Source organism: Nansenia antarctica (genome assembly GCF_963989245.1).
Source record: "Nansenia antarctica genome assembly, chromosome: 6".
Lineage (NCBI taxonomy): Eukaryota > Metazoa > Chordata > Actinopteri > Argentiniformes > Microstomatidae > Nansenia > Nansenia antarctica.
The window spans coordinates 28,071,087-28,215,265 of NC_137676.1; the positions used below are offsets into that span (position 1 = coordinate 28,071,087).

At 45.4% G+C, this 144,179-nt stretch overlaps 4 protein-coding genes across 5 annotated transcripts in view; 2 read left to right on the forward strand and 2 right to left on the reverse strand.

The window, feature by feature from the left end:
• Positions 1–8,556: 8,556 nt before the first annotated feature.
• rnf207b (ring finger protein 207b) lies at positions 8,557–47,034 on the reverse strand (the record flags this gene model as incomplete). The annotated part of the gene is made up of 17 exons (XM_080534327.1): positions 8,557–8,698; positions 8,788–8,883; positions 11,216–11,333; positions 11,421–11,472; positions 11,706–11,891; positions 15,888–16,068; positions 17,057–17,181; positions 22,595–22,663; positions 25,962–26,030; positions 26,507–26,579; positions 27,162–27,208; positions 32,059–32,184; positions 32,550–32,625; positions 33,012–33,093; positions 33,221–33,365; positions 33,703–33,835; positions 46,844–47,034. 17 exons carry the CDS (start codon positions 47,032–47,034, stop codon positions 8,557–8,559), a joined length of 1,911 nt encoding a protein of 636 aa, XP_080390453.1.
• A 1,550-nt stretch (positions 47,035–48,584) lies between these two features.
• Positions 48,585–59,946, forward strand: LOC308161374 (large ribosomal subunit protein eL22). Its single transcript, XM_080535389.1, has 4 exons — positions 48,585–48,627; positions 49,438–49,560; positions 50,561–50,685; positions 59,757–59,946. Exons 1-4 carry the CDS (start codon positions 48,616–48,618, stop codon positions 59,899–59,901), a joined length of 405 nt encoding a protein of 134 aa, XP_080391515.1. The 5' UTR covers positions 48,585–48,615; the 3' UTR covers positions 59,902–59,946.
• A 5,206-nt stretch (positions 59,947–65,152) lies between these two features.
• Positions 65,153–92,756, reverse strand: rcc2 (regulator of chromosome condensation 2). Of its 2 annotated transcripts, XM_080533320.1 has the most exons (14): positions 92,565–92,756; positions 91,152–91,363; positions 90,884–90,977; positions 89,660–89,803; positions 89,104–89,235; positions 87,837–87,925; positions 82,053–82,167; positions 81,528–81,694; positions 73,699–73,879; positions 68,488–68,593; positions 68,253–68,325; positions 67,972–68,049; positions 66,391–66,500; positions 65,153–65,583 (listed from the first exon to the last, which is right to left on the reverse strand). In XM_080533320.1, exons 2-13 carry the CDS (start codon positions 91,353–91,355, stop codon positions 66,396–66,398), a joined length of 1,488 nt encoding a protein of 495 aa, XP_080389446.1. In that variant the 5' UTR covers positions 91,356–91,363; positions 92,565–92,756; the 3' UTR covers positions 65,153–65,583; positions 66,391–66,395. The 2 variants fall into 2 exon arrangements, with proteins under 2 accessions (XP_080389446.1, XP_080389445.1); XM_080533319.1 differs by having other exon boundaries at positions 65,153–66,500.
• A 39,170-nt stretch (positions 92,757–131,926) lies between these two features.
• The window catches only part of arhgef10lb (Rho guanine nucleotide exchange factor (GEF) 10-like b), a gene marked incomplete at both ends in the record, with an annotated part of 122,953 nt that continues 110,700 nt past the window's right edge, over positions 131,927–144,179 (forward strand). Inside the window, 2 exons of the mRNA XM_080534328.1 lie at positions 131,927–132,326; positions 143,166–143,381. Of these exons, the coding sequence (XP_080390454.1) occupies positions 131,927–132,326; positions 143,166–143,381 (616 nt within the window). The remainder of the gene's footprint in view (positions 132,327–143,165; positions 143,382–144,179) is intronic.

Consider the following 144,179-nt stretch of genomic DNA (forward strand, 5'->3'; position numbering starts at 1 on the left):
TCTCAAGTTATGGGCTTTTTTGTCACCTTCCCCATATTCGGCCTGGTCTAATTTGGCTCTTTTTCAGGGATTGGGGTAGCTCTAAAGAACAACCCAAAAAACATATTTTCCCCAAAAATAAAATTTGACAACAATCAATTTCATTAATGGGAGACCCTAAAGATAAGAAAAATAATTGTTGTCATTTGCTCTACCTCGGGTAGGGGTATCTCGAAAACTAAAGCCTTTTTTGAGGACTTGCTGCTAGACTACATGACGTGAGCACACTGTTCAGACGTGATAGCTCGTAGCAGCAGCTAGCTGAGAGAAAGAGCTCCGGAGAATCTCATTGTTTACATTCTTGCCCTGGAAAAGGCTTTGCTTGTAAGTTGCCTTTTCTTTTCTTGTTTAACTACAATGTATAATGTATATGTTTATAAATACATAGCTTATATTATTTAGGTATAAATATTTGTATTGCTATATTGATATTATATGTTGGCTACATACTGTTGATGTTGAAAGTGTAACAGTATAGTTTTGAGCATTACAGTAATTGTACTCTTATGTTTATTTACAGTTTTACAAAAATAACCAAACGACCACTCATGTTTCTGAGGATTTAGTAAAGAACTAAACTTTACTCCATGTGTCAGTGTGTGTTCGCTATCTGTTGAAGTTGCGCCCTGGTTACACGCAGTGGGAACAGAATAGTAAAAAAGCAACCACTCAGCGGGCGGATCGACTCAAGGAGAGAGATCTTCAGCGCAAGCACTGCTCCCCATCATCCTTGCTCACGCCAAGCACACAGCAATATTCATGATGGAAGAGTTGAGCAATGCTGAGACAAGGTCAGTGGCCTCTAGCACATCTAGGTCTTTTAAATCAACAGCCAGTAGGGCAGCTGTCAATGCACGTGTCAAAGTGGAAGTAGCACGCACACGTGCTGGCTATGCAAAAATGGAATCAGAGATTATGATCGAAAAAGCCCAAATGGAAGCAAAATTAAAGAACTTGCTGCATGAGAAAGAAGTGGCAGAAGCCATCGCTGAAGCTAATGTTCTTGAAGCAGCAGCGGAGGAAGAAAACAACGGTATCGAAGCTGTCATTCATGCCACTGTTGACCGCACACGCCAGTACGTAGAACAACAGTCACAGCTACCACTATCTGCCGAAGATGTTAAGGACTCTATAGCCAATCTGGAACCGATAGTCCATAGGCTGAGATCCTCCTCACCACCCAGACAGCGTCTGACTGTTTCATACGAGAGACAGCACTCCTCCACCGTGAAGCATGAGCACAGCTCTCCATCACTGCGACCTAGTAGGCCAAAGACATCAGAGCAGCTCACACCCAGCAGGCCCAAGGGTTCACCATACAAACCAACAGGAAGCGGTGACACAACCGACATCAGTGATGTGGCTCGGTACCTAGCACGCAGAGACCTCGTAACCTCCGGTCTCACCAAGTTCGATGATCACCCAGAAAATTACTGGGCATGGAAGTCGTCCTTCAAGAACGCCATTGACGGACTACTACTCAGTGCTAATGAAGAGATGGACCTCATGATTAAGTGGTTAGGGAGTGAATCTGCAAAGCACGTGAAACGAATAAGAGCAGTACATGTAGGTCATTAATCTCAAGGTCTATGCAAAGCTTGGGAACGCTTAGAAGAGTGCTTCGGGTCTCCAGAGGTAATTGAAAAGTCCCTCTACGACAGGCTGGAGAACTTCCCAAAGATCAGCAATAAAGATCCTGTGAAGCTGAGAGAGCTAAGTGACCTTCTCCAAGAGTTGGAAGCAGCCATGTTCGAAGGTTACCTGCCTGGTTTGAGCTATCTGGACACTTCACGCGGCATTTTGCCCATCGTAGACAAGTTGCCCTACAACATCCAAGAGAAATGGATATCACAGGGTTCCAGATACAAAGCTGAGCGACAGGTAGTTTTTCCCCCATTCACATTCTTCTGCGAGTTCATCACCAAAGAGGCACGAGCTCGCAATGACCCAAGCTTCAGGCTATCGATGAGTAACACAGCCCAGATGAAGTCAGAGCAGCCATTCAAGAGACAAAGTAAGAGCATGGTCTCTGCACACAAGACAGATGTCTCTCACGAGAAAGACACACGAGACGGTTCAGGCCGAACAGCAGTGGACATAAAAAAACTATGCCCTCTCCATAAGAAGCCACACCCCCTAACACGCTGCAGAGGTTTCAGAAGCAAGCCCCTCGAGGAGCGCAAGGCCTTCCTCAAAGACAACGGTGTCTGCTTCAGATGTTGTTCCACAACTACTCATCTAGCCAAGAACTGCACCACAGCCATCAAGTGCATGGAGTGTGAGAGTAACAGCCACACCACGGCTCTTCATCCAGGACCTCCGCCTTCAGCCCCATCTGAGGATGGCGGGGAGGGAGAAGGAGGATCAGACCAATCTGCAGTCACCTCAAATTGCACAGAAGTCTGTGGAGAGGGTCAAAGAGGCAGATCTTGCTCGAAGATTTGCCTGGTGAATATATTCCCAGAAGCACACCCAGAGAGAGCAACCAGAGCATACGTTGTGCTGGATGACCAAAGCAACAGGTCGCTTGCACGGTCTGAATGTTCCACATCAAGGGGTCAGATTCAGCATTCACACTTCGTACATGTGCAGGTACAACTCAGATGACAGGAAGGAGAGCCACAGGCTTTGTGGTGGAATCTGTGGATGGAGCTACAACAGTGACACTACCTACACTAATAGAGTGTAACAACATTCCCACCGAAAGAGCTGAGATACCTATGCCAGAAGCAGCGTTGCATCATTCCCACCTCAAGCCCATAGCATATGGTATACCACCTTTGGATTCTAAAGCACAGATCCTTCTCTTGCTAGGCCGAGACATCCTTAGAGTTCATAAAGTGCGGGAGCAACGTAACGGTCCACATGACGCCCCCTACGCACAACGACTCGACCTGGGATGGGTCATCATAGGAGAAGTCTGCCTAGAGGCAGCCCACAAGCCTTCAGACATCCAAAGCTACCGCACCAATGTGCTTGAGAACCAACGCCCTTCATTCTTCAGCCCATGTCCGAACAGGATCCAGGTGAAGGAGCAATATGTTCCGAAGCCAGCACATCAGATTGCCCCAGCGCAAGGCACCCACAGTATCCGTGAATGCAACTTAGGGAGCACCATCTTCAACACGTCCGGGGATGACAACAAGATTGGACTCTCTATTGAAGACAGACTGTTCTTAAAGGTCATGGACAAAGAAATGTATATGGATGACTGCAACAGCTGGGTGGCACCATTGCCATTCAGAACACCACGTCAGCAACTCCCTCACAGCCGAGGCCAGGCCCTCACACGACTTACCTCTCTTCAAAATACACTGGAGAAAAGGCCCGAGATGAAGAGGCACTTCATCGCGTTCATGCAGAACATCTTCGACCGTGATCATGCTGAGCTGGCTCCTACATTGGAGAACGGACAAGAATGTTGGTACTTACCTATCTTCGGGGTTTATCACCCTCAGAAGCCAGGCCAGATTCGAGTCGTCTTCGATTCCAGTGCAAAATGGAAAGGTGTGTCACTGAACGATGTTCTCCTTTCTGGTCCGGACTTAAATAACAGCCTCTTAGGAGTACTGGTGCGATTCAGAGGAGAACCGATCGCTGTCACTGTGGACATAGAACAAATGTTTCACAGCTTCGTTGTGAAAGAAGACCACAGGAACTTTCTCCGCTTTCTGTGGTACGAGGACAACGATCCTAGGAACGACATATGTGAGTACCGCATGAAGGTTCGCGTATTCGGGAACAGTCCCTCTCCTGCGGTGGCAATCTATGGTCTCAGACGTGCTGCAGCTCATGGTGAAGAAGAATTTGGGTCTGACGCCAAACAGTTCATCGAAAGAGAGTTCTACGTTGACGACGGACTCCTGTCAAGGCCCACAGCACGTGAAGCCATCGACCTACTGAAACGGACACAGGAGATGCTTGCTGTGTCGAACCTGCGACTTCACAAAGTTGCTTCCAACAGCCAGGAGGTTATGGAAGCATTCTCTGCTGAGGACCGAGCAAAGGGACTCAAAGACCTAAACTTGGATGTCGATCCCACTCCTATTCAACGGAACCTTGGAGTGAGTTGGGATCTGAAGAAAGATGTCTTCACGTTTCAAGTAGCAGAATCCACAAAGCCCTTCACACGTAGGGGTGTTCTAGCTACTGTCAACGGCCTCTTCGATCCACTTGGATTCGTTGCACCAGTTACCATACAGGGAAAGATCCTGTTACGAGAGCTCACAAACGAAGCCTCCGACTGGGACTCTCCTCTTCCTCCAGAAAGGGAAGATGAGTGGAACGCTTGGAGAAACTCTCTTCAAGACCTCAGGCAGTTGGAGATCCCAAGAACCTATTCTGCTTCTACAATCTCAACAGCCATAAGAAAGGAGCTACACGTGTTCTCAGACGCTTCAGTGAAGGCTATTGCAGCAGTCGCCTATCTCCAAGTAATTGATGTTGAGCAAAAATGTCAAGTAGGATTTGTCCTTGGAAAAGCTAAGTTAACTCCACAGTCGGCTCACACTATCCCAAGATTGGAGTTGGGAGCTGCCGTGTTGGGTGTGGAAGTCGCTGAGCTAGTCACAAGCGAGCTAGATATAGCTCTGGATGCTGTAAAGTTCTATACAGATAGCCGAGTTGTCCTCGGATACATCAGCAACCAGACAAGAAGGTTCTATGTATATGTGAGCAACAGAGTGCAGCGTATACGGCGGTCTTCTGAACCAACCCAGTGGCACTACATCTCCACAAGCCATAACCCAGCTGACCTTGGGTCACGTTCTGTGCCTGCAGCTATGCTAGGTGAGACAACCTGGCTTAGAGGACCAACGTTTCTGCTACAAGTAGAGGAACCATCATCACCTGAAGTCTTTGACCTCATCAACCCGGACTCAGACATAGAGGTGCGGGCACACATCACCAACCTGCCCAACGACAGAACACACCTTGGATCTCACAGATTCGAGCGTTTTTCCTCATGGAAGCGACTTGTGAGAGCAACAAGTTCACTCATCCACATCGTGGAATCCTGTAAGGCTACCAGCAAAGATCAGGATCAAACTTGCAGTTCATGGCATCACTGCAAGCAGCCTCGCACAGCTGAAGAACTGACAAAAGCTGAACTCATCATCATCAAATGCGTGCAAGGAGAGGCTTACAAGGACGAACTTGCGTGCATAGCAAGTGGAAAGGACATCTCAAGAAGTAGTCCTCTGAAGAAACTCAATCCCTATTGCGACGAAGAAGGCCTCCTGAGAATAGGGGGACGGCTCAGACATTCAGATCTCGCCTACAAGGAAAAACACCCTCTTGTTATTCCGGGACGGAAACACATCGCAAAGCTACTTGTGGAACACCATCACCAAAGGGTGATGCACCAAGGCCGAGTCTTTACCGAAGGCGCTGTCCGCACTGCAGGGTACTGGATCATGGGAGCAAGACGACTGATCAAAGGCATCCTTCACGACTGTGTAACCTGCAAGAAGCTCAGAGGCAGAGTGACGGAACAGATGATGGCCGACCTACCTGTTGATCGCCTGAGTACTGAACCCCCATTCACCTACGTGGGACTGGACGTCTTCGGCCCCTGGCATGTAAGCACAAGACGCACACGAGGAGGACAGGCAAACAGTAAAAGATGGGCTGTTCTTTTCACATGTCTAAGTACGCGCGCTGTCCACATCGAATTGATTGAGTCAATGGACACATCATGCTTTATCAATGCGCTACGCAGGTTCTTTAGTCTAAGAGGACCTGCCAAACAGATTAGATCAGATTGTGGAACAAATTTCACAGGCGCATGCCGAGAGCTGAACATTCTGCTGACCGACCCCAACATGCCTAGCATTCGAAAGTACCTGGGAGAAGAGGGCTGCTCATGGGTCTTCAACCCACCTCATTCATCCCACATGGGAGGCTCCTGGGAAAGGATGATAGGGATATCAAGGCGCATACTTGACTCCATGCTGCTCAAGGCTTGCCCTTCTCGCCTGACTCATGAAGTTCTCTCCACCCTGATGGCAGAGGTTACAGCCATAATCAACGCCAGACCTCTCACCCCCATCTCAATGGATCCAGACTCTCCTTTTCTTCTAACACCAGCTATGCTTCTTACGCAGAAGATGTGCACTCCACTTCCTCCTCCGGGAAATTTCAGTGATACAGACCTCCACAGACAGCAGTGGAAACAGGTTCAGCACCTTGCAAATACTTTCTGGAGCCGATGGAGACATGAATACCTCACGACACTACAGAGTCGCAGCAAGTGGCAAGAGGAACGTCCGAACCTCAAAGTAGGGGATTTGGTCCTTCTCAAAGATGCTCAAGCTAAGCGCAACGACTGGCCCTTAGGACTAGTCAGCCAGACATTCCCTGACAAGGACGGGAAGATCAGAAGAATCGAAGTGAAGATCACCAAACATGGGACGGCTAAAACGTTCTTGAGACCAATATCTGAGACAGTGCTTCTCATGTCGCCAAAGGACTGAGTATCCCTGAGTTGAGGGCGCATAGTGGTATTTCCTCCATACCAGACGGGGAGTGTCATGGTTTCTTAGGTTTTCATTTTAGAGACATCTAGTGGACATTTTTTGACATTACATTCGTTACTGCCTTTATTCAGTGTATATCGGTTTATGGAACATTAGTCACATGACGAACATAAGTCACATGACGTGAGCACACTGTTCAGACGTGATAGCTCGTAGCAGCAGCTAGCTGAGAGAAAGAGCTCCGGAGAATCTCATTGTTTACATTCTTGCCCTGGAAAAGGCTTTGCTTGTAAGTTGCCTTTTCTTTTCTTGTTTAACTACAATGTATAATGTATATGTTTATAAATACATAGCTTATATTATTTAGGTATAAATATTTGTATTGCTATATTGATATTATATGTTGGCTACATACTGTTGATGTTGAAAGTGTAACAGTATAGTTTTGAGCATTACAGTAATTGTACTCTTATGTTTATTTACAGTTTTACAAAAATAACCAAACGACCACTCATGTTTCTGAGGATTTAGTAAATAACTAAACTTTACTCCAGCGTCTGAGGATTCATTGATGTGTCAGTGTGTGTTCGCTATCTGTTGAAGTTGCGCCCTGGTTACACGCAGTGGGAACAGAATAGTGACTTTTGGGGACTTGTCAGCAGAGAGAAGTTTCCTCTTCTCACTGCATGTGCACTAAGAGTGAGTGCCTACTTTGGATCCACGTATCTCTGTGAAATGTCATTTTCACAGATGAAAATAATCAAATCAAAGTACAGGAGCCGCCTTACTGACAGACACCTCACAGACTGTCTCAGACTGGCAGTCAGTAGCTATGAGCCAAACTACAAAGCACTTGTAGACAGTATCCAGTCACAACCATCACACTGACTTGAGTGAGTAACATGACTGTTTCGATGTGAAAAGTAATGCTGCATAAGATGACTGCACTTAGCACTGACTGAAAAAGTACACATTACAGTTCTACTTTATAAAATGCTATAATTATAAATATGTTTGTCAATGTTAATAATATGAGAAAGTACACATTAGTTTTACTTTTGTTTTGATGTGAAAAGTGATGCTGCATAAGATGACTGCACTTAGCACTGACTGAGAAAGTACACATTACAGTTCTACTTTATAAAATGCTAATTGTAAATATGTTTGTCAATGTTAATAAGTAAGAATAATAATTAAGTCAGTCAAGTGTCAAAATGTCAAGAATGTCAATTTGTTAACGTTGGCTAATGTTACTATGAATAAAATGATTTTATCATACTTTCCTCCATTCCATGCCTTTATTTTTGTGTGTTGTAATGAAATGACATAATCAAACTTTGAATTGAATTTCAGTTATGTACAATTCTTAAAGCAAGACAGCTGCCTGATATGCTTGATACAGTCTTTTTTGTTGTTGTTGCATCAATTTTAATGTTGGACCAATGCATTGCATCTAATTAAAATACAGGCAAATAAACGTCATTAAGTTTAAAGTACTATCTTGGCTGTCTTTTTCTCTCAACGCTTCAATAGGTAGATCTTGCCTTCACCAAGGCCGAGGTCAGGGATCTTGGGCTTAAAAAGGTTGGTGACCACTGCTCTAAACCAACTTATGGAATTGGTAAATATAAACCTGCTATGTCAGATAATAAAAACTGGTTCTGATTAAATAAAGATTTCATGGTAAAAACACACAAAAAATCTAATTGCACAAGGTGTTCACATATTTTCAAGCAGCACTGTATATGCACCTTGACCCCACTTGAGGCAAAGAAACACATTGGGAGCACTATCTGGCACGAAGCGCAAAGTATCAATGGGCACGCTATTATTCACATGCAGTTCGTCTACCATTTAGAATCAGAGTCACATTTTAAATAGATAACATGCTACTTTATCAGCTTTCTCAAGCAAAGTTTGCGAATGGATACCAGGCGTTGTGGCATAGCCTGAGCGCTTGAATGCTGTCCTTGTTGCGACTAAATAAAACTTTATGGGTGCTTTCTTTGGCCTTCGTTAGACCATTGAAAGTGCTGCCAAGTTAGAGCGGCAGGTCCATCCAGTTGGCTGTCTCTGCTGTGTTCTTCTGCTTCCCTGGCCAATAGAAATCCTTGAGGGCGGCGTCCTCAGAGAGGTTGTTGAGGGCGCGGTGGTCGTCTGTGGGAACGTTCAGCTCATTCCTGCTGAGGTGATGCAGACAGACAGTGACTCCTCTCTTCCTGCAGGGTGTTGTATTTAGTCATAATTTTTTTTCAGACAGGTTCAGCGTTACCTGCTGAGCTGTGTGTCAGTGTCCATAGTGCTGTCCTCGTAGATCTTTAGCATAGCTTCTGTGCGGTCGTCTTTCAGCTCTTTAGCCTCCTTTAGTCTGTGGTCAAATTGAAAAAGGCATAATCTGTTCACCAGTACATCTTGCAAAATCATTTTATTTGATTGAAAATTTGGTTTATTTATGTTTAACCAAATTTTAGTTAGAATTTTAGTTATTCTAGCCTAGAAACAACTGCTAGTCTCTACCCCGTTGAAAGAATGGGATAGGCGTAAGTGAGATGGTAGTAGAATGGGATAGGCGTAAGTGAGATGGTAGTAGAATGGGATAGGTGTAAGTGAGATGGTAGTAGAATGGGATATGTGTAAGTCAAATGGTAGTAGAATGGGATATGTGTACCGGTAAGTCAAATGGTAGTAGAATGGGATAGGCGTTAAGTGAGATGGTAGTAGAATGGGATAGGTGTAAGTCAGATGGTAGTAGAATGGGATAGGTGTAAGTCAGATGGTAGTAGAATGGGATGTGTAATTCAGAGGGTAGTAGAATGGGATGTGTAAGTCAGATGGTAGTAGAATGGGATAGGTGTAAGTCAGATGGTAGTAGAATGGGATATGTGTAAGTCAGATGGTAGTAGAATGGGATATGTGTAAGTCAGATGGTAGTAGAATGGGATATGTGTAAGGGTGAAACCCAATTCACCCCTCCGGCTCCGTTTTCACACCTTTGGGGAGGGCTATCCACGGCTCCGTTTGGAGAAATTCGTGGGGGACGTTTTATTCGGAGCCATAACCCTTCGCCCCAGAAAGCATTGCGAATCATCTACAGAAATGATTTCGCTCTGATTTCGCTCTAGTTAATACGGAACATGTCATTTACTTTTTCTGTAATTACTTATTAATAAAGATTAGAAAAATTATGATAACCATCTTATTATCTTAGTTTAATGTAATTTCAATGCATTATAGACCTTTTCTTTAACAAGCATAACAAAAAAATCGCTTTTATGTCGAGGTGCTGTGTCTAACGTTACAGGCTGATTTGTGGACGACAGTCGCCCATATGACATATTTCCATGTCTGATGGCATATGACACCTACTAATGTCATTTCAATGCATTATAGACCTTTTCTTTACAACAAGCATAACAAAAAAATTGCTGTTATGCCGAGGTGCTGTGCCTATGCTTAACATAGAAAGTTCCACAGTCCAGCGCGCTCGGGTTTAGCAGTAGAGGACTCGTACCTGATCACTTCCATTAGACTACCAAAGCAGGACACCGGAGCACTCATATCTGCACGTTTGTCACAGGCGCCGGCGTCAGTCCAATGGAAGTGTCAAGCACAGCCTTCCCCATAGAAATACATCGGTGCGCGATTTCAGAGATGTACAATCATGTTTATTTAGAAATAAATTATTACCTGTGGTGTTTGACAGCGGATGATGGTAGACATATTTAAAGTAAAGTCTAACGTTAGGCTGATATGTGCATGACAGGCGCGAACCGGCAATCTAATCCGAGCAGTTGTTATTATGTAATATTATCGATGGATGTGCCATTTTTGATGGAGGGCAGTGAGCGGGAGACTCATCAAGTCTCATGTAGTTAATTAATGCAGTGGACAGCGGCTGTTTCTCCACCGTTCCTGTCACATCGGATTTCGGAACGTCATAAAAATAAATCTGTAACTCATGCATTTTTTCATGTTTCCCTTTGATGGTATATGACGCCGTAAATTTTACTTAAGTTCAGCCGCGAAGTTGTTGAACTGTTGTCCTATATCAGTGCAGACTGGCAGGATAGGAGCACAGGTTAGAGCTTATTCTGTCATGGTCTGATAATGAAGCATTGTTCTTTTTTATTTGATGACTTGTTTGATCGATTGATAGCGTAAAACTTAAGTTGTGAATGAATCGCGAGCGTCAATGCTTTTCTACGATACTGATGACGTATCAGTCTTGAAGGGTTGTCCCATTTCATAGGGGAACCACTACGTCTTGTGGCTCTGTTCGGAGGCCTTGGCTCCAAAGCGAGTGGCACTCCAAAACGATCCGAAGTGGTAGAAAAGATAATCGGGATTGGGCCTAAGTCAGATGGTAGTAGAATGGGATAGGTGTAAGTCAGATGGTAGTAGCTCCAACTTGCTCCCACCTTGCTTATACCTATCCAATTCTATCAGATCCACAAGGGGCTAGGGGGGTCAGCAATTTCTGCATTCAAGTACCCCTCTGAAATGCGTAAACTTGTATTTTCCGACTGGGAAACCTGTGTTACTACTAGAAATCTCAAGTTACCCAGTTGGATACAGGGGAACAGGGGAACCCTACGACAGCATTAGTTGTACATTTGCCATTCAGTCCCGTTAGACTAGACCTATGTAAGAATGCTGTTGTATTCTGGGATATGGAGTTCTAAGTTGATGCGCTCCAGTACCTTGGCTCGAGACGTTCCTTCACCTTGGCGATGGAGTGGATGTAGGGACCGATCTGGCGGGCTATGGTGGTCAGGTAGCCGTTCTCTTGTTTGAGCTGCATCAGATCGTGAAGCTGTGCTGGAGACAGAAGGGACACGTCAAGTACACCGTCTGACCCCATCTCTCTCAGGGAGCGAACAGACCAAACACAACCACCTCCATTACCTTCATATATGGCTTGTTCATTTGCGACCCTCTGGAAGGTCTCCTCCCAGATCTAGACGAGTGTTCCCACAACGGAGACGAGCCGTTAGAGAAGACAGAGTAGTTTGATATCTATTACACTGTTACTTTTGTACACGGTGTATGTGAAAAACAGTAATCCATATAACACATTCCTATTGTAAAATAACTGTATGTAAGTCTATTGTTCTAGATCAAAAGAGATTTTTTTTATTTTTTTTTAAGAGATGGATATGTAATCCATGAGAGAGTTCCTCTGGCCCCTACCTCCTCAAACATGGCCCTCAGGAGCTCCACCGTGGTGTACTCTGACAAGATCTGCCTGTCCATCTTCAGCGCGTGCTCCAGGATCTCTCCCATGGTGTCCGTCCTGATCAGGGAGTGGTGCTTGGTCAGGTCCCTGTGAGTCTCCTGCATCTGGTCCTTCAGCTGCTGAATGGCCATCTGCAGCATCTGTTCAGAGCCACGTATGAAGTCAGTTCTACCCACCTCTTCAAGGCATTATCTTCTAAATCATGGGGTATACATGGCCTGGGGCTGGTCCAATGGTCTGGTACCAGTACCGTGGCCTGGTGTAGTCCAGTGGTCTAGCACCACGGTCTACTGTGCACACATACAGTTAGGTCCATATATACTGTATTTGGACACAGACAGACTTTTTGTAATTTTAGCTGTTTACCAAAACATCTTCAAGTTACAGTTATATAATGAATATGGGCTTAAAGTTCAGACTCTCAGCTTTAAGGTAAGGGTATTCACATCCAAATTGAAGGAAGGGTTTAGGAATTACAGCTCTTTAATATGTAGCTCCCTCTTTTTCAAGGGACCAAAAGTAATTGGACAATTGACTCAAAAGCTGTTTCATGGGCCAGTGTGGGCTATTCCTTCATTATTTCTTTATCAATTAAGGTAATGGTAAATGAAAATGGTAAAGAAAAACCCCTTCACAACATCCAGCCAAGTGAAGAACAGTCTCCAGGAGGTAGGCATATCATTATCCAAGTGTACCATAAAGAGAAGACTTCACATGAACAAATACAGAGGGTTCACCACAAGGTGCAAGCCATTCATAAGCCTCAAGAATAGAAAGGCCAGATTAGACTTTGCCAAAAAATATCTAAAAAAGCCAGCCCTGTTCGGGAAGAGCATTCCTTGGACAGATGAAACTCAGATCAACCTGTACCAGAATGATGGGAATAAAAAAGTATGGATAAGGCTTGGAAGGCTCATGATCCGACGCTTACCACATCATCTGTAAAACACCTTGGAGGCAGTGTGATGGCATGGGCATGCATGGCTTCCAATGGCACTGGGTCACTATTGTTTATTGATGATGTGACAGAAGACAGAAGCAGACGGATGAATTCTGAAGTGTTTAGGGATATTCTGTCTGCTCAGATTCAGACAAATTCAGCAAAGTTGATTGAATGGCGCTTCACAATACAGATGGACAATGACCCAAAACATACTGCGTAAGCAACCCAGGAGTTTTTTAAGGCAAAGAATTGGAATATTCTGCAATGGCTGAGTCAATCACCTGATCTCAACCCGATTGAGCATGTCTTTCACTTGCTGAAGACAAAACTAAAGGCAGAAAGACCCACGAACAAACAACAACTGAAGACAGCTGCAGTAAAGGCTTGGTAAAGCATCACAAAGGAGGAAACCCAGCATTTGGTGATGTCCATGGGTTCCAGACTTCAGGCAGTCATTGCCTGCAAAGGATCCTCGACAAAGTATTACAAATTTACATTTTATTTATGATTATGTTAATTTGTCCAATTACTTTTGAGCTCCTGAAAATAGGGGACTGTGTATAAAAATGGTTGCAATTCCTAAATATTTCATACAATATTTTTGTTCAACCCCTTGAATTAAAGCTGCAAGTCTACACTTCAATTACATCTCGATTGTTTCATTTCAAGTCCATTGTGGTGGCGTACAGAGCCAAAATTATGGAAATTGTGTCACTGTCCAAATATTTACGGACCTAACTGTATGTGACACAGTCTGATCATTTGGTCCGCATGTCGACAACCAATCAAAATGTTCAGACTTTTCTTTTGAAACACGGAACTACGTTTCAACGTTGTTGAGTATCACAACACAAACTCGCTAGTCAAGCGAAAACACTACAACGAAATGGATTGGGTGAGTAACCCCCACTGCTACCTAGTTAACTATTAACTAGTTAACACTACTTTACATTGTTAGAAGGCTCACAAAACAAGCTGTGTTAGTTGACTAGTGATGTGTCATATATTAAATCAAGGGGTATATACAGTGTATTTCATTATATAAAATTGTAGGAAATATTACGGCCTGTTGTTGAAAAGCATTCAAAAGGGTGATCTGGGATCAGTACTGTCCGTCCATTTTTTACCTTTTACATCTATGATATATAAACAATGACTCTTGACGATTATAACTTATAAATGCTTCACCAGCTTAGTTCAACTATCGTACCCCATCAGAACTCACAATATATGCTTGATTTACTCTGTTGTTCGTAAACGATGTAATTGTAAACAGACACTGTATAGCAGGGGTCGGCAATTAAGTTTGGCCTCGGGCCCAAAAAAATGTTGCCACTAGATGGCGGGCCCGAGCATAATCAAAGGCTAATTTAAGTAATTGATTGTTAAAAAATGTGACACGTTCTAATGCTTTGACTTCTTCTAACCCTAACCCTTCTTCTTTCGAAAAATGTACACATCGCTAGTCAACTAACACAGCTTGTTTTGTGAGCCTGCTAACAATGTAAAGTAGTGTTATAGTTAACTAGTTAGCAGTCCAATCCATTGCGTTGCAGTATTTTGGCGTGACTAGCGAGTTTGTGTTGTGATTCTCAACAACGTTGAAACGTAGTTTCACCCTTTTCCATATTTTTTATGTGTGGACTGACGATGTAGCGCAGCCTAACTTATTCTAATAATGATTTAACATCGTTTTATTCTGATAATTAATGCCCCTCCTCCCAGACAAGATCACATTATTATTGGATTGGTTGTTTGCGTGCCGGGTGAAGTTAGCTAAACATTTAACCTGCTAGCTAGCAAGAGAAACATAATGTCACTCTCCAAAGGTCTAAAGGCGAAAGTTGACGGTGAAAACAGGGCAAACAGGAATGGACAGCGAACTATACGTTCATCCTACCTCGTTTCATCAATGCAAAGCCGTTATGAGACTCACATTTTACGTGCTCACAATGTTCCCTTTCTATACATGCGAGTCGTCCTTTTCGTCAATGAATGCGATAAAGACGCACGAGAGGAATCGATTGATGCATAAAAACCTTGAGAACTGCCTGCGGAGCAAATAGTGACCGATGGGAGAGATGCCACTTTTCACATTAAGTGAGTACCAAGCCTGTCGTTATTGTATTTAATAACCTAATTGTATTTTGTATATTTTGAATGAATGAATGGCTCATTGTAATTATTATCCCTAATACTATTAGTAATAGCGTGTTTGCTCTGTCGTTTCAGGTCTATGCACCACCATGATCAAGCGGATTCTGCGGGGGGGGGTTTGCGCCGATTTTGTTGTCAATGTTTTTCAGAAAATTAAACTGAATATGCTTTGTTACTGTTCATATGTGTGTTGCAGTCACATATACGTAAACATTACGTTAGAATGATTTACTGAGCTGGTGTTATTTTTTTCAAACCACACACAGCATGTCGGCTATTTCAGTACCACGCGTTGTCCACCTACTTATGATTCACTATGAGGGGTTCAGCGTCAGTGCGCTTCGGTGCACCCCGCTGCCTGATTGTCTGTCCCTCTGTCATTCACTCTCAACATGGATAAAAGTACAATAAGCATTATTCAGGTGGAGGTAGATTCTCTATTCTGACATTATAGGCGCTATATGTGGGACTGTCGGTCCGATATTGTAAAAGAAAAAAAAAGTGGATTCTCAAAATAATCTGCTGGGCCAAATATTATTGGTGATGGGCCAGCAATGGCCCACGGGCCGCCTATTGCCGACCCCTGCTGTATAGCATCAAAACATGGATAAAACCATCACTTAGATCTGATGGGTGGTCAGTCCTTGTATCCATAGCTCCGTCTATGTATCTGAGACCCATCCCTCACCTCAGCGCCGTTGTTAGGGTCTTAGCCCAGCCCACAATTCGTCAACGGGGGGGGGGGGGGGGGGTAGTTTTTGATTGACGGGTGGTAGCTTTGCACTAAATCGACGGCGATGCGGTACCTTTTCATTTTTTGCTTATCCCCCCACCCCCCCAGGGTCCGGAGATCCGGGGATATTCAGAAAACATTAGGGGGGCTCGAGCCCCGGATGCCCAGGGCCTAACCACGCCACTGCCTCACCTGTTTACCCCAAAGGTGCTTTTGGGAGAATACTTTATGTTCTTGTTTGAATCTCCCAGATTGCCCCTTTAAACTGAAGAACCATGGGAGGTTTCTTTGGTCTCCTCTGACCTTGTAGCTGCTCTCGTAGCTGCGGCAGTGCTGGGTGAAGGGCGTCTCCCCCCCCTCAGCCAGGAGGACCTTGGTGCTGATGTAGCGGTGGGCAGTGGGCCTGCGCACCAGAGAGGAGCCCAGCACAGACATGTCGCTGGCCGCAGGGGAGTGGCACGGGCCAGACAGAGACGCCTGCAGCCTGAGAGAGCCAGAAACACAACGGCTCAGAAGCACGGCACAGACTGAACAACAGACAGACTGAACAACAGACAGACTGAACAACAGACAGATTGAACAACAGACAGATTAAACAACAGACAGATTAAACAACAGACAGATTAAACAACAGACAGATTTAACAACAGACAGACTGAACAACAGACAGACTGAACAACAGACAGATTGAACAACAGACAGATTGAACAAGAGACAGATTAAACAACAGACAGATTTAACAACAGACAGATTAAACAACAGACAGATTTAACAACAGACAGATTTAACAACAGATAGACTGAACAACAGACAGATTGAACAACAGACAGACTGAACAACAGACAGATTAAACAACAGACACATTTAACAACAGACAGACTGAACAACAGACAGACTGAACAACAGACAGATTGAACAACAGACAGATTGAACAAGAGACAGATTAAACAACAGACAGATTTAACAACAGACAGATTAAACAACAGACAGATTTAACAACAGACAGATTTAGCAACAGATAGACTGAACAACAGACAGATTGAACAACAGACAGACTGAACAACAGACAGACTGAACAACAGACAGACTGAACAACAGACAGACTGAACAACAGACAGATTTAACAACAGACAGATTTAACAACAGACAGACTGAACAACAGACAGATTTAACAACAGATTTCTACCTAATATATTGTAGGGTATGTTGAGGACAACAGCGCAGCATGTTTTAGCGGTATAAGCATCAACTGAGATGAGAAGTTTGGTACTAGTACTTTGACACACTGGAAACACAAATGGAAGTGTTGCGTTAATAATGCATTGGATCCGGCTTATAGAGACTAATTCTAACATGAGATCTGCGTAGGTTAGACCCCTCAAAATCTGGTGCAAATCTTCGACTAACATCAATGCATGGTTTACACTGAAGTTCAAATCTCTGGTTAAATTTGGGAGTGAAATATGACTTACAGTCCACTGGTGTTGCTCAAACCCAGCCCAGACACACTGCCAGTGATGGACAGGGAGCGTCTCTGGCCCAGCAGTAACAGAGACTCAAGGCAGCGGGCAAACTCCGACCGGTACTCTGTGTTGATCTGAACCAGTGGCAAAAAAAGACCCGTCAACAAATTCACATGATGTTGAGTTTATGTCAAAGTTCAAGCTCAAAACATTATTGAACATTTTAGGTTTGGCTACTTTAGATTAGATTCAACTTTATTGTACAATCTTCATCCGGGAAGGGGAGAAACAGCGGACCAAGCCATCACCTCCAGACTCAGGCCCACTGAACGCAGCCCGGGATTGGGAAATGCGGGTAGACCTCAGCCAGAGGCTCACCTTCCCACCCGAAATTGCAGCGACCAACCTGCGCCCAGACCTAGTCCTCTGGTCCAAGTCCTGCCGGCGTGTCTTCATCGTAGAACTGACGGTCCCATGGGAGGAGGCCATCGATGAGGCATTCGAACGGAAGAGGCTGCGGTATGCCAACTTAGCAGTCGAAGCAGAGGGGCGGGGCTGGAACGTGAAGGTGTGGCCAGTGGAGGTGGGCTGCAGAGGCTTTGTAGCCAGCTCCACCACAAGGCTCCTGAGGGCAGTAGGGATCAGAGGACAGGCCCAACGGAAGGCAATTAAAGAACTGTCCACTGCAGCAGAACGGAGCAGTCACTGGCTGTGGCTGAAACGTAGGGACCCAACATGGGCTCCCAAATGACCATGTGGTGCCACCGTGCGACACACACCCAGGCCTGATCAGCCTGTGGTGGGCCAACCTCGGCAGAGGGTGTCTTGTGATAAATGGCCGAAACACCCAATGAGGTCGGGGACCACAACTGAAGATGTGTCGTACTGGTGGCACCACGTGATCATTGCCAAATTCCACTCCACCCAAGAGGACATCTCCAACTCCACTCAGTCAATTGTTGTGCTAATTATTTAGGGATTTTAATCTAGTCCTATTAAGAATCCTGATGTCTGGTGTCAAAACCAGTGACCGCTGCGAAAGGGCAGCTGACAACCTGGGAAAGACCTGGTGACGGCTTGAAGAGACAGCTGACAGGAGGGAACAGACCCCAACGGGGCTGGCATGGGTTAGCTACCCGTGTTGGCAGGAGCCTTTCACTACACAGTGACTTGGTTCCACCCAACTATGGCTACGAAAAGTTCAAAAGGAAAAACACCCCTAGAGTCTGCGAGAGCGGGGGCGGAAGATGACTCAACGGCGGATCACACGGTAACAGACCCTGGAACGGAAATGACAACGAATCAAATGATCAGCACGGTAGTTGACGGAGTAACAACACTGGCAGGACACAAGCTACAAAGCTGCATCTGTGGCTGGAAAAAGATAACATCAGAGAAGGGTCTCAAGATCCACCAGGACAGGAAAAAGTGCCTAAGAGAGCTTAGCGAGGTGCCTCGCATTGACCACTACTTCCTCAGAGGTAGGGCAAATCAGTCGAGTGAAGCCCAGTGGCAGGATATTCACCACAGTCCACAGGGTATCAGAACCCCAGACGAAGCTCAACCAAGCACAGATCCATCAACGGACATGAGTCCAGAGCCTATCCAGCCACAGACAGCAGTAGAGAGGAAGATGAATGGACGGAAGCCTCAAATCTTGTGGCCTAAAGCCTGCCAGAAAAAGGAGTGGGAAAACACTGACACAGACCTTGTCCATCTTCTAGAAGGTCTGAAAGGGGGCGTGGAAAGAAAGCTGGACAAGATTGGAGAGATCATTTACTACAGCTATGGAACAGAGAGATTTGGGGTGAAAAGTAAGAACCATGGGACACAGAAGGAACCATCAGCCCATCTCAAGTCCAGGAGACAACAAGAGATTGAAAGACTTGTGAAAGAAAGAAGGTGCCTGAGAAAACAGTGGAAGAAGGCCACAGAAGTGGAAAGGAAAGGACTTGAGGCACTACAGGCCGACATCAAGCAGCGTCTTGCAACACTGCGAAGAGCAGAATGCTTGAGAAAGCAACACAAGAAGAAAGAGCGAACGAGGACTGCCTTCTACAGAGATCCCTACAAGTTCGTCAAAGACCTCTTTGTCAAGGAGAAAACGGGTACCCTCAAAGTACCCATAAGGGAACTAGAGGAGCACCTGAGGAAGACCTACTCCGACAACCAGAGGCATGTGCCAGCCAGCATTCCGGATGACATGCCACCAATCCAACCACCTGAGCACCAGATGGAAACAAGGCCCCCTACATGGAGCGAAGTTGAGAGCACAGTAAAACGGGCAAGAACAGCCTCAGCCCCTGGGCCCAACGGCGTTCCATACAGGCTATATAAGAACAGTCCAGGCGTCTTGAAATATCTCTGGAAGCTAATGAAAGTGGCATGGGAAAAGGGAATCATACCAAAGGCATGGCGAAGGGCAGGAGGTATCCTGATTCCCAAAGAGAAGAATTCCTCAACCATCGACCAGTTCCGCCAGATCAGTCTACTGAATGTGGAAGGAAAGATTTTCTTCAGTGTTGTGGCCCAGAGGCTCTCAGTATTCTTGCAGAAGAACAACTTTGTCGACACCTCAGTGCAGAAGGCAGGGATAAGTGGATTCTCAGGATGCCTGGAACACACAAATGTTATCTGGCACCAGGTACAAACGGCCAAGAAGGAGAAAAAAGACCTGCATGTGGTTTTCTTAGATCTTGCCAATGCCTTCGGGTCAGTGCCTCATGAGATTTTGTGGACAGCGTTCAACTTCTTCCAAGTCCCAGAGGGCATCACAAGGCTGGTCAAAGCCTACTTCCAGGACCTCCAGTTTTGTGTTACAGCACAAGCCAGTACAACTGCATGGCAGCACCTCGAGATAGGCATAATGGCGGGCTGCACCATCTCTCCACTGGCGTTTACCATGGCAATGGAGCTCATTATTCGAGCATCCCGATGGGTCGTTGGAGGGGAACGGTTGAAGAGCGGGCTGCGTCTTCCTCCAATCAGGGCGTACATGGATGACATGACGACAATAACAACAACAAACGCATGCACCAAACGCCTGCTGGATAAACTCCAGGGAAACATCAAATGGGCACGAATGGAGATTAAACCCAGCAAGTCCCGCAGTATCTCCATTGTCAAAGGCAAGCTCGCCAATGAGAGGTTCCACGTCAACAACGAGCCAATACCAACAGTTCTGGAGAAGCCTATCAAAAGCCTTGGCCGCTGGTATAGCGCAGAACTCAAAGACTCGAAGCAGGTGGAACAACTCAGGCAGGATACAATCAGTGGCCTCAAGCAGATCAACAACACTGCTCTCCCTGGGAAGCTGAAGCTGTGGTGCTTTCAGTTTGGGCTGCTGCCCCGTCTCATGTGGCCAATTTCCATCTACGAGGTCACACTGTCCCATGCCAACCGGCTGGAGAGACTGGTGAATGCACAAGTGAGGAAGTGGCTTGGACTGCCGAGAGGCCTTAGCAGCATAGGCCTGTATGGCAACGGAGCCCTCTCCCTACCAATCTCAAGCCTGGTGGAGGAGTACAAATGTGCCAAATCAAGGCTGGAAATGACTCTCACAGAATCCCGGGATCCATTCGTCAGAGGTGCTGCTCCGATCCTAGCAACGGGGAGGAAATGGAAGCCATCTGCAGCAGTTGCGGTGGCAAAGACCGCCCTCAGACACCTGGATATAGTGGGGCATGTCCAACATGGCAGAGGGGGCCTTGGTTTGGAAACAACAACACCCACATGGCAAAAGGCTACTCCAACCGAACGGCGGAAGATGGTGGTTGAGGAGGTGCGCCACCAGGAGGAAGCAGCCAGGTGCGCCAAGGCAGTCTCCTAAGCCCAGCAAGGCCGCTGGATGAAGTGGGAGAGCGTGGAGAGGAGGAAAATCACATGGAACGAGCTGTGGAGCATGGAGTCTAATAGGCTAAGTTTCATCATCAGAGCCACATATGATGTCCTGCCCTCTCCTACCAACCTACATCTCTGGTATGGAGAGGACCCAGCCTGTCTCCAGTGTGCAGCCCCAGCAAGCCTCAAACACATCTTGGTGGGTTGCAAGACCAGTCTAACTCAAGGAAGATACACCTGGCGCCACAACCAAGTGCTAAAGTGCTTGGCTGCCGAACTTGAGCACAAGAGGGTAACCACCAACGCCATGCCTCTAAATGCCCAGACTACCTTTCCACGGAAAACAATCTTCATCCGGGAAGGGGAGAAACAGCGGACCAAGCCATCACCTCCAGACTCAGGCCCACTGAACGCAGCCCGGGATTGGGAAATGCGGGTAGACCTCAGCCAGAGGCTCACCTTCCCACCCGAAATTGCAGCGACCAACCTGCGCCCAGACCTAGTCCTCTGGTCCAAGTCCTGCCGGCGTGTCTTCATCGTAGAACTGTTGGTCCCATGGGAGGAGGCCATCGATGAGGCATTCGAACGGAAGAGGCTGCGGTATGCCAACTTAGCAGTCGAAGCAGAGGGGCGGGGCTGGAACGTGAAGGTGTGGCCAGTGGAGGTGGGCTGCAGAGGCTTTGTAGCCAGCTCCACCACAAGGCTCCTGAGGGCAGTAGGGATCAGAGGACAGGCCCAACGGAAGGCAATTAAAGAACTGTCCACTGCAGCAGAACGGAGCAGTCACTGGCTGTGGCTGAAACGTAGGGACCCAACATGGGCTCCCAAATGACCATGTGGTGCCACCGTGCGACACACACCCAGGCCTGATCAGCCTGTGGTGGGCCAACCTCGGCAGAGGGTGTCTTGTGATAAATGGCCGAAACACCCAATGAGGTCGGGGACCACAACTGAAGATGTGTCGTACTGGTGGCACCACGTGATCATTGCCAAATTCCACTCCACCCAAGAGGACATCTCCAACTCCACTCAGTCAATTGTTGTGCTAATTATTTAGGGATTTTAACATCTAGTCCTATTAAGAATCCATCATTGCAGAGTACAAATATAGTACTAGACAACGAAATGCAGTTTAGCATCTAACCAGAAGTGCAAATAGTGATATAAGAACATGATATAAAAAAACATGACAATGATAGTGATAGATACAGTAAGGCATTTAGCCTACGGTAGTTTAGAGGTATATCCAGTTATGAGCTATGTGCAGTTAAGGTAGCTTATACACAGTATGTAATGTGTCGATGTATAAAAAGAGGCTATATCAAAGAGGTATGTGCTATGTGAAATATACAGTATGTGCAAAGGTAGTATTGTAAACATCCGTAGTGCAAAGGTTAGAGAGTGATCACATTAACCAGGGATGTGAAACCATCATTGTATTGTTATTGTCATTGGATAGATTTTACTTATCGTTTTACTTCTACTCATGTCTGAATCAGGGTTGCCTTCTGTCTGTGTTTTAACATGTTGTATTGTCTGTTGTTGTTTTTTGGCTGCAGTGTGGTGTAAGCCCAAAACACATTTCCCAGTCATGGGACAATAAAGTGACTTGTGACTTTTGATCCCAAGGTACCTGGCTTCTACTTTTCAGACTCAGTCACAAAACGTCAGTTTCAGTGGCAAAATGAAACAAAATAAATGCTGTACCTTGCTACTCTGAGCTGGTCTCAGTCTGTGTGGCAGTTTGACAATCTTCTTCAGCCTTTCCATCAGTTGCTGAATAAAAGATACCGTAGTCAAACATGTGCTTAACCTTCATTATTGCTAATATCAAATCTAATGTTTCGATTGGATGTTGCCCTGAGAGTCTTGGAATCAGATCTGGCCTTCACCGTACTTACATAGCCCATATCACCCTTCACTGTACTTACATAACCCATATCACCCTTCACTGTACTTACATAAACCATATCACCCTTCACTGTACTTACATAACCCATATCACCCTTCACTGTACTTACATAACCCATATCACCCTTCACTGTACTTACATAACCCATATCACCCTTCACTGTACTTACATAGCCCATATCACCCTTCACTGTACTTACATAACCCATATCACCCTTCATTGTACTTACATAACCCATATCACCCTTCACTGTACTTACATAACCCATATCACCCTTCACTGTACTTACATAACCCATATCACCCTTCACTGTACTTACATAACCCATATCACCCTTCACTGTACTTACATAACCCATATCACCCTTCACTCTACTTACATAACCCATATCACCCTTCACTGTACTTATATAACCCATATCACCCTTTACATAACCCATATCACCCTTCACTCTACTTACATAACCCATATCACCCTTTACATACCCATATCACCCTTCACTCTACTTACATAACCCATATCAACCTTCACTGTACTTACATAAGCCATATCACCCTTTACTGTACTTACATAACCCATATCACCCTTCACTGTACTTACATAACCCATATCACCCTTCACTGTACTTACATAGCTCATATCACCCTTCACCGTACTTACATAGCCCATATCACCCTTCAACCCATATCACCCTTTACATAACCCATATCACCCTTCACTGTACTTACATAACCCATATCACCCTTCACTGTACTTACATAACCCATATCACCCTTCACTGTACTTACATAGCTCATATCACCCTTCACTGTACTTACATAACCCATATCACCCTTCACTGTACTTACATAACCCATATCACCCTTCACTGTACTTACATAGCTCATATCACCCTTCACTGTACTTACATAGCTCATTACACCCTTCACTGTACTTACATAACCCATATCACCCTTCACTGTACTTACATAGCTCATATCACCCTTCACCGTACTTACATAGCTCATATCACCCTTTACATAACCCATATCACCCTTCACTGTACTTACATAGCTCATATCACCCTTCACTGTACTTACATAACCCATATCACCCTTCACTGTACTTACATAACCCATATCACCCTTCACTGTACTTACATAGCTCATATCACCCTTCACTGTACTTACATAGCTCATTACACCCTTCACTGTACTTACATAACCCATATCACCCTTCACTGTACTTACATAGCTCATATCACCCTTCACCGTACTTACATAGCTCATATCACCCTTTACATAACCCATATCACCCTTCACTGTACTTACATAGCTCATATCACCCTTCACTGTACTTACATAACCCATATCACCCTTCACTGTACTTACATAACCCATATCACCCTTCACTGTACTTACATAGCTCATATCACCCTTCACTGTACTTACATAGCTCATTACACCCTTCACTGTACTTACATAACCCATATCACCCTTCACTGTACTTACATAGCTCATATCACCCTTCACCGTACTTACATAGCTCATATCACCCTTTACATAACCCATATCACCCTTCACTGTACTTACATAGCTCATATCACCCTTCACTGTACTTACATAACCCATATCACCCTTCACAGTACTTACATAGCTCATATCACCCTTCACTGTACTTACATAACCCATTTCACCCTTCACTGTACTTATATAGCTCATATCACCCTTCACTGTACTTACATAACCCATATCACCCTTCACAGTACTTACATAGCTCACCCTTCACTGTACTTACATAACCCATTTCACCCTTCACTGTACTTACATAACCCATATCACCCTTCACTGTACTTACATAACCCATATCACCGTTCACTGTACTTACATAACCCATATCACCCTTCACTGTACTTACATAGCTCATATCACCCTTCACCGTACTTACATAGCCCATATCACCCTTCAACCCATATCACCCTTTACATAACCCATATCACCCTTCACTGTACTTACATAACCCATATCACCCTTCACTGTACTTACATAACCCATATCACCCTTCACTGTACTTACATAGCTCATATCACCCTTCACTGTACTTACATAACCCATATCACCCTTCACTGTACTTACATAACCCATATCACCCTTCACTGTACTTACATAGCTCATATCACCCTTCACTGTACTTACATAGCTCATTACACCCTTCACTGTACTTACATAACCCATATCACCCTTCACTGTACTTACATAGCTCATATCACCCTTCACCGTACTTACATAGCTCATATCACCCTTTACATAACCCATATCACCCTTCACTGTACTTACATAGCTCATATCACCCTTCACTGTACTTACATAACCCATATCACCCTTCACTGTACTTACATAACCCATATCACCCTTCACTGTACTTACATAGCTCATATCACCCTTCACTGTACTTACATAGCTCATTACACCCTTCACTGTACTTACATAACCCATATCACCCTTCACTGTACTTACATAGCTCATATCACCCTTCACCGTACTTACATAGCTCATATCACCCTTTACATAACCCATATCACCCTTCACTGTACTTACATAGCTCATATCACCCTTCACTGTACTTACATAACCCATATCACCCTTCACTGTACTTACATAACCCATATCACCCTTCACTGTACTTACATAGCTCATATCACCCTTCACTGTACTTACATAGCTCATTACACCCTTCACTGTACTTACATAACCCATATCACCCTTCACTGTACTTACATAGCTCATATCACCCTTCACCGTACTTACATAGCTCATATCACCCTTTACATAACCCATATCACCCTTCACTGTACTTACATAGCTCATATCACCCTTCACTGTACTTACATAACCCATATCACCCTTCACAGTACTTACATAGCTCATATCACCCTTCACTGTACTTACATAACCCATTTCACCCTTCACTGTACTTATATAGCTCATATCACCCTTCACTGTACTTACATAACCCATATCACCCTTCACAGTACTTACATAGCTCACCCTTCACTGTACTTACATAACCCATTTCACCCTTCACTGTACTTACATAACCCATATCACCCTTCACTGTACTTACATAACCCATATCACCGTTCACTGTACTTACATAACCCATATCACCCTTCACTGTACTTACATAGCCCATGTCAAGAAACTCAAACTTGTTGGCTGAACTCAGGAAGGCAGAACAGGTGACCAGGTGAACCTAGCAAGGGAGAAAATTATCTAAAAAATCTATTACACATTGGACATTAGACACATCAGATACAGTACGTATTTTCATTTGAAAGACAGTCGGGCACTGTGAAAGAGTAGTTTAAGACTTGTATGTTGTCTCCGATGGGGGTGATCCCCCCCATATATTAGGGTATCTATGGCATTTGTTGTCATTTTCTTTTCTGTTTATTTCTGATATGTGACATGCCCGCCCCCACCCTGTTTTTTCTTTTCGTTTGTATTGTTTGTGTTTTTGTTTTTTGTTTGTTTAAAAAAAAACATGCTCTGTTATTGTTTATGGACAATGTACTGCATATAGGGAAGTGCAAAACTATTTTTCTATCACCAATAACCTTCCCCACGGACACTAGGTGTTCTGATGTCCTGTTGTGTACATGTCTCTATGTGAAATTCACAAAAAATATGAACCATAAAGAAGGGAGGCCACCCGAGGGAGGACGTTACCTGGAGAGTGGGCAGCAGGGCAGCGAGATGAGACAACTGTTCTTTAAACGCTCTCTCTCTCTCCTCGTGCTGACTGCAGAGTACAGTAAGAGGCTCTCATTGGCTTTAGTCCAACTGGACGAACAAATGTTATGCCAACAACAATGCATTCACAATCTCATTTGATTATCGGTCTGGCCTTTTGCTTGTGAAAATGTGTGTCAAGCTTTTTTGGAACATTTGCTACTGGTTTCAAAATGGTGGCCACCAAGGCCTAATGTTCTGTAGCTAGCCTCTGACACGCAATTACTAATTTGGCTTTTATCTGTGCTCCTGATCCATATCGGGCTGCTGCTAGACTAGACCATGGACGGCAAGGTTACAGTTATCTCCTGAGAGGATCTTTAAATGTGTAATTTGATACAGCCGCAGACATTAAGCTGTTCAGTATTGATACATTTCTCTGGCATGACTTCCTGCTCTGAGAGTCAATTAGGTTACCTTGATTTATCATCTCTGGAGGCAGCCACTGATGCTGACTTTGTGTGCTCTTTGTTTTCATGCTGAACATCTGAACATTGACTGGCTAATACACAGAGGTTTCACTGATCCTCTGAGCAAACACACTGTCTCTCCTCTTCTCTCTGCTTCAATCAGAGTTAGGAACAATTCTCACCTTTGAGCTGCTTTCAGGAGAATCTTTTTTCTCTCTGCCAGTTTTTCCTTAAAAAAAGGAGGTTATCTGGGTCAATATTAATTGCAATATTAATTGCACACATTAGATGCACACAATGTACATCTACATTTGGGCATTTTTGGGGGACATTTAGCAGACGCCTTTATCCAGAGTGACTTACAACAAACACATGTGTCTAAGTAAGTGAATCATACCCTCTGAGCAATAGTTAATATAATAATAAATAATAAATATAATATAATAAATAATAATTTTCAACCTCGCGTCTACGCTTGGCCATCATATAAACCAGCTATATTACGGCTATATTTTCTACTTATCTTAAATGCATGAAAACCGTTATTAAACCCCTCTAAACTGTCAGAATACGTCCCAGACGTCATGTAGTATGAGATTCATATAGTCTAGCATAGTTATCCTAGCAGAAGTGGTGGTTTAAATTGCGTCTATACATCGCTGTCCTTTAACCCAGATAAATGCGGTCTGTGTCTAAACCTGTTTTAGTCTAGCAGCACGTTGAGTTTAAATTAATACCCTAAACGCCTGTAGATTGTCAAAATATGTACCAGACCGTCATTTAGTCTGAGATTCCATGTAGTCTAGCATAGTTATTCATGCAGAAGAGGTGGTTTAAATTGCGTCTATACATCGCTGTCCTTTAACCCAGCTAAATGCGGTCTGTGTCTAAACATATTTTCTACTTATCTTAAATGCATTAAAATTCAGTAGGCTATAACAGGTCAAAACAACTAGACCAATACAAAACTAAAGAACAACCAAAAAAACATATTTCCCCCCAAAATAAAATGTGACAACAATCAATTTCATTAATGGGAGACCCTAAAGATAAGAAAAATCATTGTTGTCATTTGTTCTACCTCGGGTAGGGGTATCTCGAAATCTGAGGGCCCTTCCTGCAGACTTGACTATGATGTGGAGAGTTCCGTTCAAGTTGAAGAGGAGTTTGAACTACACAACTGCACATAAACTAACTTTTTACCTAAAGTGACTGGAATACCCCCCAGTAGTAAATCATATCCTCAAATAATATCTTAAGAAAGCCTTCTTTGTTGGTTTATTATGTTTAGTTGAGTGTCTGTTTCAAATATTTTGTCCAACAATAGCCTACTGACTTTACTGAATAAGGCTGTGCCTGTCATGACACATATTGGTCATGAAGTGTTGCCAATGTAATGAATACAATATTGTTAATTTCAATGTTTGTAATTGGTCACTTTCAATTTATAAGAGTGTCATATATATATATATATACCGGTAGATACATTGAAATCGTAAAATTAAATTAAATAAATGTCCCTCCTGTCATATGACGTCGAGTAAACATGACAAGTGCTTTGCAGCTTCACGGTTCACCCAATGAACAACCTGCATCATCTAATCAAATCAAATGCCGCTTGGAGCCATGCGTTATGCAACACGATTGGCTGTTTCATATGGAAGTCCCACCCATTTCAGATGTTCTGTCTATTTCATTGGTTGTTCGGCGAGACGTTTAAATTCAAAAATCGACCGGTCGAGTTGAGCAGAGAGACAAGGGCAGACAGTTTGAAGAAGTGAAGTGCGCAGGAGTTGGTTACCTGGTTACCGAAAGAGAAATAATTATATAGACTCGACAGTTGAATTTCAGGTAGGTAGTGAAAATGTGATTATCCAGCGCTGACTATCTACCTACGTGGTAGACTAACTGTTTATAGCAAGCGCTCGTTTGTTAGATACGTTTTTGTGCAACTGACTTGTGTTTATGTTCTCCGCACACGCTAGACAAGGCAGAACGGGCCCCAGGCAGAACGGGCGGTGCTGGCTACAGAAAGAATAACCCAACCTGTTGTCTCCCTAACTGTTAATAAATACTATTATGTTGTATGTAATGTTCCTATTTCATTGTTAATATTTAATATTTAATATTCTTATTTCCTTATTTATATTTCGTATTTACTATTTCCCTAAATAAATACATGTTCCTATTCATATTTCCTTGTCATAATTTACTTATTACTCATGAAAATTGTATTTGTCTACTTATACTAAGTGTTTAAACGTCTAGGCTATAACAAAGCTAAATTGATGTGAAATTGGAAATTGAAACGTCTGTTTAAACTGCATTTCAACAGCTATATATAGTCTGCCGTTGAAATGCCTATAGAAACAGTCGTTTCAATTTCACCTCCATTTGGCTTTGTTTTAGCCTAGACGTTTAAACACCGGTGTTTCAATGTCTAGGTTATAATTAAGCTACATTTAGGCTAAATTGGAAATTGAAACAACGTCTATGTTTAGACGTTGAAATGCCGTTGAAACATAGAAAGGGAAACAACGTCTATGTTTCAACGGCATTTCAACGTCTAAACATAGACGTTTTTTAAATTTCCAATTTGGCCTATATTTAGCCTCGATTTGGCCTAGACGTCTACGGGCCATTTAGACGTTGTTTAGACGTCTAATCAACGTAAAATTGCTCACTGGGATCTATCCATCGGTCATCGCAAGAACAGTAATCTCTGCTCAGGCCAGGGGCCATTGGCAGTCATAAAGCTAGAAGAAGGATGTTTTGTAATGTTAATTGGTTAATACTTTTTTGGGTGTTAATATACAGTAGAGAAACTGAATAGGGGGATGGGAGGTTTCAGAAGGGACAGTTCAGGTGTAGCCTGAAGAGAACAGATGGAGGTCTTCAGTCTTAGGTGGAAGACAGGGAGTGACTCTGCAGTCCTGACAGCGGTAGGGAGCTTGTTCCACTAGCGGGGGGCCAGGACGGTGAAATCCGGGCAATGCGACTGCTGCAACCCCATAGAGGCGGTGGTGTCAGTCAGCCAGCAGAGGTGGAGGAGCGGAGTGAATGGGCAGGTGTGTGGGGGATGTCCATCGATTTGCACCACCGCTGGACTGGCCATACAATCAGGTGGGCCGCGCTAGTTTTGGGCCGGTCGGGCCTCCCCCACCCCCCCCCAAAAAAAAAACTAAAAAATAACGAGTGCGGCCGACCCCAAACTAGCGCGGCCCAAAATAGCACGGCATCAACTAGCGCTGAATCAAGCGGCGGCCCCTGTTTATACTAACACATGGGCTGGCCCAATCACATGCTTAGGCCCTGCTGTCCATCGGCCCCCTCCCCCACTCTGATCCCTCCGCCGACAACCCAAGTGCAGTGTCATGTTCATAGATAAGATAGTGAAAGGGGGTGCCCAGAAAATTAGGGAGAAAAAAAGTAAGAAGCTAGCAGAGGATGCCTCAAAATGTCAGAAACTGACAGATACAGTGCTGGTCATATAATTAGAATATCATCAAAAAGTTGATTTATTTCAGTAATTCCATTCAAAAAGTGAAACTTGTATAATGTATACATTCATTCCACACAGACTGATATATTTCAAGTGTTTATTGCTTTTAATTTTGATGATTATTACTGACAACTAATGAAAACCCCAAATTCGGGGACCACAACTGAAGATGTGTCGTACTGGTGGCACCACGTGATCATTGCCAAATTCCACTCCACCCAAGAGGACATCTCCAACTCCACTCAATTGTTGTGCTGAATATTTAGGGATTTTAACAACCAGTCCTATTAAGAATCCAGTGGACCAACACCAGCAGATGACATGGCACCCCAAACCATCACTGACGGTGGAAACTTTACACCGGATTTCAAGCAATGTGGATTCTGTGCCTCTCCTCTCTTCCTCCAGACTCTGGGACCTTGATTTCCAAAGGAAATGCAAAATGTACTTTCATCAGAGAACATAACTTTGGACCACTCAGCAGCAGTCCAGTCCTTTTTGTCTTTAGCCCAGGCGAGACGCTTCTGACGCTGTCTCTTGTTCAAGAGTGGCTTGACACAAGGAATGCGACAGCTGAAACCCATGTCTTGCATACGTCTGTGTGTGGTGGTTCTTGAAGCACTGACTCCAGCTGCAGTCCACTCTTTGTGAATCTCCCCCACATTTTTGAATCGGCTTTGTTTCACAATCTTCTCCAGGGTGCGGTTATCCCTATTGCTTGTACACTGTTTTCTACCACATCTTTTCCTTCCCTTCGCCTCTCTATTAATTTGCTTGGACACAGAGCTCTGTGAACAGCCAGCCTCTTTAGCAATGACCTTTTGTGTCTTGCCCTCCTTGTGCAAGGTGTCAATGGTCGTCTTTTGGACAACTGTCAGGTCAGCAGTCTTCCCCATGATTGTGTAGCCTACAGAACTGGACTGAGGGACCATTTAAAGGCGTTTGCAGGTGTTTTGAGTTAATTAGCTGATTAGAGTGTGGCACCAGGGGTCTTCAATATTGAACATTTTCACAATATTCTAATTTTCTGAGATACTAAATTTGGGGTTTTCATTAGTTGTCAGTAATAATCATCAAAATTAAAAGCAATAAACACTTGAAATATATCAGTCTATGTGGAATGAATGTATACATTATACAAGTTTCACTTTTTGAATGGAATTACTGAAATAAATCAACTTTTTGATGATATTCTAATTATATGACCAGCTGTATGTTCTCTGGATCGACTGTGGGGGCTGGGCCTACTACAGATACAGCAGCCATGTCTCATCACCGTGGAGTACGTCAACAGTGAGTGAGTACACTGGTTCACACTTGCATTGGTATACTTGCTGTCCATGTCACTTACTCCGCTCTATAGTTTTTTTTTACAAATGGTATATTCAACAGACTGCCAGCATGTTGATCGGCGGTGTCGGACCGATTGTGTTGGGCCGGTCTGAGCCACATGGCAGGGCCTAATTTTTGTCCCAGTCCAGCCCTGATTTGCACTGAGGTAGTGTTGTTCAACGCTACGAGGAGAACGCATGTGAAGGGTGACACCTTGTGGTGCATTGAAGCCATTACAGAAAAACCTGCATGTTGTTGAAGAGGGTGCTGATGGCGCTCTCCTCCTCGTCCACATTGGCCCGCACCTCTCCGATCATGGCCTTGAGCAGGAGGATGGCCTCCCTGGCTGACGTCTGCAGCTCCTTCACCGCCTAGGGACCAGCAGGCAGCACAGCGTGAGAGAGCACCACTCACCTGACACACCATGGGCTCTGAGGTCATCATCAGGGATACTGCTGTGTGGGGATTTCGCTTCAGAGCATTCTGCAACGCCATCATGTTAATCCAACAAACATCTTGAAAAAACGTCAAACCGTAAACAGAAGTCTATGACTCTCACCCACATATTGACTTTTCAGGCATCCAAATAAATAATTTCAAAGTGTATTCATAACATCCTATCTCAGGACTTTTCACAGTGAAAATTAAACAATAAAAGACATTGAATAACCAGGTGGAAAGACAGGTAATACAGATCATTAAAGACAATTGGTTTGTACAAAAAAAGAAGTCTCACTATGACGGCCTGGTCCAGTTTTTCGCAGCCTTGCATGTACGCAGTCTCAATGTCAATGCAGTGTGCTCTGCTCTCCCTGGAGAGGACGCAAACACGCACACGCACGCATGCACGCACGCAAGCAAGCACGCACGCACACACACACACACACATGCACGCGCGCGCACACACGCACATGCACACACACACACACAAGGTCGCTTGGTAAGTAAATCTATGTGATTAAGGGGGCCTTCACTCATACTGTATTATCAATCCCATATCGCCAGGTTTTCATTTGTAGTGGATCTTAATACACACATGTGAACAATTATACACATATTATTGGTCTGCACTTTTTCACCCTGGATTTTGTAAAAAAATATGATGGTACAACACTTTATGTATGAGCATAAACGGAGGGAGAAGAATGCACCTACAGGACCTACTGTACATGTCATTGTCTGGAGCCCATCAACTCACGCTTGCATGTCTCTGAAACAGTTGATGCACAGCATGGACTTCTTCTCTGTGGAGAACATGATGTACAGCTCCTCATGAAGGGCTGTGGACAGAGAGGCAGGCAGGCGGAGGCGTCAACACACTGGACAAATACAATCTCGGAAATGGGACAGAGAAACATATTGTAACTAGTTTCTCCATCTTGTTTTCGTTTCAGAGTTTTAACCCACCGCACTTTTTGTGTGCCTCCTTGGTGCGCTTGGCCAAGGAGACGATGTCGTGTCGGGAGAACATCTTGGCCTTGTGGGTGCTCTCCCTGCAGGGCCCGCACAGCGGCTGGCTACAAGTGTTGCAATAATACATTGCATCCACATCCTGCGGATTCACAGGCAACCGAGTCAAAGATTGCATTTATTTTTGCTGGAGCTATTAAGTAACGAGTTGGAAGTGTTGGATGTCGAAATAAGTCTATGTTCTTCATCATAATGTTGTGTATACAGCATACAGCTGGACAGTATGCCTTAATCTGAACATGGGACGTAACAGACTGGAAAATATATCCCAAATTTAATTAATTTAGTAAATTTGTATTAGTGTGCTAACTTGGCCAGGTCTCCCTCGAAAAAGAGATTTTTAATCTCAAGGGACCTCCTGGTTAAATAAAGGTTAAATAAAATACTTTTTTTTTAAAAAACTGGTCACTTTATAGTACCTGCTTTTTGCACTCCAGGTCACAGTTGGCACACTGAACAGTCTCCTCACAGTCGATAGAGTTGTCCACCAGGAACTTCAGGAGACGGTCCTCGGGGGGTAAATTGCTGAAGCCTTTTACAACGGACTGGTGTCTGCACCAAACACACGCACGCGCACACGCACGATCGCACACAACAAACACAGACATTAGAATTCGATTTCAGAGGCTGTCCTTTGTTCCAGTTTGTTTCGTTGAGAATGGATGTCATCGGCTGCAGCTGTTGAGCCATTGATCTCATGTACCCACTCCTGTTACCAAGTTATTTTTCCAAGCCTTCATAGCCACAAATAGCAACACTGAATGATTTGATTGTGCAAGGCAATGTCGGTGACAACAGCAACAAACAACTCCTGACCTGTGTGGTTGCCCATATCACTATATACTCCCTTCTGGACAGCGGTACAGGGCCATCGGGTCAAAAACATCACGCCACTTGAACAGTTTCTTCCCCAAAGCCACAGCCCTCCTCAATAACTCCTGATCATTGCACCTTGCACTTAACATGTTTTTGAACTAAGTAGTTGTACAGTATATTTATTCACTCATATTGGTACTGTATATGTAACCCCTGCCATATGGGCGGGGCCTGAGTTCTATTTTAAATAAGTGGCGGTATTACCTGTAATAATAAACTATTCAAATTATGACGATCAGTGCCTCCATTAACTATGTGGAAGTATTTTAAATAGGACTTCCTTTTTAATCCTTTTAATGTATTTATGTTTTAATATATCATATGAATTGCCTATTACCTGTTTATGACACAACACAGTGGCTTTAAATGCAAATACCAAAGGGTATATATTTATTTACTAAATGCTAAATTTAAAGTGTTGGTAGTCAATTATAATGTTATACAAAGTCAATAGACAATATTCACAATACAATGTCAACAGACAATATCACAATATCACATAACAAAATATAGGCTCAAAGCCTATTCCAATTCCTTTCAAGGAAATAAATGTAATGTTTCCAATAAACTCAAAGTCAACTCAAAGGATTCAAAATTGTACAATAAATCATTCAGTAAAATAAAAAGGTGGGCCCACACTCACACACACACGCACTCTGTAACTCAGTCCATTATGAATGAATGAATGAATGAATGAATGGACTTCATTGTCATTGCTACAGTACAGGTACCAAACAACGAAATTTAGGAGGGGTGGCTCCCCTGGTGTTAGGAAAGGAAAAAAAAAAAACGTAAAAAAAAATTTCACAAGAAGGGAAGGAGCTGGTTTACATAAATAAAGGCTATGTACACAATCCACTGTACTATACTGTACAGATAGACGACTAGGGTTGTCATATTGCACAATAGTATTGTTTCACGTTATTTAAAGTGTCACAGTTTGCAGGCTTGAAATGAACATGTTTGTGCCTCAGCACTACACCTGATTTTTTTCAGTTCAGCAGCTGCCATACAATCCGTCCAGACTGTCCAGGGCCCAGAACTTAGGTCTTTGCTGTGTTCAGGGCCTGGACGGCCCTGTGGTAGAAGCTGTTCTTCAGTCTGTTTGTCTTAGCGGCCAGGGTCCTGAACCGCCTTTTCGAGGGCAGCCTGGTAAAGTGTACGTACCCAGGGTGGGTCGGGTCCCTGGAGATCTTGGAGGCCTTCCTTACCGTTGCAGCTGACGTTGCTTGTGAGCAGGGGGGCCTTGAAACTGTTATGGCCACTTCACTCGTCCACACGAGCCCAAAACAAAAGCTTGTGCGTGGTTCAGTACTCACGTAACCTCGTGGGGAACTCGTAGGTAAACGAGGGGTTTGAAAGATGGTGTAAAAAGAGGCAGAGATGAGGGGGGATGGGGTCCAGCGCTCTCCCACGAGCGCAGGAGAATGATTGAAGGACACGGGCGCGAAGATTCACTGGACGGTCTCGAGTTACTCCAGGCGATTGGAAACGGTCTCCTTGTCCACCGGAGAGCTTTCCTGTTGCTTGGTCTCTCGACTCCCAATTCTCTGGTAGCTTCAATATGCACCAACATCCAAAGGAATAACTGTTCGTTGATTCCCGAATTCTTACACACAGCATATACAAGTCTTACTTCACTCGACGATGTCCTCAAACATTCTGACACGTTACTTAGTGCAACCTAACACTATTAGTACAAAGTCCCGCCCCCTCTCTCTCAGCATACATTACAGTTGGCTAGCTCTTCCCGATGGACCAATGAAATAAAGAAATTAATGAATGACATATAACCAATGAGCGAACTCACATTAGAGCTTGTAAACAAGTACACATTATAAACTTATAACAATGTTAATAACCGTGTACATAACCATGAAATGATGCTTATTTATTAAATGGACTTATTTATTGAAATGCTCATAGCTCACTTTAGTAGCTGGGCTACATGTATATTGTCTTGAGTATTGTTGTGTTGTGGTCTTGTTGTTGTATGTACTGTAGCTGGTTCAGCATGGAGGGGCTTCTGGCTTCTGGAGGGGTGTCCAGAAATATAGCCCGGGTGAGCCCCTCAACCAGGTCTCGGGGTGGTAAAAGGGTAGCCCCTCGGCCCCGAGCCTGGTGGAGTGGAGAGGAAAAACAACTACCCATACGCCGAAGAAGAAGAAGCATGGAGAATACCAAGTCATGTTCCTAGTGCACTGCACATGGCCAATAAAGTTGAATATATATATTGAATTGAATATAACTGTTTGATTGAATGAATCTCTCTCACAAACAAAGTGTGTCAGTGTTTATTTGTCTTTGTTAAAGAAGGGGCTTGTGGATGACTGGTGTGGTATATTTTGACACACACACACATGCATGAATTGTATAGTGTGGGCCTGTATAATTTGCCTTTTGCTGTAAGTTCTCCTGGCAGGGGGATTGTAATGGAACCTGAGTGACTGTATGGGGACTGACCCCTTTTTCACACCTTCATCATCTCTAAGTAATGTGATAGGACCATTGTTTGAAACTGCATTTGCATACCAGAAGGTATAAAGGTGTGGACAACCTCCAGCCTCCCTCTCTCCACTCCAGCAAGCAGCACCAGTAGCAATTCAGAAATGTTACTTGTGATCTATTTCAAACAAGTAATATAAGACAAGAAGCAACACTGGCAGGGCAGCTCATAGCCAGGTCCATTGAACCTCTCACATCAGAAGGCTGGGCGGCTGTGGCGCAGGAGGTAGAGCCGGCGTCTTATGATCGCAAGGTCGGCAGATCAGCGGTTCGAGCCCTGGCTGGTCACATGTCGAAGTGTCCTTGGGCAAGACACTTAACCCCAAATTGCTCCCATTGGTGTGTGAATGGGTGTAGAGTTTCTCTACTGTAAATAATAATAATTTAAAAATAAGGAAAAAAAAGATCTTCCTTCCTCTAGCATTTTTGACTGCCTCTGGCCTGAGCATAGATTACTTTTTCTTGCGATGACTGTTAGATGATTCACTTATGCAAAGTTACACAAATGTATTTGTTTTAAGTCGCTTTGGGTAAGCTGTCTGCTAAATGCCAAAAATGTAAATAGAAATGTAATGTTCAGACATGGCTGAACTATCATGGTCATCAGCAAGTTAAAGATGAATACTGAGAGCATGCAAGAGAGCTGGAAATGGAACACTTGCACGCACGCACGCACGCACGCACACACACACACACACACACACACACACACACACACACACACACACACACACACACACACACACACACACACACACACACAGTGGCTGGTGGTCACAAAGACCATAACCCTTTAAATACACTGTAAGCGTCAACCTCAGCAGCGCGTGTGCGTTTCATTTCAGCGCCCATGTTAATGGGTTAGAGCAGCCATACAGCCCATGTTAACTGGTTAGAGCAGCCATACAGCCCATGTTAACAGGTTAGAGCAGCCACACAGCCCATGTTAACAGGTTAGAGCAGCCATACAGCCCATGTTAACAGGTTAGAGCAGCCATACAGCCCATGTTAACAGGTTAGAGCAGCCATACAGCCCATGTTAAAAGGTTAGAGCAGCCATACAGCCCATGTTAACAGGTTAGAGCAGCCATACAGCCCATGTTAACAGGTTTGAGCAGCCATACAGCCCATGTTAACAGGTTAGAGCAGCCATACAGCCCATGTTAATGGGTTAGAGCAGCCATACAACGCCCATGTGATGATGAAGGTGTGAAAAAGGAGAAAGGAACACTTGGCTTGAAAAGGTATTCGTAGAGGTCACCAGGGCCCAGTAGTTCAACACCTTTAATCCCTATCTGATCCTGTCACAGTTCCGCCTCCAGCTCCGCCCCCAGCTCCGCCCCCGGCTCATCAGCCATCTATCAGTGGCGCCAGGTGTGGCCGATTAAGACCGCGACTGGTTCCTACTTAAGCCCTGCTCCTGCTTCCAGTCAACGCCAGATCGTAACCACTTAATGGTTAGTTCCTATGTTCGTTCCCTGTACTCGAGACATTATCCGATACCTTAGCCTAACCCTTTTCTCCCTGTACCCCGCTAAAGGATTCCCTGCCTGCCGACCTCCTGCCTGTCTGACTACCCGCCTACCTGCCTGACCCCCTGCCTGTCTGAGTACCTGCCTACCTGCCTGACCTCCTGCCTGACCTCCTGCCTGTCTGAGTACCTGCCTACCTGCCTGACCCCCAGCCTGTCTGACTACCTGCCTACCTACCTGACCCCCTGCCTGTCTGAGTACCTGTCTACCTGCCAGAACCCCTACCTGCACTACCTACCCCCAGCCGGATTCCCCTAACCCCAAACCCTATAATAAATTACTGTTATTATCACACTACCTGTTCTCCGTTGTCTGCTTCTGGGTTCCGCCTTCTGGTCGTGACAGTACGATCTGGCCATGTCGAACCCAGCAGACATCGAGACAGTCCGGCAGATGGTGAACAATAACTACACCGTGTTGGAGAAACACGACTCCCTCCTACAGGAGATAGTGGAGAGGCTCCGTGACATGAGCACCACTCTGACCGGGTTCCAGGACACGGGAGCAGCCGCCGCTGCTAATGCTACACCGACCACCCCCCAGCTCCTACCCGCTCCGGTGATCCGAGAGCCCCGGGTTCCCATGCCGGATCGTTACGACGGCAAACAGGGTTGCTGCCGTTCCTTCCTCCTACAGTGTGAGCTGGTGATGGAACAACAGCCCACGTCCTTCTCCACCGACCGGGGTCGGGTATGCCTGGTGATCGGTCTCCTCCGTGGGGCCGCTCTGGAGTGGGCATCGGCGCTGTGGGAGAGAGGGGACCCGCTCACTGCTTCCTATACAGCGTTCTCCGGCGAGATGAGGAGAATTTTCTATCACCCGGTCCGAGGACAGGACGCTTCCAAGCGCCTCCTCGCCCTCCGTCAAGACTCCCGGAGTGTCGCTGATTATGCGATTAGTTTTCGCACCCTGGCAGCTGAGAGTGGGTGGAACGATGCAGCCCTCGTCGCGGCGTTCACCGGTGGACTCGCTGAGACCATCAAGGACGAGCTGGTTTCACATCCCGAGTCCTCCGACCTGGATGGATTAATCTCCCTGGCCATCAGAGTAGATAATCGGGTCTCAGAACGGAGACGTGAACGCGGAAGTCGTCTTCCCGTTAGCTTCGCCAGCCGGCGTGCTCCATCTATTCCCAACCCTAGCAGTTATTCTCGTCCCTTTCAGCCCAACATCACTCCTAGAGGGGAGACGTCCTCGGATCCCGAACCGATGCAGCTTGGCCGGATGCGCCTCAGCCAGGAGGAGCGCCGCCGGCGTTTTGAAAACAACAGTTGCCTGTACTGTGGGGAGCCCGGTCATTACCTCTCCACCTGTCCCACTCGGTCGTTAAACCAGCAGGCTCGTCAGGAGAGGGGAGGACCCTAACGAGCCGATCTGCTATCTCTGCCGCTCCCCGCACCCGGACCCAGCTCAACGCCACGATCTCCGTTAAAGGTCAGTCCACTGTGTTCCCTGCTCTCATTGACTCTGGTGCTGATGGCAATTTTATGGATGTGTCTCTGGTAGAGCAGTTAGGTCTCTCCACCAGCCCCCTAGATGCACCCCTAGAGGCCATCGCATTGGATGGCAGGCTCCTCGCCAAGGTTACGGATAGGACGGAGCCTGTGTCAATGTTACTGTCCGGCAACCACCAGGAGGAGGTGAGTTTTTTCATCACATGCACTCCCCATGCTCCCATTGTTCTGGGTCACCCCTGGCTGGCTAGACATAACCCTAATATCAACTGGGCCCATGCCAGGGTAGATAGTTGGAGTCTCGAGTGTCATGCCACCTGCCTTCGGTCCGCTGTGTCAACCTCTGTTTCCTCCCAGGCACCCAGACCAGAGGTCCCTGACCTGTCTGCTATTCCGCCGGAGTATCGGGACCTCCAACAGGTGTTTTGCAAACAGTTAGCCCTTTCCCTACCCCCTCATCGGCCCTATGATTGCGCCATTGAATTACTGCCCGGAGCACCCCTCCCTAGCAGCCGCCTGTACAGCATCTCCAAACCCGAACGGGAGGCCATGGAGTGTTACATCAAGGACTCCCTGGCTGCTGGCCTCATCCGTCCCTCCTCCTCACCCGTGGGCGCTGGGTTCTTTTTTGTTGCTAAGAAGGACAAGACCCTGCGTCCCTGCATTGATTACCGCGGGTTGAATAATATAACCATCAAGAACTCTTACCCTTTACCCCTCATGAACTCTGCTTTCGACTCTCTCCAGGGAGCCACGGTGTTCACGAAGCTCGACCTCCGCAACACCTACCACCTGGTTCGGATACGAGAGGGGGATGAGTGGAAGACAGGGTTCAACACTCCCTTAGGCCATTTCGAGTACCTGGTGATGCCTTTTGGCCTCACTAATGCCCCTGCGGTGTTTCAGGCCTTAGTGAACGATGTCCTCAGGGACATGATAGGCCTGTTTGTCTTCGTTTACCTTGATGACATTTTGATTTTTTCTAGGGACCCAGTCACCCATGTCCAGCATGTCCATCGGGTACTCCAGCGTCTCCTCGAGAACCGGCTGTTTGTCAAAAGGGAGAAGTGCGAGTTCCATGTCCCGTCGGTATCTTTCCTGGGTTACATCGTCGCTAATGGTCAGGTGAGGATGGACCCCGCTAAGGTGAGAGCAGTCCTGGAGTGGCCCGTCCCTGGTAACCGTAAGCAGCTCCAGCGATTCTTAGGGTTTGCAAATTTTTATAGGCGCTTCATCCGCAACTATAGCAGGGTCGCGGTTCCACTCACTGCTCTCACTTCCACTTCCTGCCAGTTCCGATGGACCCCCGAGGCCGAGAAGGCTTTCCTCGACCTCAAGAACCGCTTCACCTCAGCACCCATCCTCGTTCAGCCGGATCCCTCCAGGCAGTTCGTGGTGGAGGCGGATGCCTCGGACACCGGGGTGGGGGCTGTCCTCTCCCAACGCGCTACGGACGGTAAGGTCCATCCCTGCGCCTTCCTGTCCCACCGTCTCTCTCCGGCGGAGAGAAACTATGACGTGGGTAACCGTGAGTTGTTGGCCGTGAAGCTGGCGTTAGAGGAATGGAGGCATTGGCTGGAGGGCTCGGAACAACCCTTCCTCGTGTGGACTGACCACCGAATCCTGGAGTACATCCGCACGGCTAAACGGCTCAATTCCCGCCAGGCCAGATGGGCGCTGTTTTTTGGCCGTTTTAATTTTTCCTTCACTTTTAGGCCGGGATCCAAGAACGTGAAGCCCGATGCCCTGTCCCGCCTTTACGACAAGGAGAGTGAGACCAGCTCAGTGCCTGACACCATCATGCCGGTCACCTGCGTGGTCGCGGCCGTCACCTGGGAAATTGAGGAGGCGGTCAGGACCAACCCAGTTCGGGCCTACTGCGTCCTCTGCCCATTCCCCGTCGCCCCTGGTCCCATGTGGCCCTGGATTTCGTTTCGGGTCTGCCCATGTCTGACGGCATGACTGTGATTTTGACTGTGGTCGACCGCTTTAGTAAATTTGCCCACTTTTTGCCCCTGCCCAAGCTTCCCTCCGCCAGGGAGACGGCGGATCTGTTGGTCAGAGAGGTGTTCCGGCCCCACGGCCTACCCACTGACGTGGTGTCTGATCGGGGACCACAGTTCACCTCGGCGGTCTGGAAGGCTTTCTGCTCCGGCCTCGGGGCATCCATCAGCCTGACCTCAGGGTTCCATCCCCAGACCAACGGTCAGGCGGAGAGGGCCAACCAGAAGCTGGAGTCCACCCTGCGCTGCTTGGTGTCTGCCAACCCTACTACCTGGGCAACCCAGTTACCGTGGGTGGAGTACGCCCACAACACCCTGGCTACCTCGGCCACAGGTATGTCACCCTTCCAGTGCCTTTACGGCTATCAGCCTCCCCTGTTCCCTTCCCAGGAGGAGGAGATCCTGGTCCCGTCCGTCCAGGCTCACCTCCGCCGCTGCCATAGGACCTGGCATCGGGCCCGTGCCACCCTTCTTCGGGCATCGGAGCGTTACCAACGACAGGCCAACCGTCGGCGCATCCCTGCTCCCAATTATACCCCCGGGGACAAGGTATGGCTATCCACTAAATACCTACCACTAAGGACTGAATCCAGGAAATTGTCCCAGAGGTTCATTGGTCCCTTCACCATTGAGCGGGTGATCAACCCCATGGTCATGCGTCTCAAGCTTCCCCGTACCCTCCGTGTCCATCCCTCCTTCCATGTTTCCCTCCTCAAACCTGTGTCCTCCAGTCCCCTGTCTCCTCCAGTTCCCGACCCACCCCCCCCCAGGATGATTGATGACCTCCCTGCCTACACCGTCCACCGCCTCTTGGATTCTCGTAGCCATGGTCGAGGTTTCCAGTACCTGGTGGACTGGGAGGGCTATGGTCCTGAGGAGAGGTGCTGGGTCCCTCGGCGACAGATCCTCGACCCTACGCTCGTTCAGGACTTCCACCGCCGACACCCCGGCAAGCCTGGCGGTCCGCCCAGAGGCGTCCATCGGAGGGGGGATACTGTCACAGTTCCGCCTCCAGCTCCGCCCCCAGCTCCGCCCCCAGCTCCGCCCCCGGCTCATCAGCCATCTATCAGTGGCGCCAGGTGTGGCCGATTAAGACCGCGACTGGTTCCTACTTAAGCCCTGCTCCTGCTTCCAGTCAACGCCAGATCGTAACCACTTAATGGTTAGTTCCTATGTTCGTTCCCTGTACTCGAGACATTATCCGATACCTTAGCCTAACCCTTTTCTCCCTGTACCCCGCTAAAGGATTCCCTGCCTGCCGACCTCCTGCCTGTCTGACTACCCGCCTACCTGCCTGACCCCCTGCCTGTCTGAGTACCTGCCTACCTGCCTGACCTCCTGCCTGTCTGAGTACCTGCCTACCTGCCTGACCCCCTGCCTGTCTGAGTACCTGCCTACCTGCCTGACCTCCTGCCTGTCTGAGTACCTGCCTACCTGCCTGATCCCCTGCCTGTCTGAGTACCTGCCTACCTGCCTGACCCCCAGCCTGTCTGACTACCTGCCTACCTACCTGACCCCCTGCCTGTCTGAGTACCTGTCTACCTGCCAGAACCCCTACCTGCACTACCTACCCCCAGCCGGATTCCCCTAACCCCAAACCCTATAATAAATTACTGTTATTATCACACTACCTGTTCTCCGTTGTCTGCTTCTGGGTTCCGCCTTCTGGTCGTGACAGATCCTTTAATCCCTATCTGATCCTTTAATCCCTATCTGATCTGATATCTATCTGATCGGATCAGATTTGGATTTTGGGTAGTTCAAAACCAAAAAACAGGATTAGGATCACTTTGATATCCGATCAGATCAGGAAATCAAATCCAAACTTTAATCTGGATCAAATCTTCAAAACGGGAAATGGTAAAATGGTAAATGGACTGCACTTATATAGCGCCTTTTTTGCTGCTCCAAAGCTGCTCCAAAGCCCTTTACAACGGCCTCTCATTCACCCATTCACACACACATTCACACACACATTCACACACCAATGGCGGGAAGTTCAAACCGACAACACATGATTGGGATCAGTTTGATCCCAAAAATGTTATTATCTTGATCCCACCAGAGGGGTGGATTTCCAGTGGATTACCAGACCAAAATGTACTATACAATCTATTTAAAAATATGTTTCAATATAAATAAGATGGCAAACTTTGTTAACTGAAATAATACAAAATGTTTAGCCTTCATGACAAATCAATAATACATTTAAAGTTTTTTTTGTGTGTTTTTGGTGGCGTATTTTGTTTTCAACCAAATGTTGATGACATAAATGTTTATGCTCATAAAAGTATCACAACAAAGATTGTCAATCACAAATGTAATTTACATGAAATAAAAAAGATCTAAATAAAAAGTCCATTATCTGTCATCACCTTTCCAAAGTAATTGTGGACAATAGCATCTCACATTGCACCACCACTCAGTCTCTCATTTAGAGGGAAATCCATAGGTGGGCCGAGATCATCAGCAGGTGCAAGGGGCTCTGGGGGATCATGGATGTCAGAGAGGAGGACTCTGCAATGGACAGGATATTGTGTAGCACAATACAAGCCAGTGTTATGCGGCATGCTCGTTGGGGTTCCACTCTCAGAGAGTTGAGGCAAAATGCCTCTTCAGTACTCCTCAGTGGCGGCTGGTGCTAAAAATGTTGGGTGGGGCACAGCAGTGTTTCCTCCAGGATTTTTCACATTAGTGGCGGGGGGTCCTCTTTCGCGCTTTGTTTTTCGCGTGCACGAATTTTTTTTCACGTGCATGCGCATAAAACGCGCACTGGCGCTCAAAACAAAGACGTAATTTCACTTTACCCACGCAATACCCACTTAAACATGTGTGAGGATACGTAACGGCGTTTTGTGACAGAACTTTCACTTTCATTCATGAAATTCACCCCGTCTGTGTTACGAAGCACTTGAATTTTGGACCATTGCGACTGACTATAGCTCATATACCATCAAAGGGGGGAGATGCGACATGAAATATGTCAGAATGCAGCAATATCATGCACAGATCAGCCTTATAACATGTCATGTTATATATATAACGTTAGACAGGGAGCGCAGATGTATGTTTATGAACGATATGAGGCTGGGAGGGGAAAATCACAGTATACCCGCTAGAAAAAACTAGACTACACCACTGAAGTAGGCCTATGAGAGGACACGCACAAAACCGGCTAACGTTACTCATTAACTGTTTACACAAGTACAATCACAGTGTGACAGTCAGATGGAGCATTCGGTAAACAACAACAGCAAGGTAATGCTATCAGTTGAGTTAAAGAAAAACAGCTCTTACCTTTGAGGACACCAACATGAGCCCTGTTTACCCGTACCTCCGCCGTTCTGTTCGTGGTGATTTTAGAGGCAATAGATTATTTTTGCCCCGCGCATATTGCTATGAATAGTTCGGAGCTAGGTGCTTGCACGTTAGGTGCGAGGCTGCTCGGTTAACCCATTAGCGGGAACATTATTAGTTGCACAAAATAGGCTGATTTAATTGACCATGAACATCAGAGACAGACATTACGAATGTTCATTTAAAATACTCCGGAAGCCCGGAAGTCCGGAAGCCCGGAAGTCGGAAGTCCTCAGCATAATGCATTGTCTGCTATTACAACCGGATATTCAGGACGCAACTTTTTGCGCCCCGGCCGAGAAATAGAGACAGCCAATTGGAGCGCTGCTACAGCTCACGTGTAAGCGAAAAGTATTTGGCCTGCGATAGACTTGCATTCGATCGGCGACCCGACTCCTCCCCCTATGTATTTTAACTCTTTGACTGCCAGCCATGTTCAGAGCGGAGAGCTCCACACTGCCAGACTTTTGGGGCATTTTCGCTGAACTTTGAAGACCCACCAAATATTGACTTTTCGGACTACATAAACATTGAACATATCTACCAAAACTTTAGACTCTCTTCTTTCGTCAGAAAAAGAAAGTTTGTTTCTAGCCTCTTTGAGTGTTTAGAAATCGGCCGTAGAACATAGGGTGGTTTCAGCAAAAACACCTGATTTTGACCAATAAACAGAGAAAACGAGCTTTTTCTGCAGAACTTTTTTCTTTTTTTTCTTTTCTGCACTTTTTCTGTATCATCCGACTCTGAACTGTTTGAAGAGTCGCGCGATGGCCGCGATGCTCCGCGATGCTCCGCAATGCTCCGCGCCGCAATGCTCCGCGCCGCGTTTGGCACATACCCTGATCCGTTTCGCCATTACTACAACCCACAGCAAGCCACTTCCTTCTCCAGGCTTTTATCGAACTACTGCCCCCATCTGGGACCGAAATACATTACACCCAAGTCTGAAATTCACTCGCTAGGTGTAGAACATGTCAATAACGCGATCCCCGCGATTTTTTTTTTTTTATCTATAAGACGCCAATTGGCGTCTTTGGCAGTCAACGTTACTATTCTATAAGACGCCAATTGGCGTCTTTGGCAGTCAATGACAGTGACTTTTACACACACACAGATAAAATGTTTATTGTATTGGAGGATTTTTAATGAATGCTGATAGGCGCCGACAGAATATCAGCCGCATTTTGTGAATAAACAATGTTTATTTAAAAAAAAAACTTTTACAAATCGCAACTAGGAAGTGAAGGTGGGGCCGGCGCCCCAGCGCCCTCTATCGGCCAGCCGCCACTTTATGATGTTATGTCCTTTATGTATTCAAACATATAATTAGACATTATAGATGTCTCTGCAATGTGGTCTCTTGTCTTCCTTGTATTATTTTTTCATATCCACTAGATGGAGATCGGTAGGATTAAAGCACTGATATTCAGGGTCTAGTAATCTTGAAAAGTCTGAATCTGGGTGATCCTATCCTGAATTGCTTTGAAATACTGGGACAAAACCTGGCCGAGTTGTCTGATCCTGGATCACAAAAAACGGGATTTCAAAATCTGATCGGATCTGATTGGGATTAAAAGTGTTGAACTCCTGGGCCCAGGACATTTTCCGCTCAACCACAAAGAAACTTTGCAATGCAATATCCAATATATCAAGGTTAAGACAAAGAAGTGCACATCGCCTCCTAGATGTATTTCCAAGACTTACACAGACAGACAACACATCTCTCTGCTGAATGTTGACTGAGGCCACAGATTAAAACTAGCAAAGCTCACAGTGGTGTTATGGTCTGTCAAGCTGCTGGATGTTAGTTATGAGTACACCAGTCCTTCTTACCCACAGAGGGGGCAGGTGAGTCTGCCCTCCGCAGCTCTGCCACGCAGACAGCTGGCGCAGAACGTGTGGTAACAGTCCAGCAGGCAGGGGTGCTCGTACTGCTCATGGCACAGGTGGCACACTAAGGGGTGGCAGTTGGCATTGTCTGGGTCATAGAGGGTCTCTAGAGGGCAGAATATTCCTCCAGACATCTGGAAAGACAGCACGGGAGAGCCTCTCAGATACTCTCCTGGTCTTAACATTCACTGTAATAAACTACAGGACCTTAGTGGATTTATTGGTAACATGAGCAAATGTGTGTGTCCACCATAATCTGCCTCTCAATGATCAACCATGCGATATATATCATTCACTGCACTTAACACAGTGTACAGATTAAAATATATCAACATGAAATTGAAATGATTTCAATTCCGAAAGGACATGTTTGCACACTTCTTGGATATACACTGTTCCATCCACATTCCTTTGTGTGAATTAAACTGACCAACAAGAATGCCAGTTGACAGTTAGTAAAATCAGCAGTGCTTGTAAGCTGATAGTTTAGTTTAGTTTAGTTTATTTGGCACACATGAAACTGTGGGTGAGGGAACGAAGCCCAGAAGGCTTGTACATAGTTCCACTCCCGTCAATAGCTAGGTTTCAATATACCACAAAGAACACATGTAAATAAGATAAAAGAAACCACAAACAAAATCATATCCATGGGGCAAAAAGTTAAGATAGCACAAAAAAGGAAAAAAGTTATGAAGAATTAAAAAAAATAAAAAAAAAAATAAAAAAAAAAAATTCTATTATAAGAATATGAACACAGGACCAAGATTAAATTAACAGCTCATGGCAATATTAAATCATCTTTCGGTTGCTTTCTGAAAGCTGACCGAGATGTTAATCTGAGATGTTAATCTCAGTGGCAAACTCAAAGTGTTCCAGATTTTTGGACCTCTATAACAAATAAGATAATACATGTATTTAATAATTATGACCCCTTACCTTTGCTGCTGCTGCTGCATCTGCTGTCCAAGGCCCAGATATGCTGAGTGTGACTGGAGGGGACGGTATAGTGTGACTCTGATGTCAGCGCTCTTGCCAGGGCACCCAGCAGTCATTGGAGCAGCGCGGTGGGTTTGGGCGCTATGTGTCCATGGAACAGTGAGCAGTCCCAGATGACAGGAGCTACCAGACACCATTCATCTGTCAACATGTGACCAAAAATACTTTCCCCTCTCTAATCTAATCCCCCCCCCTCTACAGTCCCCAAGCCACTTCTGGGGAACACAGCGACTATGTCTATGTCATACCTTGCTTGGTTACAGAAACTGCAGAATACATCTGAAAAGTGCACAATTGAGCAGCATGTTTACAATGATATCACCTTGCGGTCATTCATGCACATACAGGCGTCCTTATAACTACTTAGTTCAGCTGCCTATAAAGATGATCTTTAAGTGGATTATTGTACACTTTTACCTAATAATGTCAACTGTATTTGTGACCCGTGTGCCTAAAAAGACTATTGATGTTTGTGATCTGGGTATAATGACACGTTATAAATATTATATGTGTGTAAACAATTTAGAAAGTCATATATATGGCTATAAGTCACTAAGTCAAAGAGCAAAATCAATGCATAGTTGAAAATAAAAGAACAGCCACAGTTTATAATCAAACTCAGATACATCGATGCATCGATGACATCAGTAGTTGATTCGACGGTCCAGAATGTGACGCAGGCGCACACGTCGCTCTTCCTTTCTGCTAAAGTCTTCGCCATGGCTCCGGTGGTGGGTACACTCGTCTGCCCACAATTGTCCAAATATATGTAGTTTTTGTGATCCAAAAACACTGTGTGTAGACTACGGTAGATTCAAAGTATTCGGGACACTTTCGTGGGGGGTTTGGAGCGTTTCTTACCGATTGATTCACAGGACACTGGGTGGATTTGTTAGACACCAGGCCTGCTAGTCGTAGCTCTGTAGCTAGCTGACTGCATCCACGTTGTAGCGACTCTGAAGAACGTTTTGTAGTCAGCAGCATGATTGGGGGGTTTATTCTCGCAACGCAGGTTCAGAAAATCTACTAGTGATCATCGTAGTAGATATCTAGTTAGTCAACTCCTTTGGAATTGGGTGACAGCAAGAGTTCAGTATAGTAGTGATCGGTTATTCCTGATCATGTCAGCCCCCTACATGGCTTGATCATTTCTCTGTCACTCAAATGAGTTCAACAGTGAAAAAGCACCGTCAGTGATCTCTGCATGCACGGCCACCAATAAATGAATAAACAACATTTTACATGCAAGTTGTAGGCTTTAAGTTGAGTTATATGGCATGTGCCTATATGTGTTCTTAAATCTGTTCTTCCAGGAATGACAAAAAAATTACAACAGCATTACTTTTGTGAAACATGGTTTGAAGCCTTAAATCATTTGTCTACCGTGTCCACAAACTAAACAATATAATACGGCCATATGTCCTTGTTGCTTTAGTTATGATGACACATGAATCCATTTCTCTTGTAGTATTCCACAAGTCATTTATCAAAACAGATTATATTTCTCATCTCAGACCTAAATCGGTTGTCCTGACTTTCAGAAAAAGCTGAGCACCAAGGGCCCCAAGAGCACCAAGGGGGGCAAGAAGAAGAAGCAGGTTCTGAAGTTCACCCTGGACTGCACCCACCCCGTCGAAGATGGCATCATGGATGCTGCCAACTTTGTAAGTCACTCTTGCCTGGTTCCATATAGGCTAGCTCATCAAACATGGCTTCATGGTCCATGATGTTAAGTGACCCCCATAGTCCATTGCCATCAGATGGGCTTTTGTAGACCTCTGGAATCCATTGAAATCTGAATGTGTTGTAGTCTGTTTACGTTGTATGCAGCTAAACGTTTCTATATTGGCAATGACACCTGGGTCGTGTTCATTAGGCAGTAAAACATTTGAAAGCGGTAAACAAAGCAGTTTTCTCACGACAAATCCAGCTAGGCTAATACACGACATTGACACTAGTACCCTCCTTGTTGCACGGCTCACCACTCTGTTTCAAAACTGTGCCCAGGACAAGGACATGACCCTGGACGAGTTATAACACACTGATAACTGGTTATACTGTAGTGTCCCTACATTATCCAAACAAGCATACTCCCAAACCGGAAGTAAATATCTTAGTTTAGTTTAGTAAAAATAAAAATAAAAATGTTTTTCAGATTTTATCCCTTTTTCACCCAATTTGGTAGCCAATTGAACCCAACCTAGCATCCAATTATCCCCTGCCTATTGCGAAGGATCCGCCGCACGACCCCGTGGCCGGCAGTCCCAGAAGAGGCCGCCAGGCAGACTAGCTGACTGGCTCCTCGAGCCCAGCATCTGTTATTCCGGCACCCCGGGGGCGCTGTTGCGCGACGGATCCTTGTCCGGAAATACTCCTATACCGCCCTCGGGAGCGGCCGCCCAATATGCTGCTCCCCGTGTGTGCCCCAGCCATATCCGGATCTGGCGAGCTGGGATTCGAACCCAGTCCCCGGTGGGCAGCATGCACTAGTGGCCAGTGCTTAGACCGCTACACCACCGCGGGGCACTAGTTTAGTAATTTTAACAATTACAACGTCAACGTTAGCCCGTATTGATGTAGGTTTTGATTGTTTAGAACCCTAACAAAGAGCCCCAGTGTATTAGCCTACTGTTTACGTTTGACATGTTGTCTTCGCGTGTTCAGGAGCAGTTCCTTCAGGAGCGCATTAAGGTGAACGGGAAAGCAGGCAACCTGGGCGGCGGGGTGGTGTCCATTGAGAGGAGCAAGAGCAAGATCACTGTGTCGTCCGAAGTCCCCTTCTCCAAAAGGTAACAACAATTTCTGCTATGTTGTCGCTCAGTTAGAACTTTCACACCGCCACAGAACCGTTCCCGTTCTGGAACCTCTGAACCTCTTTGTGCTGTCTGGCGAACCAGCCCGCGTTCATACCAGTGTAACCAGAACCATCATCAACGCTGGGTGACGAAGGGGCAGGATAAACAAAAATGTCACTACTAGATGGCAGCTACTTCACTAATATATCTGATAATATCTTCCAATACAGCATCTGAAATCAAAAGACACTTTCTACACGTGTTCTCTTACTAACCAGCTGCTCCATTACTGGAATAGAAATGGCTTACGAAGTTCGTGTGTTTGCTGAGCATTTGAGGAAGATAGAGAGAATAATGAAACTTTTGATATTGTTTTTGATCACTTATGATTAGATTTAGATTAGATTACATTTTGTCTACTTCCTCCTTGCTGGTCTTTGCAGCCTAGAATATGACACACCCACTGACGATGTGACTGTTCTACGTTTTGGTTCCCGCTTGAGAACCACTATTTTCTGGTTCCCGCTGCGAACCAACTTTTCAGGCTCCAAACCAATTTATTTTTCGGTCGGAACGCGCTGGCCGGCTCCAGATCTGGTTCATGAATGGGAACCGGAATGGTTACGTGGCGATGTGAAAGCCCTAAATATGTTCTCGCTACCCAGGGGACTCCAGAGGCTTCTACTCTCATGCTGCTGTTTTGTGTACCCACTATTTAACATGCTGCCGTTTTGGGAATCCGCTGAATCCACCTCCGTTTCATTGAATCGCAACGGTGCGGTTAGTGTGTGACAGCGCTAACTGGCATTCCATGTTTCATGGGTCCGGTTCTCTGGACTGTTCTGGCCTACTGTCAACCCTGAACAGCCTGTACTACAGCTAGAACAGACTGGGAGGTCTTGTGGTTAGTGTCCAGCGAGATTGAAAGTTGGGGGCCCAGGGGTTCAATCCTGGCCAGTCCAAAAGGTGGAGGGGGGGTTAGGGTTTTTGGAGGAGGAAGATGGGCACTTGGGCCAATAGAGATACTAAAACCTCTGTGACTCAGCACTGTTATGCCTGCTTTACAAAGCTGAGTCAACGGCTGTTGAGCAGTCAGAAGTGGGGAGATGAGTTTGGCTGTTGAGCAGTCAAGTGGGGAGGTGGGTTTGGGGGGATGATGAGGGAAGATCGCTTCCTCAGGCGCGTAGTGTTTTTTGATATTTTATTTTGATATTTTATTAAGGATCCCCGTAGCAACTAGCTAGTCTTCCTGGGGTCCACACATAAAACACATAAGTAACAATCATAGAATCAGTCTGTACTACACAAATTATACATAATTCAGCATTGTGCAATGAATATAACTACCAAACTAAATGATAGATGAAAAAGAAAATACAAAAGTGTTAGGTATAAAAAGAACCGACATAACAGGGCCAACAAAAACATGATCAAAACAAAATACATAAATATACAAATACATATACAAATACATCTAACCTCCTTTTAGAAAATAAGATTTAAGTTTGGTTTTAAAACACAATTTACTGTGGGTGGTGTGGAGGTTCCTAGGCAGGTTGTTCCAGAAAGCTATTGACCTATAAATAAATGACCTTTTTAATGCATTTGTTCTAGGCCAAGGAAGTACCAGCTGACCATTTCTGGCACCTCTTGTGTTGTGGTCCTGTATACTTTTTCTGTGGACTAGCTGTTTACACAAAAAAGATGGATTTTTTACTCAACTCAACAGTCTTCAACAGCACGAGTGAGTTCAAAGATAGCCTGTTCTCCACTGTAAGCCAGGAGAGATCAACATGCATGCTGTTCACATTAGTTCGGACTAAGCAACCCAGAACCAACCGCGCCGCCCTGTTCTGGGCCACCTGGAGCCTCCTAATCTCACCTCTGGCAGCCGAAGACCAGACTGGAGAGCAATAATCAAGATGACACAATACTAAACTCTGCACAATCTGACGTGAAAGAGGACGATCTACAAGGGATGCACATTTCCTGGAAATGCCTACCTTAGCTCTACCTTTGACACAGTGTTATTGATGTGCTTCTTCCAAGCTAGAGAACCATCTAGCGTCACCCCCAGGAGCTTAGCACTATCCGCTTGTTCAACGGTTGAGTTACATAAACCCAAGATGAGCTTTGGGTTGCAAGCCAACCTGAGCCTTGACCCAAACACCATGCTTTTTGTCTTAGAGATATTTAGGACAAGTCTGTTCGGTACTATCCAGTCATTTACTATGTTAAGTTCACTACTCAGGACCTCATTTAGCTGCTTGCATGACTGTGCACAGTGTTTCCTCCAGAGATTTTTACATTAGTTGCGGATAGCCCTGTCCGCGTGCACGCGCATGAAACGCGCACGCGTGCTCAAAACAACAACCTAATTTCAACCAAAACTAGAGGGAGGATGGCAAAAAAATATACAGAATATAAACTTGTGACTGACAGTCACATACACACACACAAAGATCATCAGCTATAATATAATACGAAGTAGGCCTATATGAGCACAAAAGCGGCTAATGTTACTGATTAACTGTTTACTGTAGTGCCGAGAGACGGGAGTCGTAGGCGGCCTATCAAATGACAAAGCTAAATGTTTAATGAAGGACATGAACGATTGTCAACAACACACTCAAGCAGTAAATAGAACAGACTAAACTGTGGGTACTACGCACTCAACTGCGGACGGAACAATACTCCCAACCCATAGTTCTGTGCGTGAATTATGTCAACCCACCACATTACAGAAGTAAAATCACAGTCAGATGGAGCATTCGGTAAACAGCTGAGTATCAGCTGAGTTAAAGAAAACAAACTCATTCAGATTCAAACTCTTTCAGATTCCCTGAATTTTAGCTGCATGTTTTTCCAGCATGTAATTCCGTTGTCAATAAAAAAATTGACTCCCCTTCTTTTTTCCCTGCCAATACTGTCGTTGCTAAAGTGACGGCACATAAGAATCGTTTTTTGACTTGCTAATGTCTGCTGATACACCAACACAGCTAGCCGATGCTGATGGCTCTCCCGCTGTCGTTGTAGTTGGTGTGGTGGTGGTGGTACCCCGCCATAAACGTTGTTAGCTGATCCACCACCTAGCTCCTTTGCCAGCCATGCAGTTTCGGATCGCTCATAGCCACTGCTAGCTTCAGCAATGTTTGAAGTGTCTGGGACATCTTTTTTCTTGAAAAATCCATCCATCTGTCGCTGTTTTCGTTTAATTTTTCGAAGTTATTTAACGTGATATCTTATTTGTGCACCTAGCTAGCTAGATCAGCTTTTTGTATCTTTTAGATGGTACTACCGGTGACTTTTAGCCCGTTATTTGCGAGGAGAAAATACAGGCGTCTGAGCATTTCGGCAGGTAAGACTGCTGAGCAGGGATGGTTGAGTCTGCACGGTTCTCATGAATGAATGAATGAATGAATGAATGGTCTTTATTGTCATTGCTATAGTACAGATACCAAACAACGACATTTGGGAGGGGTGGCTCCCCTGGTGCTAGGAAAGAAAAAAAAAACTGAAAAAAACAAGAAGGGAAAGGAGCTGGTTTACATAAATAAAGGCTATGTACACTATCCACTATACTATACTGTACAGATAAGACGACTAGGGTTGTCATATTGCACATAGTGTTATTGCACATTCATTTAAAGTGTCGCAGTTTGCAGGCTTGAAATGTACACATTTGTGCCTCAGCACTACACCTGATTTTTTCAATCCAGCAGCTGCCATCAATCCGTCCAGACTGTCCAGGGCCCAGAACCTAGGTCTTTGCTGTGTTCAGGGCCTGGATGGCCCTGGGGTAGAAGCTGAGCTTCAGTCTGTTTGTCCTTGCGGCCATGGTCCTGTACCGCCTTTTCGAGGGCAGCCGGGCAAAGTGTTCGTACCCAGGGTGGGTTGGGTCTCTGGAGATCTTGGAGGCCTTCCTGAGGCAGCGTGTGTTGTACAGCTCTTCCAGAGAGGGGAGGGGGTCGCCGGTGATCTTCTGGGCTGTTCTCACGACTCTGTAGCGCATTTCTCTCCGCGGTTGTGCAGCTGGAGAACCAGTTGCAGATGCCGTAGGTGAGGATGCTCTCCACTGCGCCGCGGTAGAAGGCCACCAGTATCTCCTGCTTGTTGTGTTCCTTCCTGAGGACTCTCAGAAAGTAGAGCCGCTGTTGTGCCTTCTTGATGGTGGCTGCTGTGTTGTTCTTCCAGGACAGGTCATCCTGTATGTGCACCCCCAGGAATCGGAGGGTTGAGACTCTCTCCACGCTCTCTCCGTCGATGAGCAGGGGCTGGACCTCAGATTTTTTCCTCCTGAAGTCCACGATGATTTCCTGGGTCTTTGACTGGTTCAGCAGCAGGTTGTTAACCTTGCACAGCTTGCTCAGCTGCTCTACCTCATCCCTGTACGCCGCCTCGTCCCCCCCCGAGATGCAGCCCACCACGGTGGTGTCGTCTGCAAACTTTACGATGGAGTTGCTGGGGTGGACGGGGGTGAAGTCGTAGGTGTAGAGGTTGTAGAGGATGGGGGGACCCTGGGGGGACCCAGTGCTGAGTCTGAGGGCTGTGGAGGTGTGGGAGCCCACCCGCACCCTCTGGGGGCGGTCGGACAGGAAGTCCTTGATCCATGCACATATAGAGTGTGATAGTCCCAGGTCTAGTAGTTTGGTCACTAGCCTGTCTGGAAGGATGGTGTTGAAGGCAGAGCTAAAGTCCACAAAGAGCAGTCTCGCGTAGCTGTTTCCCCTCTCCAGGTGGGATAGAGTGGCGTGGAGAGTCGTCGCGATGGCGTCCTCTGTGGACCTGTGGGCTCTGTAGGCGAACTGGTATGGATCCAGGTTAGGCGGGAGGCGTGTGAGTATGTGGGCCCGGACTAGTTTCTCGAAGCACTTCATGATGATTGGTGTGAGTGCCACTGGGCGGTAGTCGTTTAGGCAGCTCACCGTGCTTTTCTTCGGGACTGGGATGATAGTTGAGGTTTTCAGGCAGGGTGGGATGGTGGCCTGGGACAGGGACTGGTTGAAGATGTTGGTGAAAACCCCGGCCAGCTGGTCGGCGCAGTCCCTCAGCACCCGTCCCAGGACGCCATCCGGCCCTGAGGCTTTCCTGGGGTCCACCGCCTTCAGCACGCGTCTCACTTCATGCTCTGTGAGGGTGAGGCTGGCCCCTCGTCGAACCGGGCGTTTTCATGCCGGTTCACATTTAGACCAATCAGGAGTAGCCCTTGTGTCACGTCGTCAACTGAATGTTTAATGTCATTAATCTGATTTTGGATCAGCGGTTAGAGAGAGATGGGCGTGGATTTAGGTGCACTTTTAGTCAACATCCATTATAGCGCTGATCTAGGATCAGAAATATTTTAATCAGCTAAAATGTTCAGATTGTTTTTGTTTTTGTTTTTGTGGACTGAATCAATTAGTGGCGGAGGAAATTCATTCTTGGCGGCCCGCCACCAATAAATGCATATAGAGGAAACACTGGTGCAGCATAATGTAAGGTGGAATCGTCTGCGTATTGAACCAATTTGGCCTGCTGAGTGGCCCATGGCAGGTCATTGGTGAAGACAGAGTAGAGCAGAGGCCCCAGGGAACTTCCCTGTGGAACCCCACACTCCAGACTCCTGCTCTTGGACAGACTGCCATTCCAATACACCTGCTGTGACCTGGAGGACAGATAGCTCCGCATCCACATCAGAGCCAGAGGGTTGAAACTAGGGATGTCCCGATCCCACTTTTTCACTACCGATACCGATACCGATACCTGGGCTTCGGGTATCGGCGATACCGATACCGATCCGATATTTGTATAATTTTTTTGACCCCTGAATATTTATTTATTTTTTATTTTTTTTTCCCTAACACCAGGGGAGCCACCCCTCCTAAATTTCGTTGTTTGGTACCTGTACTGTAGCAATGACAATAAAGACCATTCATTCATTCATTCATTCAAATACCTCCCCAGTATATAGTCCACACCAACAACAGTTAAATTAAAGACTGCCAGCCTTTATTAAAGCAACAAATGCGACGTGTTGTGGATTGGAACTACGGATCATAAGCTTTCAAATGATGTGTCATACATTGAAATCCGAAAAAATATGAAGTTAGAGTCATTTGAATGTTGTTAGACGTCAGGCACATATAGGGTTAACCTCTTTGTAATGAAACCGGAAGCACACAGCGCAGCGCTATGCGCATTTTAAGCGCATATAGGACTCGCGTGAAGCGCTATGCGCATTTTAAGCGCATATAGGACTCGCGTGAAGCATTTCTGCGACACGCGTTTTTGTTCACTGTTTTTATTCACTCATCGCTTATACACATAAGTTTGACTGCGGATGACAGTAGGATCGGATCGGAGCCTTTTTTTTCTTCTGGTCCGATCTCCGATCCAGCATTCAGGACCAATATCGGGTCGATATCCGATCTCAGTATCGGATCGGGACATCCCTAGTTGAAACCATAACATTCAAGTTTCTCAAGCAGAAGAGAATGGTCCAACACATCGAATGCAGCACTGAAGTCCAAAAATACAGCTCCAACCAACATGGTGTTATCAATGGCTCCGAGCCAGGCATCCGTCATCTGTATCAGAGCAGTGGACGTAGAATAGCCATCTCTATATGTATGTTGTGACTCAGTTGCCAGTCCGTTGACCGGAAAATAATCCTTAATCTGCACAAAAACTCACCTCTCCATGATTTTGCATAATACAGGCAAGATGCTTATAGGTCTGGAGTTTCCTTCATTGAAGACTGATTTGGTATCTTTTGGTATGGGTGTAACCTTGGCCTCTTTCCATATCTTTGGACATCGTCCCTCTTGTAAACATCTATTTATGATATGACAGACAGGAATAGCTATAATGCTAGCCGTCATCTGTAACAATTTGCTATCCATGTTGTCAGTGCCAGCTAACTTACTTCCAGGAAGAGCATGGAGGAGACTTTCAATCTTACCAACTTCAACCTGTTCAAATTCAAATTTACAGCATTTGTCTTTCATAATGATGCTCTTAATGATGTCCGTAGATATTGTGTTCTTTGAGACTTGCGTACTCTTCCTGAGCTTGGTTATCTTATCCACATAAAAGTCATTAAAATGGTTAGCAATATCACATGGTTTGGTTAGTACAATATCATTTGATTCAACTACAGGTGTAAGGACATTGGACTTTTTCCTACCCATGATTTCATTTAAAACATTCCATAGGTATTTACCTTCATGTCTTGCATCATATAACTTTTGTTTGAAGTACTCCCTCTTTTTCACCTTGTTCAACTTTATAACATGATTTCGTAAAGCGCAGTACCGTATTTTCCGAGAGTATAAGTCGCATCAGTCAAAAAATGCGACATTAAGAGGAAAAAACATATATAAGTCGCACTGGACTATAAGTCGCATTTATTTAGAAATATATTTCACAAAATCCAAGACCAAGAACAGACATTTAATCTGGAAAGGCAAGTTTATTCAACTACACAATAGAACACAGAACAGGCTGAATAGAAGTCTGGTATGTTAACATAACACATTAACAGTTATTCAGCAACACAATAGCATAAAGAACATACCTGGGAGGCTGAATAGGCTAAATGAACATAACAAGCCAGCGAGTCCAACAAGCAAGTTCACCAAGCTACCGTTTGCTTAGCTTCAACAAGCTAATGTTTTAGATAACTTCTTCAGGGGAATAGGAGCAGCATATAGTTGTCACAAGCCCAGAGCGGCACAGAGCGCCCTCTGTCGGCTGTAGACGGTAATGTTTACTCCTTGGTTCATGTCAGTCAGTATGAAATGATATATACCTGTATATATTGATATATAAGTCGCACCTGACTATAAGTCGCAGGACCAGCCAAACTATGAAAAAAAGTGCGACTTATAGTACGGTACTTTTTCCTATTGTCCATAGAACTGGAACTCACTAAAAGTTTTTTAGCCAAGTCTCTCTCCTACATCATCCTTCTTAGGCTACTATCTATCCATGGGGCAGACTTGTTTTTTACTGTGAACTTTTTTAAAGGTGCATGTTTATCTGCTACACACATGTATCTCAGCATAAATAAGTTGAGTGCGGCCTCAGGGTCATCTTCACTACAAACCTTGTTCCAGTTTATACCTGACATTTCATTCATAAAACCTTCTAAACTAAAATTCTTATATGAGCGTGAAACAATAATTGTAGCTTTAGGTTTGGGAACCTTTGTTGTCCTCGCGACCGCTATGATGTTGTGGTCACTGAAACCTACAGGGACCGAAACTGCCTTTGAACATTTGCCTGGCACATTCGTGTAAATATGATCAATGCATGTAGATGCGATTCTGCCATCCTTGCCTATACATATCCTAGTGGGAAGATTGACAATTTGGGATAGATTACATGCATTCAGTATAGATAGAACCCTATTCTTATTTGGACTTGACTGTCCCAACCAATCAACATTCATATCTCCAAGTAAGAAGATTTCTCGATTTACATCTGATATCCTGTCGAACATATCACATAGATCATTTACATATGCAGCACCTGCACTGGGAGGTCTGTAGAAACAGCATACTAGGATTGGCTTCAGATGGGGCAGGTGGACCTGCACACATAATATAGCTTCCATGTTATCCTTCATCAGATCATTTCTAATTTTGACAGGTAATTGATTCTGAACGTATAACTTTTGAATCAGAACTAAATCACGCTGGATAATCTTTTGGGGATTTGACTTGCGGGGACCGCCTGTATAACTAGAACAGGGTGGTGTCTGAGATGCGGTGGCTGTGAGAAGAGGGCAGGACAACCATGGCTGATGTGGTGTTTGTGGTGGAGTAGCGGCAAAGTCACAAAACCGTGGCGAACAGCCCAGGCAAACAATATTGCTCTAACCCACAAACATGCTCTAGGCTTTATGGGTGGCACATCACAGTATCTAAACAAGTGCTATGTTCTTGGTGTGGTGACTTAACTGAGGTTTACAGCAATCAAATTACTCTAATTCATCTTGGGTTGTTGTGCTTGTCGTGAGTTTCGGTAATTTATTAGTAGAAAGCCTGTTTTAAATCTGAATGTCATTTGTCTCCTGTTTTCAGATATCTGAAATATCTGACAAAGAAATACCTGAAGAAGAACAACCTTCGTGACTGGCTGCGTGTTGTAGCCAACACGAAGGAGAGCTATGAACTCCGCTACTTCCAGATCAACCAGGATGAGGAGGAGGAAGAGGATGAAGATTAAATGCATTACATCCATCTGATTTTGTACATTCAATAAATTCTTAAAGTACTGCTGTTGTATTGTTCTTTTCATTAAGACTATTCACACGGGATAAGCAAAGTCTGTATTTTACTCTAATTGACTGACATTACCAGGGTATGATGTCAAGGCTGTGTAACATGTAACAAGATATACAGTGGCAAGAAAAAGTATGTGAACCCTTTGGAATTACCTGGTTTTCTGCATTAATTGTTCATAAAATGTGATCTGATCTTCATCTAAGTCACAAGTATAGACAAACACAATGTGCTTAAGCTAATAACACAAACAATTATAATCTTTCATGTCTTAATTCTTCTTTCGTGTAACGTCAGAGGTCCAACTCGGTGTCGTGTAGCCATGCCCGCATCTCTGGTTCTAGGTCGAAGAGGCTGGCTTCTGAGGGTGGTCTATATAAGGGGCAGATGGTGATTATGTGGTCGGCGGTCTGCTCTGGGTCACCGCACTCGCATGCCGCACTGTCCGCCAGGCCCCACGCCTTCATTGATGTTTTAAAGCGACCGACACCAGTTCGTAGACGGTTCAGTGTGGTCCATTGCCGGCGTGGTAGGTCGTCTCCTCCAATGGCGCCATCTCCTGGGTCCCAGATGTAGCGGTGGATTCGGGAGGGCCCGGCTGACTCCCACTCCTGCTTCCAAGCTGCTGCCAACCATGCATCTCTGGAGATGTCCTCAGAGGTGGAGTTGAGCATGGCTTGTGCTGCCTTGTTGTAAGGGTGGCGGGTCTTGAGTCGGCTTGGAGGTGCTGGTGTTATGGTGGTGTTGTGCAGGATGTGCCAGTCATGCTTTTGTGCCTTCCTGGCCAGGGCGAGGGTGGCAGCCTCCCATCGGAGGCCGGCCGGTGCTATTCCCGCGAGGACTGGCAAGAGGGACACAGGGGTAGGCTTCAAGCATCCAGTAATTATTCTGAGGGAGGTATTGATAGCCACGTCGACCTTTCTCGCATGAGGGCTTCTGCTCCAGACTGGGGCGCAGTATTCCGCTGCAGAGAAGACCAGGGCTTGGGTGGATATTCTTAGCGTCTTAGCGGAGGCTCCCCAGGTTGTACCAGCAAGGCGGCGGATCAGCGCGGCCCTGGATGTCACTTTGGCCTTGACTTCTTCCAGGTGTTGTTTGAAGGATAATGTCCGATCCAGGCGCACTCCAAGGTACTTCGGGGCTTGCTGGACCTCCAGACATTTGTTGTCAACGCGCACCTCAAGTTCCCTCCTGGCTTCTCTGGTGCTAAGGTGGTATGCCGCTGCGACTGTCTTTCCGACACTGAGTTGTAGACGCCACCTTCGAAGGTATGCTACCAGTGTGCCTATGTCTACGTTAAGACCCTCTTCCATCGCCTTCTACGTAGGTCGGCTCAGCATGATGGCAAGATCGTCTGCGTAGCCATACTTTCTAGATGCTGTATCAGGTAGGTCGTGGATGTAAACGGTGAACAGCATCGGCGAGAGAACAGACCCCTGCGGTACCCCGTTCCTCAGTCTTCTGAGCCTACTGCACTGGCCACTGCTGGTCTGTAAGATGAAGCTGCGGTTGGAAAGTGTCTCCATGATGAACTTCACCATGTGGCGGTCCGGTATTGTCCTCAGCAGCTTCAGGTGAAGTCTCCGGTGCCACACGGTGTCGTATGCAGCAGTCAGATCCAGGTACACTACCCCAGCTTTCTCATTGTCCTGGAAGCTGTCCTCGATGTCCTGACAGAGTAGTGTTACCTGGTCTGCTTAATGTCTTAATTGAACATGCCTATTGAACATTCACAGCGCTAGTGGAAAAAGTAAGTGAACCCTTGGATTTTAATGACCGGTCGAACTTTTGGCAGCAATAACCTCAAAGACCTGCACCATGTTCAGGAGGAATTTTTACTTACAGAACTGCTTCAGCTCAGCCATGTTCTTAAGATGTCTGGTGTAAACAGCTCTTGAGGTCATTCCACAGCATCTATATTGGGATAAGGTCTGGGCTCTGACTGGGCCACTCCCAAAAAGTGGATTTTTAAAAAGCCATTCTGTAGATTTTCTATAATATGTAGGGTCATTGTTTTGTTGCATCACCCAACGTCTACTGAGCTTCAGCCGCAGACAGCCACCATGACGTTATCCTGTAGGATACCTTGATAAACTTGGGAATTCATTTTCCCCTTGAGGTTGGCAAGCTGTCCAGGCCCCGAGGCAGCAAAGCAGCCCCCAAATCATCATGTTTAATCCCAGATTGCCCATTTGAAAGTAGACTCAGTGACTTCTGAGATATTTCAGCATAGCAACATGTTTCACTCAGTGATTCTGTGGACATCAATAGAATGTGATAGCCTTGTAAACAAAGGCAGGCAAGTGAAGTTATCTTCAGTTCAGCTAGTTCGGTAGTTGCCCTGGCTATTTTAATTTTTGAGTCATGTTGCCATGTCTACCTTTAATCTCTGGTTTCTACCCCCTCTAAGGCCCTAATTAGCTATTCCTATTAATGCAAGTGGATATTGGCATGAGGTCATAGTTGTTTAAATTCTGTAGCAACCACACGTTTCGGACCTCATTGTGCCTTAAAAAATAGCACTTTTAAAGCAGGAAGTGAGTGTCTACTGTTGCTCTAAAACTAGAATGATGAGCATTCACTGAAACTGTAGTAGGCCAAGGATGCCTACCATTTCGGAAAACTCAAATAATCTACTTACAATGGCGAACGTGTATGCCTCCAGCGCAATGTCATTCAGTGCTATGACCGCCGCCATGATTCATCCACAACTACCACAGAGCATCATTTTATTTCTAAGAAAACATGTGCAAGAGCAGGAAATGGCGACATGCTGTAGCCTGCTTATGCTGAAACCAAAAGCAACCCATGCTGCATGTACATGACTGCCCAGCCCTGAAATCAATGCCCTGTGATAGGTGGTCACATCACTGAATAACATCAAGCTCTAGGCACAACATTATGCACTGCCTCTATAGCGGACAAGTGGTTGTAATAATGTAGTGCGCAGACTTAGTTTTGGTTCATCAGGATTTTTCCCCACGACAATGAAATCGGGGGGGGGGGGGGGATCTGTCTCCGTCCATTTGTATTGGTGTCATACACAATGCCTCAGACGCCACTGGGACAGTTTTGATAAAATTGGGTGAACCCAGAATGAGGTGTTGCCATAGAGATGTGGCATTTATCAAAACACACAGACGGCCCAAGGGTGATGCAATACTAACAACTGAAATATCTTATCTAATCCACAGCAGTGCAACGTCATTCATGGGGGCATGTTTACTGTAGACTTGTTGCAAAATACAGTGGGGGAAATAAGTATTAAGTATTATGTACATAATAATAATAATAATAATAATAATAATTTCCATCTATTGGCATGGAATTTAGACCAGACATTGGTATTAACTCAATAAAACAACATACAGAAAAAACACTAAACCAGCTTATGCCACTAATTCTTCTACCTGTGCTAATTGGAAAGTGGCCTCGTGGCCTCGTACCTACGACCGAATCACAGCCGTGCTGATATTCAGTACAACACACTCCCTCTCGTGTGATATTGCTTAATTTGTAGAAGCCTGTAGATTACTATGAGAATGTAGTCTGGTCAGACGAGACAAAAATATAACTTTTCGTCAAAAATACGATGCACCATGTTTGTAGGAGAAAATGGCTCTGCATATTATCCAAAAAATACCATAGCTACAGTAAAGTTCGGAGGTGGAAGCATCATGGAATGGGGCTGTTTCCAAATGATCAAAGGGAAGCTGAATGGAGCCATGTACAAGGAAGTTCTTGAGAAGAATCATCTGTTGCCATCCACCAGGATGAAGAGGATGAGAGGTGGGTGGATCTTCCAGCAGGACAATGATCCAAAACATACTGCAAAGGAGACTCTAAATTAGTTCAAGAAGAAGAAAATAAAGGTGTTGGACTGGCCTCGTCAATCGCCAGACTTAAATGCAATAGAACATTTGTGGAGGGAACTGAAGATCAAGATTCACCAGCAGGCCACCTAGAATCTTCAAAATTTAAAGATTCTGTGTTGAAGAATGGGCCAGAATCATCCCACCTGATCACTGTGAGGTTAGTTTTTTTTTATACAGGAAGCACCTTGAAGCTGTCATTGGACACAAAGTATTTTCAACCAAGTATTAAATATGAAGCATGTTCAATACTTCATTGTACTTTCATTGAGTCAATACCAATGTCTGGTCTAAATGTCATATGAATAGCTGCAATGGAAATACATTGAATTAAAAATAATTGTTGATGTCTTGAATACTTATTTCCCCCACTGTAACTATTATAAGCAGTGTTGGGTGTATGGTTTCTTGTACGTTTTGTTTACTGATGAACCAGCCATTCTTGTAGCGGTTTCTCAATTATTTTGGCTCCATATAAAAACTTGAGAATTAATAATCTAGCTTTAGAGACTAAGCAAACACTGGTTGATCAGACAAGAAAACGTACCAGAAACGATGGTAATATTATACATATATTATGTTACACAACACTTATTTTAGCAGTTTAGAAGAATCCTAAAGGGGGGGGGAAATGAATGCTGATTTTCGGCTTGAACCAGAAGTACATTTGTGAACTTTGGCAGACTTATTCGGTCCACTGAGAAGGTCATCGGCTGCAAACTGCCATCTCTCCTGGACCTTTTTCACTCCAGACCAGCAAGAAAGATCATTGCTGAACCCTCCCATTCCGGTCACCACCTCCTACAAAGACCTCCATCTGGAAAAAGGTTCCAGTCTATCAAGAACAAAACCTTGCGCCACCTGAACAGTTTCTTCTCCATGGCAGTGGGCCTCACAAGCCCCCTGCCTCACCCCCCCCCCCTCATCATACACACTGCACTGACAGTGTAATTGCTATTAGTTTTACATTTATTCTAATTTACAGCCTACATAATTACTGTTCTATTGCTCTTTTTTGCCATTGTCTTTTTTTATGTCCTATGCACCAAATTCACCTAGTCAATTCCCTGTATGTGCAAATATAGTAAGTAAGTAAAGCTTTATTTATATAGCGCCTTTCATACATGAAATGCAACTCAAAGCGCTAATATACTTGGCAATAAAAATAATTCTGACTAATTAATAACTCACAGTTAATGCCATTTCAGGGTCACCATAGAAAAAGTGACAATGGGCCAAAAGCAGGTAGTCAAGATGCTAAAGAGAAGATACACAGAATTGGGAGGGGGGGAGGTAATAAAACAAAATGACAAATCAAAATTTACATGAGTCTTTAATTACCATTTTCGTGAAAAAACAATTCAGAAATTTTAGACAGTGTGGGTTCTGAACTAGAAACATACATACCAACGAAACAAAGTAATGCAATACAGGTAGGCTAAAGTGTAGAAAACAAAACAGCGTCTGCAGTCAATTAAAAACCAGGCTATCCGTCTCCTCTGCTGGCACCCGTGTTGAACACCTGATGACTATTTGCTCTAAAACAGGAACAACACCTCAGAACAACTCATCCAACAGCAGACGTCCTGCTGGGTTTTGCTTTTACTAGAATTGATTAATCAGAGTTTCACTGATTGACTAGAGTGCACACACCAGGTTTCTCTGGTTTAAAAACCAATCAATTATCGAGAAGCAAGACCAAGAACCACCAGACGTGTGGTCTTCCAGGGCCACAGCTGTGCGTCCTCCTGCACCTTATCACACGAGTGAAGAGAGAAAAATCAAAGGAATGTAACAGAAGTCAATGAGCGGAGAGGTGGCACAATAAATCTCCTTTCCTGATTGTGTTTTTCTGACATTACACACATTAATACTGCCACAGACACAGTTAAACTATTGGTCTTGGGGAACAGGAAAACAAAACAAAAAAATAAATATTTATTCCATATCACAAAAAAAGGCACAGATATGGAGTGTTGGTCTTTGAGCGCTCGGTCTTTTGGAAGTGAATCAGAGGGACTGACTTCTGATGTAGCACCCATTATTGTGGGGGAGAAGACATGGATCAGTTCAGACATGAGAAATAATAATAGGGGGAAAAAAGATGAAAATAAAGCAAATGCTTCTGTGGACATTCATAAGGAATGAGAAGGAAGGGAGAGTAGAACTCCAGAGAAGGATAAGTGCTTGGCAGCAGTGGCAGAGGCTTCCTCTGCAGCTGTGGGTGGTGGAGGTGTCTTGACGACCGCCCGTGAGGACGACCGCCCTTGGTTCCAGAGGAGCCGTGGATTAGCTCAGTATCGGCTGTGGCTGCGCATTTTTCTCCCGATTTTTAAACGTTCAAATTAGTGTCGACGCAACTTGTTTGCTTCTCAAGGCGTTCTCTGCGTACTCATGACTCACAGTAGAGCCCTACTCCCTTCCCAAAAACCACCCTACAACCATCCCCATAATGACTTACAGGTTGACCTAGAGGGCCGATGCATTTCTGGGTAAGCATTAGTCACCCTCTCTGAGGTTTAAAAAAAAAAATGGTGAGAAGGTTGCAGCTTTTTGCTTACGCCGATCAGAGCGTGCGTGGGTTGTACTCTGGCAGCTTCTTCAGCTTCTCCTGCTCCTGTTCCGTGTCCTGTCTGGCGATGACCAGGGAGTGTGCGTACCCCATCATCACCTGCAACCCACACAAACCACACTCACAAACGGGGCAGAGAGAGAGATAAATGTGCACCAAAATGAGATGCGTTGCCGTTTTGCGTCGATACTAGGGATGTAACGATACTGGGTATTTTCTTAAAGAAACCCTTTTTTATTTCTGAGGTAGGGTATGTCGACTAGGGCTGCAACTAACGATTATTTTGATAATCGATTAATCTGCCGATTATTTTTTCGGTTAATCGGGGGGGGGGAAATATTTATCAAATTTTATTTTATGTTTTCTAAATCAGCCAGCCTATACATATACATGTGCAAAATGAACAAGTATTAATAAAAAATAATAAATAATATAAATAAAAAAGGCTTTGCTACATCAAATAGGTTTAACAACAGGCCATGGACTATGGCGGTAGATTGTTTCAATAAAGTCATTGAACTCTAGCTCAATACATGCATTGTTTTAGGTAATAACTTTGCTTAATGTAAAGGTCAGTAACCCAAAGTGCAATATAGGCTACAGACAAGACACTAATGTTTGTATATAACAGATATGCTCCAAAACAATGCAATGTGTCCTCTCACTCCATACAATAGGCTAGGCTACAGTCAGTGCCTCACTCTAACTCACGGGTAGCTTGGTAGGCTACCACTAGCTAGCCTTTAGCTTATCACCTCTGCTCTACCACTGACGTTAGCCAGCTAGCTAAATACACTTGTCATGCAATATTGAATTCATGAATGCGAGCAAACACTCACTGGCTATCGCATTACATTACAGTCATTTAGCTGACGCTTCGCCAGAACTCACACTAATGCATTTGCATGGAGAGCAGGAGACCATGGAAGGGCTGAGCCCAGCAGTACTTATATAATAAAACAATAGGAAGTTAGCTGTAACCCTCCTCTATAGAAACATAGTTAGTGCTCTGGTTCTCAGCACAGCTACGCAGACTACAGCTGGACGAGCAGCGTAGTGACAGTCAGCTAGCGGCAGCAGCGAGCTAACCCTGCTAGCTAACTCACTAGCATGTCCTGACAGCAGACAGCAGACAGCTTCACTCTCAAGGCTTTTGAGTAGCATGATTTAAATGTAGCCGCCGCGCCAGTGTAGGTACCGGATTTTCCCACTTTTCCGGTTCCGGTCATAGGTTCTGCCCTTTCCGGCCATAGGTAGCGCTATGATTCGCTATGATTCGCGATGCAAGACAGCGTGGCGTGCGTCAACAGGAAGTAGGTTTGTTATGGAACAAGACCCGTCGATTTTTATCGATTTCATCGATTCGTTGTTGCAGCCCTAATGTCGACCGTAGGGTATCATTTCGAACGAGCAAAGTCTAAAGTAGATGACACCCTCTGCTGTTTAAAAAAATTAATTTTTTCATCTCACCGATTTATATCGGCACACATTCGTATTGATAATTAACTGTCTTGCGATGCATCGTTTACAGCCCTGATCTACACACAAGCTACGTGGTTGTCTCTCTTACCTGCTCAGGGTAGACTCCGTCCAGGGTCTTCACCTCTTGGGCAGTGGTTGAGGACTTGGCCTTGTTGTCTCCATAACCCTGCAAGTACACCACCTCTGTCAAACACTTCTAGGTATAGGTCACGCTGATACGTTTGTTCAATATAGTTATGGAACCGAGAAAGCACCAATCACTACTGTGACAGTGTGGGGGAAGCACTGTGGAGAGCCTTGTTACAAACAGGTTCTGCCCTGTTGGCTACTTTGTTCACACATGGACCCTGCCGGTGCTGCTTCACTTACTAGCTCGCCAAAGGTGGGGGAGGGGCCAAAGCTAATGGTGCTTTCGTCTGCAGCGATGAGAATACTGCTTTTCCTGTGTGGACAGAAAGGGGAAAAAATGCATTTAATCCACTGAGCAAACCACAGACTCACTGAAAGACAATCAAATTCACCCCCCCCCCACCCCTCCATGAATCAACTGTTGCAGATGAAATATTTCCGGGAGTGTCTGTGTGAAACAGGCCTGGTCACTCACCCACACGCCAGACTACGGACCTTCCACCCACACAGGTCCTGCATGGCCTTGGGGTACATGGTCGACTCCCGCGAGGTGTTTGTGACCCCCCAGAAAAACAGTCCTCCTGCGCACAGAAGGTCAACAACCAATCACAAACAACCACTGGGGTGGTCAACATTTTCCAGGTCTATGAAAATGCATACGACCTAACATCCATGCTCATATCGGCCTACTTTGTGTCCAATACACATTCACGATAACGGCAAGAGTATAGTAAAGTACGTTTGTAAATAAATACAGGGTTCTCACTCCTTCTGAAACATCAAATTCAAGCACATTTCAAGACTCAATTCCCTCAAATTCAAGGACCCAACACGGCATAGTTTGAGACAGATCTAGATGCAAATTGATATAATAGGAACTATCCGCTCACAGAAACAATTAAAAAGAGAGGCTTGAATGTGTTACACTAGATGGTCTCTTGCCTTCTTTATTGGCGCTTTTCCACTACCGACCCGAACCGGGCCGCATTTGTATCCGAGCCGTGCCGTACTTTCAGAAACGCTTCTCCATTATACTGAGCGACCCGGGACTGTAGGAGGAGTTACGTGTCATAAGATTCCCCCCGCTATACAGATCAGCGGGGGGAAATGCAATAAGAATTATGTCGAAATGCAGCACTATCGTGCACAGATCAGCCTTACAACATGTAACGTTAAGTGCCTGTTACTTGCCGCTTTCAGTTCTAGTAGACTAGTTTAGATCTCGCAACCAGGGAAATGCCGACATGAAATGCCGACACGATTCTATTTTTATTTCTCCTGACACTTTGAGCACTGTGCTTTTTTTTGTTGGTGAACTACCGTAATAAGCCTAAAAAAGTTAAACTGTTCAAAAAGTGCAACTTCTCTGCTTTCAGAAACTGTTTGAATTTTTTTGATTGGGCATATAGTTCATGAATTACGATAGTTTGAAGGAACGCTGTAGAATCCGCTGTAGACAGCTCCGGTTTCGGAGCAAGACGTGAATCTATCGGCATTAGTCAAATACATGCTCACATCCAGTCATCCGCTCACTGCTCTCCATCAAAAATGGCACATCCATCAATAATATGACATAATAACAACTGCTCTGATTAGATTGCTTAGATTGTTTAATACATCAACGGGGGGAAAAGCGAGATGAACTCGCGAGTATCATGCTTCCTCCATTGAACGGAAAGTCCTATCTATTCAATTCAAAGTGTTTTAGCCTTCCCCCTTTCCACTGGTAATAAGGAATTGGCAAGAATAGATAGATATAAATAGATCAACATAATGCAGCACTATCATGCACAGATCAGCCTTAAAACATGTAACGTTAGATATATAACGGAGCAATGTATTTCTACGGAAAGGCTGACTGACGCGTGGCTCAGGGTTTCCGTTAACCGGTAATTACCGGTCTTTGTCCGGTAAAATTTGTTGAAGTCCGACAAATTTAAAACTCGTCGGTCATATTGTCCGGTGAAAATAATTCCCTCTAAGCACAATTTGAATACAATTCGCTAAAGTTCACATTCTGATTCCTTCTATTTAAAAAAAGACGAATATATAGGCTATGTATTTCTTTTATTATTATATGATTTGACGCCGGCATGATGATGACTCCTAATGTGTAGGCTAGCGGCTGCCTATGCGAAACAGCGGCGGCAGGGTTGCCAGATGGGATTGACAATACAGCCTAACCAGTCTATTACCGCTAAACCCAGTAGCCCATTCAAACGATATAATACGCAAACGTTGCAGCTCAAAGTGCACCACAGCGAGCGATTAAATTAATGTTAACATGGCAAAACAAAGTAAGCTTAGCAATTACTTCATGAAACCAAGCAACAATGAGTCTGAGGAGAAGTCTGGCTCTGAAGAGATGGAGGCGGCTGACGCTGTCGCACCGGTTGCGCGAACAATTGCAGGCCCTCCGCCGGGTGCGTGTCCAACGCCCGGCTGGAGGAGCTGCTGACCCGGGCGCTGGAGGTAGGTAACCAGTAACTACGGCGTGTCCGTGCTGGGGAACTCCAGCGAACCCAACTGGGATTTCATCTCCTCCCTGTTTTTCACCAGCACCGTGCTGACCACCACGGGTGAGTGCGTGTGTGCGTGTGTGTGTGTGCGTGCGTGTGCGTGTGTGCCAGGGTTTCCGTTAGAAAAAATTGCCGCCGGACATCGTGTCCGGGAAGATTTCGATTTACCGGACAAACGTGATATATTCCGGTCATCTGATTAAAATATAATTTTTTTGTCGCGGTGATTACTGTTGTGTAGCGGCCTATATATGCCATTTAATGGCTATTTCTCATCCGATACGATTAGATGCGAGCTATATAATATATAATAATATAACATGATTCGCATGCGCGCTATGCCATTATGTCCAGCGCTGAACGGGCGCCTCACTGGGAACTGAACAGACAGCATCGATCAATGAACGGACTCCACATTACGTTAACTGAAGTTTGTTAAATTGTTTGGGATTAATGTGAGTTTTCTATTTTCTCTTTCCAGTTTTACCCTTTTTTTTAATCAATAAAACAACGTCATTTGGTCTCGCTGGTTGGGAAGGCATTTCGTTTAGCTGCCTGTCAAATCATACTTAATCGGACTCGGGAGTATGACAATGAGGAGAACATAACTGTTTTTGTATGTCGTCCTGAAGACCGGCTGTTAGATCATATCGCTGAAGTTTGTCTCCATAGTGTAAATGTTGTCCGTTTCGTTTGTTATCCGCTCCGGGACACCATTTTCAGCTGAGCACCAAACACACACACACAACACTGCCCGAGAGAGAAGGACCCGCCCCCTTTAGTTAGCCTATAGGCTATAGGCTAACTAAAGGGGGCGGGTCCTTCTCTCTCGGGCAGGCTAACTAAAGGGGGCGGGTCCTTCTCTCTCGGGCAGGCTAACTAAAGGGGGCGGGTCCTTCTCTCTCAGGCAGTGTTGTGCGTGTATGAGTGTGTGTGTGTTTGGTGCTCAGCTGAAAATGGTGGCCCGAAGCCAAATTGTGCTTAGAGGGAATTATTTTCACCGGACATTATGTCCGACGAGTTTTCAATTTGTCGGACTTCAACACATTTTACCGGACAAAGACCGGTAATTACCGGTTAACGGAAACCCTGGTGTGTGCGTGTGTGTGTGTGTGAGAGACAGTGAGTGAGAGAGAGAAAAAACCTAATTAAAATGTCATCGTATCCCAACCTGCCTGTCAATTGTTTCTCAATAAACAGTTATGCTCTCCTCATTGTCATACTCCCGAGTCCGATTAAGTATGATTTGACAGGCAGCTGAACTAAATGCCTTCCCAACCAGCGAGACCTGGTTATAGAAATGACGTTGTTTTATTGATTAAAAAAGGGTAAAACTGGAAAGAGAAAATAGAAAACTCACATTAATCCCAAACAATTTAACAAACTTCAGTTAACGTAATGTGGAGTCCGTTCATTGATCGATGCAGTCTGTTCAGTTCCCAGTGTGGCGCGCGTTCAGCGCTGGACATATATGCATAGCGCGCATGCGAATCATGTTATATTATTATATATTATATAGCTCGCATCTAATCGTATCGGATGAGAAATAGACATTAAATGGCATATATAGGCCGCTACACAACAGTAATCACCGCGACAAACAGCTATATTATATTTTAATATGATGACCGGAATATCTGACGTTTGTCCGGTAAATCGAAATCTTCCCGGACACGTTGTCCGGCGGCAATTTTTTCTAACGGAAACCCTGGCGTGGCTCATACAATCAAGCGGACGTTTGTTATAGATACGAGTGCTCCGGTGTCTTGCTGGTAGTCAAATATATTTATTTATATATACAGCATATGGATGTTACGTGCCTGTTACCTGCCGCTTTCAGTTCTAATAGTTTAGATCTCTCAACCACGCGGAAACCGACATGTGTTAAAGGGAGCAAGACGCGAATCTACCGGCATTTGACTGCCGCTGGACTGAGGAACAGCATAGGCACAGGACATCGCCATAATAGCGATTTTTTTTGTTATGCTTGTAAATAAAAGTTCTATGATGCATTGGAATTACATTAAACTAAGATAATACGATGGTTATCATAATTTTTCTAATCTTTATTAATACGTGATTACAGAAACAGTAAGTGACATTTTCCGAGAGCGAAATCTGTTGTGGTATTTAAAGATGGCGGTTAGCGAAGAAATCTATGAACATGGGATGACGATTTCCATTGACCAATCAACGGTGTGCAGCGTCACACGTCACACGCAGCCTGGCAAAAAGGTACCTTTCGGCCCTGTAGTTCCTGCTCGTGAAGGGTAGCTAAAGAACCGAGCCGAGCCGACCCGGGCCGACAAATGGAAAAGCGCCAAAGAAGCAGGCCAGCCCGGGCTGGCCCTGTAGTGGAAAAGCGCCATAAGTGTAAAGTTAAGCAATACAGAGGAGCTAAGTAAAACATTTTAAAATATATTTTTATTTGGAGAGAGAGATTGGAGAGGGGAATTCAAGCACTTTCAATGACCCATGTCTATTTTCAAAAACTTTTGAGACCTTGATTTTTTTTCTCTCAAATTCACAAACTTGAACCCTGTAAATAGTAGCCCAAAAGCCGTGAACCAAAAACCCGAGGTTCATACCGAACCGTGGGCCAACTGAACCGTTGCACCCCTACTACTGATGTTTATAATACTACCTTTGCATATACTGTATATTGCACATACCTCTTTGATGAAACCTCTTTTATACATCTGCACATTACATACTGTACATAAGCTACCTTAACTGTACATAGCTCATAACTACATGCCTTACTGTACCAATCACTATCATGTCATGTTTTTTATATCTATATATGTTCTTATATCACTATTTGCACTTCTGGTTAGATACTAAACTGCATTCCGTTGTCTAGTACTTGTACTCTGCAATGATAATAAAGTTGAATCTAATCTAAATCATAGACATTTCATTATTTTTTGTATATAACTTCCAAAACCATGAATTCTCTCTTAAAAAGGTCAGATTGGCTTGGTGGGCTGGCTAGAGGGATGTCAGTAAACCAACTCAACTCATTTTTGAACCTGTTTTTTTTTTTTTTACTCGTCACTGACTGGTTTCTCGTGGTAATGTGTGAATGTGTGTGATGTTGTCGTTGTCGTTCTAAGGTGCATTGGAATATCATTTGAGTGAATAAGCGTGTCCATGGTTTCCCTTACCAGTCTCGTTGACGGCGAAGGAGCACTGGTACCCGGTGTAGATCTGGGCCGCCCCACGCCCCGGGAAGTCAAACAGCTTCACCATGCGTGGCACCATCTCGTCCTTCTGCTCCGTGTGACCCAGGCGTCCGTAGCCCCCGAAGCCCCAGGAGAACACCCGCTTCTGGGAGTCCAGCACCAGCTGCACACAACCAACAACAACAACTGGGGGTTCAACTTCAGGTGTAGGCACGAGCATATGTGACATGGTCTGGTCGTTTGGGCCACAAGTCAGCAACCGATCACAATGTTCAGACTTTTATTTCGAAACACGGAGATACAATTCAACGTTTGTTGAGAATCACCACACACACTCACGCTAGTCGAGCCAAAACACTGCAACGAAATGGATTGGGTGAGTAATCCCCACTGCTACCTAGTTAACTATAACACTACTTTACATTGTTAGCAGGTGTCAGGCCAAAACCTGCCGCTTGCCAAAAGCTGCCGGGGGTGCGGCCTAACGCGTCACGACCAGCTGGCACGCGCACGCGTCACGACCTGGCGACTGTGACGTCATTCTAGTGCGCTGTGTTTAATCCTCCGCACTTTACTCGACGAAACACCTGCTACACGACACACCTGCTACTACAGAGAACTACTAGAGAACTACTACAGATAACCCTATCATTTCCTTTTAATATATATATATATATATATATATATATATATATATATATATATATACACAATTAGTATACATATCAGATAATAGATATGGCATCCTATACTAGCCACAGTGACATTTTCTTATATCTGTCCAAAGCCCAGTTCCAGGAGGATATGTCTGCAGAGAAGAAGCGTGCTCTCCGGAGAGCAGCTGAGAAATACATGCTTCAGAGTAAGATTTGTTAAATTAACCCATAAAGCAATAAAGTAGTGTACTACTGTAAAAAAACAACAACAAAAAAACATTATTTAACAAGTCCTGGTCTCTTTTCTCTAATCCTTTTGATGTTGTAGATGGTCGCATGTATTTGAGGCCCAAGAAGGGACAGCCACCAAGGAGGGTCATCATGTCAGACGAGGAAAGGGAGGCAGTGCTGACCGAGGTCCATGCCGGTCACTTCGGAGTGAAGCGCATGATTGGCAAGATTAATCAGCGCTTCTTCTGGTTTGGCATTGTGAAGGATTGTGAAGACTGGGCAAGCAAATCTATTATTTCTTTAGTTAGTTTTTATGTTTTACAAACAGTAGCAAGATTGTATTTTACACACAGATAATATTCATTCATTCATTCACATTTCATTTCAACTTGCACTTTACTGTTTGTTTCAAGGTCCGTACCTGCGTGGCTTGCCAGAGGTTTGAGAAGGTGAAGACTGAAGCCCCTGAGCTGAAGAGCATCAAGCCTGTTTCACCGTGGTACATGATTGGTGAGTTCTACACTTTTATATCCCAATTAATTTTTTGGGTTTTGACTTGTTTCCCACCATGCTTTCTTTCAGTATGCTCTTTTAGTGTGAATGTTTTACTTCCGCTTGTCCAATGTTAGAGTATGCCAACACATTTTTCTTGCTAGGTGTGGACCTCATCGGACCGTTCAAGGCGTCATCCAAGAATAGCAATCGCTACTGCCTCACAGCGACAGATTTCTTCACCAAGTGGGTGGAGGCCATTCCTATCCAGGTGTGTTATATCTGTGTTTAGTGTTGTTTTCTCAAATATAATGATCATGACCATGCTTTTTAAAATACTTGAATGTATTGTACTTGAACAGTTCATCACCATGTATCCCAATTTTCATCTTAAAATTAACATTATAAGTATTAATATAATAGTACCATATCCTGTGTGTATACACTGCTAGGACAAGACGGCAGTGGCAACATCCCAGGCCCTGATAGACATCTTCCACACCCATGGTGCGCCGGAGGTCATCCTGACTGACCAGGGCAAAGAGTTCTGCAACAAGGTCATGTACTTTCTAAAACATATGATCTTGTAACAGTTATGGACATACTTGTATGGACAAAACTAATGACTTCTGTCTTACTTTCTTTTTTAGGTCAACCAGATTTTGTTTGAGAAGTGGGGGATGAAGCACCGGATTACCTCTGCCTACCATCCCCAGACCAACGGACTGGACGAGCGGACCAATCAAACACTCAAGAGGGCTATCGGGAAATCTCTGGATGGGCACCAGGAACGGTGGGAGGACAACCTTAAGTTAATCCTTTTCGCACATAACACCAGCGTCCAGGCCTCCACCAAGTACTCGCCCTACCGCCTGATGTACGGTCGGGAGCCACGGCTGTCCTCTGAGGTATGTCAACTCTTGATATTATTGTTCTTATAATATATAATTTGTTTTGCAAATTGATTCTCAATATAAACAAAAAATAAAACACTAACTCTATGCAAATGTATGTATTGCGTATCTCTATTTGCCTCTCATTTCAGATCACAGGCGACCGTCCTTTTGTGGAAGTGGACGAGATTGATGAAGACACCGCTGCAGACTATCTCCACGCCAGGGCTGAGAAGGATGAGGAGGTCTTTGACGAGGTGAAAGATATTACACAACTATATACTGAACAACCACCTGAGTGATGCTAAGTAACTGCTAAAGCAATAACAATGCCTCAGCAATATACAGAGCTATACTGCACAACAGAGAATTACAATCTCTGCTGCTTCGCTTTTTCTTCAACGATCAAGGTGCGACTCAACGTGGAGAAGGCCCAGGAGAAACAGCGGGAAAGCTACCGGAAGAGGATCAAGAAGGGAACCAAGCGGTTTGAGATCCTCCCGGGCATGGAGGTCCTGAAGAAGAATGAGAGGAAACGTGGGAGACCTGGTGGCACAATGGACCCAGACTGGCCAACTACGTACCGGTAAATGTTAGACTTTTAAGAATATTCAGAATGAGAGGGTGATGTGTGATGTCCAATTTTGCCATTATTAATACATATTTTCTTCAGGGTGACTGAGGTTGGGGACAACAATTTGGTGCAGTTGGAGACCTTGGATGGCCAACAACTGGGAACCAAAACCCCCTATGCCTCAGTGAAGCCTCTGCGGACGAGTAAGTGTAACATACAGTTCACATTTTAAAGTTAATGTAATGTGAAACTGTATTTTTTTTACCACAAGATGTCATTCTAAAATTGTTTTGTTGATTGACTTAAGGATTCCGAGCCTGCCCGCCCACTCAGAAAGCTGTGTCCCATCCACCGGAGCCAGTGTGTTCTGATGACCCTGAACCGCTAAACTCTGAGCCGGAGTGGGACTCACTTCAGGTACACTTAAAAATCCTAGCTTCATTCATTTTAAATACTCAAAATTCCAATGGCTGAGTACTGTAACATGACAGTCCCTTTAACCCAACATCATTATGTTTTTTAGGCACCATCTCAGCTGCTAGATGTCATCATCACAGATGCTCAGCTGGGGCGGGCCTGTCCAGCTTTACGTAGCGGGTTGGAGGTGCTTAGGCCTTTCGTTCTGACTCCCAATTGTTGGCTGAATGATCTCTCCATTGACAATGCTCAGGCTCTTTTACAGGCTCAACATCCCCATGTAGGAGGCCTCTACGCCACAACGTCCCTCTCCCTCCTCTCCTCCGTGCCTGCAACAACCCAGGGGTTTGTTCAGATTTTAAATGTTTGTTCAAATCACTGGGTTACGGTAAGTAACATCAACTGCGAGGTAGGTACTGTTAACGTTTATGACTCCTCTGGTCACGGGTCGACCGAGGAGTTCATTTCTCAAATAACACGTCTCCTCTCTTTTTCAGGTCCCAAGGTCCTTCTGCAGTGGCCTGATGTCCAGCAGCAGAGAGGCAGCTCAGACTGTGGGCTGTTTGCTATTGCGAACAGTCTCACATGCTGCAGAGGTGAGGACCCAGCAAGCAAGGAATTTGATCAGTCTGATATGCGTAAGCACCTCTTTTCCTGCTTTCAGGATGATTACCTGAGACCATTCCCCAGCTCCATACGGTGTCCACGCACGGCCCAGTCAGTGTACACTATGGACGTTAGTGTGCACTGCATCTGAAGGAGGACCATCCGACCAGAGCTTCAGGTATCCTGCAGGAGGTGTTCCAAGTTTTTCCATTCGTCTTGTGTGTCAATTAATATTGTTTCCTAATGAATTTGTTTGTACTGCTTGTAAAGTTGTTTTTTAAGTATTTTCCAGATTGTACACAGATAGCCCTGCTACGTCCTCCGTGAGGGCCCGTTCCCCTGTACATAAGTCCCTGTCCAGCCCTGCTACATCCTCCGTGAGGACCACCTCTACCACATCCTCCGTGAGGACCACCTCTACCACATCCTCAGAGAGGACCACCTCTACCTCAGGCTACTGCAAGTATGAGCCACAATTACATCATTGTTATTTTTAAATGTTCATATTGATTGTTTCATTACTAATACATTAAATGTATGCTCATTCATTCACACAGCACCAAGATGTTTTGGACAAAATTACATCTGGACAGTTACCTTTCATCCCCATCCACCCAGTACACTGGTAAGTCACATTGAATAGGGATTATTTAGAAATGTGTTTACTCACAAAATGTTATTTTGACTGTACATATCTGTGCTTGTTTGTGTGTTTACACTAACAAGATGGTTATTGCTTACCTCAACAGGAGAGCTGATTGGTGTGATGTTACCTAACCCCCCAGATGTTACCCACCAACCCTCCAGATGTTACCCCCAACCCTCCAGATGTTATCCCCTAACCTCCCAGATGTTACCCCAACCCTCCACCACCACCTCAGACACACCACCACCACCTCAGACACACCACCACCACCTCAGACACACCAACACCACCACCTCAGACACACCACCACCACCACCACCTCAGACACACCACCACCACCTCAGACACACCACCAGGATGTGGTAGAGGTGGTCCTCACGGAGGATGTAGCAGGGCTGGACAGGGACTTATGTACAGGGGAACGGGCCCTCACGGAGGACGTAGCAGGGCTATCTGTGTATTTATCTGTTCTATTATTGTTGAATTTGTGAATGATATGTTACTCCCTAACTATTATTATATACCTGATTGTAACCTGTACAGTTCTTTTGCAAACGTTATCCCCCTGAAGTGTTGTGTATTTATATATAAAGTTTATTCTGTTTTCTGAATCAGTGTGGACTCGGTGTGTTTGTTGCGTTTGCAACTTTATGAGAAAATGATCTGCTGATCAGACCTCCGTTTCTTTCTTTTGAAACCGGGAGCACTTAACCAATAGAGAACGGAATAAACTGGGCTTAGAAGAGATGTTGTTACCTATGGCAGTGTATAGAGCCTCTCTATGTGTTACCTATGTCAGTGTATAGAGCCTCTCTATGTGTTACCTATGTCCAGTAGGGGTGCAACGGTTCAGTTGGCCCACGGTTCGGTACGGTTCGGTATTTTGGGTCACGGTTTTCGGTACGGTTTGGTTCAGAAACAAATGCTACTATTTATTTACAAACTGTTACTTTACTTTATTTTGCTTATACATAATATGGAACTTTAACATACACATGTATATGTTATGTATATAATGTATATATAATTGTATATAAACAAAAAACACTTTCAAAATGTCCAAAAATAAATAAACACTTTCGAAAGTAAAAGTGCACTTTAGCCTTGACAGCTGGTAGCCCGTATACAAACAGGAGGAAAACAAATTCACACTACAAAAGTAACACTTTCCACATAGCGTTCCAACATGTCATGTGTTGTATTCCAACGAGTTGCGACATCGTGGATTAATTTGTGTTTTGGTAAGTCTAACATATCTTGTTTAATTGTCAGAATATGGTGGGCTGTGGTGCTTTTGTGGAAGAAAGTGACTGCATGTCTGATCTTACCCAGGAGGCGGGACACCGGGGTTATTGCCACTGCCTTCTTGGCGGCGAGATTTACGACGTGCGCAAAGCAGCCGATCTGTGGCCCCAGTCCACCAGCTTCATGGATCGCATTTACGATATTTGCTGCGTTGTCTGTTGTTACGGGAATTGTTATGTTTGGCCTCTCCAACTTCCACTCAGTCACTGCATTTGTTAGTTCCTCTGCCAGGTGCGCGTTGGTATGGCTTTCGTATAGTGGACGAGTTTGCAGTACTGCGCTCTTCATCTCCCAATCCGGTGACATGTAGTGGACCGTGACAGTGAGGTAACTCTCCGTTGCCCGGGAGGTCCAACCCTCCGTAGTCAGTGCAAAGCTCTGTGTTTTTGCCAAATCGTCTTCAATGCCTCTGCGCGTTGTTTGGTAAATACCGGGGATTATTTTGGTGCTGAATGATGTACGGGAGGGGACACTGTAACGGGGCTCGAGAGTTTTTATCAGATTTCGAAAACCCAAATCTCCAACCACCGAAAAGTGCTGCAAATCCTTTGCAATGAACATCCCCACTGCATTGGTTATTTTTTTGTGTTTCTCTGAAGTGGTAGTGTACGTCTGTCCGAACGCATCAGAGAGAGACTGCTGTCTGCTCACTGACGCTACCTGACTGGCTTTCCTGCTCCCAGTCAGTGTTATCGTTGAGTGGTAGCAGCGAATATGCTGGTTCATGTTAGAGGTGCAACCATTTGCATATGGCACACGCTTTAAGCAGAGCTTGCAGACAGTAATATTTCTGTCCACTGTTTCCCCCCCCTTATTGTCGTATTCAACGGGAAAAGCGAAATGACCCCACACCGCAGACTTGTAGGAATCCGGGGCTTCCTCAAACTGTTGCGGCGCTCTCAGAGCTAATTTACGAACGCAGCCAAATCGCAGCATAAACCGAAAACCGTCACGGTTCACTAGTGAATTGAGCCGTGGAACGCAAACCGTACCGTCCGTAAAAAAACCGAGAACCGTTGCACCCCTAATGTCCAGTGTACTAGAACCACTCTAACAGGAGTGTTTGTCCGTGAATAACACCGGCTATGCCCGGGGTAGAAACACAAGACTATAGCTGGATAAGGTCTACAGGTCTACACGGTCATTTTAAGCCGTCGACCAGCCCTCTACGACCACGGGAAGTCATGTTAAAAGTGAAGATACTTCTGTTAAACTAAGCTAAACATCGCTAACTCCCTCCTGGGCCTTAAAGTGACTAGTAATAACGTTGTGAAAAAAACCGTCAGATCAGATAGATATAAGGGTTATTTTGATAAACCGGATACATTTTGTGAATATATATGGTTACTTTCTCGCCTGAAAACATATTAAAACTTCATAAAATGACATATTAACACTTGTAGAGCCAAATTAAAGCTTTTCGCTAATGGCGGCCAAAACGGAGGTTTCAAAAACACTCGCCAGCTGGTCGTGACGCGTGCGCGTGCCAGCTGGTCGTGACGCGTTAGGCCGCACCCCCGGCAGCTTTTGGCAAGCGGCAGGTTTTGGCCTGACACAGGCTCACAAAACAAGCTGTTAGTTGATTAGCGAGTGTGTTGTTGATTTTCAACAACGCGGAAATGTGTTTACATTTTGAGAGAGAAAAGTCTGAACATTAAATGGGACTTGTGTACCAATTGACCAGACCGAGTCACCTATGAGAGCAGCTGCTCAGAAAATGTTTTCTGTTAAACCATTGCGAAACACCATTTCTTTTACTGAAGCAGCCTTCTTGCCCCGGTTGTGTCTCTCAAGAATCCAAACTAAAGACCCAAAGTGTTCCTGTTCTAATTTTTTTGGCACACTACCTCAAAACACCGAAACTGGTTCAAAACCCGTCGTCTATGACATTGATCAGACAGCATGAGGAGTAGCAGTGTGTCGTCTATGACATTGATCAGAGAGCACGGTCGACTTCAACCGTTTAAACCTCACAAATCAAAAGTCCTCACCGTGTGGTTCCCCCCGCAGGCCACGTCTCGGATCACCACGTTGGGCACGGGCGTCACCTGGCCGTCCTTGGACTTCTCGATGAAGATAGCCACACGGCGCGGGATCACCTCGCAGTCAAACTCGATGCGCTGGGCGCGGGCGATGAACTTGCCGTCAGAGTTGTGTCCTGCGACCGGAAGAATATTTACAAGGAGGAGAGAGAATGAGTGAAGCATGAGTTACTGTATGTGTGAGAGCGTATGGTAGGCAGGGTTCCCACTAGGGATGTCCCGATCCCATTTTTGGGAGCACAGATCGGTGCCTATATTTTTTCCTGTCCGATCTGCGATCCAACATTCAGGACCAATATCGCATCGGGACATCCCTAGTTCCCACACCTTCTGAAACATCAAATTCAAGTACCTTTCAAGCACCTTTCAAGGACTTTCAAGACTCAATTCCCTCAAATTCAAGGACCCAAGACGGCATATTTTGAACTAGTTGACGAGCTAAGTAAAACATTTTTTAGTATATATTTTACATACCTAGTTGTCCGTACTCTGGGCATCCGAACGAGTAGACGTTCCCTTTGCAGTCCACCACCATGCTGAACTCTGCTCCACATGCCACCTTGACCAGGGGCTGGCCGTTGTACTGGATCTGAGAGGAGGCAAGGTCACACGTTAATAATAGCAACATAAAGAACACAAAAAGCACAGTCCCATCAAGCATAAAGACCTTGCGGGTGGGGGGGGCAATCAGTAAGGTCACATTTGGCATGGTGCACAAACAAGTACTAAAGCCCTGATGTTGAGCACAAACAAAAGTTACACTTACACAAACACAAACTAAAAAAATCATATGTGACACACTAGCGTATTTGGAGTTACCTGGCACGAAACAGAAATACGTCAAATCAGTCTTCAAACTATTTCTGACCTAAGTCAGATTTACGTTTTTTTTTTGCTAACATTCAACTTGAAGCTTTGAAGTACCCACTCGTTATTTTTCCGAACAGTTTTACGTTCATTAAATAAGTATAATCTATCAACAAAATGAGCTTGTTTGTCATGCTTTTTCCGATGCGCTTGAGGGGGTGGGCTGAATTAACATGTATGCTTTCAAATGCAGTACAAATAATGACTGTGAAATACCTGAATAGATGACTGTGAAATACCTGAATAGACAACGATTCAAATTTGAGTGGAAATACTTCAAATACAGACAATGACTGCTATAATGGGAACGGACGAGGATTATTCCTTTCCACTCAATGACATTACAGATGATGAGTTTGGAGAAATGGGATCACTGGACTGTGTGGATTATAATCCAGCTGCACCCAAAAACTATGAAGAGTTGAACTTGAAAACCTTTGACTTTACAGAGCACAAAATGTATGACATTGAGAACAACATCGACCCAGAGAACCACTTCTACAACAATAATAACTGCAACTGTGAATACTACACAGAGGAACAATTCAAAAGTAATATAAAAATGGATGGTAACTTATCAATAATACACTTCAACAGTAGAAGACTTTATAGAAACTTTACAAAAACTAAGGACTATTTGAGACAGTTCACCAAGTTCAGCATCATTGCTGTATCGGAGACATGGCTCAGTAAAGAGAAAGAAGCCGATGTGGAACTTGAGGACTATGAACTATTTACCACCAACAGAACAAACAAGAAGGGAGGAGGAGTTGCCTTGTATGTAAATAATGACTGACTGTAAAATAGTAAAAAATATGTCAATAACAATAGAAAACATTATGGATTGTGTCACTGTAGAAATAAATATGGAGAAATCTAAGAGCATAATAATAAGCTGTGTATATAGAACTCCAGGATCCTGTCTTGACACATTCAAAGATATGATGGTTGATATGTATGATAAACTAAATGACAGAAAGATGGTCTTTGTATGTGGGGACTTAAATATAGATTTGTTGAACCCAAATGAACACAAACAAATTAGAGACTTCATGGACACAATGTACAGTATAAGTCTATTTCCTACTATCTTAAAACCAACCAGAATAACAAGTAACAGTGCTACTTTAATAGACAACATTTTTACCAATGAAATTGGGAGTAAAATAGTAAGTGGATTGCTATTAAATGACATAAGTGACCACCTTCCTGTTTTTGCAACCATACAGAACTGTACCAAGATTAAAACTCATAGAAATTCCGAAACTCAGAAATGGATTCGTAACAGAACATCAGAAGCTATAGAGGCTCTGAAGGGAGATTTAAGGAAGCAAAGCTGGCTTAGGGTCATTTCAAACAATAATCCAAACAAAGCTTATGATGAATTTCTCTCCACATTTTTCACCTTGTATGACGTACACTGTCCACTACAAAAACAGAGAAAACACAAATATGAAGACAAGCCCTGGATTACAAGAGGACTAGAAAATGCATGCAAAAAGAAAAATATACTATATAAACAGTTCTTAAAGGACAGATCAAAGGTAGCAGAAAATAAATATAAAACTTACAGAAATAAATTAACTAGTATAATGAGATACAATAAAAAGGAATATTATAATAAACTATTGGAACAACACAGAAGTAATACACAAGGTACATGGAAAGTGCTAAACAGCATAATTAAAAAGGGTACAAAAAAATCGGACTATCCAAATTACTTTAATAAAGATAAACTAAACATAACTAAACCAAAAGAGATTGTCGATTAGTTTAATGATTACTTTGTCAATGTTGGCTATAACTTAGCAAATGAAATTGTGGACCCGATAACGAAGGACGGTGTAGACGAAGATATTATTGACTTAAACACCAACACCATATTTCTGAAGAAAATTGAAGAGAAGGAACTGATTGATGTGGTAACCAAATTTAAGAATAAAAAATCTACAGATTGTAATGACAGATATGAGACTAGTAAAAAATATTATAGAATATATTGCAAAGCCACTGACTCATATCTGATTCTGTAACCAATCATTTCAAACCGGCATATTTCCCAACCAAATGAAAATAGCAAAGGTCATTCCTATCTACAAAAATGGAAACAAGCACAGTTTTTCCAATTATAGACCAATTTCTCTCCTTCCTCAGTTCTCAAAAATATTAGAAAAACTGTTTGTAGTAAGACTGGACGATTTTATAGAAAAACAAAACCTACTGAGTGACCATCAATTTGGATTTAGAGCAAATCGATCCACTACAATGGCAGTGATGGAATTGATTGAAAAAATATCCACAAAAATTGAAAGTAAAGATTATACTGTAGGGATATTCATAGATCTAAAGAAAGCATTTGATACTATTGATCATAGATTATTAATAAGAAAACTTGATAGATATGGAATTAGAGGGATAGCAAATTTATGGATTAGAAACTATCTTGATAATAGACACCAGTATGTACAAATAAACAATGATAAATCTGAACTGCTAAGGGTCACATGTGGGGTCCCACAAGGTTCAGTGCTGGGTCCAAAGCTGTTTATTTTATACATCAATGATATTTGCAATGTGTCCAAGTTGTTAAATTTTGTTTTGTTTGCAGATGATACAAATTTATTTTGTTCTGGCAAAGATTTGGAGCAGCTTCTGGATACAGTGGAAACGGAACTAAAAACTATAAAACGATGGTTTGACACAAACAAGTTGTCAATGAACTTAGAAAAAACTAAATTTATGATATTTGGAAATCGAAAAATACAAGTACAAATCAAGATAGATAATGTTGAAATTGAAAGAGTTTATGAAAACAAATTTTTGGGAGTTGTTATAGACCACAAACTATGTTGGAAAACACACATTAACTACTTAAAGACTAAAATATCAAAGTCTATTGCAATACTGCATAACGAAAGACATACTTAATCCAAATTCATTACACATATTGTACCGTTCTCTAATAGTTCCATACATAACCTACTGTGTGGAAGTGTGGGGAAACACATACAAAACAATCACAAATCCAATTTATTTACTACAGAAAAGAGCTATACGAATTATAAACAGAGCTGCCTATCAAGAACCAACTAACAAATTATTCATAAACACCTACGATCTCAAATTTAAAGAATTGGTGGACTTCAAAATGGCACAAGTAATGTATAAAGTAAAAAATAAGATGCTTCCAGACTGTATCCAGAGACTATTTCAAGTTAGACAGAGTAATTATGAACTCAGAGGAATATGTATGTTTATGAAAACAAAGATTAGAACAAATGCAAAACAAAGATGTAACACAGTTAAAGGAGTTAATTTATGGAATACTTTTGAAAAGGAAATGAAAATGTGTAGTACATTAAAAGGATTAAAAAAAATATTTAAAATAAGATGATTAACAAGTATAAAACAGAGGTTTAAATATAGTTTTTGTTTGGTATTTTTTGAACTTTTTGTTGACATGCGTAAGTGACATTTTGTTTATAAAAGTTTCAATGTTTTGATTATGCATTCATGGGGGGACATGCATACATGTAACAAGGGTAGGCGCAATAAGCCACGGCTTCAGCCTACACCTTTTTGGTCCTGATGTTATAAATTGTGACTATGTACATTTTCTTATATCTGTATTGTGAATTGTATAGGGGACCAAAATAAACATTCTCAATCAATCAATTTGGGTGTGATTGGCTGTTGAGCTCACTCAACGGGGAGGAAGACAAAGGGCGCGTGTTTCAATGTTTTCAGTGAGAATGTATTTCGAGTTTGGACATCGACGAACACTGCTTAGCTCAATGAATTGTTCAGTAATGACTGAAGGCACAATGAAAGTCCCCAAGAAACTAACGTTTACTAGAACAACATACATATTTCACGGGATCACCATACCGCAACACTTTCTGCTTTTGGGTGAATAGCCTTTGTGTTTCCTTCTGTTTGTTTGTTTCAGGTTAGCCGCGTTAGGTAGCTAACATTAGCTAGCTAGTATGTTCTATCGTCGTATTGCCTAAGACTTTCTAAAACAATCGCATAGCATTATGCTGTTCTTATAAGTTGTGTTGTTGATACTGTGTACTGTGTACAGTTAGCTAACTGTTTTTCTTTTGTTACTTGGGTTGGTCTAGCCGCGTTAGCTAGCTAGCATTAGCTAGTAAGTTATGTGCCTAAGGGCCAGTTTCACAGACAAGGCTTAAGCCTAATCCTGGACTAAAAAGCATCTTCAATGGAGATTTTACATTGAAAGTGTGATTTAGTCCAGGACTAGGCTTAAGCCTTGTCTGTGAAACCGGCCCTAAGACTTTCTAAAACAATCGCATAGCATTATGCTGTTCTTATAAGTTGTGTTGTTGATGCTATGTACAGCTAGCTAACTGTGTTTGATTTGTTTTTACTGTCAGAACAACTTCATGCTGTGGTGTCTGGAGGACCATGCATGGCCTTGCCTTGACACTATCCCTCCTTTACTGTGGGCAATAATTTGATGTATTGTCTTCTGTCTGTTCCAGCTTTGATGCTAAGGAACCTGGCGTGGTTATGGCTGAAAATCACTGATGTCAAGGTAGGTGATCTTCATGTTCAAGGCCCACTCAGACTTGACATGGCCAGACAGAAGTATCTTTTTGATCAGAGAATTCTGTTCAGATGAGGCAAAAGACACCACATGCCCACCAGACGCCACAGCACCTCAGAAAACTGTATTACTTATCATTACTTACTTTACGTATTTACTTATTATTGTGATTATGTACCTTGCTGCAATGCTAATGTTGAAAAACCAAAGCCAAAGATTTTTATTCTTGTGTACTGTAAAATAAATTCTGATTGAAGACTTTTAAAAGAATAACAGTTACAACAACCATAATGCCTCCATAATGATAAGCTGGCTTATTAGCTTAGGTAATACCTTGCTAGGTAATAATGTTAGCTATAGCTATCTGACCCAGTGACTAACACTGACAGATATTGATAGTTGACAGCAGCTGTCAATCTAGAGGGGGAGTGGTTGGGGGTGGGGTTAACCAGCCATTGTTACCGCCCATTACCTGGCTGTGTCAAGGTGTGAGAAAGAACAAAATCTTGGAAGGGCATTTTCTCTGCTTAGTGATTTCAGGTGTAGCAACTTTCAAATACTCATGTCGTCTTCAATTTGTTTCCGATTTCAATGTATGATACATCATTTGAAAGCTTACAATCTGTAGTTTATGTAAAAAACAGAAAAAATATTTTGCCTACAGGTAGCTCTTTTCACTGTCAGTTGTCACATATGAACACAACACAATAAAATCTTTATCTAAAATATACAGAGCTACTTTAAAAAACCCTTCAGCACTTCAGAATCCCCAGAATATAAAACACCACCAGGCCCGGGGGCAGCAGGCTGAGGCAGCTTACCGGGGCCGGGGTGAGGACCGCGCTGGTTTGGTTGCCCTGTCCCAGCTGACCCAGCTTGTTCTCTCCGAACGAGTAGACGGTACCGCTCTCTGGAAGGGAAAGAAGACCGGAGGAGGGGGGTCAGCGAGCGCTCGCCCTGTGCCGAGTGCCGTTTCAACCTGCCGTCGCCGAGGTAACCCCCAGCTCCTGACAGAAGCCTAACGCAAGGGTGTACCTGTTCGTGGCTTCCGTCTTGTTGGTCACTTTGCAGAATTAGGGCAACGGCACTTGGAATGAAGGACTTCTTGAATATATTTCTAGTTGCCAGGGGAACTCTATAGCACCTCCCAGAGCTCAAACTGGCTGAATAAAGGATAGGAGCTGTCTGCCAAGATACTCCTCGCCTTCTTCCTTGTCCTTTCTGTGAGGAACACAGTCAAGGGCTTTTGGGGTTTGCCCACTATCTTACTGGCCATTGACACACTGCGAGAGAGTTTATTCTTAAGTTTGCAGTTCAGGCCTGGGTTGCACCAATTTGGCGTAAGTCATTACTAAATGTAGGCATTTAGTAGTTACTAAACCCCTAGTTGTTACTAGCTAGTTTCAAACTAGTTGTTTACTAATTTCGGTTGCACCACGCCAACCTTCTGCCAATCTTAGCTAGTAAATACTTATGTTGTTACTAAGAAGACATTAGCCAATCAGCGAGCAAAGCAAAACCCTCTGTTTTTAAATCCTCAATTTTGGCCGCCATTGGCTAAAAGCTTTAATTTGGCTCTACAAGTGTTAATGTCATTTTATGAAGTTTTAATGTTTTCAGGCGAGAAAGTAGCCATATATATTCCCAAAATGTGTCCGGTTTATCAAAATAACCCGTTTATATATCTGATCTGACGTTTTTTCCCCCACTTCTGTGGGAAACTTCGCTAGCAACATTACGTTGCTAAGATAGGCTGGTTTCCCCTGCTTCAGCAGGCTACTTTATCTCTGCTGAGGTAACGACGGTAAGCTACGAGTTAGTTATAACTTACACCACCCTAGGGGTATGTATAAATATTTAGTAGTTACTAAGCTCTACGTCATAAATAGTGTGCTTGGTGCAACCCATTCAAGTTTAGTAGTGACTAAATCTTGATTTAGTAAATACTTACGCTATAACTAGAGTTAGTTTGTACTTAGTAAGAAGTGGTGCAACCGACCCCAGGTGACCGAACCAAACAGGAAAATGAGAAGTGTTGGGCCATCCTGCCTACCTGTCAAGGCCAGGGTGTTGGGTCATCCTGCCTACCTGTCAAGGCCAGGGTGTGGTTCCGTCCGCAGGCGGCTGCCACCACCACCTGGTCCGCCAGGGCCTCAATCAGCTTGGGTGCCTCCAGGCGCTTGGTGTCCCCGTGGCCCAGCTGGCCCTTCTCGTTACGACCTGGGAGGGGCGGAGACAGGAGAGCGTCACCATGGAGACCGTGCTCGAGTTTTTTCCGCTTTAGGACGTAACACACGACCGCTCGGCCTAGAAATGGACCACAGACGTTTGTGTGTCCCATCTCTGAGGACAGGCCCCAAACAGAGTAGTGGTTAATGGCATTGGTGGACCTATTCAGACTGGGGGAGAGGGATTTGGGGGTAGGCTGTGCCATGTACAGCACCCTCACAGTATTTGGCTAGACTATGGGACTGCTACGTCATAAAACTCAATATATATATATATATTTTTTTTTTAAGTTGGGCAAAAGTGGGGCAGTCCCACTCATAATGTATATATTGTGTGTGTGTGGTTGAGGAGGTAGTGAGTGTGTGGTTGAGGAGGTAGTGAGTGTGTGGTTGAGGAGGTAGCGTTAGGTAGTTACCCCAGCTCCAGAGCTTGCCCTCGGTGGTGATGAGGAGGCTGTGGGCGGCGCAGGGCCCTGACACAACGCTGCTGACCAGGACGTCCTTCAGGCAGCCGTACCGGTGGGGGCCCCACAGGTTCTGACCCAGGTTCCTGTATGCCGCTGAGAGAGACACACACGCAGGGAAGCACTTCAACACCACACAGAGAGACACACACACAGGGAAGCACTTCAACACCACACTGGGGCAGAATAGTGGTGGCCTAGGGCAGTGTTTCTCAACCCTCTCCTCGGGGCGCCCCAGCCGCTCCACATATTTGATCTGTTCCACCACCAGCACACCTGATTCAACTAATCAAGTACAAATCATAATTGCTTTGGACTTGATTAGTTGAATCAGGTGTGCTGGTGGTGGAACAGATCAAATATGTGGAGCGGCTGGGGCGCCCCGAGGAGAGGGTTGAGAAACACTGGCCTAGGGTATTAGTGAGTTGGAACTTGTGATCGGAAGGTCATGACTTCAAATCCCACCTGGGAACACTTCCACCCTTGAGTAAGGGGGCAAAAAATAATAGAATTAGAGTAGACTGTCCCTGTAATCTCTAATTGTAAGGTTCTTTGGATAAAAGCGTCTGCTAAAATGGTTAAAATGTAATTTAAATGTGAGTCCGTTTGGGAGGTGTAGATGGGAAAATATAACGTACTTTCATTTACAAAGACAGACAACGTTGTGTTCCTACAAGGTCGCCATGACCTTTCAAGGATCTCAACGTTTTTCTTCCTTAGTTTGTAGAAAGGTATGTGGTGGAGCATTGAAGTGAGAGTATTCATTTTATACTGACTTGTTTTGACTACACATAGAAGCTAAAACGATCACAATCACATCTAATTCCTCTCTATTCTGTTATTGTACACTACTTGGGGGTTCTGGCCAAAGGTAACATGCACTATATGTGGCATAGTGGTTATAGGATATTTTCCCCAATCATAAATCATTTACTAAGTATTACATGATGTTCCTTGAGGCGATGTTTAGATGTGATGAACATAGGAAATGTATGCCGGGGTATCGTCACTCTGAGATCCTCATATGGAGTAGCTTCCATGTGTCCCACAGAATTCCAAGCACAGTTTTATTGAGACACATTAAAGCCCTGCATTTTGGGGGGGAAATAAACATATTCTGGAAGGCAACTTTGACCTTGACTGGACAAGGCCGCTGGGGATTGGACACGGTCGTACCTGCTGCTTTCGGCACCTCTTTCCTTCCAATCAGATCCCAGTTGGTGGCTCCAAAAATGAGCAGTTGACCTTTGACCTTGGGACCTTCAAGTTTCTACAACAACAAAAGACACAGGAGTTATACTGCTGTGGCCGAGAGCCCGATTGTATTTCTCTGCTAGCGTTAGTTTCGAATGAGACTTATAATTGCTTTATGATAACAGGGGGGAACTATTCTATATCGTTATGACGACTGGAACCCTTCCTTTGATCCTGTTAAAACTCTTACTATTTTCTCCTTGACGTCGTCAGCGACCGTGACTGGTTGAAGGCCTGCCTTGGCGGCTTGCTTCCCAGGTTTTTTTGTGTTTTCTTGCTCGAAATCGTCAAACTCGTCGTCGCTACTGAAGTCCCTCTCTTTTCTTTTGCTCCCTGCCCTCTTCTTCTTCGGTCCTCCGTTCCCAGAGACTTCTGTCACCTTCTTGCGTGGCATCTTTCACTCTGGAGAAAGGACAGTCAATCACAGGATATTAATGAACATAGCTTTAACTTCCACTCCTAGCCATACTTTTGCCTCTCCTCAAGGTACTTTTACTGAACACCTGAAGTAACATCATCTTCAGACTGTTGAGACGACCTGGAATGGGGCTGACATGTAACATGTTATTGATCGATTGTTCATACTTTAAATTCATAATGAATAAATTATAAAAAAATATATATTTCTTAGAGTTGAACCTAAACAAGGCACTGTCATCATGGTATGAACAAGCCACGGACTGATCCGACTCATATAATCTATTAAGAACAATACATTCCACCAGCAATTCTATAAACACTCTTATATTGTGTTACACATTTATATATTTATATTATTATTAGATAGCTACATAAATAGATACGCCATAGCACACCACCGACAACGTTTGCTGGGGATATCGAGTTTCAGGAGGAAATAACACATTAACTACTAGCTAGCTAATTCTGTAAGCAAGCCATCCAGCTAACTATGATAAGGTAGCTGTATTGCTACTGCAACTGATACTACTACCACTGATCCTGATACAACTACCACTGAAACTTCTACCACTGATACTACTACCACTGTGATCCTGATACTACTACCACTTAAACTACTACCACTGATACTACTACCACTGTGATCCTGATACTACTACCACTTATACTACTACCACTGTGATCCTGATGCTACTGTGATCCTGACTGCAGCCCATTAGTTTCTTTGTTGTCTTCGTGCGCAGCTGGTTAGCTAGCTGGTTAGCATCATCAGCGACGCTGAGGGCACCGACTAGCTCGGCTAACTAGCTAGCGTTAGCTAACTCAAAGCGAACTCGCACGTATTATTTATTAACTAAGATGAAAACACCCCAAAATAAGTTGCAACCGACTACTGTAAAAACATCACGCCACGAATTGCCTTGACTTAGCTATCTTAGCCGACTAGCCGAATAACCGGCAGGCCAGCGAGTTAGTCACCGGGGGATATTCCATCAACGTTGCTAAAGGAAAATCCAGGCTTATTCTGATAAATCTCGCGAGATTTATTTAAAAATCCAAGCTTATTTTCACAGATCTCGCGAGATTTATTAAAAATAAGCCTGGATATTCCTTTAGTGACGTTGATGGAATACACCCCAGCTAGCAGACGGCTAGCAGCTCGTTTCTAAACAAAGACACAAACCTTTAGACACGACGAAAAACTTTTGTATCTCTCCAACTAGATAGCCTTGCTGAAGTAGAAGGTGAAGTGACGTGGGAACGAAACCTCGACGGCTTTTAGACAATCTTCCTTTAAATACGCCGGTGGTTAACTAATTAATAGACTAGGTAAAGTGGTTTCCTTGTTCCGTACTCTCCTGCCTGTCCTGTCCGTCTTCCTCGATGTTTGATTGATTCTGAACAAAAGAATCTGCAGTCTTCTCCTCCATCACACCACGTGGGGTTCAGCTCGGCTACTTCAGCTGCGTTCGTAAAATCGCTCTGGAAATCTGAGCAGCACTCATGGAATGCCTCTTGTCCAATCGAATGACTTGGTCTCTTTGTGACGTTGAACCACGTGTGTGCTCCGGCGCTCTCAGAACGAATTTACGAACGCAGCCCTCATCAATACTAATCAACCGTGGAAACCGGGAGGACGCAAAAACACGGACAACATCTACTACTAATAGTTTATTCAAACTTCCCCCCGATAAATTAAAGCACACATTGTACTACAATACAAGTTATTTTTAAAATAACATTATTTCAGTTTTACCTGTGATAGTTCGCTTTGTGTCCGTACAGGCCCTTGAATGAACGACGGTCTGTATCGCTGAACCCTACCCTTTGTCGTCTGTCTTTTTTTGTTGAAATGTAAATAAATATACTGAACGCCGACATAGATGGCTGGTTAAACTACAAAACACAAACACATGGGACTTGAGAATAGGAAGAAAACTACAATCAACTGGGAACAAGAAGCTATTATGTCGCCCTCTTGTGACCAGGAAGACAATTACTTTGAGGTGGGATACGTTAAGAAGTGAGGGAAGAAATACACTGCACAAACAAATGAAGGGAACACTTTAATCATCACAGTATAACACCAAGTCAATTAAACTTCTGTCATATCGTTCTGTCCAGTTAGGAAGCGTAAACGATTGTTAATCAATTTCACCTGCTTTGGTGGACAGGAGAGGCAACAGCAAGACAACCCTCCAAAAGGAAATGGTTTTACAGGTGGTGGCCACAGATCATTTCTCTCTCCTTATCTTGCCTGACTGATTTTTCTCTAGTTTTGCATTTTGCTAATGCCCTTGTCACTACTGGTAGCATGAGGCGGTACCTGCAGCCCATCCAGGTTGCACAGGTAGGTCTGTAGGTCTGTAAGGTCTGTAGGTCTGTAGGTACCGGCAACATCATCCAGCATGACCCTTTTAGCGTGTCAGTTATGATCTGGGGAGGATCCTTGAAGTGTCCCCTTCATTTTTTTGAGCATCGAAATGAAAGTGGTTGAATAATAGTTAAAATACCTATTTCCTTTTTTTTTGTTTTAGGAAAAACATAGAATGAGGAGCGATTACACTGCTCACATGGCACACAAGTTTAACTATCACCATGCTAACTGCAACATGTAGTGAAAAGCTACTCCCCTAGCGTTCACTCCCCAACCTATCTGTTCCAAACAGTCACCGTCTGTTAATGAAACTCCCTCCACTCCTCACTCCTCTCTTTCTTCCTCTCTACTGTATCCTCTCAACTGTCGACTGAATCATTCCCCCTTCTGTTTACTGATTGCTACGCCCGGTTCGACGAGGGGCGAACGGAGGTAACCACAACACAAACACCACTCTCTCCAGCTCTCAGCAGCCTCACCCTCACAGAGCATGAAGTGAGACGTGTGCTGAAGGCGGTGGACCCCAGAAAAGCCTCGGGGCCGGACGGCATCCTGGGACGGGTGCTGAGGGACTGCGCCGACCAGCTGGCCGGGGTTTTCACCAACATCTTCAACCAGTCCCTGTCCCAGGCCACCATCCCACCCTGCCTGAAAACCTCAACAATCATCCAAATCCCAAAGAAAAGCACGGTGAGCTGCCTAAACGACTACCGCCCGGTGGCACTCACACCAATCATCATGAAGTGCTTCGAGAAACTAGTCCGGGCCCACATAGTCACATTCCTCCCGCCCAGCCTGGATCCATGCCAGTTCGCCTACAGAGCCCACAGGTCCACAGAGGACGCCATCGCGACTGCTCTTTGTGGACTTCAGCTCTGCTTTTAACACTATCCTTCCAGGCAGGCTAGTGACCAAACTACTAGACCTGGGACTATCACACTCCATCTGCGCATGGATCAAGGACTTCCTGTCTGACCGCCCCCAGAGGGTGCGGGTGGGCTCCCACACCTCCACAGCCCTCAGACTCAGCACTGGGTCCCCCCAGGGCTGCGTGCTGAGCCCCATCCTCTACAACCTCTACACCCACGACTTCACCCCCATCCACCCCAGCAACTCCATCATAAAGTTTGCAGACGACACCACCGTGGTGGGCTGCATCTCGGGGGGGGACGAGACGGCGTACAGGGATGAGGTGGAGCAGCTGGGCAAGCTGTGCAAGGTCAACAACCTGCTGCTGAACCAGTTAAAGACCCAGGAAATCATCGTGGACTTCAGGAGGAAAAAATCTGAGGTCCAGCCCCTGCTCATCGATGGAGGGAGCGTGGAGAGAGTCTCAACTCTCAGATTCCTGGGGGTGCACATACAGGAGGACCTGTCCTGGAAGACCAACACAGCAGCCATCATCAAGAAGGCACAACAGCGGCTCTACTTCCTGAGAGTCCTCAGGAACTACCACCTCAGACAGGAGCTGCTTGTGACCTTCTAACGCTGCACAGTGGAGAGCATCCTCACCTACTGCATATGCGTGTGGTTCTTCAGCTGCACAGCCGCAGAGAGGAAAGCGCTACAGAGAGTCGTGAGATCGGCCCAGAAGATCATCGGCGCCCCCCTCCCCTCTCTGGAAGAGCTGTACAACACACGCTGCCTCAGGAAGGCCTCCAAGATCTCCAGGGACCCAACCCACCCTGGGAACGAACACTTTGTTCGGCTGCGCTCAGGCAGGCGGTTCAGGACCATGTTCGCACGGACAAACAGACTGAAGCTCAGCTTCTATCCTAGGGCCATTCAGGCCCTGAACACAGCCAAGACCTAGGTTCTAGGCTCTGGACAATCTAGACAATTTGATGGCAGCTACTAGATTGTAAACATAAGTGTAATTGAAATACAACTGTGAACATTCTAAATCTGCTACTGCGACACTTTAAATGAATGTGCAACAAATATTATGTGCAATATGACAACCCATGTTTACATAAGGTTCAGATATAGGAAAAAGTTAGGATATTTATAGCATAGCATAGTGTACAGCACAGTGTTTATTGTATAGTAGATAGTGTACATAGCCGGTTTTATTTATGTCAACCAGCTCTTTTCTCTTTTTTGTTTTTACCCTTGGCTCTCTTGTTTTTAGTCTTTTTTCCAAGCACCAGGGGAGCCCCCCCTCCTAAATTTCGTTGTACGGTACCTGTACTGTATAAATGACAATAAAGACCATTCATTCATTCATTCATTCATGCTGCCTTCTCAAGAAGCCAACATTTAAGCCACCTGCTGTCCAAAACTGCAGACCGGTATCCTTTCCTACCTCCTAATCTAAAACACTTGTCTTTAACAAAACAAAACACCTAACTGTTTCCCCTTTCTTTAGCACTGTGACTGCTTGCACACTTATTCTTAAGAGGAAAGAAAGTCTTACTTGCGATGACTGTGATATAGTTGTAGTATAGTACTTTAGACAAATGCACTTATTGTAACTTGCTCTGGATAAGAGTGTCTGCTAAATGATATGAACAAATAATAATGTAAAAACATTCAATTGTAGTAATACAGAATATAGTAGCTGAAAACGAAAGCTAAATAATTATTTTCCTGAAAGTTACCTCTGCTTAATTTGAAGAATGATGATATGATAATCATGAAGTATATTATTGTTATGAGAGGTTTTTTGGCCATGAAGAAAATATGTGAAAAAGATGTGGAGGAGGAGTCTTGGATCAAACTTAGCATAGACCTATATAATAAATTATATATTTAAATGTGCACCTGCAGCGTTTTAACAAACTAACAAATTAGAAATGAGCCAACCTCTTAGCACTACTGTCTTACATTTATTGTTTTGTTCTTTCTCGAATGAGAGCCAATAGTAAACCAGGAAGACACAACTATTACAACTATTACCATTAGACATGTGTATATTGTAGCTTATCAAGTTTATAGCTTACAACAATGTTAAGAAATAAACATTTGATCACAAATCATAAATTTTTTCTTATTACCATATATCAGCGACATTAAGAGGTTTGTGGAATATTTGTGGAATATTTGTGGAATTGCTGCATAATGCACATTTAAACAGCTGGTACATTGTACCTGTGTTCCTTGCCAGCCTTACTAAACATCTCTCTCTCTCTCTCTCTCTCTCTCTCTCTCTCTCTCTCTCCTTCTCTGATCACAGCTAAGCCCACATGTCTCTCTCTCTCTCCTCCTCCGCTGGCCCACATGTCTCTCTCTCTCTCTCTCTCTCTCTCTATCTCTCTCTCTCTCTCTCTCTCTCTCTCTCTCTCTCTCTCTCTCTCTCCTCCTCCTCCTCTGATCACAGCTCAGCCCACATGTCTTGAGAACGAGGTCCTAGTATTCACACAACAGCTGTGATTGGTGGAAATGCTGGCCATGTGTGCTTGTATTGGCTGGGGGTTTGAGGGGTGGCCTGCCTCTTTAAGGCTGGGCTGCATTTCATTCCAGGAAGTTGCTCCCTCCCACGTGCTCTCGTCCACACCCCCTCACAGATCTGATAGGTCCCAACACGTTTAAGCCGTACTCACAGCCTAGTGACTGCTATGTGACACGCAACATCTCCCCCAGTTCCTGTCAGATCTGCGAAGTGGAGTGAATGAGGACGGATGATAGGGGACAACCTTCTGGAATTAGATGCAGCCCCAGGGCTGGGCCTGTTGATGCACTGCAAGCAGAGAGAGAGAGAGAGAGAGAGAGAGAGAGAGAGAGAGAGAGAGAGAGAGAGAGAGAGAGAGAGAGAGAGAGAGAGAGAGAGAGAGAGAGAGAGAGAGAGAGAGAGAGAGAGAGAGAGAGAGAGAGAGAGAGAGAGAGAGAGAGAGAGAGAGAGAGAGATGAGAGAGAGAGAGAGAGAGAGAGAGAGAGAGAGAGAGAGAGAGAGAGAGAGAGAGAGAGAGAGAGAGAGAGAGAGAGAGAGAGAGAGAGAGAGAGAAGAGAGATGAGAGAGAGAGAGAGAGAGAGAGAGAGAGAGAGAGAGAGAGAGAGAGGAGAGAGAGAGAGAGAGAGAGAGAGAGGAGAGAGAGAGAGAGAGAGAGAGAGAGAGAGAACACACACAACAAAATAAACCTATAGAGGAGGTTTTCTGATCCCAGTGACAGGCCAGCCCTCTCCTGGGAACGCAACAGAGAGGGACATCGGCAAGCTTCCCCCTGCCTGGGGCTCGAGGGGGGAAAGAGCTGGGTCATCAAAAGTCTGGGACAAGTGGTTGTGTCGGTGTTGGAGGGAGCCGAGCAGGGATGGGTGCAGTCTGGACAAGCCCACTGTGCTGCTAAACACTTGGGAGTTGTCCAGAGGAGAGAGAGACGGTGGTGGGGCTTCCCAGGGTCCGGAGGAGGAGGAGGGAGGTGGCTGTACTAGCACAGCGGCTGTTTGACAGACGACTCCAGGAGGTGAGAGCTCATTGTCCGTCCTGCCGCCTCTGCCGGTCTCTCTTTATTCATACATGATCACACTGCAACAAAAGCCGTGAGTCCACGAGGGAGGGGGAGGGGGGGGGGGGAAGGCAAATTGGAGGGAGGAGGGCGGATGAGGCTATCTGCATTCTAGTCTTCCATCAGATGTACAGTACGTTAGGACAGTTAGGTTAGAGGAGAGGAGAGAGGAGGAGGCTGTGCAGGAGTACGGCTGCGGCAGCTGCCGCTTGACAGAATAATACCGGGGTTAATCGTCTTGGTGATGACCGCCAAGATTTCTGGGGTGATGACATCACGGCACAGTGGCCAGTTGATAGGCTTATGGAGCCACCCCAGGTTTGAGAAGTCCCTCTAGAAAAAGGTGTTACAGATAACATACGAGAGAGGAAAAAACTAGGCTGTGGTTCTGCAGCGCGTTCCCGCAGACAGTAACAGAGATGACACTCTGCATTACTACAGCAGAAGGTGTTCACATGACTCCCTTTGACACTGCGGATGAAATGCAGAGGGAGGTTTGTTTTAAGGATTTTTTTTGTTTGTTTGTTTGTTGCCATAGCACCCCCCATCTTATCTGGCAGTAATATATGTTTTATATACACTTTTCCTGATACATGCATTCTGTTGCAATACACAGTCAGCTATCAGACTCAAAGTGAGGAAATTCTATAGTTTTACAGATAATATTTTTAAAAAGATGGCTATATTTTCTGCTCTTTTTGAACAGATCAATGACCAAAGCAGAGGCAAATATATCACATTTAAAGAGGTTTCTAGCTTCTACTGATGATAGGACAGCTGACGATAGACTCTACTCTTATTCCTGAGCAACACTAAATGTGGTTCACAGTAGTTCAATTGTTCAATCTGTACAGCCATGGTACATTTATTGCTTTAATCATAAACGGCACCTCGTGGTGGCTTGTTACCAACCATAATACATGTATTACACAACTACATTTGCAGTTGTAGTTATCAAGTTAGTGTTTTGCCCTGAGTCTGAGTGAGGAGTGGGCAGATGTATGTGAATGTTGATGTCCTTGTCATTTTGCCTTTGTCCAAGGCTGCGCTATTTATACAGCAAGCTTGACCATCACCATGGCAACGGCAGTTTGAAAACCCTTGAGTCTTGCCATGGCGAATGGGTGACTGGGCAACTTTTCAAATACTGTGTATTTGTTCAAGAGCAGCCAAATGACAACTTACACAAACACACGCACGCACACACAGACACACACACGTGTGCACACACACACACACACACACACACACACACACACACACACACACTTCTACTACTGCTAGGCGTACTACTTCTACGAAAGTCAGGTTCACCTCATCCATTTACAGAATTTTAGACTATATTTTCATTGCTATTATACCTTATTACACAAACATGAAAATCATCACTCTACAAAAATGATGACCTGTAGACTACTTGTACCCCTGGACCCCTGAAAACAATACAACACTGATATGGAATAAACAGAAGGAGATGAATGCTCTTACTATGTACAGTAACAGTGGTTGCTGTCATTCATTGATATCTTATTATTAGAGGTGGGACGAGATTAAAAAAACGAATCTAATTAATTAGAGGCTTTGTAATTAATTAATCGAAATTAATCGCATGTTAATCGCATATCAATATTTGACACAAGAAGCAACAGTTTTCGATTCAAATGGTTTTGATATACGAGTGAATCAATGAATAGACATATACATACGTTTAAAGCAGCAAAATCCTGTTTATTTTAGCTGCACAGACCAACAGATCACACAATGTACCTGACCTAATGTTACACTAACCCTCCCCACCCTCCCCTACCCACCCAAACATCCTTGGTCAAAATAATAAACAGACCAACAGTTTAACATAAAGTCACAGGTGCCATCTAAAATGGTAACAAAAACCAGTACCCTTCATAGTGTAACGGACTGAGTTTTAGTGGGTTAAGATTACTGTGTCTTTAAGAGTTGTTGTTGTTGGATGACGTTCATCCGGGGGAGGGAGGGTTCTGGCGGAAAAGGAGGGGCTTAGCAGGGGAGAGCGGGAGAGTGAGACGAGAGGATTGTAGTGCGGTGGCTTAAGACCATATTTGAACATAATGGGGACGCGCCGGACAAAAGCACCAAATTTTTTCCATGTGCTCTACATCACCATAGCTTTCAATTTTTGGTGGGAGCCACTTCATCAAGATGGCCGATGGCGGCCATTTTGGATTTCCAAGGTGGCCGCCATGTAAAATCTATAAGTGCAAATATCTCGGCTTCCAAGCCACTTAGAAGGTCAATCTTGGTGTCAAAATATACATGTTCTGGGTCAGGGAATGCATTAAAGCTATTGAGAATATCATTATGTGATTTTCTTTTTTTGGACCACTGCACTGACTGAGGCTGGTATCGCATCCTCTGGCACAGCTGACTCTTTCCTCAAAGCATCCCACCTCACTAGGACAAGACATGCCCACCAAGTGAGCGCTCTGGCACTGGGGAAGCTGCAGCAGGATGCCTTCTTGGACATGGTGACTGAGGGACCACGTGATGAGAAGATCAAAGAAGCTTGGAGACAAGATATGATCACCAAGAGTCCAACATTCCAGTACTGGGATACCATCCTCAACTTGGAAATAATGGGTCTGATATTTGTACGTGTCCACAGAGAACAGGATTTCCCCCTCTATGTGGAGTCACTGAAGGCTCTCGTCCCATGGTTCTTCGCCCTTGATCACCAGAACTATGCCAGATGGATTCCTGTCCACATCCGCGACATGGAAAGCTTGCCCATGTCCATTCACAATGAATTTGAAGAACATGGTCACTGGGTTATTCCCAAGACCACAAACAGATTCTCAAGCATACCGATAGACCAGGCTCATGAGCAGAATAATGATCTGGTGAAGGGTTCTGGGGGTGCAGTGGGACTCACCGAGAATCCCTCAGCATTCAAGAAGTGGATGATCGCAGGGCCTGAACAAGCATGACTCCTAAAAGAGTTTGAGCAGGATTTCAGAAGAAGGCAATAAACAACAACACCATGAAGAAGGAATGTCTACACAGAAGACATTCAAAGAACAAGCACTAGCTCTGGTGCACACCATCACTGGGATGAGCAATCCATTCCTAGATGATACCCCCGAGCTTCTAATGCTGGACACACGAAATATAACTGACGAGTCTGTGGTTAACACAGTCCGCAATGTGGAATCAGTGGGCAGAGATCAGTACAACAAGTACCATGAGAGAGTGATCAGGAACCGCACACACTCCATTCACGAGCCCATCAAAAATAACTCACTGCCTCTCTTCAGATGCCCAACACCCAAGACCAAGACCAAGCAGGCAGGGCAGACCTCAATGTTGAAGGATGATGTTGCACTCTTCTCCCAATTATATATAGCCATGCAACACAGAGAGGGTGACATGAGCACCTTTTTTAAGCACGAAAACCATCCATACCCTCCCTCCCTATCTGACAGAGGGAAACTACGCTTGGGAAAGAAGTCAGATCTGCTAATTGTTCTGACAGAGAAGACACAACAGGAACCTCCAGGTACTTTTTTTTTTTTTACAAACAAGTTGTAATCAGTCAGTGGCATTAAGTAGTATCAGTAATAATCAGAAAAAAGTGCATATCATTCTCTTCAAGGTCTGTAGAGAGTCCTTATTTAAAGTTTGTTTTTCGTTTTTTAACTAACTTTCTTTTTTACCTCCAGGGACTTTTGATGTCAAAGTACTCGACGGTGCTGCTGTTGTGCACTTCCTGTCCACCACCAACATTACCACATTCGACGAATATGCCAGTTGTGTCTTTGTTCCCACCCACATCATGAAGCACTTGGAGACCTCTGCAAGAGTTGATGTGGTCTGGGATACTTACATCACCAGCAGCATAAAAGAGTCAACAAGGGAGAAGCAAGGCAAAGGGATACGACGGAAGGTGGCTGGTCAGAACAAGCTGCCAGGGAATTGGCCAGATTTCCTGCGTGACCCTATGAACAAGCAGGAACTCTTCACCTTCCTCTCCAGGAAGATTGCATCCATTGCCTGGCCAGATGGTAAGCAGGTCTTCATTACATCTGGCACCAGAGTGGTCGGCACAGACACCAGCCACTTCATACTGCCATGTAACCATGAAGAGGCCGACACCAGGATACTGATTCATCTGCTTGATGCCCTGGAGCATCGCTCTTCTACCTGCTTGGTACGCACTGTGGATACAGATGTTGTCGTTATCCTCATCGGCAAGTTCCATGCCCTGCCCTCCAAGTATCCAGCTGCAGACATCTGGGTCGCTTTTGGCACTGGCAAGAACTACAGATATCTTCATATCAATAACATCTGCCATACTCTGGGCAAAGGTAAGTCCACAGCACTTCCAGTCTTCCACTGTTTCACAGGCTGTGACACAACCTCAGCATTCTGTGGGAAGGGGAAGAAGTCAGCATTGGAGGCTTGGGAAGTCCTACCCCGAGGTCACCCAGGCCTTCAACTACATGGCAGCGAATCCGCACACTCCCGTGACCATAGATGCCCAGCAATTTCAACTTCTGGAGCGCTACACAATCGTCCTTTACGACAAGATGAGTGATGTGGAATCTATTAATGAAGCACGGAGAGAGTTGTTCTGCCAGAAGAACAGAACCATGGAACACATTCCACCAACACAAGATTCCCTTCTGCAGCACTTGAAGCGAGTTGCCTACCAGTCTGGGATCTGGGCAACATCTGAACTGGCTCAGCAGCCGACACCCAGTCCAGAAGGATGTGGATGGACATTGGATAGAGACAGCCAGGTCTGGCTTCCTGTGTGGAGCATTCTACCAATGGCTTTTGAAAGCTGCACTGAACTGGTCAAATGTGGCTGTAAAAGCGCAAGTGGCTGTGGTGCAAAGTGCTCATGCAAGAAAGCACACTGGAAATGCACAGAGCTTTGCAGTTGTAAATGTGACCGATAATTTGATGATATAAAATGCTTTGTTATGTTAAAAAGTGAAGCACATAAAGTTCAATTCAATTAATGCATGTTGTCCATTTTTCAATATACATGCCATTGAAAACATACATATTAATATATGTCCAGCTGCTTAGGAACCGAGTTGAAACTTATGGATACATTGCCAGAATGAACATATTTATTTGATCTCGGCACAAATAATCATCTAGTGATATTCTCAATAGCTTTAATGCATTCCTTGACCCAGAAAATGTATATTTTGACACCAAGATTGACCTTGTATGTGGCTTGGAAGCCGAGATATTTGCACTTATAGATTTTACATGGCGGCCACCTTGGAAATCCAAGATGGCCGCCATCGGCCATCTTGATGAAGTGGCTCCCACCAAAAATTGAAAGCTATGGTGATGTAGAGCACATGGAAAAAGTTTGGTGCTTTTGTCCGGCGCGTCCCCATTATTTTGCTAAGCTGCCGCACTATTGAGGCTGGGTGTTGATTTAGATTGTGTGTGATATTAAGAGAGTTATAACTTGTAACTGAGAATAAAGCTGGAAATCAAGAACCCTCCGTCTGGTCTGTGACAAACGCTACACTGGTGTCTGAAGTAAAAAAACAAAAAAACAAAGAGAAACACGAAGCTACGAGGGAAGTACGCCTACAACCGCTAACGCAAGCTAGCCTGACGCACTCGCCCTTCCCCGACGGAGTCATGCTGCCCGCCGGTGCGGACAAGATCAAGCGGGAGGAGGAAGACAGCGCGTGGGGTCGATACACGGCAGCATGGCAGGCGGAACGCCGTGAGCGGAGCCAGCACGAGACGACCGAGGAGGCGGAACACAGAGAGCGGGTGAGAAGAATGACGGCTCAAATGGCTAACGAGGCCGGATTTCAACCAGCTGCACACAACATGGACAGACGTGCGGCGCGCAGAGGGCCACGGGCACGGAGCGATGACGTCAACATTGCTCCCCTCTCAGTGAAGACACCCAGGTATGATGGCAAGGCTGATTGGGAGGCTTTTCATGCACAATTCGAACTGTTATCCAGGGCTAACAATTGGTCCAAAGAAAGTAAGGCGCTACAGCTTGCAATGTGTCTTACTGGTGATGCTCTGTCAAGCCTGCTGTTACTGACCCCGGATGATAGAAGTGACTATGATGCTTTAGTGGGGGCATTAGAAAGAGGCGTTTTGGACAATGTTCAGCGGACAGCTTGCTTCGCTCTGAACTGTGCAGTCGAAAGAGGCGGCCCGGGGAGCCGTTGAGAGATCTCGCCAATGAAGTGGAAAGGCTCGTTCACCGTGCCTATGCTCACATGCCCCCGTCCATCCTGAGTGAATTAGCTCGAGACCACTTCCTACAGGCACTACTGCCGAGTGATCTGCGCGTCCAGACGCTGCTGGCTCATCCTAAATCTCTCCTGGAGGCGTTGGAGCTAGCCTCGGAGAGGGAGATGCTGGGCGCTGGCACCCCCGCTGCTACGTTGGAGGACGCACCGAGGGTGAGGGCTGCTGTCGTGTCGGAGAGGAGTGAAGCGGCGCCGGCCTGGGCGGTGGAGCTAACACAACTGGTACGGGCTGCCTCGCTGAGTGGACAACAGCGGCCATGGATGGGACCGAGGCTCTGCTGGGCATGCGGAAAACCCGGCCACCTGGCCAGAGAGTGCACCAACACGGCGGAGAAACCGGGAAACGGTACGGGGAACGTATAGCCGGGACGGTGCGACTCCCCGGGGTGGCGTCCCGACCCCGCACAGGCGGGAAGACAACACGACACGACCAGGTGGGGACATTACAAACAGGGGAGGGTGGGGGCGGCCAGCAGGTGCAGGTCGTCATGCTGGGGCGGACGGGGACGGGAAACTGCTGGTACACCCCGGTGACATTTGGGGGGATATGCTGCTCCGCCCTCGTCGACACGGGATCATCGGCCACCCTGGTGAGACCCGACGCGGTGGGGAGCGGGACCACAGTTTTACCCACCACGGTGAGATTACAGACAGTAACTGGGGACAGGGCAACCATGGTGGGGGAGGCATTGGAGACTGTGGGGGTCGGGAGGGAGAGAGTTCACTGCCCAGTATGGGTAGCGGATCTAGAAAACTGCATATTGGGACTGGATGTGCTCGAAAGACTGGACTGTGTGATTAGCACCCGGAGGGGGACACTCACATTCCCAGACGGACACGTAGTGCAGATGACTAGACAACCCACCCCGCCGAAACGTTCCCCGACCCCCACCGTTGCAGTGCTGACGACTGAGACAGCGGCCAACACGACTTCCGGCGGCGTCCCGGATAGACACCCGATACTACCCCATGCCCCACCCACCACCACAGAGGCGCAACCGCACCCCACACCCGCTGCGCCCGCTGGTAAGGGGGGGGGAGAAGACGGAGAGAGGGTCTCGGTCGTGAGGGAGGTGTGGCAGGGGAACTGTGATGGACTGTCGCATGTTGAACAGGGCCTACTGTGGCAACTGTTATTAGAGTTTAAGGACAGTTTTTCCCTGTCAGAGGACGACGTGGGACAGACCCACCTAGCCCAACACAGCATCGATACGAGGGATGCTCCACCCATCAGGATGAGACCCCGACGCCTGCCGATGGCTCGACAGGCAGCGGCAGAGAAGGCGTTACAGAACATGCAGCGTGCGGGTCTCATTGAACCCTCCACCAGCCCCTGGGCCGCCCCAATCGTCATGGTCCCCAAGAAAACAAAGGACGACTGGCGCTTCTGCGTGGACTTCAGACGCCTCAACGGCGTGACCAAAAGGGACGCCTATCCCTTCCCACGAGTCGACGAGTCCCTCGACGCGGTGGCGGGGTCCTCCTGGTTCACGTCGTTGGATCTACGCAGCGGATACTGGCAGGTCCCCCTCACCCCCGACGCCAGACCCAAAACCGCCTTCGTCACACACGGGGGCCTGTGGCAGTTCAAAGTTCTTCCCTTCGGCCTCTGCAATGCACCCGCCACATTCGAGAGACTAATGGACAACGTGCTCGCTGGGATCCCCCGCCAGGAGTGCGTCGTATATCTGGACGACATCCTGGCCCATGGAGAATCATTCGAGACGGCCCTCAGGGCGCTCAGACGCGTGCTGGAGAGGGTGGCTGCAGCGGGCCTGAAACTAAACCCCCAGAAATGCCACTTCATGAGACGGGAGGTCAACTTTCTGGGGCACAAGCTGGGGTCTGGCGGTATCAGCACCACACAGGAGAAGGTGCAAGCGGTGGAAGACTGGCCCACTCCCAACTCCAGTTCCGAAGTGAAAAGTTTCACAGGACTAGCCTCCTACTACAGGAGATTCGTGAGGGGCTTCTCCACCATAGCCGCGCCCCTGTTCCGGCTACAACGGCCCAGGGAGAAGTTCATCTGGACAGACGAGTGCCAGGGAGTATTCACCTCGTTGAAGAAGGCCCTCTTGGAGGCCCCCATCCTCACCCCCCCCGACCCCACCCTGCCCTTCATACTCGACACGGACGCCAGCAATGTCGGCGTGGGGGCGGTGCTGTCACAGGTGACCTCGGAGGGGGAGAAGGTGGTGGCGTACTACAGCGGATCACTCAACAAACATGAACGCCGCTACTGCGTCACCAGGCGGGAACTGCTCGCCGTGGTCAGGGCTGTCCAACATTTCAAGTACTACCTCGGGGGCCTCCACTTCACAGTCAGGAGTGACCACTCCGCCTTACAGTGGCTCATGACCTTCAGAGAGCCAGAGGGCCAGCTGGCACGCTGGATCGAGGAGCTACAGGCGTACGACTTCAACGTGATCCACCGTGCGGGTAGACAGCATGGAAACGCGGACGCGCTTTCCCGCCGGCCCTGCGCCACTGACGGCTGTACCTACTGTGAAAGAAGAGAGGTGCGGGAGGAGGAGCAGCTGCGACAAGGGGTGAGATGCGCCGCAGCGGCCCTAACAGCTATCGACGCGGGAGAGTGGAGACGCAAACAGGAAGAGGATGCTGACATCGGACTCGTGCTCACGTGGGTAGCGGCGCAACACCAACCCCGGTTGGAAGAGATCGGCCTGTGTTCAAGGGCTACAAACCTGCGCCTGTGTGACGGGGTACTGCAGAGGGGGTGGAAAGACGCGGCCACAGGAGAGACGCTGTGGCAGGTGGTCGTACCCAGGACCCTGCGGGAAACGGTGCTACAATCAGTCCACGGAGCCCCTGGATCTGGTCATTTCGGGGTCAGCAAAACGCTCCGCTGCCTTCGTCAGGGGTTCTACTGGGGCCAACATGGGCGGGACGTGGGGGACTACTGCCGCCGCTGTGACAGCTGCACAGCACGTAAAGGCCCCACGGGCACATCTCACGCCCAACTCCAGCAGTTTCCCACAGGCTGTCCCATGGAGAGAGTGGGGATTGACGTGCTAGGGCCGTTTCCTCGCTCAGACAAAGGAAACCGCTACATCCTCACTGCCATGGATTATTTCACAAAGTGGCCGGAGGCGTACTGCCTGCCGGACCAAGAAGCAGAGACAATAGTGGATGCACTGGTGGAGGGGATGTTCAGCAGACTGGGGGTCCCTGAGGTCATTCACACCGACCAAGGCAGGAACTTTGAATCTCGCGTGTTTGCGGCCATGTGCGAAAAGCTTGGCTCCCACAAGACCCGCACCACACCCCTCCACCCACAAAGCGACGGACTAGTTGAAAGATTTAACCGCACGCTGGGACAGCAACTGGCCATAGTGACGGCTAAACACCAGCGAGACTGGGACGCGCATGTCCCCCTGGTGTTGATGGCGTACCGGTCTGCGACGCAAGACTCCACCCCCTGCTCCCCCGCACTTCTCATGCTGGGCAGGGAGATTAGGACCCCGGCTGAGATGATGTTGGGCAGACCGCCCGACCCCCCGGTGGACCCCCCGGGGCTGGAATATGCCCGAAAGCTGCAGGATCGACTGGAGTGCGCCCACGAGTTCGCCAGAAAACAACTGCGGAGTGCAGGGGCGAGACAGAAGAGGAACTACGACGTGCACACCAAAGGGCAGCATTTCACGGCCGGGGAGCTGGTCTGGGTTTACAACCCCCAGAGAAAGAAAGGCAGGTGCCCCAAACTAGACAGCAAGTGGATGGGGCCCTGCAGGGTCCTCGAGAGACTGAGCGAAGTCGTGTACAGGGTCCAGCTGCCGCCAAGAGGTAGGAGAGTCGCCCTGCATCGAGATAGACTGGCCCCCTACCGTGGCACGGGCACCCCCCCAGGAGAAGGGGGTGAACGGCGCGGTAACCGGGTTGAGCACCAGACCCCACCCCGCCCCGCCCAACCCCCCCCCAACGGACTATCACCCCCCCTCCCCGCCCCACCAAATCCCCCCCGCGATGGAGTTTCGCCCCCCCGCCCCGCCCAACCCCCCCCCCCCCCCAATGGACTATCACCCCCCCTCCCCGCCCCGCCAAATCCCCCCCCCATGGAGTGTCGTACCCCCGCCCCTCCCCAACCGATTTCCCCCCCGATGAACTGTCGCCCACCCACCCCCCCACCCCCAGGTGGCCCCAGAGGAGAGTAAGGCCCCCAAGGTACCTGAGAGACTTTGCGTGGTCACTCGGGGCGAGTGACTTTGTGGGGGGGAGGTAGTGTAACGGACTGAGTTTTAGTGGGTTAAGATTACTGTGTCTTTAAGAGTTGTTGTTGTTGGATGACGTTCATCCGGGGGAGGGAGGGTTCTGGCGGAAGAGGAGGGGCTTAGCAGGGGAGAGCGGGAGAGTGAGACGAGAGGATTGAGGCTGGGTGTTGATTTAGATTGTGTGTGATATTAAGAGAGTTATAACTTGTAACTGAGAATAAAGCTGGAAGTTAGACCGATGGTGAAGTTAGCAAAGGAGTATTGTGTTTGTACCACCTCCACAGCCGGTGTTATTCACGGGCAAAGACGGTGCATAATAGCGATTTTTGTGTTGTGCTTGTTGTAAATAAAAGTTCTATGATTCATTGAAATGACATTAAACTAAGATAATACGATGGTCAGCATCATTTTTCGAATCTTTATTAATAAGCTATTACAGAAACTGTTGTGACATTTTCCAAGAGCGAATGTGGTATTTCAAGATGGCGGTTAGTGAAGAAATCTATGAACATGGGATGACGATTTCCATTGACCAATCAACGGTGTGCAGCGTCACACGTCACACGCAGCCTGGCAAAAAGATCCGGATCAAAAAATTTAGACCCTGGTCTCGAAGGGGAGCTAAAGAAGCGACCCGAGCCGACCTGACGCGACCCGGGCCGACATATGGAAAAGGGCCAAAGAAGCGGCCCGGCCCGGGCTGGCCCGGCCTGGCCCTGTAATGGAAAAGCGCCTTAAGCCTTCTACTTCTTCTTCTGCTTCTCTTTCAGCCAGTTGCTGAGACAAACTAGCCTGTTTACATGTTCAGAGCTCAAGGCTGCCCTCTTTATTTTGCACTATGTTGTCTGCAAGGGAGTAAAGTCTCTCACAAGGGACAGAAGTGGCAGGTCCGGCCAAAGAAAACAACCCAAAAAGTGATTAAAATGTGTTTAAAAAGTTAATGCGTTATTTTTTCTGTAATTAATTAATCGAAATGAACGTGTTAACGCCCCAGCCCTACTTATTATGAAACCCTGTGTTGCACAGACATGTGGTGCTAAGGAAGACATGTTGGGGCATTGTCTCAAGCCATCGCACCAATTGTGAAGTGTGAAGTGTTTCACAGTATCAACAAACAACTTTCCAGACAACTAGAGAAGCCAACTAGAGAAACCATTACCACAGCAGTGAGTTGAGAATAGAGTAAACATGGTTAAACACAACCAACTCTGTTGTGCCTTGACAATTAATTTACCAACAGGATTATTGACATAATGAGAATTGTGTTTGCTACTAGCCAACACATTTTTCAGTAGCGAGACACAATCTCAGCAGTCTTGCTGGTGATTCGGAAGAGACACAGACTTGTTGTCAAGCACATTATCTCTTAGCTGTGCAGTAGTCTCACATAGTCCTACCTCTGAATCACTGTTCCCACGCCTCTTTTGGCGGTCTGGAAGATTAGATTTTAGATTAGCCGATCCGGCTTGCTCCCTTGAGAAAGTTTGAGTTTAGTTTTTTTTCTGAGTGGGGCAGTTTATTGTGATAGAGACAGTAGAGATTTGACAGGAAGGATGGGTGAGAGAGAGAAGGGATGACATGCAGGATATGTCTACATCTGGAATCTCACTGGGAACCCTGCGGTTATGTGGTCGACGCTTAGTGCGTTACGCCACCAAGTGTCCCGAGAAAGAGGTTTGGATCTCAATGGGACCGTCTAGATAGATAACAATTCAATTAAGTAACAACAATGCTATTTCTATGCTGTATAATATGTTCATGTTACACAACAGCGGTGCAGTGTGACACACAAATAAGCGGCATATTAGTTTCTCCATGCATAACTCCTCTGCGCTGGGGGGGGGGGGGGGGGGGGGCTGGTGATTTGGACATATCCAGTGGGGGAACCAACATTACGGTTTTGATTGAATAGTGCCCTTGGTGTCGGAGCAGTGTACTGCGGTTCCCTTGGTCCAAACAATCTGGGCGCTGTTCTCTCATTGTTGATGACAGTGGCTTCTCTCTGCTGTCGTCTATTCACAGGCCCACCCCCTTCTACGGTCGCGCTTTTCCTCCTTAAAGCCCTGTGAATGATACATCTAGAATGACCTCCACAGACCTCAACCCCCCCCCGCCCCTCCATGTTACATTTTGACATTTAGCAGACACCTTTATCCAAAGCGACTTACAACAAATATATTTGACTCATTAGGTGAATCATCTATCCAACAGTCATAACAGGGAAAAGTCATCTATGCTTAGGCCTGGAGCCCTTGGCAGTCGTTGTGCTAGAAGAAGGAAGATTTGTTTTTTTATGGTACTGGGGAAACAGTACAGGGGGGGTAGTAGATGTCTCAGGAAGGACAGTTCAGGGGTAAGCCCTGAAAAGATGGGTCTTTAGTCTACAGCGGAAGGTGGGGAGTGATTCTGCAGTTCTGACAGCAGTGGAAAGCTCCTTCCACCAGTGTAGGAGCCAGTATGATGTCTTGTAATGTTGCATGGTGGTACATGTCTCTCTTTATTCATGTATTTCATATCGCTGCACCCACCTCTGGACAGGTGTCATCAACTGAATCTGTACAATGACATACCTGTATAAATTAAGGTGAAATAAAGTAATCTATGGTGACAGCGTGAGAGCTAGGAGTCAAGATGCCCCCCCTCAAACAAGGGCGTAGTGTGTCACCCTATCTAGTATCACCTCCGTTGATTAGAATGTTTGTGGTGAGGATTATGACAGTGCACCTTTCATGTCTGAACAGCGTGTCTGGACCTGTAAACACACACACCCCTGAGGAATGTAACACTCTCATGTCGCCAACTTCTCGAAAACTGTCTACCGTTTTTTTTTTCTTCTCTCCTTTATAGTTGTGTGTGTGTGTGTGTGTGTGTGTGTGTGTGTGTGTGTGTGTGCGTGCGTGCGTGCGTGCATGTGTGTGTGTGTGTGCATGTGCGTGAATGTGTGTGTATGTACTCTGGTGAGTATTTTGGTGGTTTTTCTTCCAGTGTTCAGTATAAACTTGACGTGCCGTGACTTGACAAGCTCCCATGCTAATGTTTACTTCTTAATTTCCCCTGAGAAGACAATGTGAGGTCATTGACATCACCTGCAATCTACATATGTAAATTGTCTAACAACACAATTTGAACAAATTCAATGTTCAGACTTTCAAAAGCAGATCTATGAAATGGCCAATTCGTTTTTTCACATGGTGTGTCATAAACCTGGCTAATTGTCTCATTGGTCTTCACAGAGAAGCTGATGCGACCAGGGAGAATTCCCATGGCTTCTCCACTCCCTCAAATCACTCCTAGCCCAGGTGAGTTCCTAATGAACGTGGATGTTTATCTCTGAAAAAACATAAAGGTAATGAAGACAAAATAGAATCAACACAAACAGGATTGCTAACACTTTATCATGGTGTGATGTAGAAATGAATTGGCGATATCTTCAAGTCAAGTCAAGTCAACTGTATTTATATGTCACATTTACATGGAGCAGCAGCTGAACCAAAGTGCTAAACAGGCGGGGAGCAAATAAGGAGCACAAATGTAAAACAGGTAAAGTGCAGGATACTAAATAAAATGCAACACAATATTTAAAACAAGTAAAATATATTTTAATCCATTTTAGATATCTTAAAACTAGTCCAGTCAGACAAAAAACATTGCCTATTGCCTTCATTTAAGATATTTCATCTTACTTTTCATCTTAGATTGACTTTATGTGACTTAACGATGTAAACATAAACACAGCAGTCATGTATCTAAACCGCTACCTAAACATAAACATGGACTCAGCTGACCCCCAGCTGACCTGGTGAGGCTCATTCAGCCCTCCTGTCACTGCAGGCTGGCCACGTAATCCTCCTGGGGGGCAGGAGTTAAGAGCCTTCACCTGACCATATGCTGCACCAACCTCACCCTCGCCCTCACCCTCACCCTCGCCCTCGCCCTCGCCCTCGCCCTCACCCTCACCCTCACCCTCGCCCTCACCCTCACCCTCACCCTCACCCTAACCCTCACCCTCACCCTCACCCTCGCCCTCACCCTCACCCTCACCTTCGCCCTCACCCTCGCCCTCACCCTCACCCTCACCCTAGACCCACCGGCCCTTATATTTCCATTTTATGCACCCATATTGTGTTCTGCACTGCCAGTTTACATTAGGGATGCAACCTCAGCAGATATGTTCAAGTCAAGACTAAAAACTCATCTTTTTAATATTGCCTTTAAATTACTAAATAATTAAATTATGATTATATATATATAATATAATGATTGGAGCACTTTGAGCTGCAATGTTTGCAGGAAAAGCGCTATACAAATAAAGTTGTTATTATTATTATTATTATTATTATTATTATTATTATTATTATTATTATATTCATACTGCCCTTGACAGGCAGTAGTCCACCTGCTGAGAGAAGGTGCAGGCTAGTGTGCCCGTGGCTTGTTAGCATGCAGCAGTAGACATGAGACATGAGACAGTAGCTAACCCTCATAGGAGTGTTTGGGTGCAGCAGGGCTGCAGGCATCAATTAGAATTCGAAACCCCCGCACCCTCTTCTCCACTGTCAAGACACTACTCCAACCCCCGGACAACAACACAACTTCCTCCCCTGACCTCTGCAACTCCTTTCTCCACGCCTTCAACAGCAAGATCTCCCACATCAATAGCTCACTGACTGCCTCCATCTCCAACTCCACTACCCCCGCCCCCCCTGCTGTCATCTTCCCCCCTCCTGATTACCCTCCCCCTACTCCTCTCACTACTTTCTCCCCTGTTGACTCCTCCCTCATCACTACTATCATCACCGCCTCCAAAACAACCACCTGCTCCCTCGACCCCCTCCCTACCACCCTGACCAAGGCCTGCCTCCCTGCCCTCATCCCCCACCTCACTGCCCTCTTCAATCAGTCACTATCCCAAGGCCACGTTCCCTCAAGCTACAAACTTGCCACTGTCACCCCCATTCTCAAAAAGCCCACTCTTGACCCAGCCAATCTCTCCAACTACCGCCCCATCTCCAACCTACCATTCCTTTCCAAAACCCTAGAGCGCGTTGTCGCTGCCCAACTTCACTCTAGGGCTGCCACAAACGATTATTTTCATAGTCGACTAGTCACCGATTATTTTAACGATTAGTCGACTAATCGGATCATAAATTACAGCTTATCGCACAATTACTCAATCGCTCTTATTTAGCTATCATCTTCTAAATCAGCTTCTAAATTTAGCTTGAAGTTGTTAGTTGTTGTTGTAGTCATGTGCTAACTAAAAATAAAGACAATTAAAATGATTGTTCACTCAAAAATAGATATTTTAATGAACTTTGCAGATTTATTTCTGGCATCACTTGCATGTAATGTAATGTAAAGAGTAGTAGAGGGTGCAAACTGCTGAGTAAAATGAGGTAGGCTAGGCACTAGGCAACCAAAAGAATACAAAAACAAAAATAAATACTTGTACAGAGTACAAAAGTTTTGCTTTGCTTCACTCATCTCATAGTAGAACGCGCCTTCTTAGCACTGTAACGTTAAGACAACATTTTTAGCTATTTAATAAGTATCGCTTTGATGACAACGTAAAATAATGTAAGAAGGCTTTTAACGTAACGATATCGTTAGCCAATAACAAGCTAACTAGCTTACCGAGACGAGCCATCGTCTTCCTCGTCATCTGCCACAACGTGCTTCCTTTTTAGATGCTCGCGCATCATAGACGTGCTGCCATGATAAGCGAGTTCAGCGTTGCAAATTTTACATTTTACATTCTTTTTTTCAACGTTGTGGTTGAAATGCTCCCACACTTTAGAGGTACGAGGACAGGAAGACATTTCTCTGTTTGTTTTTCCGGGGAAGTCACGTGTGCCCCGGATGACCGACACTGCGCATGTACATCAAAGACACTGGGAGACGCTAGCCAGTGGCAGCTTCAGGGAAGAAAAACGAATGCTTATCGAATGAAATGAATGGTCTTTATTGTCATTGATATAGTACAGGTACCAAACAACGAAATTTGGGAGGGGGGGCTCCCCTGGTGCTAGGCAAAAAAAAAAAAAAAAAAACGCTTATTTCAGCTCCCAAAAAACATGCGACTACGGCGATTACCAAATATGTCGGCGACGATTTTGGTAGTCGACGTCGTCGTGACTAGTCGACTAATCGTGGCAGCCTTACTTCACTCCCACCTCCAATCCAACAAACTGTATGAACCCCTTCAATCTGGCTTCCGCCCACATCACAGCACTCAAACAGCCCTGGTCAAAGTAATCAACGATCTCCTCACCTCTGCAGACTCAGGTGCCCTCAACATCCTAGTTCTACTAGACCTGAGCGCAGCCTTCGACACAGTGTCCCACTCCATCCTCCTTCAAAGGCTGCGCCAACTGGGTGTTGAGGGCACCGCCCTGGACTGGCTCACCTCCTACCTCACCAACAGAAAACAGTTCATCTCCCTCTCCGGTCACACCTCCTCCTCCTCCTCTGTCACACAGGGGGTCCCACAAGGCTCAGTCCTCGGCCCCCTGCTCTTCCTCTGCTACACACTCCCCCTCGGTCACATCATCCGCCAATTCAACCTGGACTTCCACTACTACGCCGATGACACCCAGATTTACATCACCACAAACTCCACCCAGAACCCACCCCTCACTCACATCGAAAACTGCATTTCAGCAATAAAAACCTGGCTCACACACAACTTCCTCAAACTCAACAGTGAAAAGACCGAAGTCATCCTCATCGGCACCAAATCCATCCTCAATAAAACCGGACCCATCACACTCACCATTGACGACACTACCATCACCCCCTCCCCCCTGGCTCGCAACCTCGGCTTCATTCTGGACCCCACCCTCTCATTCGATCCCCACATCAGTTCTATTGTCAAGACATCCTACTTCCACCTCCGAAACATTGCAAAAATCAGACACTGCCTCTCCCCCCCCGCTGCTGAATCCCTCATCCACGCCTTCATCTCCTCCCGCCTTGACTACTGCAACTCCCTACTCACCGGCATCACCTCCCGCTCCCTCCATAGACTCCAGATGGTCCAAAACTCTGCTGCACGCCTCCTCTCAAACACCCGCTCCCGTGACCACATCACTCCTGTCCTCCACTCTCTCCACTGGCTCCCCATCAAAGAACGTATACAATTCAAAGTCCTCATCCTCACATACAAAGCCCTCCATAGCCTGGCCCCCCCTTACCTGACTGACCTCCTTCTCCCCCACCGCCCTACCCGTACACTCCGATCCTCATCCATTGTTCCCCTCACTGTCCCACCCTCAAAACTCAAAGGCACTCACCGTGCCTTTTCACAAGCTGCACCCCGCCTCTGGAACTCTCTCCCTCAACCACTCAGAGACTCACCCTCACTCCTCACTTTTAAATCCCACCTCAAAACCTACCTGTTCTCCCATGCCTACAGCCTCCCCTACCCCTAGCCATCTCCCCCATCCCGCCCCCCCCCCCCCCCCCCTGGACACGCATACAACCTCCCCTACCCCTACCCATTTCCCCTAACCCTGCCACCCCCCTGATATGCATACAGCCTCCCCTACCCCTAACCACCTCCCCCCCCTACCACCCCCCCCCCCCCCCCCCCTCCCCGTTCGCTGATTCTGTGTTCCATGTGTCCATGTTGCTTGTTGTTTTTGTGTTTTCCGTATCTCTTGTATTGTCAGCGTCTTTGAGCCTCGGAAAAGTGCTATATAAATGTAATGAATTATTATTATTATTATTAGAAGAAGAAAACTCACAGAGGTTGACTCCCAGCTAGGTTAACTCACTAACTAACACGCTTTACGAAACATAGACATGGTGAGACTTTATGAAACATAGACATGGTGAGACTTAGACATGGTGAGACTTTATGAAACATAGACATGGTGAGACTTTATGAAACATAGACATGGTGAGGCTTTATTAAACAGAATAGACATGGTGAGGCTTTATCAAACATGCCGTCGAATGTTTGCTAGGTTGGCAGATCAGCGGTTCGAGCCCCGGCTGGCCACATGTCGAAGTGTCCTTGGGCAAGACACTGAACCCCATATTGCTCCCAGTGAGCGGGCCGGCGCCTTGGTAGCATGGTAGCTTGCCACCATTGATGTGTGAATGTGTGTATGAATGGTGAATGAGAGGCTGTTGTAAAGCGCTTTGGATAAAGGCGCTATATAAGTGCAGTCCATTTACCATTTACGAAGCACAATGACAGCGTCTGACAATGTCAGTAACCCACTGTGCTGTAGAAAACTGCAACCTAAGAGTTTCATATAAGTTACTGATTCAGTGAGATGGTGTCGAGGCTTAAGTCAGGTTCTAGGCTAATAAAGACCGGCAGGTCGAGGCCTGCGCTACTAAAAGCCATATGCTGATATACGTTACGGTTTAATCCTCTCCCTCAGCCCTTCCCTTAAGACTTGGCAGCGCTAGGACCTATAATCCATTATCCTTCTGTCTCTCATAAAGTGATGGTCAATTTCCTTCATGGACACGTTTTAAAGGGGCAATCTGGGATTGAAACAACACAAAAGAGGTTGTGTTCTGGAGAAATGGGACCACTCTCACATTGTCCTAGACATAGCTATGGAGGAATAGACTGACCATCCTCAAGATCAAAATTATAGTTTTACAGTACCATGTTGACAAACAATGAGTAAAACAAGCTATTGTGAGCGCTGATGGGAGTAAGACGGTTGAGCTAAGCTCATGAACATGCTAAGCTCATAAACATGCGAACACTCATTTACCCTTTGCACTACTGCTATTTACAAATGCTACCTTAGCACGTAGCATATTTTTGTACATTGTACATACCTCTTTTTGATATGTTTATATATCTGTAGGCTATACACCATACTGTACATAGCTACCTTAACTGTACATAGCTTACTACTATCCTCTCCTGTATATACCTCTAACTACAGTACTTGCCATACTGGACCTATCACTACCACTATCATGTTTTATATCACTATTTGCTCTATTTCTCACTATAGTTAGATGCTAAGCTGCATTTTGTTGTCTGGTACTTGTACTCTGCAATGACAATAAAGCTGAATCTAATCTAATCTAATGAAGCATTTAAAAATTATATTCTTCAAGAATATTATTGTCTATAAGCCAATAATTTAAAGGTAAAAAAAAAACCCGGATGTATTCAATCCCAGATTGCCCTTTAATGACCTGGAAGTTTCTGACTGACAGGCTACACTGTGGTTCTGGCTGACAGACTACACTGTGGTTCTGACTGACAGACTACACTGTGGTTCTGGCTGACAGACTACACTGTGGTTCTGGCTGACAGACTACTCTGATTCCAACCGAAGGGAGGGTCCTCATACTGCAAGACTATTCTTCCATATCACGCTGTATTGATGTCATGTACGCTGCACAAGCAGACCTCTCACACTTGTGATGAGCTCTCTCTCACCCTCCCCTTGAATGCTATTGTTGGTTATAATCATGATCATTTTGGCTAGATCTACCAAAAAGGCACTTGTTCTTCCATTTCATGATTCTAAATCCATAATCAGAATGGACAGAATTATGTAGCGTATAGAGTGAATTAAGTAGCGTATAGAGTGACAGTATAAAGGGGCGGCTGTGGCGCAGGAGGTAGAGTCGCCGTCTAATGATCACAAGGTTGGCAGATCAGCGGTTCGAGCCCTGGCTGGCCACATGTCGAAGTGTTCTTGGGCAAGACACTGAACCCCAAAATTGCTCCCAGTGAGCGGGCCAGCTTGCCGCCATTGGTGTGTGAATGTGTGTGTGAATGGGTGAATGAGAGGCCGTTGTGAAGCGCTTTGGAGCAGCTTTGGAGCAGCAAAAATTTAAAAGGCGCTATATAAGTGCAGTCCATTTACCATTTACCATTTATCCAAGACCTAAGTGAGACAGTTGGACAAGTGATACTATTGTGCAATATGACAACCCTAGTCGTCTATCTGTACAGTATAGTACAGTGGATTGTGTACATAGCCTTTATTTATGTAAACCAGCTCCTTCCCTTCTTGTGATTTAAAAAAAAAACGTTTTTCTCCCTTTCCTAACACCAGGGGAGCCACCCCTCCTAAATGTCGTTGTTTGGTACCTGTACTGTAGCAATGACAATAAAGTCCAGTCATTCATTCATTCAAGTGATGTTGTGGGAGAGAATAGACAATAAGACAGGATACAATTAGTAGAACAAATAGTAAAATAAAAGAAAGTAGTACAAGTAGAATGTCATGAGTATTGCACTTGGTGGCAGTGGGTGTGAGAGGTAGTATTGAGTAAAGTGACTGTGTGCTTAAGGTTTAGGTAGTCCCTATACATGGGGTGTGCTTGGGGATAATAGTCAATTGTCTACAGTAGGCTTGTTTATGAGCCTGATGGCCTAGGGGAAGTAGCTGTTGGTTAGGGTTAGGGTTAGAGCCTGATGGCCTGGGGGAAGTAGCTGTTGGTTAGGGTTAGAGCCTGATGGCCTGGGGGAAGTAGCTGTTGGTTAGGGTTAGGGTTAGAGCCTGATGGCCTGGGGGAAGTAGCTGTTGGTTAGGGTTAGGGTTAGAGCCTGATGGCCTGGGGGAAGTAGCTGTTGGTCAGCCTGAGTTTTGGCCCTGAGGCTCCGGAAGAGGCTTCGTCTTCGTCAAGAATACGGACATGTCAAAAATCTAATCTGACGTGATCGCATTTCCTCTTCATGTCCTTGACAAACTCACAGCGTGCGAGGAGAGGCGTCAAGTTCAGATTACCAGATGAGACGCTTTTATATGCCAGTATGTGCATTTTGATGTGAGAACATGGTTTGTGGGAAATTCGTAGCTGCTAATTGCAGTGTCTTAAATTACAGTGACAGTTATGAGCTAGTATAGAATGTTTAATGTTTTCTTTTTTGTTTGTTTTTCATGTCATACTACAATCCTACCACAACCTAACAAACTCAACCTCAGGAAAGGAAACACAGCACTCACACAAACATAGGCCAGTCAGCACAAGAACAGAATAAATAAACTCAAAAAATGTAAAATAAAATTAACGTGAACTTGTTTACTCATGTCATATTCTATCTATCTAATTATGTTTATGCAACGAGAAAAAATCAGATCAGTTGATCTGTATTCCCCTCCCTTCCTCTTTGTTTTCAGAGCAAATGTGGTCACATGACATCCCTTTTATAGTGTTGACCTTGGACTGGAAGAGTATTGTCTTGGCTTGGCTCATTAGGATTCAACTTAGAGTTGGAGACAGAGGAATGCTTTGAGAGCACAGCCAGAACTTAAGGGTGTTCCATCATACACACCCAGTGACTCAATAGTCTCTCTTTTGTCTGCTAAGTCTAAGTCAATTTCCATAAATGCATAAATGCAAACAGAAATATAAGTTCCATTCTTCATGACTGTATAGCCTACACAATGCTCCTCTCTCTCTCTCTCCTTGTTTGATTTGACTTCTTCCAGGTTATCTGGTATGCCATACAGTACAGTATGTACTTTTGCTCTCCATTAGCACTTGCTAACTAGGCAGTCTGTACTCAAAGCCTACATCCTGGATATTTGTAATTTAGGCATTAAAGTTAGATGCTAGTTCATTAACAGACGTATCATAATTTTGTTGCTTCAGTGATCAGAGTGCCTTATAGATAAATGTTTATTTCATTCTTTTTCTCCTCATTTTTACCAGTAGTGACTTTAAGGGGCCCTATTATGCACTTCATAAGTCTTAAGCAATAAGACGAGGCGGTAAATCTAAACTTAAGACGTGGAGGCGTGGTCAAGGCCACTTTGCTATTATGCGTGCGGTAGTGGGCGCCTAAGACCCGGCGCTAAGCCCAGAAATTAGTCATGGGTGTGTTTTGGCCGTCTTCTCAATCAATCCAATCAGCGTGCCAGGTGCCATTCCCTTTAAGAACCGGCTGCGTTAAGTCATAAGCGCTATGCTATTATGCAGTTCATAGGCGCTAGACTTCATGCACGTTTTGAAACACGAGCGCGCCTCCGCGGTTTGCGCATGTGCAAGAACTTAAGAACGCCTAAGAACTTTTCAAACCACTTCTTAGCGCTAGGCGCAAAGTCAGATCGCATAATAGCAGGGGCGCCTAGCGCACTTCATTAACATATGAACACTCCCACAATGAGTAATATATGCACGGGAGTCTTACGTCTTATGTGTGGGCGCCTAGCGACACCTGCATAATAGCAGTAGCGCGTATGAAGCGCATAATAAGGGTGGCGGTAGGTCTTAACCTGGCGGTGCGTCTTAATTAAGACTTAAGACGGCAAGTTAAGAAGTGCATAATAGGGCCCTAAGTGTCTGCAATAGATTTTTAGGTTCAGAAGCAGTTTGAATATTATTTTTTGTGGGGGAAATAAACAGCCTTAGACTTGCGTAGCTCAATATGGCATTTGTTTCTGATCTCTATGTAATGTGTTTTTCTCTCCTACGTTTTTGAGGATCTATACATTTTGTTTGAGTAGTTGCAAAATTTCTGAATTAATCCATAGTCTGCTGAGGTTGTACCTTGTAGGCAGTGGTATATTTTTTGCGTGTTGATTCCACTTTGTCATAGAACTGAGCCAGGATCTGTTCTGGGTTTTCAAGGGACAGTTAATTGTTCCAGTCGGTATCTCTAATTTCAGCAGTAAACTGAGGTACAGTAGTTTTGAATGTGGTATTTTTGAGACCACAAGGCGAGTGTTGCTTCTCAGAGTTTTGACAGTTTTTATAGAAGCATAAATAAGTGAGTGATCTGATACCGCATTGTATGAATTAGTCCAGACAATGCATATTCAGAAGGTTGATTTTTATATAAGGTCGAAGACTGAACTGCCAGTGTTACTGATTCTAGTCGGCTCTTTATTTATTAATTGATGAAGACCAAGCTTTATTGCAATAGCTTTCAATGATTTTAATGAGCTCATCCAGGATAATCCGATTTTCTTTGTTTGGTGTACATAGATAAGTCACTTATAAGCAAACAACGCTACATAGGATTGGCAACATTATGCTACATTTGGCAGAGTGCCAGATACCAGGACCTGTTGTACAGTAACACCCTTAATAGTATGAATGCTCTTATTATGAGGCTTCTAGGTAGGTAGGCTTTATGAAAGGTTTATGAATGCTTCATTAAACCTTTATAAGGTTGAATGTGTTTAATGTGGTAACCAAGGATGCTTTCATTAGTTGTTTCAACATGTCCACAAAGCAGTGTCTTTCAATCTCTGTCATCATAATATATGTGACAGGGCATGGTTAAAAAGTCCGCAAGTAGGGCAAAATAATTGTTCTGTTTTTTCCAGATTATTAAAGGGTATATTGTAAGCTTTAAAATTATGTGTCATACATTGAAATCTGAAACAAGTTGAAGAAGTCATGGATATTTTAATGGTGATACCCTCCAAATGACCATTTTGAGAAAACCAGGTTCAAAGTCTTCACATAGTTTTTTCACAGAGATAATGGGTGGGAACAATAGCTGGTTAACTCCACCCTAATCACTCCCCCAAGACAACCACTCCCTAAAGACAACCACTCCCCCATTACACTACCTGTCATTATCTACCTGTCATCTGTCAGTGGGGTTGTCAACTAACCCTCATGTGGCAGAAGGCACTCAAGGCCCCGAATGGTTGCGTCTAATCTGTAGATGAATTCACTGCAAGACAACGCCACCTTTTTGTTACACGTGACTTATAAACAATAGTATGCAAATACAGTCACAAACAATGGCCTATCACCTTCACTGTATAGATGGTTGAGGTGTGAAGAGTAGGAGACCCCAATATGATGTCACCTGGCCTAAAAGTCATTCCAGGTTAAAGTTCAAGTCAGATTCACAGGAAGTCATTCTAACAATGCCCATACAGTATAAGGACAACACTTCCTGAGGCAAAAACATATGGCCCTTGAGACAAAGGATGTGTTTACAAGGTGTCATAACCCCCCCTGTCAGGAGACATCCCTTCATAGCATACAGGCCCATACCATGTGTGTGTTTTAAGTAAAATATACTACATATTCCCCCCTCGGAACACCCAGAGGGAGTTCCGAAATAAAAACGACCACAAAACAAAAACAAAAACACAAAACCCACACAATGCAGCTAAGAAACCACAAAAACACAAACAACAACAGACATAAAAACTAAACACAACACAAGAAACACAATAACACAACCCAAACCAGCACCAGTACCAGCAACCAAAGATATCATACAAACCAAATACAAAATAATCAACAACAAAAAATAATCCTAAAAATAACAATCAAAATTAACCTAAACACAATACATCATACACAATTCAATACAAAAACATCCAACGACCGACGTCTTCTTGGTTCTTGCATCATCAGGGTCAGAGGTTACTAGCACTTGAACCCAGTTGGAGAACAACCTTTACCGCTGTCTCAGAATGATAACATTCCCATAGTCAGGAGCTTTTTCTTCGTTGCGCTAGGAACAGAACTTCTCTCCCAGCTTTGCATAACCATCACATCACTTCTCAACTGACATCAATCACATGGTATAGAAATAAACAAACAGTACACAAATAATCACATTCAGTTATCATAACACATAATTCCCCAACAGTAAGCACAGGACAAAGGGAATGCATGAATGCATAGATCTTCACCTCAGATGAGGACTAGTCTTCTGAAAAGTTCATCAACGTGGACTGAGCGACTGAATTTCCTAAAACAGTCAATGAGGCCCTGTCTCCTAAGAAAGTCAAAAATCATGTCCGCTATAATAGGTGCTCCTATCTTAGCAAAATAAGTTTCCCATGCCCCTAAGACCGTTTCCAGCCATGCTATCATCTGCTGTCCATTCCCGTCGTTCCCTTTGATCTGCTGCTTCACTACCCTATGCGTAGTCTTTAATCTCTTCCTAACTGGTCGTCGTCTGTCAGTGTCATTCAGGTTCGGGCAGTCGTCTGGTCCCCTTCCATGCTGATCACGGTCTGGGGAGTCGCCCTCAGCATCATCTGAAGCATGATGCAGGCATTCACCAGCATCCTCAGTAGCACAGGTGTCCAAGCTTTGGACACTCCGAGGCTGGACTTCCAGACTGTCAACACTCTCCGCTTCGTTGGTTTCTGGTTCATTGGCATCTGGACAGCTTTCCACTGTCCCCTCGGTTTCAGGCATTGCTGGTAATGTCACTGGCTGTGACACAGGCATTGCCACTGGCAATTCCACTGGCATTGCCACTGGCTCTGGCAACACCACAGCATCTCGTCGTAGCTCCTCCTTCTCCGGTCCTCTGGGAACCTTGTCACCTGTTGGCACAACATCCTGCCTACTCTGTACATCCACCCCCCTGTCCACCACCCGTGGCCCAATTGGGGTAGGGATATGCCCAGACACCACTGGTGTACCCACTCTGATGCTGTTTCTCCAACAGACCCCACATCGACCTATAGCATGGTCAATCTGTTCCATCAAATATGGACTCCAAAACCCATATTCCTTGGTGATCTTGCGTCTTACCTCCCCCCTAGCCACATGTGCTAACCCATGAGCTTCCCGTATTAACATGCCTAATAAATCTGAGGGTGCTACAACCAACCCCTCATGATTCCTCCATAGACCTGTGTCATCCTGACTTGCCCCCTTGCTAGCCATATGTTTTTGTCCAGCGTAGTTGCCCCACCCTGTAACATCAGTAAATCTTCAAGTGTGACCCTGCCCTGTAATTGCACTTCATGTGTGACCAGAAGAACTTTACCTGCCTTGTCTGCTCCTGTAATGGCTTTAGCTGCATCATCTGCAGCCCTGTTACCCTGTGTGACATGTGATGAGTCAGACTTGTGAGCGGCACACTTCACTATGGCTAACTCCTTTGGTTTCATCATGGCCTGTAACAGCTTCATGATCTGTGCGTGGTGCTGTATAGGCGAACCATCAGTTTTCTTAAAACCCCGCCCCTTCCATACAGCTCCATGTAAATGACAAACATTATGTGCATAGGCAGAGTCGGTGTACACTGTTACTCTCCGTCCGGTTCCCAAGTTGCATGCTTCTGTGAGGGCAATCAATTCAGCCAACTGAGCTGAGCAAGGCTGAGGAACAGCCTCAGCCTGTTCCACAATAAACTTAGAATCTTGTGCTTTAACTATGGCATACCCAGCGCACAAAGTTTCTCCTACCCGGTAACAAGACCCATCAGTCCAATATTCTACATCAGCTCCCTTTAAAGGCAAAGCTTGTAGGTCTGTTCTAAGCTTAAACACTCTGGCTGTCGATGGAATCTGAGTCAACAGCACATGAGGAACTTCAGCTGGGTAGCTGACGACCACATCATTAACAGCACGTAGGTCATGTACCAGACGATATGATCCAATGTCTGTACTGTTCTTTGGCCACAGGTCTGCTGGCACATTCTGCATCATTTCCTCTCTGAGGTCTCTTTCTGTTGTTACAAATCTGGCTTTTTCTGAGTCTGCCATCATTGCCCCTAAATGCTTCTGCACACAAGTGTCACATGTGGGATGCTACCCTCAACCTTATGCTCCTGATCTAGATAAGTGTCACTGTTTATCTTCATAGCCACTCCCTGAGGGCCTAGGATTATACAACTTGTGATAAACTGTACCTGTTTTGGCTGATGCTTCAGCCACTCATCTGGGTTTGCGTCTGCAGCATTTCTGAAATACTGGAGTGTACAATGTAATGGATCAGTAGGCCGTCTGGCCCCCAGCATGTTTGCCAGGATGTAATTGTCCCACATCCTTGCTGGTTCCATTAGGTCTGGGCTAAGCCCTCCTACCCAATACACCATGGATGCGTTGTTGTCCATCATGACAGACAGCTGTCTGTATTCTGATGGCACCGTCACCTGACAGGCGTCAGGTGTGCATTTCACTGTACAGTTAAATTGGCATAGAGCATCTCGTCCAAGAAGCCCTATTGGTGTGTGTTCTGACACAAGTATTGGCAGAGTTGCTCTCTTGTACTCTAGGTCTACAAGCTCAGTCGTAGGAATCAGCTGTTTAATTCCCTCAAATCCGATTGTCTTCACATATTTTCCAGACATAGGAAGGTGCGTGGCGTCTTCAGGCTTCACACAGGTATAGGCCGCTCCACTGTCCACCATTAATTCTAATGGACGTTGATTGACCGACACCCAGATGGTTGGTTCATCTTCAGGCCTGTTTGTCACCACCAGCTGGCACCTCCCACTCGGATCTTCTGGGCACCCCTATAGCCCAGCTGCTGGGCCTCCGTAGGGGTTCACCACTCCTGGAGCAGGTGCAGCAGGAGGCCAATATCCTCCTCTTTGTCTCCCCCCTGCGCCCCCCTGGGGCCTCTTGTAGCAGGTACGGGCTAGATGTCCATACTGGCCGCATTGGAAGCATGGCCCTAGAGTCTTCCTCACTGCCGCTGTCCACCCCACAGGTGGTGGTCCTTGGCCAGGCTGTGTGTATGGCTGGTATGGAACCGCTTGCACCCCTGGTGGCCCCTGTGGGTATGGCTGGTAAGTAGCAGGATACCCCCCTTGTGGCCCCTGTGGGTATGACTGGGGAGGGACAGTCTGCACACCAGGTCGCTGTTGCTGTGGCTGAGATGGGACCTGTAGAGCTAAAGCCTGCACTCTCTTTTTATTTCTCTTGCCTTCAGTCAATTGCACTTGAGTCAATCTTCTGAGTGACTCTTCGTCTTGTGTTTTCTGTATCTGAACTTTCTTTCTATATAGCTCTACTTGATGTGCTACGTTGTCTATATAAACAGACTTGTTCATGTGTCGTAGCCCCACCACTTCTGCTAGCTTATTCTTGACTGGGGTAGGTAGACCTTCTTGTATTTTTTCCCTGATTATGGCCTTTTCCAACGGATTATCTTCAGCATCCTTCCCTGTTACACTCCTCCATTGAGTGTGCACACGAGCAACAAATCCCCTCGGATTCTCATCTCCCCCTAGTGGCTTCACAATGATATTGTCTGGGTGAACGTGGGTGGGATAAGTCTCTCTGATTGCCTTCCACAGCCTGCCTCTGTTTGCTGCGAAGAGCTCTGGGTCATAGACTGATGTGTTGATATATTTATGAAGTCCTGCCTTCATCAATATTTCCTGCATTATATCCAATCCTGCAATAGAAGCTAAGAGTCTTTTCAGGTCACCCATTGCTGCTTGCGTTCCGGTCAGTTTCACGTCCACTTCTGCGGTCCATGGGTGGCCTCCATCCTCCAGAACGGGGAGTTTCTCTATCACTTCAGACAGATCAGTATGGTTCCAAGGCTGATATTCTATCTTGTTTCCCCGAATCAGCACTGGACAGTTCTTGAATGTATTTGATGACATTTGATGACAATCTTCCTCTTCCTCCCTTTCTCGTTGCTCCTTCAGTCGTCTGTGGTGTCTTTCTTCCTCTCTTTCCGCTTTCTCTTGGCGTCTTCTCCCACCTTTCTTTTCGGCTCTGGCTATCATCTTCCTGACCTGGGCGTTGTAGCCTCCATGTGCATTGCCGTCATCACTTGAATCTTCGCTGCCATCTTCGCTGCCATCTTCGCTGTCATCTGTCTTGCCACTCTTGTCCTCCTTTTTTCCCCTTGGCTCCTTCTTCTTCTTCTTGGACTTGTCCTCCAGTGCGTTAGCATATGGAGGGGGACTGGAGACAGGGCACATGTGTGTGAATGGAATGTTCAATTTCTCCTCCAGTGTTTTGGCCAATTCTTTTTTCTTTTCCGTTTCCATATGTGCTGTTTTCTCATTCCAAGCTGATGCTACTTTCTGCCCCTCTACCTTAAATAGATCTAGAATGGCTAACTCTAACTTGCGTTTTTCTGATCTATTCTTTCCCTTTTTCTGGTTTGCTTTATAAGTATTGTAACGGACTGAGTTCTAGTGGGTTAACATTACTGTGGCTTTAAGAGTTGTTGTTGTTGGATGACATTCATCCGGGGGAGGGAGGGTTCTGGGGCTGAGGGCGGAAGAGGAGGGGTGGAGTGGGAGAGCGCGGGAGAGAGAGATGAGAGTGGTCGAGTGCTGGGTTTTGGTTAAGATTGAGTGTGCTATTGAGAGAGTTATAACTTGTAATCAAGAGAATAAAGCTGGTAATCAAGAACCCTCCGTCTGGTTTGTGACAACGCTACACTGGTGTATGAAGTAAAAAAAAAAAAAGAGAGAAGCACGAAGCTACGAGGGAAGTACGCCTACAACCGCTAACGCAAGCTAGCCTGACGCACTCGCCCTTCCCCGACGGAGTCATGCTGCCCGGCGGTGCGGACAAGATCAAGCGGGAGGAGGAAGACAGCGCGTGGGGTCGATACACGGCAGCATGGCAGGCGGAACGCCGTGAGCGGAACCAGCACGAGACGACCGAGGAGGCGGAGCACAGAGAGCGGGTGAGAAGAATGACGGTTCAAATGGCTAACGAGGCCGGATTTCAACCAGCTGCGCACAACATGGACAGACGTGCGGCGCGCAGAGGGCCACGGGCACGGAGCGATGACGTCAACATTGCTCCCCTCTCAGTGAAGACACCCAGGTATGATGGCAAGGCTGATTGGGAGGCTTTTCATGCACAATTCGAACTGTTATCCAGGGCTAACAATTGGTCCAAAGAAATTAAGGCGCTACAGCTTGCAATGTGCCTTACTGGTGATGCTCTGTCAAGCCTGCTGTTACTGACCCCGGATGATAGAAGTGACTATGATGCTTTAGTGGGGGCATTAAAGAGGCGTTTTGGACAATGTTCAGCGGACAGCTTGCTTCGCTCTGAACTGTGCAGTCGGAAGAGGCGGCCCGGGGAGCCGTTGAGAGATCTCGCTAATGAAGTGGAAAGGCTCGTTCACCGTGCCTATGCTCACATGCCCCCGTCCATCCTGAGTGAATTAGCTCGAGACCACTTCCTACAGGCACTACTGCCGAGTGATCTGCGTGTCCAGACGCTGCTGGCTCATCCTAAATCTCTTCTGGAGGCGTTGGAGCTAGCCTGGGAGAGGGAGATGCTGGGCGCTGGCAACCCCGCCGCTACGTTGGAGGACGCACCGAGGGTGAGGGCTGCTGTCGTGTCGGAGAGGAGTGAAGCGGCGCCGGCCTGGGCGGTGGAGCTAACACAACTGGTACGGGCCGCCTCGCTGAGTGGACAACAGCGGCCACGGATGGGACCGAGACTCTGCTGGGCATGCGGAAAACCCGGCCACCTGGCCAGAGAGTGCACCAACACGGCGGAGAAACCATGAAACGGTATGGGGAACGTATAACCGGGACGGTGCGACTCCCCGGGGCGACGTCCCGACCCCGCACAGGCGGGGAGACAACACGACACAACCAGGTGGGGACATTACAAACAGGGGAGGGTGGGGGCGGCCAGCAGGTGCAGGTCGTCATGCTGGGCCGGACGGGGACGGGAAACTGCTGGTACGCCCCGGTGACATTTGGGGGGATATACTGCTCCGCCCTCGTCGACACGGGATCATCGGCCACCCTGGTGAGACCCGACGCGGTGGGGAGCGGGACCACAGTTTTACCCACCACGGTGAGATTACAGACAGTAACTGGGGATAGGGCACCCATGGTCGGGGAGGCATTTGAGACTGTGGGGGTCGGGAGGGAAAGAGTTCACTGCCCAGTATGGGTAGCGGATCTAGAAGACTGCATATTGGGACTGGACGTGCTCGAAGGGGGGGGACACTCACATTCCCAGACGGACACGTAGTGCAGATGACTAGACAACCCACCCCGCCAAAACGTTCCCCGATCCCCACCGTTGCAGTACTGACAACTGAGACAGCGGCCAACACGACTTCCGGCGGCGTCCCGGATGGACACCCGATACTGCCCCAGACCCCACCCACCACCACAGAGGCGCAACCGCACCCCACACCCACTGCGCCCACTGGTAAGGGGGGGGGAGAAGACGGAGAGAGGGTCTCGGTCGTGAGGGAGGTGTGGCAGGGGAACTGTGATGGACTGTCGCATGTTGAACAGGGCCTACTGTGGCAACTGTTATTAGAGTTTAAGGACAGTTTTTCCCTGTCAGAGGACGACGTGGGACAGACCCACCTAGCCCAACACAGCATCGATACGAGGGATGCTCCACCCATCAGGATGAGACCCCGACGCCTGCCGATGGCTCGACAGGCAGCGGCAGAGAAGGCCTTACAGAACATGCAGCGTGCGGGTCTCATTGAACCCTCCACCAGCCCCTGGGCCGCCCCAATCGTCATGGTCCCCAAGAAAACAAAGGACGACTGGCGCTTCTGCGTGGACTTCAGACGCCTCAACGGCGTGACCAAAAGGGACACCTATCCCTTCCCACGAGTCGACGAGTCCCTCGACGCGGTGGCGGGGTCCTCCTGGTTCACGTCGTTGGATCTACGCAGCGGATACTGGCAGGTCCCCCTCACCCCCGACGCCAGACCCAAAACCGCCTTCGTCACACACGGGGGCCTGTGGCAGTTCAAAGTTCTTCCCTTCGGCCTCTGCAATGCACCCGCCACATTCGAGAGACTAATGGACAACGTGCTCGCTGGGATCCCCCGCCAGGAGTGCGTCGTATATCTGGACGACATCCTGGCCCATGGAGAATCATTCGAGACGGCCCTCAGGGCGCTCAGACGCGTGCTGGAGAGGGTGGCTGCAGCGGGTCTGAAGCTAAACCCCCAGAAATGCCACTTCATGAGACGGGAGGTCAACTTTCTGGGGCACAAGCTGGGGTCTGGCGGCATCAGCACCACACAGGAGAAGGTGCAAGCGGTGGAAGACTGGCCCACCCCCAGCTCCAGTTCCGAAGTGAAAAGTTTCACAGGACTAGCCTCCTACTACAGGAGATTTGTGAGGGGCTTCTCCACCATAGCCGCGCCCCTGTTCCGGCTACAACGGCCCAGGGAGAAGTTCATCTGGACAGACGAGTGCCAGAGAGCATTCACCTCGTTGAAGAAGGCCCTCTTGGAGGCCCCCATCCTCACCCCCCCCGACCCCACCCTGCCCTTCATACTCGACACGGACGCCAGCAATGTCGGCGTGGGGGCGGTGCTGTCACAGGTGACCTCGGAGGGGGAGAAGGTGGTGGCGTACTACAGCGGATCACTCAACAAACATGAACGCCGCTACTGCGTCACCAGGCGGGAACTGCTCGCCGTGGTCAGGGCTGTCCAACATTTCAAGTACTACCTCGGGGGCCTCCACTTCACAGTCAGGAGTGACCACTCCGCCTTGCAGTGGCTCATGACCTTCAGAGAGCCAGAGGGCCAGCTGGCACGCTGGATCGAGGAGCTACAGGCGTACGACTTCAACGTGATCCACCGTGCGGGTAGACAGCATGGAAACGCGGACGCGCTTTCCCGCCGGCCCTGCGCCACTGACGGCTGCACCTACTGTGAAAGAAGAGAGGTGCGGGAGGAGGAGCAGCTGCGACAAGGGGTGAGATGCGCCGCAGCGGCCCTAACAGCTATCGACGCGGGAGAGTGGAGACGCAAACAGGAAGAGGTTGCTGACATCGGGCCCGTGCTCACGTGGGTAGCGGCGCAACACCAACCCCGGTTGGAAGAGATCGGCCTGTGTTCAAGGGCTACAAAGGGGCTGTGGAGTATGTTTACCAACCTGCGCCTGTGTGACGGGGTACTGCAGAGGGGGTGGAAAGACGCGGCCACAGGAGAGACGCTGTGGCAGGTGGTCGTACCCAGGACCCTGCGGGAAACGGTGCTACAATCAGTCCACGGAGCCCCTGGATCTGGTCATTTCGGGGTCAGCAAAACGCTCCGCCGCCTTCGTCAGGGGTTCTACTGGGGCCAACATGGGCGGGACGTGGGGGACTACTGCCGCCGCTGTGACAGCTGCACAGCACGTAAAGGCCCCACGGGCACATCTCACGCCCAACTCCAGCAGTTTCCCACAGGCTGTCCCATGGAGAGAGTGGGGATTGACGTGCTAGGGCCGTTTCCTCGCTCAGACAAAGGAAACCGCTACATCCTCACTGCCATGGATTATTTCACAAAGTGGCCGGAGGCGTACTGCCTGCCGGACCAAGAAGCAGAGACAATAGTGGATGCACTGGTGGAGGGGATGTTCAGCAGACTGGGGGTCCCTGAGGTCATTCACACCGACCAAGGCAGGAACTTTGAATCTCGCGTGTTTGCGGCCATGTGCGAAAAGCTTGGCTCCCACAAGACCCGCACCACACCCCTCCACCCACAAAGCGACGGACTAGTTGAAAGATTTAACCGCACGCTGGGAGCAACTGGCCATAGTGACGGCTAAACACCAGCGAGACTGGGACGCGCATGTCCCCCTGGTGTTGATGGCGTACCGGTCTGCGACGCAAGACTCCACCTCCTGCTCCCCCGCACTTCTCATGCTGGGCAGGGAGATTAGGACCCCGGCTGAGATGATGTTGGGCAGACCGCCCGACCCCCCGGCGGACCCCCCGGGGCTGGAATATGCCCGAAAGCTGCAAGATCGACTGGAGTGCGCCCACGAGTTCGCCAGAAAACAACTGCGGAGTGCAGGGGCGAGACAGAAGAGGAACTACGACGTGCACACCAAAGGGCAGCATTTCACGGCCGGGGAGCTGGTCTGGGTTTACAACCCCCAGAGAAAGAAAGGCAGGTGCCCCAAACTAGACAGCAAGTGGATGGGGCCCTGCAGGGTCCTCGAGAGACTGAGCGAAGTCGTGTACAGGGTCCAGCTGCCGCCAAGAGGTAGGAGAGTAGCCCTGCATCGAGATAGACTGGCCCCCTACCGTGGCACGGGCACCCCCCCAGGAGAAGGGGGTGAACGGCGCGGTAACCGGGTTGAGCACCAGACCCCACCCCGCCCCGCCCAACCCCCCCCAATGGACTATCACCCCCCCTCCCCGCCCCACCAAATCCCCCCCCCCGATGGAGTTTCGCCCCCCCGCCCCGCCCAACCCCCCCCCCCAATGGACTATCACCCCCCCTCCCCGCCCCACCAAATCCCCCCCCCATGGAGTGTCGTACCCCCGCCCCTCCCCAACCGATTTCCCCCCCGATGAACTGTCGCCCACCCACCCCCCACCCCCAGGTGGCCCCAGAGGAGAGTAAGGCCCCCAAGGTACCTGAGAGACTTTGAGTGGTCACTCGGGGCGAGTGACTTTGTGGGGGGGAGGTAGTGTAACGGACTGAGTTCTAGTGGGTTAACATTACTGTGGCTTTAAGAGTGGTTGTTGTTGGATGACGTTCATCCGGGGGAGGGAGGGTTCTGGGGCTGAGGGCGGAAGAGGAGGGGTGGAGTGGGAGAGCGCGGGAGAGAGAGATGAGAGTGGTCGAGTGCTGGGTTTTGGTTAAGATTGAGTGTGCTATTGAGAGAGTTATAACTTGTAATCAAGAGAATAAAGCTGGTAATCAAGAACCCTCCGTCTGGTTTGTGACAACGCTACAGTATTAATAAGTACTTCTAATGTTGCAATAACTTTTTTTTTTTTTTTTATACTTTATTGCAGGACTTTACATTACATTTCACAAGTTCATTTCACACACTTTACAAGTTTTCTTCACTTGTTTAAGTTCATCCTGCATCATTTTTTTTATTTTTTTTATTTTTTATAAAGAGAACAAGAAATAAAGAAAATAAAGAATAGAGACTAGAGAGAAAATATAGAAAAAGAAGAGAGAAATTATAGGGATAGACATAGAAAAGTAAGAGACAAAGGGAGGGGGTGGGAGGGGTGGGATCGGGGGGGGGGGGGGGGCTTCCTTCCTACTCATTCATTCGGTCCCATTACTCCAGTTCATAGTGAATTGCTCTTCACGGCCTCCCACTTTGCAAGTAATTCTTTCCATTTCTTTTATCTCTTCAACAGTTTTTTTCCAATTATTAACAGATGGTGGGTTTAAGTCCAACCATTTACGTGTGATTTGCTTTAAAGCCGCGATACGTAGTATGGTGTACAAATATTTATCTCCCTCTCTGTATATATCTAATGGAATAAGACCGAGTATAATATTGACTGGATGTATAGGATTTTGTAAAGTAAATGTATTTTTTATTTTTACTTGAACTGCCTCCCAAAACCTTTTCAATTTAGGGCATGTATAGAAAATGTGTGTGTGATTGGCTTCTCGTTCCGTACATTTCCTCCAGCATTCTGCATTGCCTGTTGGCCTATATTTTGACAACATTTTCGGTGTTAGGAAGATCTTCATATTTATTTTCCAAGCAAATTCTTTCCAGAATTTTGATTGTGTTGTCTTAAATATTCTTTTGCATGCTTCTTTCCAATCGTCATCCGTAATTGTTATTGCTAATTCGTTTTCCCATTTTTCTTTAGTGTTATCTTCTTGTATCTTGATGTCTTGCATGATTTTGTAAATTTTTGAGATTTTTGTCTTTTCACTGTTTCTATTTTTGATCAGATATTCCATTAGTATATGTGATCTTTGTTCCTGTCTCCTCTGCTGTGTTATAAGGTAGCTTCTAATTTGTAAGTACTTAAATGGCTATTACTTATATTAAATGTATTAACTAAGGTTTCAAATGAGTCTATCATGTCATTTGTAACCATCTGTGAGTACACCTGTAGTCCCTTCCTAGCCCATTCTTCTAATATTTTGTCTGTTTTATTAGGTAAAAAGTCTGGGTCACTGGCTATCTCTCTCAAATAAATACATTTGTCATCACATTTATACATTTTACGAATAGTTTTCCAATTTTTGAGGGTATTTTCTATGCATCTGTTATTTCCACTATATTTTTGAATATCCTTTAGACTCAGAAAAGGTAGTGTTCCTATTGATATTGATATTGCTTGTTTTTCTATGTCTTTCCATTTGGTTTGAACCAAGTTATTCATCCATTTCATTATTGTATCTATTTGAGTTGCATGGAAATAGGACTTTAGATCAGGGAAATTAAACCCTCCTTTTTCTCTGGTTTGAGTTAGTATACTAAGTTTTTTCCGTTTACTTTTGTAGTTCCAAATGAAATTTGAGAGCATTGTATTCCATTTTTTGAAGCTACGCTGTGGAATGGGAACTGGTAATGTTTGAAATAAAAACAGAAACTGTGGGAGGATCATCATTTTGACACTTTCTACTCTACTCATTAAGGATTCAGGTGTTATCTTCCATCTATTAAGATCTTCTCGTATTTTATTTTCAAGGGCTTGATAATTGTCGGTGTATAATGTTGTTATATCTCCAGTGAGGTAGATTCCTAAATATTTGATTTTCTTTGCATCCCATTTCAACTTGTATTTTTCCTTAATTTCCGAATCTATCTGTTCTCCAATTGTTAATACTTCACACTTACTTTCATTTAGTTTATAACCAGAGTGTTTACTATATTCTGTAATTGCTTCCATTAGGCTTGGTAAGGATTGGGCTGGTGATGTTAAATAAACAACCACGTCATCTGCATATAATGCCAGTTTGTGCTGTTCCTCTTTTATCGTTATGCCTTTGATGGTATTATTTTTCCTTATACTTTCTGCTAGTCCTTCCATGCATAAATATAACTGCTGAGAGTGGGTCTCCTTGTCTTGTACCTTTATAGATTGGAAATCTTCTGGATATTGTGCCATTTACTTTTACTCTTGACACTGGATTTTATACATTCCTTGAAGCCATTTATTAAAATTCTCATGAAATCCAAAGCTTCTTACAATTTCAAACATGAATGGCCATAGCACTCTGTCAAATGCTTTTTCTGCATCCAGTGTTAAGAGTAGAAGGTTTGCACCATTGTTTTGTGCGTAGTCCATTATATTTAACGTCCTCCTTATATTATCTGACAACAGCCTACCTGGTATAAAACCACATTGGTCGCTGTCTATTATATCTGGCACGATGTCCTTTAACCTATTGGCAATAATGGCTGTTACTATTTTATGGTCCGTATTCAGTAGTGATATTGGCCTGTAAGACGAACATTCAGTAGCGTCCTTACCTTCTTTATGTATAACCGTTATTATAGATGAGTTCCAAGTAGTTGCCCAATTTCCCGTTTGTAATACAAACTTATATGCTTGTAAAAGTAGTGGTATCAATTGTTTTTGAAAAGTTTTATAAAATTCATTAGTATATCCATCATCACCTGGTGTTTTCCCCATTTTAAGATTATTTATTTGTTGTTGTATTTCATTTACTGTGATGTCCTTAATGAGCTGTTCATTTTTTGATCTTGTTACTTGCTTTAAGTTTAACTTATGTAAGAAGTCTTTCATTAGTCCCAGGTCAATGTTTCCTGTGTTTTTATAAAGGTTCTCATAATATTTTACGAATTCTTCAGCTATTTTATCCTTTTCCGTTATTGTTCCAGAGCCTTCTACAGTCTTCAATTTCGAAATGTGTGCTTTTTTAGTCTGTGTCTTAAGTCGATATGCTAGGAGTTTTAAAGACTTAGGTTTGTTGCAATAACTTGTAAGTCGAAGGTGCCTTCCTTTGGCCAAGGTTGTTCAATATCTGCCCAACGAATATTCCATTTGGTTGACATTTTGCTAATTACTTTGACAAGAGGATTCATTTTTTCTACAACAGCCAAGGGAGACAGCGTAGACAATATGCTACTATTTTCACTAATAGTCTTTAACATCTTACTTGAATCTGTCCCCATTTTAAGTTGATTTATTTATAAATGCTTAATATGCTGAAAATATACTATAACATGGGATAAGGTGTACTTTTCTTACAACCCACCTTCTTTATTGCCCTCTTAGCTAAATAAATGTCAGTCCAATTTAACTGTATCAACTGTCCACACAGAACACTACAACTCAGAATAACAGATTTGCCTCTTTTGTATTTCAGTGGTTCTGTATATGTGTATTATTAACTTAAATCCTATCTATGTGTAAGTATTTTATACTTATGTTTTTCTAATTGTTTATGAATAGATGTCACTTAATTACTCATTCAATACTAATCACAGTTCCTGGTCAACACAATTATTAAACCACAAAACCTGGTCACTCCTTAAGCATTCACTGATTTACAAAAAACCTTTTACTGCTTAGTTATCAAAAGCTGTGGAAATGAATTAACTAAAATAAAAGATGCAAATTACAACTATTGATTACACCCTGTGAAATCAATCAACTGTTATGTGAAAGGAATGATTATTCAGAATGTTTTCATTAGATAGTCACAGACATTGATCAAACCTGTGGAATTAATCAACTGTTATATGAAACATAGTAATGCAATATTCAACAGTCATTTACAAACATCAGTTTATGAATGCTGGAATGAAGGATTATTTAATCAACATTCTAAGCAAGCACAGTCACAGAAAAAACAGCCGTTTTATTGGAGTGTTATAAATGTCCTGCTGTGTTTCGGCCTACAGAGGGAGCCAAACAGCCGGCTCGCGCACAAATTGCCTCTATTCTTTGAATCTTACCTAAACTCACAATCTATTATTTTACTTTTAACAAACAATGTTTAAACTTTCGTGATTCAGCGATCACAACTTTATCGCAGGGAGGGGTTGAAGGAGAAAGTTGGATGTAATTGAAAGAAAGGGTATACACTTTGAATACAGTGAGCTTCGCTCTCTCTCTGTGTGTGGAATGTGCCTTCGAATAGGATGCGCTTCGCGCCTTCAATGCGCATGCGCACACTTCTACTCGGGCCCGTGAATGAATGTTAACAAATATCTTTTAACTATTTAAATACCCCAATGATCAATCCACTTTATCTCTATCTTTATAAATACTACAATCTATGTGAATGGATTTATCCTTATCTGTAAGAGATGAGAAATGAAATCAATCAAATGCAGCTTCCCTTTTTACCGGAGCTTGTCTGTATGTTTGAATGAATGCGTGTATGTGTGTACGAGCGCGGACGCGCGTGTGTGTGTGAACGCGCGTGTATTTGAAAATGAACAGAGAGGAGAGAAAAGAGGGGGCAGAAGGCAGAGGGGGTCTAGTTAACAATCCTTTGTCTTACCTCCTCTGAAGAAAACCGCGGCCTGGAATGGCTTTAATCAATCACTTTAACACGACATTGCTTTTTACAATAATGTTATTTTCACGACACAGCAATTTCAAGATTATCTTTCAATGTAGTTAAACAATTAGTTACCAAATTAAATCTCATTCAAATATTCTACAATGCATTTGCTTTTCACGTTTTTCTCTTCCAAGAGAAGTTAAAGGCCTCTGTGTGTCCGCGTCTCTGCGCGTGTCTTTTCTCCGGACAAAGGATAATGGGGTCTAAGAATGGATTCTATGACACAGTTCTGAAGAATTGATTTCTTAATCTACTTCAAATAATGCTCTTACTTACAAAACAGACTTCATAATCCAGTTACACTTTATCAAATTAGGAATTCATATTCCATAAACACTAACACAATAATACACTCATCAGACTCTTTTCTGATCTAAAACACTTATATCAGCCCACTGGGAAAACGTCTTCTCCACAATTTTATACTGATAGCTCGTTCCCAAAACGAGCACTGCAACAATTCATTCTCTGTTGCACAACATACACGATACTTCACAATACCGTACAAATCAAATCACTATATTTACAAATACGGGTTTCCTAACCCGGCTCTCATCACCAGCTATTATGAAAGATTATAAAAGATTATTGTTTCTATTCCCAACAAGTTTACTTAACAAGGTCTTTTTAGAATATAACTTAATTATCTGAAAACCACAGTTTACCTTCGCATTCTCTATTACCACTGGCCTAGCGGAAATCAACAGGGGTTTCTCTCTGAGAACTTACCTATTGTTTGTAGAGACGGACTGATGGAGTTGGGTAGCAGACAATCTGGTTATTGTTTTCTCCTGGCTGGCTCGCCATTGAATGTTGTTTATTAAGCTACTTGTTGGATACTAAAATGAAGAATATAATTCTGAGTAGGTTAAGACTATTTATTGAAACACAGGTACAAAAATGTTGAGCTGGATTCTGGTCTGGTCGATTGAGAGAGAGAGAAGAGAGAGAGAGAGAGAGAGAGAGAGAGAGAGAGAGAGAGAGAGAGAGAGAGAGAGAGGAGCTGCGTGGTCAAGATGAGAGAGAAGAGAAGAGAAGACAAGAGAGAGAGAGAGAGAGAGAGAGAGAGAGAGAGAGAGAGGAGTTGCGTGGTCAAGATGAGAGAGAAGAGAAGAGAAGACAAGAGAGCTCCCCTTGGGCCCACTCCCTTACTTATAAACAATAGTATGCAAATACAGTCACAAACAATGGCCTATCACCTTCACTGTATAGATGGTTGAGGTGTGAAGAGTAGGAGACCCCAATATGATGTCACCTGGCCTAAAAGTCATTCCAGGTTAAAGTTCAAGTCAGATTAACAGGAAGTCATTCTAACAATGCCCATATAAGGACAACACTTCCTGAGGCAAAAACATATGGCCCTTGAGACAAAGGATGTGTTTACAAGGTGTCATAACCCCCCCCTGTCAGGAGACATCCCTTCATAGCATACAGGCCCATACCATGTGTGTGTAAAATATACTACACACGAGGTGAGGTCCTCGGGACTAAAGTAAAGCACTCAGGTTCGTGTATGAGGGAGGGAGACATGAAACCAGGTAAACACAGAGAAGATTAAAGGTAAACACAGAGAAGATTGTTAAATACTTTATTTAACATATAAAGTTATATTTAAAAAGATTTACTCTATTTACAATACAAAACAAACAAAACACGAGGGTAGGACGACTGGCAGTAGAGAGGGATACTATTACCCCGATGGACAGGTACACCAGTGAATCTGTGACATGGACACACACACACCACAAAGACACGGCAGACTGTGGGCTAAGTGTTCCCCAGTGATTAATCACACCAAACACGACACGCACACACAACATGCAGTGTAAGGAGACTAAACCCGGGAACCCTGACTACCCTCTCCACGCCGGCGCCCCCCACTCAATTCAAAGAACAGAAAAACACTAACAATGAAGGGACTAATATATAAAAACGACCAGTTAATACACATCCACCAATAAATAACACGTCAGGTTTAGCTCATCCGCTATACACAACTACAATATGGTTTGTTTTCCTTATGCTAAACATTGGATATGAGCGAAACAGCAGCTAGCACTCCTGAGTCCACGGCAGCTATCGGCTAGCCCGCTGTATTGGTACCGCACCGGTCAGGCTAGACCCTCACTCTCCCTTCCTAGTACGCTAGCACCACTGGGCAATCACTCCGATCTACACCACCTATATATACACCCTGAGATGCCTCTGGAAGGAACACAACAAGCAGGAGATACTGGTGGCCTTCTACCGCGGCGCAGTGGAGAGCATCCTCACCTACGGCATCTGCAACTGGTTCTCCAGCTGCACAACAGCGGAGAGAAATGCGCTACAGAGAGTAGTGAGAACAGCACAGAAGATCACCGGCGCCCCCCTCCCCTCTCTGGAAGAGCTGTACAACACACGCTGTCTCAGGAAGGCCTCAAAGATCTCCAGGGACCCGACCCACCCTGGGCACGTACACTTTACCAGGCTGCCCTCGAAAAGGAGGTACAGGACCCCGGCCGCTAAGACAAACAGACTGAAGAACTGCTTCTACCACAGGGCCGTCCAGGCCCTGAACACAGCAAAGACCTAAGTTCTGGGCCCTGGACAGTCTGGACGGATTGTATGGCAGCTGCTGGACTGAAAAAATCAGGTGTACATGTACATTTCAAGCCTGCAAACTGTGACACTTTAAATAACGTGAAAAAATACTATTGTGCAATATGACAACCCTAGTTGACTATCTGTGCAGTATAGTACAGTGGATTGTGTACATAGCCTTTATTTATGTAAACCAGCTCCTTACCTTCTTGTGATTTTTTTCTTTTTCTAAAAGTGTTTTTTTTCCCCTTTCCTAACACCAGAGGAGCCACCCCTCCTAAATTTCGTTGTTTGGTACCTGTACTGTAGCAATGACAATAAAGTCCATTCATTCATTCACACCTGTGTAAACTTCAGAGCTCCAGAGGGGATAAACCAACTCTCAGACGGATATGCCCACAGTGCATGTTCCTGGTTCTTAAAGGCCCATATCCACCCCAACTTCCCCTCTAAAGTCCCGCCTTGAATGACACTAAGGCCCTGTCCACACCTATACGTTTTTTTGATAAACGTTTTTCGTATATAAAAATATTACCGTCCACACCAGCATGTTTAAACGCAATATAAACGCTGGCATTGAGCATTCCACACCAGTAGTCGGCGATATAATATTATCCCCATAGCCTCGCTGGCCAATCAGACGCCTCTGTCTCTCAATGTTCTCGATCATTAACTGTGCATTTATCTGTAAACAGGTTAAAAGTCCAGTTAACAGTGAAAGAACTAGAAGCACTTTGTTCACATCCATTTTCCTCGCTTGTGTAGCCTAGAACACCGTTGCCTGTTGTAAACAAAGTAGTTACTGGTGCTAGGATATGACGTTGGAGGGAACAGCAAACAGCTGCAGTGCGCATGATCATAGAAATCTATGCGCATGATGACGTGACGAATACAAAAAGCTCTGTCTATCTCGTCCTCACGTCAAAAATATACGGCGAATATACAGCGTTTTTAAACATCTTCACTCTGGCAGGCGTTTTTAAACATCTTCGTTTTCAGGGGGCAAAAACTCGTTTGCGTCTGGACGAACCCCCCAAAACGAATATAAAAATCCACGTTTATCAAAAAAACGTATAGGTGTGGACAGGGCCTAATTGGCTACAGGTGGTACCTGTTACACTCAGGTAACAAAATTGCAGGGCTGACATGTTTAAATTGATAAATAATAATAATAATAATAATAATAATAATTCAAGATTCATGATTTTATATTGCCATGTGTGCCAAAAGTTTATTACATCCCATTACAAGTACAAGAGAGTAAAATTCATGGCAATGGAAAAAAATTAGGCAAGATACAATTGAGCAATACAATAATAATGGTAAAAAATTATAATGTTGTGTCCGTGTGTATGCATTTATCATTATAGTCCATAAAGCATCTAGTGGGACTTCGGTGTAGTTCCTTCCCATCCCATCTGGGCATCAAAGCTGTAATAAAAAAAGAAGACAGTACATTTAAAATGATTGCCCACTATTACCAACACCACTTTTATGAAATAGCCTACTACTATCTTCATAAAATATAATTGGTTTTACAATGACAATGACAAATACCTGAAGTGCTGTTGACTCTCATCAAGGTGTCATCTCTCAGAACCTCTCACCCAAATTTCAGGTCAGAGGTGTGGACACTTCTCTAGTGTAGGTTTTCCATAGACTCACAGTGTACTGTATTACAGAAGTAGGCTAGTGAAATCATTTTAATTCACAGTATTATTCTACAGCAAATCTACATATCAATGAATTAATCATTATTTTTGATTCCACATAACATTACCGTTCATTACAAAAGCATTTACTTTTTTAATAATCTATTATATCTCTAACAAAGCTAGCTAGCTAGCTAGCTAACAAGCTAATACTTGTTTGGCTAGCTGGTACACACAAACACACTAAAATGGTGCATGAAACATACTGTACAGTATGTTGCATGTTTAGTAGGTCTGCAACAAATGTATTTATTCATTATGTTTTATCTTTGACAATGTATTTCTTCCTCCCACCATCTCCTATTAGTTTTGTAGAGGGGTGGCATAATTGTGGTGAGCAGTTTCAGTGGTCTGATAACTGATGCTAACAAAGGCGCTATCTACCTTACTCACAAAACAACAAATAACTTTTTGGCTATCCTAAGTAAACAACACAAAATCCTAGTTAACACATGTAACTCACTAACATTTACCCAAGAACACAGCAGAAGGTCTGTCTGCAGACGACTGTCCCATGAATAGTGAACTGATATGGAGATCAATGTCTGAAATTCCGTTGTCATCTGTCATCGTCAGATTCGGACCATTATGTATAGTCCAATATGAAGGAGTTCATTAATTGCCCACTGTCGATATTTCTGCCTGCTTTAGAAATTATGTTGATAGCATTAGCTTCAGCATCCATCTTGTAAACTTGTAAACAAACAGGTCCACACGCACATGGCTCCTTACATACAGCTGGGGTGGGCGTGGCTACGTGTACACACTGCCACACTAATACCCCCCACCCGACTTTGCTAACTAAATGTAGGTATTTAGTGAATGTAAAACTGTTAGATATGATATCGAGTGGGTTCTTCATCGCTTCAATTTTCATCCTATGCCAAAAACCGGAAAACACATTTTTTTCATTTGTTTGGCTCGATTGCAAGCTTTCACAATTGCTGAGATGCGGACCTTTTAATGAAACCTTGTCACATATGTCTATAAATTCTATTATTATTATTATTATTACTATGATTATTACTATTATCATCATTAATATTGTAATTATTATAACTACTACTACTATTATTATGATTATTATGATTATTACTATTATCATCATTAATATTGTCATTATTATTATTATTATTATTATTACTACTACTACTACTATTATTATTATTATTATTATTATTATTATTATTATTATTATTATTATTATGATGACTAGTGTGTACTAGTTGACTGATTACACCTGTCACTTAACTTTCTGCCCTTATGTCTTCAGGGTCCTTCTCTAACGGGGCCTCCCACAGGGTGGAGGATGAGGAAGAGGAAGAGGAGGGTGACAGTTTTGAGTTTGACGACAGTGACGAAGAGCATAAGAAGTCGGCAAACTCAGCAGTGAGCGACAAGGGCTTTTGCGCTCCTGTGATGGAACCTGCACTGAACTCTAACAACTCAAACACAAACCAGACATCTCAAAGGAATACAATGGACCCTGGTGCCACCCCAGACCCAGCAGTAAAGCTGGGCTCCATGACAAAACAGTCCCAAATCAACGGACGGCCCCCTGCTGGACAGGATGACCCAAACATACAGTCACCCTATTATTCTACTTGCCCAGGTAGTCTGAACTAACCTAGCTAAAACGTCTAAACTACTATTTAGCCCATTTATAGCGAGCTAAACGACTTAATAGTGTGGACACCATGCTTTCAAGATGTAGCCTGTAAATAAAAATGTTTAGTTGACATTGCACACCAAAGTGAATACACTTTGCAAATGTTTTTTCACAACTGAAAATAAATCATGTAAAAATGTATGTTTTGTTTTCAACAGAAATGGTGGTCAGGGAATCTCCAGAGGGGTAGGTTATTATGATTTTTAATCAAATCACTTATCGTTAAAGGTTCTGTTTCCGCTTACAGTGAGACCCTAGAAAGTGGTTGTCAACAGATGGGTTGGTTTTAACAAATGGAACTGCCATTAACTTGTTTAAATTCCATTCTTCCATTCTTCCACTGCCTCCAGATGGCCAGATTACTATAGCATTTGAATGATTCAGTAGCACTTACATTTGCCAATGTGGCGGATTGTAACGTGAAGTGTACATAGTAGACCAGAGTGTGTCCAGAGACCAGATGTCCAGAGTCTCCCAGTCAAATGCCCACTTTCAATTCAATTTACTTTTAATTCAATTTAAAGGGCTTTATTGGTATGGGAAACATACGTTTATATTGCCAAAGCAAGTGTGAAGATAAAAACAAAAACTAAAAAGAAGGTCATGTACGACTAGAAT

Excerpts from the sequence above, each read along its gene's own strand:
- rcc2 (XM_080533320.1), bottom strand. The coding sequence starts at position 91,355 with ATGCCACGCAAGAAGGTGACAGAAGTCTCTGGGAACGGAGGACCGAAG. Across the intron at positions 68,594-73,698 it reads CTTCGCCGTCAACGAGACTG|GAGGACTGTTTTTCTGGGGG; the intron begins GTAAGGGAAACC and ends TTCTGTGCGCAG. Across the intron at positions 68,050-68,252 it reads CCCCCACCTTTGGCGAGCTA|GGTTATGGAGACAACAAGGC; the intron begins GTAAGTGAAGCA and ends GTGTACTTGCAG.
- LOC308161374 (XM_080535389.1), top strand. Across the intron at positions 49,561-50,560 it reads TCATGGATGCTGCCAACTTT|GAGCAGTTCCTTCAGGAGCG; the intron begins GTAAGTCACTCT and ends TCGCGTGTTCAG. Across the intron at positions 50,686-59,756 it reads GAAGTCCCCTTCTCCAAAAG|ATATCTGAAATATCTGACAA; the intron begins GTAACAACAATT and ends TCCTGTTTTCAG.